The sequence below is a fragment of the Centroberyx affinis genome, unplaced genomic scaffold, assembly GCF_046629955.1.
Source record: "Centroberyx affinis isolate AG114_WGS23_722 - 3 ecotype Tasmania unplaced genomic scaffold, CSIRO-AGI_Caff_v1 ptg003154l_1, whole genome shotgun sequence".
NCBI classification, from domain to species: Eukaryota; Metazoa; Chordata; class Actinopteri; order Beryciformes; family Berycidae; genus Centroberyx; species Centroberyx affinis.
Window position 1 is genome coordinate 184,514 of NW_027281210.1, and position 144,179 is coordinate 328,692.

Consider the following 144,179-nt stretch of genomic DNA (forward strand, 5'->3'; position numbering starts at 1 on the left):
TCACCCTCCTCCTCCTTCTCACTCTCCTCCTCCCTCCTCTTCCTCCGCCGACCAGGGGACAACCCCTCTGCCTCTCCAAGAGGAGCAGCCCACCTTCGCATCTCCTCCGTCTCCTCAACATCCCCTTTCCCCCCTCCCACAGGAAGAGGAGGCGGTGGTTGAGGATAACGTCGTCCCCACGGCACCGTGCATGCCTGCAGATGACGACTTCACCATGGTTACCAAGGCGGAGATGCATGAGCCTCCTGCTGCAGACGTCCGGAGGCTGAGTCGGGCCAGCAAGAGCAGCAGCATCCGAGCTCGACCCGATGACCTGTCTGTGTAGCTAAAACATACACACAGACACATCCACACTCACACAAACACACACACATACACAGTATGTACATACACATAAGCCTACACATACATCTCATTTCTCTAACACATGAACAACCACACAAACCCACACACACATGCATGCACACATAAGCACACCCTCCAGCGCACCCTGATGCCTGCGGGTCATGTTGCAAGGTAGATGTGTAGCTGCCAAACATGTTGAGAAATAGAGGTTCTGCTGGAGTCGGCATACTGCTTATTTTAGTCTCAGAACTATGAAACAGAAGCAGGGAGCCATGGATAGAAAGAGTTTGGCCAGCAGGTTACACTAATGGCACCATGTTAATGTCCTATCTGCGTATATGTCCTCCCTGACATCACCAGGGTGAGCTTCCCAACTTTTGAAAGACCGTCTCATAGAGGCTTTGCAGTTATGTCAGAAATCTCCTAGCACCACATCTGGCGCCACTTTGGAGGACTCATTGGAGAATTGGCTGTGCAGAAATAATATTTAAACATATAACAACCTGGGTGGGTTTGGGTCCATTCAGTAACGTTATAAGTGAAACTTAACGTAGATTTTTTCCCTGTCTTGTCTTTAGCCCTAGCATCTTTAGTGCTAGCCTCTTTAGTCCTACCTCCTTTAGCTCTAGTCTCTACTTCAAAACACTACGAGTTGTTGCTTGAGAAGAGTCACCTGTTTTTTGGCTTTGTTAGCTAGCTACTTACCCAGCAAGCTATTTAGCAAAGCAGCTGTTACTATAACCACTACTAGCCATTAGCCATGCAGTGTTAGCTATTGTGCTATCAGATGTGTTAACAACAAGACAGTGCTAGCTGACCAGATACACCGGTTAACTAGCTAACGCGCAAACATTATCGAAAGACAAAATTGTTCAGATTAATCAGTGGTGAAGTTAGTTCAGAGAGAAAAACAATTTTACTGAAATTAACCATGTCTGGTTACGACGGCCAAGTTGTAAATTGTAAATTTTGAAATGTAATAAGCTGTTCTCAACCATTGTTACCCAAGAGCTGAGGACCTCCAACATGGCCGCCAGAGGGCGTGTTACGTTGCCTCGAAGCCCTCTATATGGAATTTTTACTTACTGAGCAATGGTCATAGAGCAGGATTATGGAGCTAACGTGGCTGCCACTGACAACTCTTATGGCCTTACTCTCTCTTTTTCTTTTCTCTGGGGAGTTTGGGCGGGGGGGGGGGGGGGGGGGGGGGTATATAGGGCCGTAGAACAAAAAACCTAACAGGGTATTATGCTCATGTTGGAGAGCACACGTGCACACACACACACACACACACACACACACACACACACACAGATACCATTAAGGAAAGGTTATGGTGATAATGATGATGATGATAATGATAACAATGAAAAGATATTGACTGACTAATACGTTTGGGAGCTTAGAGGCAGCAATGTTGTTCTGCATATTCTTTTATTTTTTCCCCTTCCTTTTCTGCCGGGAGACATCAGAGGAGAGGTTTGCACTTTTGTTTCTTTCTTTCTTTTCATTTTTCTTGTGATGATGGACTCTGAGCTGAATAGGTGGGTCTGCGTCTCCTCTCGTCAGAAGGACTGTCTGTCTGTTGAATCTGTCTGTCTTTGTGCGTTGCTCTCACCCAGCCTGCTATCTCAATGAAGAGAGGGATGCGCTGACACTAGAGTGGAGGTGAAAAGACAGAGGGGATGACAGTAGGAATCACCATAGGAAAGCAAATACAGCAGTCCCACCCTGAGACATAGTCTTTAGGCTTTACAGGCTGTGAGTGTGTGTGTGTGTGTGTGTGTGTGTGTATGTTTTAAGTACCTTAATCTTGTTTCAGTGTTCACAAAAAAACATCTCTGCAGTTACATCAGGGTAAATTATATATATAAATATGTAAATATATAACGAAAAATATTATTAATAGGCTACATAGGATATTATACAGAATCACCTACATTTAAACCCAGTTGTTACTTTCTGGCCAAGTTGCAACTCATCAGGATTTTCACAAAGAAAGCTGATCAAAACTGCCTTAGCTTATGCAAAAACCCTGATCTTAGATAGAGGTAAGACAAATAAAAAAGGATAGATATTAAACAAATTCTGTGATCATTGCGCTCTTTGAAGATATAGCAATTCTGTGCAACTTGGCCAGAGCGTAAAAATCAGTACACCCTTCTTTCTGATGCTTGTGTTTGCAGTGTGTTACAGAAGTGTCTTCTCTATCGTAAAGAAATTGATCAGATTTAAGACGTGAGTTCCCCTTAGCTGTTCTGGATAGGAGGGCACTCAGTTCATTTCCTAGACTAGTTATAGAATATAGCTTTTATCAGACTTAGATTATGGATAATAAGCAATATGATTTTAAAAGGCGATGACATTTCTCTGTTAGTTCCTAACAGACATTACATGTAGGAATGTTAGTCCCCCCCCACCCCCACCCCACCCCACCCCGTCCCACCCCGTTCATTTTATTTATTCCTGCCAAGAAAAAAAAACTAGACAAAAACAGAAAACGGCTCCTTTAAAGTTCAGTTGTATTCCTTTCTAACAACTCTAACAACCCAGTTTCATTTATCCAATCATATTCTTTTAATGTTCCATTTAACATTCAGGAAAAAAAGCAACACACCTTACCAGCAACAGAACAAAGGAGAGTGGTTTGTTACAAATTGCGTTTTGGGTATATCTTTGTGTTTCTCCCTGAGCAAAATAGTAGCTGAATATATTTTAGATACTTGAAAAGCAAAGAGTGCTGGATCATGTCACAGGTGATGTATTCAAGATAGATGTTTAAGTGTGTGGAAGGATAAATCAAATCCACCTCAAATATTTCACAAAAGTTTACACACTCTTCCAAATGTTTTAGTTTTTATTGCCTCAAAGCCTCAAATGCAAACTCATTAAATCAGACTTTTTCACTTTCATTTGGATAAGCAGCAAAATCAACGTAAAAAACGATACTGCTGCTTAGCTACTGCTAACTGTTAATTATGTTATCAAAGCACAAGGTGCATGCTGGTTACTATAACCAAATCAAAGTGGAAAAACTTTTCAATCAAAACTAGAAATATTTAAAGGGCTGTGTATACTTTTAATATCCACTCTGTTTGAAACCGTACTCAAGTCTAGTTTTGTCCAGGTCTGGTAAAATGTGTCACCATCAGGCACATGACCTGTGACATTGTCACGATGCACTCAGTGAAATCACCAGCCTACTCCCAAACCAACACTGTGATTGTGTTGCTAGTGTTTTTTATTGCAGCTGCCTGCCAAATCTCATGGTGCCTTGATTAATGTTTGACACTAAAATCAATTGACCACATGATAGATCACTCTGATATATGGATGATGTTTCACTCATCTACATTCATGGCAACTTGGAACTTGCTAATGACCTCAGAACTCCAAGTTCCCTAGCATTTAGGTAAAAAAGCATGATGTAAGCTATCAATGCTAGCTGATAGTTAGCGCAGAGGCTAACTAGCAGGACACAAGGCTAGGTTAGTGCTAGCTAACGCAGTGTCATAAAATTTTGTGAAATGAGCACAAACTCTGAAATGCAGTTTACGTGTTGTGATACAAATTATGTGAACATTACATTCCTCCACCACGAAAGGATAATGTGACAATAGGATGAATTGGACATGCTATTTTCTCCTGTTCGTCACGTGAAAAGGTTAGCAAATGTTAAGTTTAGCCAAGTAGGCTAAAACAACTTTGGTTAAGGTTAGGCAACTAAAACAACTTTGGTTAAGGTTAGGGTTAGATTTAGACAACAGAAATTTTGGTTACGGTTAGTGTAAGGTTTTGGTCATGGTTAAATAAAATATATTTTAACTAAAAATTAAAACTTCACTCACAGTAGAAAGCTTCTTGGCATGAGTTGGGAATTGAACTTGGGTCGCCAGAGTTGAAGGCAAATGTATCCGCCCATCCACCGCGTTATTTCAATGTCAGACTACTACCTCTTTCGAGTCGTGTCTCCTTCACGTAATCCTTTTGTGGTGGGAAAACGTATTTCTCTCACTTTTCATGCACAGAACACGTATTTGCATTTTAAGACATTGTGCTTATTTCACGTAATTTTGGGAGACTATGCTCTGTTAGCATAGAAAAGTTAGCCACTGCCACTGATATGCAATTTGTAGCTATCTATTGTGTGCCTCTGTGGTAATCTTTTCACATTACTACAATAGAGCTAAAAGCACTTTCTACATAGTGTTTTAAAATTGAGACCACTATGTATCTTGCTGCTGTGACGTCTCTGAACGTCAAGTCAGGGATACCAAAGCTTCAGAAATCCCAACTTTCAGTAGCCACTGAAGGGGTATTTTTCCATCAGAAAAGGGGTCAAAAACGTTGATTTCCAACTTGTCATGAATGCAACTACTCAGCCACTGGCGCTGCTATGTAGTCGACTTAGAACGTGACCTATGTGATTGGTGAGAAGCAAGGAGCAATAAAGGGCACTTCAGTTTTGGCACTTAAGATATATTTTACTTTGGTAGAACAAGTGTTCTAAAGGTAGGATCAACCAGAGACTGTACATTATGCTCTTGCTGTTCGCTGACTGTGTCAAATGTTTACATGCTTGCTCCGATCTAGCTTTGCTTTGTGTCTTGTTACACAGTACACAGGTGCCTAAAAAACATCTTCTGCACATATCATGATTACTGCAGTAATCAGCTGTAATTTGTATGATTTAACCTAAAGATCATTTTTTCCCAAGCAAAGCCTTCTATCTAGAGTTATGCCAGTGAAATCACCTAGGCCACAATGGAAGAATCTTTAGAAAACTATTAAAGCCTGGAAACAAGCACAATTCTACAGGGAACAAATGTGTTCCAAGTGAGTAACCGCAAGATTAGTTTTACAACTCTTTTATATATACGACTCTCCCAAAGAGAAGCTCACCAGAAAGGGCTAAACTAAAGACATTATGTTGAACTTTGTCTCTAAACGATTGTGACACAGGGCTCATTTGACTTTCTATTTCTAATGCTGAAAAGAAAAAAAGTGTTTCTCATAACCCTGTTGTTCTGGGCTGTTCTACACTCTTTAGTATGTAGATGAAGATTTGCACAGTTAGACAGTTAGACCACTGTTCTAAGAGGGTACTATAGGAAGCAAACAAAATAACAAGGGTGTCCCAAGAGGAGGGATATCCCCATATTTTTCCTTATATATTTATGGAAAAAAAGAGAATCCAAATAGACATTGAAAAAAAGTAATATATCGTGATTGTTTGTTGATTTTTCTGTCCTAAATACGGCTAGAGGGACTTTTGGCTACTTTTAAAGTATTAATCCACGGATGTGTCTTGCATTAAAAATCCCCCCCCCTAAGAAAACAGACATTGTGTATCAGACTGATGGGATCTTCACGGCGCTCCAAGAGGCAGGGAAAGAGATTCCCGCATGTTCAAAATGGAGCCCCACCCCTGCTATACCCCCCCACTGTAAAATTGACTGTCTGTGAAGAGAAGTGCCTTGCGTCTGGACCTTTTGTTGAGAACATGTTGATGTAAATGTTCATTTACCTCAGATGTTTACAAAACTGTTACTGAATAAACTTTTTGTACCATATCTGTGTGCTGTTGCTGTTTTTGCAGTTATGGACCCTATTTCTACAGGGTGTCTGAAAAGTGTGGAATCATAAGGAAAGCACCAACAAAACGAGCAACAAACTATTGTACAGTACACACACAAAGTTATCATAGACTAAATTCCAATGAAATTTAATTAACGGTATAAACTTCTCCAATCTCCAGCTGGTTTATCCTGCCATCCATACATTACATCTGTGCACACAGCAGCAGAGTGCAACATTAAGTATAGCTTAGTTACACAAGTCTTGGAAAATGACCTGGCTTCCTGAATCTTTTTTTCGGGTTGGGGATCGGTTTCGGATCGTTGTTTTATGTGTATGAAAATGGGTCGGGTGGGTTCGGATAGGCTATGTGTGTGTCAGATCAGGGGGTCATGGGTTGAAAAAAAACCTGACCCCACTAATATTTTCATATTATCAGATTCACAATGTCAAAATATTGTATTTTTAAGTCAGCAAAGTTGGCCCAGGGGTTAGAGAGATTGCCATGTAACCGGAGAGTCCCATCTTTGTTACCGCATAACCCTAAGTGTAGACCCCGCAGAAGCGTCTTTGAGTAAGACATTGACAATTCACTAGCTCCAGGAAGTTCAGAGCAGATACAGTATGAATATTTTACATGGGTGCTTTTGTTATTTGTCAAGCCTATCCATATAAATGCTGCTCTATGATCCTATCCTGTTCATGCCAAAGGCAGTGGTTCTCAACACTTCTGCGACAGTTAGGCAGTTAGGCACTAAAAAATGTTTGCATTCTTTAGTTTTAATTGCAATTTTAATGCAATTTTAATTTAATGACCTATATCTTATTGAATACATCATTAAGGATGTCAGGAACACTTTTGTCATAAAGTCAATTAAAGGTACACCATGTAGCATTTTAAACATCGATATATCATTGTGAAGTTAATTGTGGTACCTTGGTATAATTACCATAAACAAATGAGACCATGGTAAAGATGACTGGTAGCTTCTATCTCACACCAGTGGTATTGCTATTGCTAGTGTTTCTCAAAATGTCTTTGGTCAAACGTTTTCTTTCACTCCTTCCACCACCTGCCATTGCCAAAATCTCTGAAAGCTTTCGCTCATCTTTTGTTCTCTGGAAGAACAGCGTCCTCTGAACTGTTTTGTGCCATAAAGCAATCCAGCAGATTTCCCTCCAAATCTGACCCAGTGATTCACAATGTAAAATACAGTGTAGAGGCCGGTAGAGGCTGACAGTCTTCTCACTGGTGATCTTGTTTGTTTCCGGTAATTACACTAATATCTCAAAAAATATTGCTTTAATGATTTATTGATGTTAAAATGATACATGTAGTACCTTCAAACACATTTCTAAGTGATCTACTGATCTTGGTTCCGTTCATTCTTGGGTTCCTTTGACTTTATTAGGGTCACTCAGTAATACAAAACAGGAAAAATGCCCGCCAAGAGCCAAACGACCATAAAATTTGTCTTTGGCAGTTAAATCAAGTAAGGGTCACCTTCCACACTGGCCGATAACTTTTTGAAACAATAACATTTTAACACCTCGATTATATACAGCCTTTTGGTATTTGCCTGTTGTCTAACTTTGTCCATGCGGACCACTGTACACACCATGACCCAATCAAATCAAAGCAAAATAATGGCTCTGTATCAAAGAGGCTCCTGATTGGCTGCCTGTCACACAGCTCTACACAAAACGGTAGCATCTAAACTTCTGCAAACTTTGGCATATTGTGGACACTGTGCTATATAACTGCATGCTTAGTTAAAATCACTAAGGTGCTGGTTTGCTCTCTATGACACTCTCTTTCTTATTCACCAGCTCCTCTCTTTCTCTAGCCCTCTTTCTTCTATCATCTGTCTCTTTCTTGCATCTTCCCTCCCTTTCACTCTTGCTATGCGATCACAAGTATATTTATTGATATGATGTGATAGCTGGTGGGTCTATGTATGTGCATGGTAAGGGGTAAATTTCTGTCTACCGTGTACGTGTGTGTGGTGTGTGTGTGCGTGTGTGTGCTTCTATTTGCACATGCACGTGAGTTCCTGCGTGTCTGAGCGTCCTAAGGGCCTCGCCCATGAAGCTATGCTGAGGCCAGCACTTCCTTTATGCCTGCTGAAAGTCCCAGGGATTGAGGCTGAACAAAAAGCCTCTCCAGGGAGTGAAAAGGCCCTGTGTGCCCACTAATGCCCTCCCAGCCCCCTCGGACCCCTGCTGCACGGGTGTGTGTTCATATGTTCCGATATGAGCATGGACAGTTTGTAAAAATACTGTATACCGGCTGATACCAGTAAAGCACCCAAACACACATCTGACCTTTCAGAATTCTAGCAATGTGCAACCAAAAGCAGAAGAGCCTTTCCACTTCGTGTGATTTGAATAGTGCTATTAGAAGTAATACTAATAAACCTTACTTTAATGGACTTACATGCAAAAGTGAACCCAGGCATACATTTTTAAACAGTACAGCAATGCTGCAACAAAATTGTAAAACCTCTGTAAATACAGTGTTTTGTTTATAGGGGTGAACTTTGAATGAGGGTTCAGTCTGTTATAACTGACTGTATGCAGGAGTACTGTGACCAAGAGCAAGACCAGACCAAGACCAAGACCAAGACCAAGACCAAGACCAAGACCAAGACCCTACATGGTGAATTTGAGTCCAGCAATTGTCTCACTATCTCAATCACAGCTGTCACTCCTGTCTCTACTGTATATCATTCTATGAAGCAGAAATACCAGTGAAAAAGTGAAAAAAAGAAGACGTTTAGCCCAGTATTTGATTTACAGCACTATATGATTGGGTAATGTTTTAATTGAATTTTGCATCTTTAAAAATGTAGTTTACAGTAACAACAGTCTAATTCCCATCTTTATGTTCCACTATTTATGCCCATGAAATTCCTGATTTGGGATGGGAAGAGGAAGCACTCTGAAAATGAGATGACGCCCCCTACTGTTGTAAAGTGAGAATGCATGCTCATCTATTTGCAGTAATCTCACATTCAAAATAAAAACAAAATACCTCTCACTCCTCTGCCCCTTTCCTCCTCTTCCTCATCAACGCTTGTCTCCTATCAGAGAGCAACTTTGTAGGAAATTGTGGGAAGGGAGCGGAGGAGAAGAAAGAAGGAGAGGACAGGAAACTGGGATGGTTTCTCTGCTTCAGCATCATAGCTGACACACCAGTTTATCATGATCTCATGCTAACAGTTGTCCCATGATGCTTTTCAATCCAACAGATGAAATGTCTGCTAAAAGGAACTTTCTAGTCACTGTGTATTAAGACATTAGTTATCAACTTTTGAATAACTGCATCTTAAAAGTTCACCATTACCATCAAGGGTTGCTGTATATGTGTCTGCTATAATGAATGCATTGGTTGATAATGTGTGTGTGATTGTTTTAGTCTTTGGCTACTTTTAGGGTTAGTCTGAAGTGGGTGCGGTCATTTTGTTCAGGGCACCTATAACCTTTTACAGATTTTAACAGAACATATCGCTTTTTACAGCCAGGTTGTGTTGGGCTTTTATTTTGATAGTTATAACCGGAAATCCTAGTTATAGTAATTCTGCCTGTCTTGCGCACGCGTATTGCTGTGCCCCAGACAGCTAGCAGACGAAACAGCCAGGTTAGCTAACTGTTAGCTAGATAAGTCAGTATTTGTCGCAGAAAACACACGTTAAAATGTTTCGGAGAAAACTGACAGCTCTAGATTATCACAACCCCAATGGATTTGATTGCAAAGGTAAGAAAACCCTCGCCAGGGAGCTTTTGAATGAGGCAGAAGCAGCTAACGAGCCGGGCAACGTCATGCATGCGCGTATCCCAGATGCGTGCTGTCACTGTATAGAGACGACGTCACGCCAAACTCTACTAAAAATGTGTAGTTAAGTGTTGCCTTATTTACTGGCAAACGTCCATTCCTGTTAGGATATAAGTAAAAATCTTTTACAAACTATTATGAGCCAGTCTTTCATTCGGCATACATCCAATACCCCAAACACTTTGTATTTCAATAAAATTTCAGCTTTGATAATAAGTTTGCTGCCACAATTTTATTCCACCAAATTAACGTTATACTGTGGAGGGCGGTAGCGAGCAGTATGAAAACAAATTTCAAAGTTAATATTTTATTAAAAATAAGTGCTGTTTAGTATATTATATATATGCCGAATTTGCCTGAATACACTAATGACTCATGTAAAGTCTGAAGACATGTTCTATCAGGTGTATAAAGTTACATATAAACAATTAATCATTACACATCCAAATGTCTGAATGGCGTTTGTGATCTCTACATAGGAGACAACGGCACGTTTCGTTGCTAGCATACACGACGAATCACAGTTTACTTAGCTGCTTTCTTTTCCGGATCTATTCACTACTATTTACTATTTATTAGCTTGCCATTAGCAATACAGTAAATTAAGATGCTATCCCAGACGTAAATGTATCATTTCATCTAACTTAGCTAACGTTAGCAACCTGTGTAAGTGGTTTTAGCTAACGTTACGATAATGACTACAGCCTCTTAAATGGACACTTACGTTATTACATAGAATTATCTTAGTCCTACTAAAACCTACGAAGGAGGCACAGTATGCCTTGCCTATATAAATATATATAGTTATATATTTGTGCAGCTGTTTGAGTGACAAATGTGCCTGTTCCTACCTGCTAGTCAGCTTGCCTCTATCTTGTAACTTCAAGTCATTCTGTAGTTGTCTATCTACCAATCTATCATTCTACTGAAGAGGTGATGACATCTTTTTATCTGCCTTTCTGTCTATTGATCTACAAATGGTGTATGTATCTGGGTCTCCCGTCTGTTCAGATGAGACAGAGTTCAGGAACTGCATTGTGTGGCTGGAGGACCAGAAGATCCGACACTACAAGATAGAAGACAGAGGCAACCTCAGAAACATCCCAAGCTCAGACTGGCCTACAGCCTACCAGAAGGTGAGACCAGGCCAGTACACTTCTGCTATAGCCACCTGAGCTTACCAAACAATTGAAAACGGCCTATAGTACAGCCATTATGGTAGCCCTGTAATCAATGCAATCATTTTTCACACTCAACACACAGGCCTTCAGTGATCGTGCATGTGTATTTACGTTTTACATTGCAACGTCAACCACAAAAGAAAATCCAGCAAGTAGTCGTGTCCCGCCATGGCATTTTAAGAGTTGTTATGTGACGTTCATTTTATTCTGAAAGACTATGTGATTGCCTACAGGTATTTCCTTGTTACTGATGTCAGAGTTCAGAGTTTGAGAAATCAGGGTCCACCGCCAAACCCTTAGTTCCCCACATAGTAAAGAGAATTTTAATGTCATTGTCGTGGAAATGTCCGCGCTGTTTCCCCAAGTTGTATTTGAGCTTCCGGTTCCTGTGTGCAGTACCTCCAGGATGTGAACTGTCCATTCAGCGTTCAGGAGAGACAAGAGGCCATCGACTGGTTACTGGGACTGGCTGTGCGATACGAATACGGAGACAACGGTAAGAGGGGCGCTCATGTCTGTCTGTTGAGATGATTGCAGGGTTTATTTGGGCAAAGTATTGAAAAGGATAATTCCAGCCACAGTGGATGTTAAGCCCATTTTCCAGAGTGCCCTCTCTCCCTTTTAAGCTATTAAGGGACATTTCTCTTCCTGCACTCACCTCGCAACCCACAGTGATTTGTTCAAATGTAATAATGGTATGATTGTACAGTGCAGTGTTATCTTTCAAAGGGGATATTTTTAATAATTTGTCCCAACAACAAGACCTTCTGCCCTAATTTCTGTGTACCATTCCGTTTTATACTCCACTTTGACAGCATAGTTGTAATACTGAGGCTGACCTGTAGATGGAGACATTGTAAAAGGAATGAAGTTTCTTGGTGTTGCCAACTCACATTCTCCTTTTCACATTCAGCTTATTCAGCAAGTGTGTTTTCTTGTTCAGTGTTTTTCAGAGACGGGGTTGGGGGCTAAAAAAAAATGGCACCCAAAATTAGTCTGGAGAACCAAAGTTATGCCCTCTGATGTTTGAAATGACAAGTGATAAATAATGCCGACTGGATCAGGAGGCCAGAGATTAAAGTCCCGAGCTCTCACACACTACAAGATCATCTGTATGACGCCACAAACTTGCACTGACTTGTTCCCACCATGATGCCAAATCATGGCCATAATCAGCCTAAAAGTCACATAGTGTGTCCCCAGCCTTAATTACACGTTCTGTTAGAAGCCTCATGTATATGTTAATTTATTTTGACTGTGTTTTGTACGTTTCTCTTCAGTGGACAAGTATAAGAATTGTCAGCCGCTGTCTGCCTCCAACAACAGTGACAAACCAGCTGACCCTCTCATCAACCTCGACAGTAAGTAGTAATTCTACTCCTCTGTCCTTCTCCTTCCACCCTCTTTCTCCCCATCGTTGTTTTATCTGTCACTACCTCTGTCTGACTCTCTCATCTCATTGGTCAACATGGAGCTATGAGAACATAGACACCAAAATCATCCATGTGTCCTGGCCAGTACTATACTATCACTCAACATAGTGTATGCTAAAGTGTTAGCATCTTCTAAAGCTTCTCTGTATTTCTCTTTACTTTTTCAACTGAATCTCTTTGTTTCAAATATGAGCTCAGTGTGTGTGTGTATGTGTGTGTTTTCCAGGTAATTCACCAGATTTCAAGGCAGGAGTGATGGCTCTGTCCAACATCCTCAAGATACAACGACACGATGACTACCTAGTTATGCTCAAGGTGAGTGTGTGTTTGGTGTGTACCTGTCTGTGTGTGTGTGTGTGTGTGAATGTGCTGAGATAGGGCAGTGGTTCTCAACGTGGGGTTTGGGGACCACCAGGGGTCCTTGAGGGGATTCCAGGGGTCCCCAACAAATTGATAAATCAAGTGAACGCAATCATAGGATGTAGAAGAATGACTATTTTGATCATAGTTTCTCTGTTATCTCTCTACCTACAATATAGATAGTCATGGAATTCTGGACAAAATCATATCTAACAATAAAAATATTCTCAGATTTGGGTCCGAGAGACAAAATCTCATCAAATGGGGGTCGGTGGCCCTAATGTGGACTAAATTAGGGGTCCTTGATATGAAAAAGGTTGAGAATCACTGAGATAGGGGACTGAACATCAAGCTGAGCGTGTGTCTTATTTATTTTTTTACTGTCATTTTTTTCTGTTGATCCTTTGCTGATTAATTTCTATTTCCTTAAGCTGCTGTATTTTACTATTATGCCTATGTATTTTATGGCTCAGGCTTTTAATCCTTTATAAACTCTTATAGAAAAATGTTTTCCTATATTCGATCATTGTCATTTTCTCTGCACCTGCCAGGCCATTCGCATTCTGATCCAGGAGAGACTTTCTCCAGAGGCCATCGCTAAAGCCAGCCAGACTAAAGAGGTAAATTTTTTTTTTTTTTCACTTTAGTTTTTATTGAGTTCAACATTTATAAACATGTAAAACCAACAGTTAAACATACTAAAGAGGTAAATTGAACACACATTTTTATGAAGACTCAAATTGCAATGTTGTGTTTGGCAGCATTGTCAGAATATGAGGCTGTCTGCCGGTTCCCATGGCGACAGGTGGTGTTTACAGTGGCGTTCACACACATTTTGGCTGTACAACTGCTAGCACACTGGCAATTCAAAACATATCAAAGCCAACTTATGTTCTTCATCTGCTTCACCCAAGATGATAATGGTGTCTCAGTCATATATATATAGCTTCCTCTCTTCTTCTTCAGGGTCTTCCAGTAGCCTTGGACAAGCACATGTTAGGTTTCGACACTGGGGGTGAGTGCAGCTTTTTGATTATATAAATTTGAATGATTGTGATATAGAAACTACAGGATGGGCTTTAAAGAGGCAAGTTGAAGAACACACCCTAAAATGTTTCCTCTCTCTCTGTCCTCCTCCTCTTCCTCAGACGCGACTCTGAACGAAGCGGCCCAGATCTTGCGCCTGCTGCACATCGAGGAGCTGCGGGAGCTCCAGACCCGGATCAACGAGGCCATCGTCGCCGTGCAGGCCATCATCGCCGACCCCAAGACGGACCACAGGCTGGGCAAGGTCGGCAGATGAGAGCGGGAAAGCGAGAAGAGAGGAGACGGGACCGCGCCGCCCGGGGAGTTTTCGTTTTGATTTTGACGAGAAAAGCCGTTCTGTTTTTGGTTGGGACAGAAAAAGCGTCTTGTGTTTTTTTTTTTCCTTTGTTGCATGAGATCAGATTGTGTTTAAATTGGGGAATTTGTGACAAATCAGCGCAAACGCCACTGACCACACAGCCTAGTCATCAGATGATGTCATACAACAGAGTCAAATGTTTAACACAGCAGATACATAAGGAGTAATATAAGCATTGTCAAGTCATTTTGGCCAATTTGTCAGGTGCTGTCCTTTATATTTGTAAGGTTATCGCTTATTGTGTGTACTGCAATAAGCAACTCCAGACTGCTGCCATTATGTTTCCCTCAATAGAAACCACAGAGAAGCTTCTGTAGTTATTGAGCAATTTTTTTTTTTTTTAAGGTTGGACATTTGGAAGATGGAAACTGACTTCTATTTGTATCTTTTGATTTGAGAAGGAAGAAAACCTTTTTCATTTTTTGCAGACCGAGCGAGAGATCAGATGTGAGCGGTTTAAGCTGGAGCTTTATGGAGAAATACATGAACACAACTGAACACTAAGCACTCCTGTGCTTCTTGTGATGTTCGGATGTTTGCTTGGCTGCATTTACACAGGAAAGGGAAATCTGATCTTGAGCTCCTTGTCGCATATGATCTTCAAATGGCTTTTGATAAAGGATAGAAATAAAGGCTTGTACAGGAGACCCAAAGCGGTTGTTGGTTGGTTATTATAAATGCTAACATAACTGTTTCTTATGTGTTTTAAACATGTTTGAAGTTGTATTCTCAGAAATGTTGACTCTCACTTTTCTCCCTGCAGTTTTTCTGTATCCTACTTATCCAAGCCTCTATTGTATGAGACCCCTAGTGGACAAGTCTAACACAGCATCCCAAAGCTGTTCAAGCAAATTACAGGCAGCATGCCACAGTAATGACAAGGGACAGATGTCATCAGTGGGATTTGAACCTATGACTTTGTGAGTATCCAGGATGCACCTTTGCCCTACATGCACAAAATAAACACTACCATGTTAAAGGAAAAATCCACCCTCAGGTACTCTCACACTGTTATCATCAGTGTGTGATGTTCAATGCATTCCAGAAGTGTTGTGATGTACCTTTTTGTTGTATCCACTCAGCCTGCTTTGTCCACTACTACTTCAGTTTGTGATTTCCTACATTTCCCAGAATGCCTTTCGAAAAAGCCCCCAGAGAAGGGCTGTGAACTCCTTGCATTCAGTTGTGGGTTCATTCATGTCGGTAAAGAGAGCAATAGCAGTCCCCTTACTCAAAACACAACATGGCTGCATTGCATTCTGGTCTATTGAAGCTAGTGTTAGTTGAGAAATTGGTATCTTCACTGCTTCTACATTGGATTTTTATCTTTATGATTATTGAACATTGGTCCAAAATGGCGCATCTAGAAAGAAGCCTTTGCTCTCACCCAAATCTTACCATTGATGTTTTAGATCGCTGAAACATTTTCTGCTCTCAAACTCCATTGCAGCTGCTGGAAATATCTCATATTGATGTCTTGTTGTCTATGTTTGACCAGTTATCAATGGGAATAAGACAAATACACCACCAAACAACAATATGGACCCAGAAACCATCGCCATTAGCTGTTTCTGTCACAGAGTGATGGATTCTTTTCTTGGATTCTTCAGCTTTACCTTGGGATTCAAACCAAGGACCTTCTGAATCTTAACCAAGTGATTCAGCAGATTCCTATACAGTATCAGAATGAACGTCATTATTTAAGTACAATATGGCTGCATTTACAGCTGGAGCAAGGCACTACTGCTCCAGAAAATTCTGTTTAGCATCTTAAAGGAGCATCATGGTTTGAACCCGTACCAGAGACACATCAACACAAAGAACCTGTCAAGTCCTGAATCACATTTTATTGTTATAAATATCACATCTTATAAAAAGATACAAAAAGATTTTTAAAAAAGTAGTAGTAATAAAAAGTATTTGGCAAAAAGAATTTAATGTCATTTCATCACGTGTGAAACACAGATTAGTAGTGCAGAGAAATACGGCAGTACTGTCATGGCTGTGATGGGACCTCTTCATCTGGCACACAGGGCTGCATGGGGAACAGGTTACACCTAATCAGACTGCAGAAATCTGATTACAAAAACTGATGCTGTAATCTGACACAGGTACTGAACTTCATCTGTGGATTTTGTAAAAGTAAGAGAACACAACAGATTAGCAAGTATGTGTAATCCAACCAATTATGTTAATGATACATATTCAATCAGGGTAATCTAATCAGTATCATTTAGAAAGTAGCTTCCTCAGTGCTGATGGCACAGCTTGAAACTACCATCAGCCAAGTCCTGGTAGCCCTGGTCTATGGCTGGTAAATCTGTCGGTTCTATTGCTGCTCTTGGGCAGGTAGGTAGCTAACCTGTGTTCCATCAGTCGTTTACATCTAAAAAAAAAAAAAAAAAACGGCTAACTTATTAAATAGACTGGTGAAATACTGAATTGGATAGCCGCTGTGGCCGGTGGACCAATAAGATACTTGTTGCCCAGTTGCACATGGGGAATTTGGCTCGAACAGTTCAACGTTTTAAAGCTCTTCAGGTCATTGTTCTTTGGCTTTAAAGAACAGAAAAACTGAACTCGCATACAGTTTAAACGTATTAAAGCTGATTTCGTTTCATCGTTCTTTAGCTTTAATCGGTAGAAAAACAAAAAAAACAACTCACGTACAAAAATACAGTAGAAACAAAAACTAAAAATTGAGGTATAAAACAAATTTACAAAGCATGTATTTGGGGGTTATAGGTTTAAGGCGAGATAAGGGGGTGGGGGGTCGGGGGGGCTGGGTGGGTCTGAGCGTTTTGAGGGTTTGTAAATTTGCTCCGACGGTGGTTCCGGCAACGGGAAGCCATCTTGCTCCCTGAGTGTCCTTTCTTCTGAGGCGCACCCAAGGGAGGGCACTGGGTAGGGGGGTGGTTTTGCCCTCTTTTTCAGGAGCCGCCCCAAAACAATAGCACCAAAGGACCCTGCGGCTGCCCGTCCGTCGTTAGTGGCTCCCTGCAACACAACGCAAAACCAATCACGACCTTAGGATCCCATCTGAACAATTCGTGAACAGCCTCAAGATGTTGTCACTTGTATTTTCTTGCGTCTCCAATCTGAACGCGACCCGTTCAAAACCTTGGAGGAAAGGGATCTTGCTGAAAAAATGGGTTCTGAGAGATCTAACTGAGTGCAGACACATGCGGAAATTAGACGTTCAAAAGTTTGTTGTTTTCGAAATCAACTTTTAACGTCTGAGAAACAGAAAACTCGACCACAAGAAAGACCACATTTCAAAATAAGAGCGATACATGGACCAAACATTCACATTCCAACATACAGGCTTGTATATTAGAGCGTTATGGCCTTGTATATTATGATATGCATGTTTGGACCGTGTGTCAAGTCTTATTTAGAAATTTGATCTGTGCGTTGTAGAGGCACTTTGACATGGAGATTTCTCTTTCTGAGACGCACTGAAATGACAACAAAATTGTGAGCATCTGTAATCAACATGAATTAGTTTTGTCTATATTGAAGGTTGAAGGCCTCGTATCAGAACCCGTCTTCAATCAGCCGCTTGGTATGTGGTCAAGATTCCCTCCGAGGTTTTGAACGGGTCGCGTTCGGATTCAAGTAAATACGATGAATTGCGAGGACATCTTGAGGCCATTTAGTGAGGTTTACACAGAAACAGATGGATTTTTTTGTGTGTCTTTATGGTAAAAATCAAATCTCTATCTAAAGACATTTTGGCACACGCATATAATCTCCTCACGGCTGTCGAAATAAATAGGAAACAGTGGAAAGCTGTTTTTTGTTTTGTGGTGGAAATGAAGCAAGGTCTGATTTCCTTGGGTGACAGAATGAAAGGTTCCGCATAACGACAGAACAAACAGACCCTACATCCTGAACAAAGCCCTACACTTAACTTGTGGTGACTAAGAATTGTCATTGTAAAGTGTGTGTGAGTGTGTGTGTGAGCATCTCTTGGGCGATGACAGCTTTTAAGCCCTTTATAACCAGCATCCAAACCCTTAACAAGTGTGTTTTAGAGCTGTCATCATGGTCAGAATTACACCGCACATTGACATCTTTGAAGCAAGCGGGTGTTATTTAGTCTGAGGCTTTAAGAGAGCGTTGGAGAACACACAGACACCACATTTACAGCCACACACACCGGTCACACAGTTGTCACTTTGACGCATTGTGGGCGGTCAGAGCTGCCCACACACACACACACACACACACACACACACACACACACACACGAACATGCTGCGTTGCATGACTTCCAGACTCTCCAAACTCTTTCATCATGACGTTCGGAACAGATTTTACACTCAAATTCATTGCACTCTAGGTGTGTGTGTGTGTGTGTTTCTGTGTGTGAGTGTGTGTGTGTGTGTATTAGCTTCGACAATGACAGCTTCCAAGGTGCTAGTTTAGGGATTATCCTGTGTTTAGTGAGCTACTTTGTTCTTTTAAAGACATTTAAAACAAGGCTTTGGAAGGATTTAAGGCCATCTGCACAGGTATCAACACATCAAACATGACACACACACACACACACACAAAATACAGGTAGAGGGTCGTACACACCTGTGTAATCATTGTACTTTGGTCTCATGTACACACACACACACACACAGGTTACAAGTAGAGGGTCGTAGACAGCTGTGTAATCATTGTCCTTTCGTCTATCTTACAGGTGTAGACGAACACACACACACACACACACACACACACACACACACACACGCAGGGGTGTAGGTGTAGAGTAGAGGGTCTCGGCCAGCTGTGTGATGACTGTTCTTTAGATGCAAGGTGATGAAACACGGCTGGTCTTTCTCCAGACAACAAAGGCTGCATTTACACCGGCCCGAAAAATCTGGCTTCTCACGGCCAGAGAAACCACATGGGATCTGACTGCTCTATGTCATCCATGCAGGCCTATGATAAGTCCAATAACATGTTAATTAGGTTCTACTGTATTGGTAAACTCTACACTGTTGATATCCTAAGATGATTCATTTATGTCTTTTAGCCATTAGCCGTTTTGTCTAGTATTGACTTTTAAAAATCATCGTATTTTACTTAAAATAAGTGAAAAAATCTGCCAATGGGGTGAGATAATCTTACTTGTTTCCAGTGCAAGTCAACTTGTTTCAAGAATTTCCTTGAGTTAAGTGACATTTTAATACAAGAGATCTGCCTTATTTCCAAGATATTGTCACTTTGTTTCCAGGAAAATCTTCAAAACAGGTGAATTGCAAACAAGTGCATTGGAAACAAGTGAGATTATCTCACTGCATTGGCAGATTTTTTCACTTCACTAATATCAGGATGAAACTCGATTCAAGAAAAGCTGATTTGTATTGGAAACAAGTGAAATGACCTCACCCACTAGCAGATTTTTTCACTTATTTTAAGGAAAACCAGATTTTAAGGCTCAATACTAGACTAAATCATTTTTTTTAACATTGTTTTTTATTAGAAAAAAGTAAATAATTCATGTGACTTACATCATTATGAATCACCGTACAACAGGGTATACTGTGATCTAATATCAGAAAGATTCACTGGTGCTTAAGAAGAATTATTTCCACTGGGTGGGTAAAGTGAGTTTAGGTGGGTTTATGCTGCATTCATGTCATATGGGAGAAACCAAATGAGTGACGTGATGGTTAAAAGCAACGACTTGGAGGCGTTCAGGTGTTCAAAGTAATTTGAAGTTTTCTCTAGACTTTGCTTGCTCCTCATTAGCTTTTACACACAAAAAATAAGATTCAAACTGTTAATTTTGATTACAGATATTTCCTTGTTGGTGATGTCAGAATCAGGATCCCTTGCTGAACCCTGTCTTCCCAAGTCATATTTATGACTTTAAAGCTGATAGGAATAGTACTTTCTAGTCGGACACTTGTAATTCCAGTTTTTCCCATAGGACTTGAACGCAGCGTTACCCTCCACTACGTCCCTGTGTAGGGTTAACTATGTGTTTTCTGTCCCCGGTGTAAATGCAGCCTTGCAGGGCTAAGGTGACATCTGGTGGGAGTCGACTGATGTGATGACATCACTCCACACAAACCAATGAGCTCACTGCCTGCGACACCTTGAAGTCGGTGTGTGAGAGAGCGTGAGAGCGTGTGTGTGTGTGTGTGTGTGTAAGGATGACTTGAAAGAGAGGGCTTGGTTGCTATTACAGAGAGCCAAAATGACACGTACTTGTACTTGTATTCCACTGCTACATTTGTGTGTATGTATGTATGTGTGTCTTCCATTCTCATATTTAGACAATAAAAAGAGCGTTCCCGTCTGTTGCCGTGACAGCATCTCACCTGATAGACAGTGGGTGGTTGCTATGGCGATGCCGTACAGGTGAGAGCGCTGGTCGGGCAGGTATTCGTCGGTGAACTGGCTGCTGTCTTTGCTCACTGCGATCACCCCGTCCCTACAAGACGGAAGACGACAAGACGGATTGAGGAAGGACGGTCAAGACAGACATAGATAGAAAAGACATGCAAATAGACAGATAGGTAAACAAAGACGCGTACCTTCTCCAGTCGGTGTAGTAGAAGTGGTTCCTGTAGTAGACCATGCTGAACGGGTAGTTGAGGTTGGGGTGGATCACTCTTCGACCCGAACCGTCGGGGAATATACACTCTAAACGCTTTGTACCTGACACACAGAGAGAGAGAGAGGGACAGAAGTTGAGGATTATCATTTAGCATTATCATTTATCTTCAACCATGGGGTGACGGTAGCTTACAAATTAGTAGTAGTATTTACCTGCATCGGCCCAGCAGACTTGTCCGGAAGTAGAGTCGTACGTCAGGGCGTTGGGCAAACCGATCCCGTCAGACACCACCACCCTGCGGTTGTGGCCGTCCACTGAGGAACTCTCGATCTTGGGAGCCTCTCGGTTCCAGTCTGTCCAATAGAGAGTGCTGCAGAGAGAGAGAGAGACAGAGAGGGAGAGAGAAGGCATGAGGGAAAAGGAGGGAGAGATATTTTACTATGGCAACAGTATCAAGATGCCTTAAGTTGCAGCCAGTCCTGTAGTGATAAATAAAAAGGAAGGTGAACTATAACCTCTAGTTGGTGATCATCATAAGGCAAACAGCCACCAATAGAAACAATAATAAATTATATATAATTTCAGAAAAGTACTGATTTATACTTTTTCCCTCAGAAGACCCTATCTTCATATAACAGATCAAACCACTTAGAATGAATCACTCCACTCTGCAAATAAAAAGGTGGGTGCATCGAGTTTACATCCCTGGTTTCAGCTGCAATGTGGCAAAAACAACATGAAATACATAAAGAAGTTTGTAAATTACACGCCTATTTTAACAGCAGAGTATCTGACTCTCCTCCAAGACACAGCACTCACACTATTAGATTGTATGAATCAGCTGCAAAAACTCATAAAGTCAAGCTCCACTCGTAAACACGAGCCATAGATTGTTGCTATGTGAAATCTAAACATATACACACATAAAAGAAATTTCTTTTATGAAAACATAGCAGCTGTTGAAAGATTACATGGGCTCTAGATGTTCTTAAGAAATCGGTACATTAAAAGCGTGTGTCAAGAAGTAAATGGATGATATATGAATGTGTTCATTATTGGCAGTGTGCTGTGGTATTTTACTTTAGTGAGGTTTTGTATTTAATTCCTGAAAGACAGAAATGTGGCTTTGTATACGTTTGTTTGTTGAACATTCCAGTAAAACTTATTTTCCAACTCAAGTTCCCCCCCCCCCCCCCCCAAGAACCTCAGTGACTTGTTTTGGTGCTGAGCGCTGGGATCTGGCTAATATAAGGAGACAAGAGGAAAATCACACACACCCACACACACATACATAGATACATATACATACAAGAGCACTGATCTCGGAGGGGGAGGGGGGGGCGGCTGTCTGATGCTGATGAGGTCACGACCACCTGTCTCGTGCTGATGAGGTCACGGTCAGGTTACTCAGAGCAGCGTGTGACCTTTGACCTCCGCTCCCCCAGGTGTTCCCCCTCTCTCAGCATCACACAGTGTCTCACAGCCCAAATACCATCTCTAATATTGCAGGTATTGATATCAAATGTACTTTCTATGGATTGGAGCCTGAATCTGTCATCTGATAAGTTCATTAACATATTAAGAGCAAAACAAATTATTGGAAAAAAGACGTACTTATTTATGTTGAATGTAAAATTGATCCTTCCATTAATACTTTATTTTGATCTACACCTTCCACTCTAATTGATGTTCTCTGTTAGTTCGTTTTGATCGCTCTTTATTATTATTTGTGTATTTTGAAAAACGTAGACTTGAGGAATGACTACAAAAATAATGAAAAATACAAAATAATGTAAAATACATACTGCAACTGCAACTACTAAGATCTCAGTAGTTTTCAGTGACTTTATTGAGACATTAACTGGGTTTCTATCCTACTATTTTCATGATTGATGATTCAATTATGATGGATTGAATTAAACAAGTTGAGCTGAAACGGCAAATTTTGTTACAATTTTTGCTTCTCAGTATGTTTGTGTCATTTTTATGCTTACTTAGCGTAGAAAAGTTGTTTGTTGGTAAATAGCGACGGAAATGCATTTGTTGAATAAATAACAATGTAAGGCTGATGTTGGTTCATTGCTGTAAGTGTATTTCATTAAAATGTGCTCGGCAGGATGGAAACGTGGCTGTAGGCAGTGTGTGTGGGCTGCTTTTCATCTGTAGATGATGGCGTACATGTGGGCAGTCCACTGGGACCTACAGGTAATACACACCACATGAGCAATCAACTGTGTGTGTGTGTATGTGTGTATTAGATAATCAGTTTAGTGTGTGAGCAGATGTTCATGTGTGTGTGTTCAAGGGTACATATTTTTTTTATGTGTGTACGCACATATGTACCTTTCAATGTATCTGCGTTTCTGTGTGTGATTACTTTCTTGTGTGTGTGTGTAAGTGTGTGTGTGTGCATGTGTGTGTGTGCACGCGCCATGTCACAGAGCACACTCTTAATCATAAGTGTACCCATGTGAAGCAGTAATTACCTTTAGGACTTGGCTCTTTGTCAGAACACACACACACACACACACACACACACACACATGGCCTTCAGTCTGAAAACAAACTTTAAACTGTAAAACCAATAATGTGAAACACACATTTGGGGTTTCATAATTCTGGTTATTGTTGCTATGCTTAATCATTTGTATCAACCACATTAAGACACACACACACACACACACACACACACACAGCCGTTGATTGTGTGATTAGTTGTGACGATGAAAAGCAGATGTTATTCCTGGAGAGCTGACCACTTTGTGCTTTCAACACACGCCGACGTGTGTGTGTGTGTGTGTGTGTGTGTGTGTTTGTCCAGGTTTAATAGTGTCAGTAAATCGAGTGCAGTTTTCTTGGCACACTTCAGTGTAACACCCACAGCACTAAAGCACTAATAATCGGTTATATGACAGAGTTATCAAACAAGCATCATTAAAGGGACACTCCACCCTAAAAGCCAACTCCCATACATTTTCCCTACGACCACCTGTCTCATATTGATGAAGTCATGTTTAGGTCACTCTCTCCCAAATCCAGAAAGCAGACTCAACAAGGCTCCACTCTGCAATGGCTTTAAACCCATTAAAAAACACAATCTGCCCTGTTGACAGTGAATTAGACACAGGCCTTGTTGACTCATACTTTGTCTGAGGCTTTACGTCCAAATCAGTTTCATTTCATAGCTGTCCTAACGGGCTTACAAGAGAAAACGCGGCCCATCCTGACATCACCCTGGATATTCTGTCACGCCATCGACACAATCTGTATCTCCGGAGCAGCTCCAGAACATGTCACTCGATCGTTCGGAGGGTTTGGCTCTTCTTTGTTTCTAGCTTGGGGAGACTAAACTAATATTTTTATATCTCTATTTTATTTTTCTAGCCCAGTTGTTAGATATTCAGCCATTATTTGCACCCAGCCAATTCTTCAACGGGCCTCCAGACGCGTTTGCTGACAGATTTGCAACTAAGGTCCAAAAATCACATCCTTTTAACATTTGTCTTCTGTGGATAAATGAATAAGGGTTTTTTTTGAGATGATAACATTACACTGGAAAGAATGGGAAGAATTATACACTCAATCTGTTGTGTCTGAGTAAGCAAGTTAGCACGGTATCTGATTATATTCACAAATTAGCATTGAAAACATTTTCAAGGTACATTTTCTGAGTGTACCAGACAGGAAAAACAGACGGATGGAGAGATGGTTTTACCCGGTGGAGGAGACCACTATGATGGCGCGGGGGTTGACCAAGTCGGCGGTGAACAGCGTCCTCCTCCCGCTGCCGTCCAGGTTGGAGCGCTCGATCTTGTCCGGGGCCGAGTCGACCCAGAACATCAACCTGCGACTCACATCCACCGCCAAGCCCTCCGGACTGGTCAGATCTACACAGAGAGAGAGAGAGAGAGAGAGAGATCACTCAACACATATGGATGCAGAACAAGATTTAATAGAAATGAAGGGCTAGATAGTGTGTGTGTTACCTGTGTTAATGAGTATCTCAGGCTCGGCTCCAGGCTGCACTGAAGCTCTATTGATCGTCCTTCCAGACAAATCCGTCCAATAGACTTGGTTCTCTTTGCAGTCATAGGCCACACCAACGACTATGGATCCCTACACACACACACACACACATACACACAGGCATACACATATTTAAACATGTTAACACAGTTACAGCTAAGTCAGTCTACCACACACTGGTCTTTTTCCCATTATACTCGTTTGTAGAGCTAACAGTGTTCTAGCCTGGGAGGCATTGTCGAGTCTATAATCTCACAATCCACATTTGGGGTTGTTTTAGCCCTCAAATATGTCTATGCATAATCACTTCATTATGTGCAGGATGTCTGAAAAGTCTGGAACCATAGGGAAACCACCAAGAAAATGAGTATCAAAACTAAACTGCTTGTCAGAAGTGGGATTCAAGCCCTCACCTTCATTCAGAGACCAGAATGTGTGAAACAAGTTGGAAAATTCTGGTATTTCCCTTGATTTTTAAAATTCCCTGATATTCCCTCACTTCCCCAGAGATATGTATCAAATTTGAGAAGGGGTATTCTGTCTGGAATACATCAAAATTCCATGATATTCCATAAATTCCATGACCAGTGGGAACCTCATGCATGTATCAATCAATCAATTAATCAATCAATCCTACGTACATGTAGAGCCAGTAGTGTTTTGGACCGGTCCGGGTCTAGTTTGGTCCCGTTGAGAGGCAGGGCCCCGATTTTCTGCCCCTGAGCGTACAGCAGTGTGATGTCAGAGGGGGGAGGGGTCACATCCGGGCGGGGCAACGGGCGCACGGTGGGCGGGGCCACTGTGGCAATGCCTGAGACGGGATTGGATGGGAAAAAAGTTAACCTTGGAAAGTTTGCAAGGGGATGGAATTTGACACAGACAGACTGACAGACAGACAGACAGACAGACAGGCACTTACATGCAGGTTTGACTACATCATGTGATCGAGTGCCGGGAACCTCGCGCCCGTCCTGGTCCACACACCAACAATAACTGGTGTCCCCATAACACTGGACTGGACTGAGAGACGAAGAGACAGGGCAGAATAATAATTAATATCTGCAAGATTCAATTTGATTATTAGATTAGATGAACCCTGAATGATCCCTGTGGGTAAACTGGGTCATTGCAGTAGCACAGCAAAGAAAAGTAAGGTATAAATAAGAACAGAGCAAGTAGGGTGGTATTAACCCACCCTTAAGTAAAAATATATGAATTAAATAAATGTGAAAAATTCTTGAATTTACAGCCTATATCCAGGGTGTGAAAAATGACAGCAGCAGGACATAGTGATACTATGACTATGAATGACTATAAATGAAAATATAGAGATATATACAATGTATACCAAATGTGAAATTACAGCATAAATACAGGATGTACACACATGTTCAGATACACACAGGCCTTACAGACTGTATGTGCAGAACAGGTGTCTAATGCATTGTGAAAAACTATTCACCATATCCAACATATTTACAGCTATAGATAATATATGTACAAAATGTGCCGATTTGCATGTGCACATTAGTAGCTGTTTCCTTTCCAAATGCAGCAACCCAAAAATCCAACCAGTTCAATCAGTGTGTGTGTGTGTGTGTGTGTGTGTGTGTGTGTGTACCTGAAGTGTCCATCCGGCTCACACTGTGGCAGGTAGTGGTGTGGCTCTGGGCTTCCGTTATAGTGCTCCATCAAACTGGCCCTCCATCGCTCACACACACTCTCGGGCCGCTGGGTCGGAGCCACGGAGACTGAATGGGACGAGAATCAAACGCACCCAACGTTAAAATATTTACAGCTACATTCAATGATGTATGATCATAAAATGACAATACAGGATCTATTCTATCCTATCCTATCCTATTCTATCCTATCCTATCCTATCCTATTCTATTCTATGCTCTAGCTGGGTGAGTTTACATCAGAGTGATAGGAGGAGGACCTGAGTTATGGCCTGGGGAGGCCCTGTGTTTAAGACACACACACACACACACACACACACACACACACACACACACACACAAAAACACACACACACACACACACACACACACACACACACATCTTGCTTGTGTCAAAACTGTTTACCTTGTAAAATCCCTTTAATAACACACTTTATAGCAGAGCTTTAAAACTAAACCCGAAACCACTTTAGGCTTCCACTAATGTTTATGTTGGACTCTCTCTCTCTGTCTCTCTTTCTCCCTCTCTCTTTCTTGCTCTCCCTCCATCTGTCTCTTATTCTGTCTCTCTCACTGTCTAATTTCTTTGTCCCGTTACGTTCACTCTCCCCTCCTCTGATGAATCTGAACTTGACATTCAGATGGAGAGAGAGAGAGAGCGATTGGACGCTGTAGAGAGAAAAGGGGATTGAGAATATTTGAGAGGAGGGTGAGAAGAAAACACACTGGCCTATGGTGAGAGATGGAAGGTAAAGAGACAGAGAGAGAGAGACTGACTAAACAACTAGATTTATGTCTCATAAGTTTTTCCTCGGGGATATGTTGTAGCAGCAGGGGGTCGGCGTGCTTCAATCCGATCCCATGAATCACTTGGTTTAACTTATATTTACTCTGTAACCACAAGACTAATTGAATGCAGTGATTCATGGATCTCTGCCGCTCCTTTTCCTGAATTTGTCAGCATCTGGATCGTCCTCTGGATCAATGTTACCCTGGACCATTCCTGAGTAATGGCTGTGGCAGTGAGTTGCAGTACTTATGTGGGTGCATGTAAATACAGGCTGACGGCGACCAGCCCGCAAATTAGAGACTTTAATCTGAGTGTTTGATGCCTGTAGGATCTATCTGCCTGCTCAGTAGAAAGCCCTGCCAGTCCTGTGAATTGCTAAATCCAAACTGTCACACAGTTAGCGAGTGGATACAAGTGAAAACCCCCCCCAAAAAAACGCATCTGCTCAGTGGCCACCAATAAAAGACTGTGGCTGTACTGGGCAGCTTCCAGTGGTCAACAGTAGAAGACTGTGGTTAGACTGGGCAGCTCCCAGTGACCGACAGTAGGGGACTGTGGTTGAACTGGGCAGCTTCCAGGTGTGAATGTGTGTGATTGTATGAATGTGAAGCAGGGTGGTACTGGGGAAAAAAGCACGGTGCTCGGATAAATAAATGTTAAAAAAAAAGCTGAGAAAAGTTGCGTACGTGTGTCTGTGTTAGTATATAATGGCATAAGTGCATGTGTGCAAGCATGGGTGAGTATGCATACACATGTCATAACATACATATAAGTGTGTATATGTGTGCATGCTCTCATACATGTGTGTTTGTATCCGTCTGTGTGTAGCTACTGTAGGGCGGGAGTAACACAGTGTCGCCACTCAGCTGTTCGAGCCGCCCGTCTTGTTTTGGTTAGGTTGCCCGGCAACAGCTGGCATCCCGTCTCACCACCAAATCACCACTTCAGATGTTTGGGCGGTCGTAAATAGAATTTATAGCGAGAAACGAATTTATAGAATGACCTCTATGCGTAAGTTAGTGTGTGTTAGTGTGTGGGTGAGAGAAATAAAGAGAGGGGCAGATAGAGACAGACTGAGTCACGGAGAGGGAGAGAGAAATTTGTTTTTCAAGTTTCAAGTTTTCAAGTTGAAAACGTTAAATGCCACAAGGGCATTATTTGTGAAATTTTCAATCAATAAAATGACACACTATTCCACTGCCATGTCACAAATTATGTGTATATCAAATTATATGTTGTATAGGTATTACTAAACACCTAATTAAAGCTGACGTATGGATTGAATCAGTATTCATGAATATCTCTGCCAGACCATTTCTCAGTTGGTGCTATTTCAGTAATTCACCCTTTCTCAGTTTCTCTGCCAGGATCACATTCAAGATACCAAATACGGTATCACAGCAAATATGAACTTGTCTGCTCCTGTTTTATGTAAATCTCACCGGGTCTAGAGCATTTGTAATTTGGATGCTCACATCCAAGTCTGAATCTAACGTAGCCCAAGGAGTGCTAGGCAACAACAAACAAGACTCTCACCTGGTTTGTCACAGTCTTTGGATGGTGTACCAGGTGGTGTCCTGGTTCCTGCTCTCTCCTGCCCCCTACTGTCCACACACCAACAATGTCCAGTAGAGCCGTGACACTGAAAAACATGGTAACAACGATTGACTTGTGCATTTATTATTTAAATATGATATCTTTAATTCTTTTCAAGTTGCTCAAACTGACTTTAAATCATAGGCAAAACAATTTTCAGTTAATCAGTCACCAAATGCTAACCTGCAATGGTCTGTACTGTCCCTCTGCATCACATTGGGGTACAAAAGCTCCAACAATAGGATATCCCTCTGGACTGGTAGTCTTTACACTGTCTCTGTGGTGCTCACAGTGAGTCTTAGGACGCTCCGGTTCAACTGAGGAGGAAAGATCAACAAATATACAAGTGTTATTGGCAAATACTGTATATGTGAGTCATGATGTTTTCTCATAGACTGCAGTCTCTCTTTGCTCTCTTGCTGGTTAAAGGTTATCACGGCAATATATTTCGCAGACTAGTCTGTTGGACCTCAACCAGCCTGGTTTCAAGGTGGCCGACTACCAAGACTGCACTCCTTCCTGTCACTGACGGACTACATATTGATGGATGCCCTTTCTGGCCTCAGTCCTTATCCTCTCAGACCTGTCAAAAGCCTTCAAAAAGGTGAATCATCAGATGCTCCTTGCCACCCTTGCTGACCTGGGGATTGCTGGGATTGCAGTCTCATGGTTTGGTTCCTACCTGACTGGCTACTCTTATCAGGGATTGTGGAGAGGTGCTCTGTCTTTACCAGACACCCTTTCCACTGAGGTTCCCCATGGTTCAGTCCTGGGACCCCTGCTATTACCCTCTCTACACTGAATTTCTTGGCTGTGTCATCACACCCCACACCTTCCTGCCATTTCTATGTTGATGACATTCAACTCTACTTTTCTTTTCCGTCCTTTAACACACAAGTTGAGGTTCATATTCTAGCTGAAAGCTCCAGCTGGATGTCTGCTCATCACCTCAAACTCAATCTTGACAAAACTGAGGTGGTCTTCTTTTTTGTTAAATCCTGCCTTCCGCAAGACCTCTCCATCATCATTGATGGCACCATGGTGACTCCTGCTCAGACTGCCACTTTGGTACGATCCTAGATAACATCAAAGTCACAACCTGATCCTGTAGGTTTGCACTCGACAACATCTGTTGAATCAGATCCTTACACATTAGTGATTCTGCCCAGCTGCTCCTGACTGGGCTCCTGAAGTATTCTCTGCAGCCCCTACAACTCGTCCAATTGCTTTGTGTTCAACCTCCTGAGATTGTCCAATATCATACCTCTTCTTCACCCTTGCATCCTACTTCTTACTTAAGACGTTACAACCTGGAACATATATATGCCCATGGCAGGCTAGAGCATTAACAGTTTGGATGCCTGTATCCTAGGCTGAATCCATATCTGTGAAATTTAGCCTAAGGGGTGTTGAGCAGCAAGAAACAACAGTCACCTGGTTTGTCACAGTCTTTGGGAGGTGTACCAGGTGGTGTCCTGGTTCCTGTTCTCTCCTGCCCCCTACTGTCCACACACCAACAATGTCCAGTAGATCCGTGACACTGAAATACACAATAATAATCATAATCATAGTCATAACAAGATTGAATAAAGATACACATCTATCTCTCTATACAGCAAAACCAGAGTATTACCTGTTGAGGTGTGTACTGTCCAACTGCATCACACTGAGGTACAAACACTCCAGGTATAGGATAACCTTCAGGACTGGCAGTCTGTACACGGTCTCTGTGCTGCTCACAGTGAGTTTTAGGACGCTCTGGTTCAACTGAAGAGGAAAGATCAACAAATATACACAAGTTAATAAGGAATATACAAGTGTTACTGGCAAATATATGAGAGTCATTATGTTTTCTCATAGACTACAGTCTCCCTGTGCTGCTCACAAGCTATGCCGGTTAAGAATTTTGAGTCATCAACTCACTATCTTTCGCAGACTAGCCTGTTGGACCTCAACCAGTGTGGTTTCAAGGTGGCCGACTACAAAGACTGCACTCCTTCCGGTCACTGATGGGCTACATACTGATGGATGCCCTTTCTGTCCTCAGTCCTTATCCTCTCAGACCTGTCAAAAGCCTTCAAAAAGGTGAATCATCAGATGCTCCTTGCCACCCTTGCTGACCTGGGGATCGCTGGGATTGCAGTCGCATGGTTTGCCTCCTACCTGACTGGCTACTCTTATCAGGGACTGTGGAGAGGTGCTCTGTCTTTACCAGACACCCTTTCCACTGAGGTTCCCCATGGTTTAATACTGGGCCCCCTGCTATTACCTCTCTACACTGAATTTCTTGATTCTGTGATCACATCCCACAACCTTCCTGCCATTGCTATGTTGAGGACATTCAACTCTACTTTTCTTTTCCATCCTTTGACACACAGGTTGAGTTTCAAATCTCAACTTTCCTAGCTGACAACTCCAGCTGGACGTCTGCTCATCACCTCAAACTCAATCTTGACAAAACTGAGATGGTTTTCTTTCCTGGCAACTCCTGCCCTCTGCAAGACCTCTCAATCATCATTGACTGTACCATGGTGACTCCTGCACAGACTGTCATCTTGGTACAATCTTAGACAACCGTCTGGCATACATCACAGAGACAACCAGATCCTGCAGGTTTGCACACGACAACATCTGCCGTATCAGATCCTTCCACATCAGCGACTCTGCTCAGCTGCTCCTGGCTGGTCTCCTGAAGTATTCTCTGTAGGCCCTACCACTCACCCAATTACTTTGTGTTCAACCTCCCGAGACTCTCCACGTTACAACCGGGAGCATATATATGCCCATGGCAGTCTAGAGCACTAAGAGTTTGGTATCCTTTGCCTGTATCCTAGGCTAAATCAATATCTCTGAAATTTAGCCTAAGGGGTGTTGAGCAGCAAAGAAACAACAGTCACCTGGTTTGTCACAGTCTTTGGATGGTGTACCAGGTGGTGTCCTGGTTCCTGCTCTCTCCTGCCCCCTACTGTCCACACACCAACAATGTCCAGTAGAGCCGTGACACTGAAAAACATGGTAACAACGATTGACTTGTACATTTATTATTTAAATATGATATCTTTAATTCTTTTCAAGTTGCTCAAACTGACTTTAAATCATAGGTAAAATAATTTTCAGTTAATCAGTCACCAAATGCTAACCTGCAATGGTCTGTACTGTCCCTCTGCATCACACTGAGGTGTAAAGGCTCCAAGGATAGGATATCCCTCTGGACTGGTGGTCTGTACACTGTCTCTGTGGTGCTCACAGTGGGTCTTAGGACGTTCTGGTTCATCTGGGGAGGAAAGACCAACAAATATACAAGTTTTATAACAAATTATTTAGAGAATGTCATATCAGAGAATATCTTAGTGCTAGTCTTAGCATTGCAGGATATAAATATTGAATAAATCTACATGAGTTTTTACTAGATATACAACACTAACTAAAATGACTGACTATTAACAAATTTACATGTGGGATGCAAGTCATGAATAAATGTGGTTTATTATCCATAACTGCATTTCCGAATGCTTTTAGATTATTCCCTAATGCTGTTCAAGGTGGACTGGGCTTGGTCCTTGTCAGAAAAGATTACAGACCACCATGTACCTTAAAAAAGCACATTTTACAGGAAAGAAGAAAGGAATGCTTATTTTCTCAGTGACACCTGTGGTTTTTAAAAGGTTTCAAGGGCCCAAGGGTCATGAAACCCACTCAACCAATAAATGACCATGCCAACTTTTAGTTCATAATACCACAGCTGCAATTACGTTCTTTTCCGCAACAAAAATTTCCAGTCTCAGCTCCTCAACACAAATACACACACACACACACACACACACACACGCACACACACACACACACACACACACACACACATTGACATCACTTGTTTCTCTAAGCATTCCAAGGCTATGACCCTGTGGCCTAAATAGTACAACGCTTACAAGGTTAGACACACACACATAAACGTGCTGTCTGTTTGGCTTGTCACTGAGTTGAGGAATTGGAGAGTTCACAGGTCAAGGTTTAGCAAGAGAGCGATGACATAATACACCTGTTGATACTGTTACTGCAGATGAGAGGTCAGTTTTAAGCACTAATCTTGCTTCATGGAAAGATGAATAGAGTGAGAGTGAAATCTGTCTATCTACTCATCTATCTGTATGTTGTCTCTTTCTTACCTGGTTTGTCACAGTCTTTGGGAGGTGTGCCAGGTAGCGTCCTGGTTCCTGTTCTCTCCTGCCCCCTACTGTCCACACACCAACAATGTCCAGTAGACCCATGACACTAAAGAAAAGTAAATGTTAATAATCATTTTTGTACATTCAAACATTTTTAAGGCATTTCAAGTCATTCTACATGAGATGCAAAAACAATATCAATCAATCAATCAATCAATCAATCAGTCAGTCAGTCAGTCATCAACTGCTAACCTGCAGTGGTGTATACTGTCCCTCTGCATCACATTGAGGTACAAACACTCCAATGATAGGATATCCCTCTGGACTGGTAGTCTGTACACGGTCTCTGTGCTGCTCACAGTGGGTCTTAGGACGCTCTGGTTCATCTGGGGAGGAAAGATTAGAATTAATTTACATTATAAATCATTGACTAATAGGCAGTTAATACACAGGCCAAAACTAGGAGATAGCCCTTGTGTCAACACAAGCCAAAATTTCCCAGCATTCCAAGCAATCTCACCTGGTTTGTCGCAGTCTTTGGGTGGTGTACCAGGTGGCGTCCTGGTTCCTGTTCTCTCCTGCCCCCTGTTGTCCACACACCAACAATGGCCAGTGGAGCCATGACACTGCAAAAAATTTAATACATTTAAAAAAAATAAATAAATAATAATAATAATGAATACAGAAATTTCCGGGTTTCAAAGACACTTTAAACTATAAGTAGAAAAAAAGGTTTCACTTAAATAACAAATAACAAGTACTGACCTGTAATGGTCTGTACTGTCCATTTGCATCACATTGGGGTACAAAGGCTCCAATGATAGGATATCCCTCTGGACTGGTTGTCTGTATATTATCTCTGTGCTGCTCACAGTGGGTCTTAGGACTCTCTGGTTCATCTATAAAGGGAGAATAAGAAATAATGAATAAATATACAACAGTTATTAACAAATATGCAAGTGTTGAACTGTATACAAACAGTTGTTAATGCCGTCTATAGATTAGATTGTATGTTGTCTCTATGATGCTAATTCATAAGATTCTTAGGGGTTAGTTTGTAAGGACTAGAAGAAGTCCTAATCGAGCAAACAAGACCTCCCTGACAGCCAAGTCTAGCAAGTGAAATTAACATATACAGTATCTTCCAATCATATACTGTATATCACACAACCATATTCTGTTCAAAGAATATGGTTGTGAAACACTTAAAGACAATTTGTTTGTTAATTAATTAGATGAACAGGCGGGGGCCTTCAGAAGTCAAGCCTAATTTTTAGTTTTTCCTAAAAATGGTTACAATGATTACTCATTGTTGGTAATGACACAAACCAGAGTGGTGTCATCTGCAAATTTGAGCAGTTTTTAATAGACAAGTGGCTGGAGGTACAGCGAGTACACAGCGAGTGTACAGCGAGTAGAAGAGGGTTTATAGCACATATGTTCACAGAGAGGGAGGGTCACAACTCCATGAACTGCCTTTTATCAGTATGGAGGTCCAGGATCCACCAAAAGGTTGATGGGACAATGTAAAGTTGGAACATTTTGCCATGATGAAGTTCTAGCATTTGGCACTTGACCAGTTGTTTGTATTTGTGCAGTTCATTCCTAAGATTACAGCAGTTAAAGTGGTTGAAGACTGATTAGGAGTCGGCAAAGGAAATCCTTCTGACACCATATGTATACACACCATATTTACTGTATATAATCTCACACGTGGCATGCCTTTGCCAGCCTGCCTGACTTTTGCCTGCCTTGATTTCACTAACAGCTGTTTTTTGCTTGCATGCCTATAACTTGCCTGCCTAACTGTCTTGCATGTTCGCCTGTTTATTTCTTACCTGGTTTGTCACAGTCTTTGGGAGGTGTACCAGGTGCTGTCCTGGTTCCTGCTCTCTCCTGACCCCTACTGTCCACACACCAACAATGTCCAGCAGAGCCGTGACACTGGAATAAATAATAATAATATATTTAAATGTATAGTGCTCAGTGAATTTACTAAGTTACTTAGAATCATAGGTAATAAAAGCTAACCTGTAGTGGAGTGTACTGTCCCTCTGCATCACATTGGGGTACAAAGGCTCCAAGGATAGGATATCCCTCTGGACTGGTAGTCTGTACACGGTCTCTGTGGTGCTCACAGTGGGTCTTAGGACGTTCTGGTTCAACTGAGGAGGAAAGATTAACAAATATATAAACATTATAACAAATATATGATAATCTACTACTTAACCATTGATGGCTTTGGTGTGCCCATCCGCCTGGACCGTGACTTGGGGGTGATGGGTAAAACGCAGGGCGGGGGAGTTTGTCTCTACATCAACGAGGGGATTTCAACCACTGTACTCTGAAAAAGACCCTGCACAATTTCCATCAGTACGTCACCTGCCCCACGCGCCATAATAAAACCCTGGATTTATGTTATGGGTCCATTAAAGGCGCATAGAAATCCATAGCCAAGCCACCCATTGGGTCAGCTGATCACAACTCGGTGCTCCTTGTTCCAGTTTATAAAAACCGTTCTGAGAAGGGAGAAAACACAGACTAAGAAGGTTAAAGCTTGGACTGATGATTCCATCCAACGTCTGCAGGGGTGCTATGAGTGCACAGATTGGAAGGTATTTACCGACACTGCTGATATAGATTAACTCACTGATGTTATCAGTAGCTATGTCACCTTTTGTGAAGACATGGTAATTCCAGTGAAATCTGTTAAAGTGTATCCAAATAATAAGCCCTGGGTTACAAAGCCACTAAAGGTCCTCATGAATGAGAGAAACAAGGCATTTCACAAGGGAAATTTAGTTGAGAAGCACAGACTGCAGCGTGAAATCAAATGTGAAATAAGGAGGGCAAAACAAGACTATAAGAAAAAGCTAGAGAGAGACTTTAGTACAAATAATTTGGGGTCTGCTTGGGATGGAATGCACACAATCACTGGAGCTGAAGCAAAAAGCAATAGGAGGGTGGATATGGATGGGTCCAAATCTGATAAGCAGCTGGCACAGGAACTTAATGAATTCTATCTCAGGCTTGATGTTCTGGATTTTGCAAATGAAAATGAAGCTCTGAGGTTGGAAACTGCGGTGACTTGTCCCCCCCCCCCCCCCCCCCCCCTTTTTTTTTTTTTTTTTGATGAACAAAGTGTGATCAGGACCTTCCAGCGTAGCAAAGTCAAGAAAGGTCCAGGGCCAGATAGGATAGGTGGTCGTCTGCTCAAGTCATGTGCTAAGCAGCTAGGCCCTGTCTTCTGTAACATATTTCAAATGTCACTTAAACAACAGACAGTGCCTAAACTATGGAAGCAGGCCACAGTTGTTCCCATAGCAAAAGTCAAACACCCCAAAGTCCTTAATGATTTTAGGCCAGTTGCCCTTACGTCCCAAGTAATGAAATGCTTTGAGAAACTAGTGAAAGAGGAGTTGGTGTCAAAAACCCCAAATCTCCTGGACCCATTGCAGTTTGCTTACAGGGCCTATCGAGGGGTGGAAGACGCAACTGCCACACTACTAAATATGGTGTTCAAACATTTGGAGGGCTCTAAGACACATGCAAAACTGCTTTTTATTTATTTTTCATCTGCTTTTAATATGATCTAGCCCCATATTTTAGCTAATAAACTTATTGCAAAATTGAATCTAGATTTGAATATGATGGGATGGATTTTAGACTTTTTAACCCAGAGAACCCAGAGGGTAAAAGTCAATGGCTGCCTCTCTGAACTGCTGGTGTCCTCTACTGGATCTCCACAGGGGTGTGTCCTGTCGCCTCTGTTGTATATCTTGTACACAAATGACTGCTGTAGCCAGTATGAAAACAGACACGTTGTGAAGTTTGCTGGCGATTCTGTTATTGTCAGCTTACTGGAGGAGGAAGAGACAGGCCATGGTCCAGTTGTTGATGATTTTGTTGCTTGGTGTGATGCTGCCTTTTTACAGCTTAATGTAACCAAAACCAAGGAGATGTCCATTGATTTTAGACGAAAACCCCTGGCTCCTATACATACCACCATCAAGGGCCGGGTGGTGGAGAGTGTCGAGACATATAAGTATCTGGGAACTGTCATTGACAGCAAACTGTGCTTTGACACAAATACTGATGTCTTATGTGAGAAGGGTCAACAACGCTTGTTTGGTTGAGGAAACTGAGGTCTTTCAATGTTGACAAGACACTAATGACCATGTTTTACAAATCTTTTATTCAGTCAGTATTGTGTTTTTCTATGATTTGTTGGTTCGGAAATCTAAGTGTGAAAAGTAAAAACGCTCTTAGCCGGATTGTGAAGCACTGCAGCAAGGTTATAGGAGTCAGTCAGGCTGGTCTGCCCGAATTATTCAAGAGACAAGCCCTGCAGAAAGCCCATGCCATCCTTCTTGATGTTGACCACCCACTAGACTCAGAGTTCCAGACTCTCCCCTCAGGTACCTGTTTCAAGGTACCGAGGATTAAAACAAACAGACACAAACACTCATTTGTTCCAACAGCTATTAACTTGTTAAATAGATAGGCACTCGCACTTTGCTGTAGTAATGCTTTACTGTAATGCACTTTACTTACCCTAGACTACAACCCACTGTGGTGTGTGTTTGATTATGTCTTTTTTAACTTTTGTATTGTTCTTTGTGTTGTCTGTTGCTGTGATCCTTTTGGCCTGCGAAACAATTGCCCTCTGGGATCATAATAAACTTGAACTGAACTAATGCTTTTCATGTTAAGGCATGAAGAACTACCACAGATATTGAAAACATATTGTAGATGTTACCAACAAGTCATTACTGCTTTCTGATGCACTTTTCTGTCTCGCGGTCTCTCTTATAAACCTTTTAGAAACCAAAGATGCAGTCCAGGTCAAAGGCAACATTGTTTATGTTTATTCTCACCTGGTTTGTCACAGTCTACAGGTGGTGTACCAGGTGGTGTCCTGGTTCCTGCTCTCTCCTGCCCCCTACTGTCCACACACCAACAATGTCCAGTAGAGCCATGGCACTGCAATAGATGAATCAACATACATAGATACATAAATAAATAAATCAGTTAAGCAATTAGAAATTCATCAGTCAAGAATTCAGTTAACCACTCTATCAGACAGTCCCCACCTGTAGCGGTCTATACTGTCCCTCGGAGTCACATTGCGGTATGAAAGCCTGGGGCACAGCTCCACTCTGCAGACTGTCTCTATGCTGCTCACACTGGGTCTTTGGACGATCTGTCTCTCCTGAAGACAAAAAATGAACAAACATTTTATTTATATGGTAGCAAAACTACAAAAGTCCATGAAAATCCAAGAAAATTACAAAAGTCTTAGGAATATAAACAAAGGTCTGAGATTGTCTAGGATTTGACATTTTGAGATGGTGGGAGAAGTGAGAACGAGAAGCCTTTGGCAAACATGCCTCCATAAAACCCAGAAATACAAGATAACATGAGGTGATTGGTCATTGGTGATTGGTTAAGCTGTCTCAGGTTGTGTGTTTATCGGGTATTTTTCAACAACAAATATCATGGACACATTCCTTCCACTGACCTTCCTGTTGGGAGCAGTAGAAACCATCACCATAAAAACCGAGCTGGCACTGACACTGGAAGGATCCCAGCCCGTTGGTACATCTGGCGTGGATGTGGCATGGAGAGGAGTGGCATTCGTCCATGTCTAGGAAAACACACAGTGATAAATTCATTACGCAACTAGAAGTAGAAAATATGTAGAAACATACTGTATTTTCGAGCGGAAAGTTGGCAAGAAATATAAATATGACACTAAATATACAATGATATATTTATAGATAGGTTTATATATAATGATATACTAATATATCAGCATTTGGCTGTTGGCTAGAAATAATTCACTAGCATTTGGTTAGTGTTTAGTGGTAAATTATCAGTATTTGGCTCTTAGCTAGTAGTAATTTTCCAGTATTTGGCTAATTTCAAGGCCTTATATGAAGTATTACATTAGCTGTAAGGGAGAGAGGTAAGAAGGGTTTAAAGCAAGTTCATCTATAGTTCATACTGATGGGGTGAGAGCAGGACACATACACACACACAGAGGCAGGACCTCTCTCCTACACACATTCCGAAGCCACACACATTGTGTCACTGCCCCATCTGTCTCACAATTTCTCTCACTCCCTCTCCTCTCTTATCTCTCTCTCGCTCTCACATTAGTCCTCCCATTCCGCCTCTCCTTCTCACTCGCTCCCTCTCTTGTTCTCACATTTGTCATCCCCGGCCCATCCTCCCCTCTCGCTGCGTTTCCTACGTCTCGCAGCTGTGCCTTACCGCGGTGGAAGAAATGATCGGCCTGCCCTCGGACAAGCACATGGATCTCTTCCAAGGGGATTTGACTCATTTTGAAACCGTAAGCACTCTGCTCCAAAACACTGTTTATGTCATTAACAAGTACAATTGACTGGCAACCCATTAAACCCACAACACTCTGCTCCAAAACCGTTTTCACTGAATGAAAACAGGAGCCAGACATGGTTTCTGCCCTAGTGGAGCTTCATCATGTCTTGGAAGCACTCCCATATGGGCAGAAGTCTTGTTCTGTCACTCAATAAAAGGGGTTTTGGGGCTTAGTGTTGCAGAGTTCATGATGTTTCTTCAACAGCGTGCTACTCAACCAAGTGACATCTGACAACTTTTATTGTTTTAGTCTAGTCAATCCAGAATTGAGATTCCACTGACACAACCATCAAGTGTTTCCACAACAGCACCTATCCTAGGGTTTTCCATTTCATAAATTCATAATTCAATCTTACTTTTCACTGATTTGCTGCCACTATTATACGTACTGATCCTATTCAAATTCTCGGTCATTCTCTGTATATACATAAATATGGTCCTATGTATGCAGTGTTTTCAACAACCTATGCTTGGCATAATACAGTATTACCATGTCTATATACAGTTCATTTTAACCGTACGTTAAGACAGGAAATTTCTCCTTGCTTTACTCGCATGGGTTTGATCACTTGTCTTCAAAACCAGCTGCATAATAACATACAAGCAGGTTTGATGATACCACACATTGGATTTCTTGCTCAAGTGTAAATTATTCAGCTACATTTTCCTAACTTTTTCTCATGTTGTGTCTGAATGTAGAGCTACAATGACAGATTGTAAGCAATTTTGACTTGTTAACTTTTTTTTACTGGGAATGAATATAGCAACTAGGGTTAGATTGATATCAGGCTATTACCCATTTGTTGCTGATTTTATGGACACTGGTAGACAATATTTGACATAAGTAATGAGTTGCACCAGAACCTCAAACCCACAGTGTCATGTGTACACAGTCTTAGGGATCCCCTGCTACTCACCGACACAGGTGTGGCCGTCGTAGCCGAACTCGTAGCCACTCTGGCACTGGCATCGATGGCTGCCGGGCAGGTTGACGCACTGGGAGTGGGCACCGCATGAAGCCAGGCCCTCCGCACACTCATCTACGTCTACAGAGAGAGAGAGAGCGAGAGAGAGAGAGGGAGAGAGCGAGAGAGAGAGAGAGAGAGAGAGAGAGGGACAAGTGAAACAGTTTTTCTATAAACTCAAAAACCTGTAAACTAAGAATCCCTTGTCTAACAAGATGTAGCTCATTACACTCTGCATGTGCGTATGTGAGTGTAAGAGCTATAATTAAGGGTCATTACTGGCGCTCTAGTGTATGTACATTCACACAACAGCCTGTGACTAACTGTGTGTGCATCTCTGAGAGTGTGTGTGTGTGTGTGCCCGCACCTGGATGTTTGAGTGCATACTTAAATGTACTGCGCAATATGCAGGACACCAACACTGTGTTTGTTGTGACAATATGGACAAATTTGCAACATCCACACACACACACACACACACACACACACACACACACACATATACACACACACATTATGCGACCAGAGAGAGAGACTGAGGCCCAGTCATGGGAACCGAGGCTGAGCCTGGGGCTTCCCTACTGCTGTCAGCAGGAGAGAGAGACCTGATGCTGGGCTAATGACAGACCACGCACCACCTAAAACCCCTGGAAGTCCCTGTTAACTAGAGAATTAACCTGGAGAGGAGAGGAGAGGAGAGGAGAGGAGGAGAGGAGGAGAGTAGAGAAGAGAAGAGAAGAGAAGAGAAGAGAAGAGAAGAGAAGAGAAGAGAAGAGAAGAGAAGAGAAGAGAAGAGAAGAGCGGGAGATTAAAGGGCGGGAGAGAGGAGGGAATGGGAAAAGACAAGCGTAGAGAGATGAAAGGAGAAAACTGAAGGGATAATGGAGGGATGAGAAAAAGGCAGGATTGAGGGGAGGAGAGAAAATGGGGGGGGACAAAGGAAGGGGAAAGAAAAGAGGAGCTGGAGGAGAAGAGAAGAGAAGAGAAGAGAAGAGAAGAGAAGAGGGGGGAGAGGTGATTCCTTCCATCCAGCCTCTACTTGACCCCTCTACTCTAGATGGACAGATGCTGATGAAAGACAGACACGCTGCCTTGAACTGTCTTCAACTGTGTCTGCATTTGTGTGTGCGCGTGTGTGTGTGTGTGTGAGAGAGAGAGAGAGAGAGAGAGAGAGAGACCATTAGACTAAGTAGAGTGTGGGGGAGCATCGTAAAGCACTGTGCAATGTAAATACACTGTCACAATGCTGGATAAATTACCCAGAAAGACAGAGAGAGGGGGAGAGAGAGCGAGAAAGAAAGAAAGAAAGAAAGAAACAAAGAAAGAAATAAAGAAAATGATCGGTTTGCTTCTTTTTGCTTCTTTCTGTGTGTGTGTGTGTGTACATACATGTCCACATATAGTGCTTGCAGTGGTTTTAGACCACAAAGACAGACATAAACATGAATGCATGCAGACCCAGGAAGTTCTATATGCAGACATACAGATAATGAGCTAGCTTGAGATAGATAGATACCATAGCAGTTGCGTCCGTCTCCTCTGTACCCAGTGGCACATTGGCACTGGTAGGCCTGGCCCTCCAGTGGGATACACTGGGCCGTCGTGTCACAGTCATGGTTCCCAGCATAGCATGGGTTGACCAGCTCCGGTCCTGTCGGCTCAACTAGAGGCAGAAGAGAGAGAGAGAATCAGAGTTTAGAGGAATTTAGAGCTGTTGCTATAACACAATAGCGATTCAACCGATATCCAGTTCATGAAAGCTTTTCCATTTGCTGCTCTAAACAGCAACTGGCAGCTCTTTCCTGGGAAAAAATCCTCTGGTGCACAGGAAGTGATGCGTTTTATGTTTCCAGTTTGTTTGGATTAAACAGAAGAAGAAGAATTGTGTAGTTAGCATGAGCAGTGATAGTGTACAAAGTCCATTCAATCAGACTTTCGTTCACTTTCATTTACAGGCTTTTCCAAACACTTAACTGCTGTTATCAAAGCTAAAAGGGCTTCTACTCAGCATTAATTGAAGGGTGTGCACACTTACACAACCAAGGTGTTTTCATTTTCCATTTGTAAGACGTAAGACACACATTTGCACACATTTCACCAGGGGGGCCAGACGTCAAGGGGCAGGTAGAAGGGTTCAGTGTCTTGCTCAAGGACATTTCCACAGGGACGGAAACACTGGCTGCTACGGGAATCGAACCTGTGACCTCGCAGGTTACGGGAGGCCTCTCTTTTGCGGCGGACACTCCCAAAGCCAGAAAGCATACGTTGGATACAGTGGATGTACATTGCGTGTACATTTGATATACTCTAGGTACATTTTTAGCTCAGACATTTCCAGAAACCTTCATTTTGTCCTTTTGTTTTTAACTATAACTGCCTTTCAATGTGAGCAACTCGCACTGTGTCCCGTGTGCAGAGAATGGAACCGAGCCAGACCATAAAAATGGATTGTAATTTGTTAAAAAACACAGGATAAAACTCAACCGCTTTTTCTCAATTCCTGAAAAGCTGACTTTAGATTTCTGCAGGTCACTGAATAAATATGGAAATCATCTGACAAGACATATTCCCCAACTTACAGTGAATTACAGTGTGGCCTAACCAAATACACATGTAAAATCAGTCCAGACAAATTCCCAAAGGACGGCTTCCTCTCAGGAAGTGACTCCGTTCATGTTCTCAACACTCGACATATGGATGAGGTTAGACACACATACACCAGAGGGATAGAGGGAGAGAGACAGACGGGCCGAGGGATGAGTGAGCGGATGTGTGTTCAGGGTTTCCTCATATCGCCACATGGCTCAGACTCGCAGGACAATAAAAAAAAACAACCTCAGACTAATTTCGTAGAAACCAGAAAGAAAAACACCAGAGTAAAAAGCAAACCATGGGAGATCCTCACAAAAGAATGCAAACGACTCCAAATATGCCCGGAACAAAATGACGCACAGTGCTGCTCCACTTCAAAATGTTCACGACTTTTGGTTTTAATGTAGAGTCTACAAAATATGATAATTTGTGGACGCTTTTATACACCATGAGAACATACTGTACATCATTATGGGTGGCCACAGTGGGAATCGACTTCTTTAACACTGCATTTTGTTGGTTCTGTAGTTCAATGGGTTCACACTGAACTATAGAACCAACAGAATGCAGTGTTAAAGACGTCAGCTAGTATTGGTTTCAATGGAGTTTAGTCCCATGGGATAAATCCTATTCCAAAAAATGTCATTAGTAATACTTTCAATGGAGAACTTTGTTACATCATATGATAAATATTCCAAAAAGCTCATTAGCATGGGTTTCAATAGAGACTTTTTGTGTCCAATAGTCCAAGTAACATTCCAGTTTAATAAGTTTAATGTCTCTTGTGCTGTCTCAGAGAATTTCATTAGTACTGGTTTCAATGGAGAGTTTTAATGTCCCATGGTATAAGTGCTATACTGAAAAATGTCATTAGCATTAGCTTCAATGGAGAGTTTTAGTGTTCATTGGCCTAAATGCTATTCCAAAAAATGTCATTACTTAGAATTGGGTTGCTGCATGGTCTAAATAATATTCCAAAAATGTCATCAGTATGGGTTTCAATGGAGAGTTATAGTGTCCCATGGTTTAAGTGCTGTCTCAGAATTTCATTAGTAATAGTTTCAATGGAGAACTTTGTTGTTATATCATATAAATAATATTTAAAATATATGTTTATATTTGTTTCAATGGAAAATTTTGATTTTGCATGGTCTAAGTAATATTCCAAAAAGCTCATTAGTATGGGTTTCAATGGACAGTTTTTGTGTCCGATAGTCCAAATAGTATACCAAAAGCTCATTAGTATTGGTTTCAATGGAGAAGTTTAATGTCTTGTGTGGTCTACATGCTGTCTCAGAGAATTTCATTAGTACTGGTTTCAATGAAGAGTTTTAGTGTTCCATGGTCTAAATGCTGTTCTGGAAAATGTCATTAGTATTGGTTTCAATGGAGAGTTTTAGTGTCACATGGTGTAAATAACAATTAAAGAAAAAATGGACCCAGAAATGCAAGCTACATTGCCAATAGCTGTTTTCTTTAGCAGTATTAAAGTCTTTTAGGATGGATTTTTCCTTTACCATCAGGAACATCATGCGCTGTAAATAACAACAACACACACACACATACAAAAACTTAACCAAACACACAGACACAGACACACACATATTAGGCACAGCTTGCTTCCATATCCTGAGGCTGGAGACCAATTCTGGCTCATTATCAAAGAGAGGGGGAGAGAGAGAGAGAGAGCGAGAGAGAGAGAGAGAGAGAGAGAAAGAGACAGAGAGAGAGAGAGAGGGAGAGAGAGGGAAAGAGAGAGAGACTCTTCAAAGTCCTGAATGTGGCCGGGAAGGAGGGAAGATGAGAGGAAGGGATATAGGGATGGGAGAAAAGACTAACTGAGGGATAATTAGAGAGAGAAAGAGGGGGGGGAGGGGTGGAGAACACACACACTAATGCACACATGCACTACACACCATCAAAGCGATGACTGCAGTTTCCCACCTGTCGCTTTTAACTAAAGCCAGGCCGTATATATATGTAGCTAACATAAATATATATGTGATGTGTGTGCGTGTGTGTGTGTGTGTGTGTGTGTGTGTGAGTGTGTGTGTGTGTGTGTCCCACCCCTCCAGCACTTAAAATATCACAACGCTGCAGGTGTTCCTATGGGGGGATTTTGGTGTCAATAATCACAAATGTATGGAATAAAATATATAAAAATATAAATGAAAACGCTAAATAAATACTACAATCCACAAATATGTATTAAGACTTTTTCCATTTATACTTATTATACATTTATTGCATATGTTTGTGATTGTTGACACCAAAATCCCCCCATATATTTCTTTAAAAAATGTGTTGACATGTGACTGTAAAGCCTTACAGTCATATTTCTCAATAAATCATATATTTCTGATAACAAAAGTACATATTACCCCTCAAAATGTATGGAACATCTCAACATTTTGGGAAAAATTTGATTCACATTTTTGCATGTGGCCTAATTCTGAGAAAAATGAAAAATAATGTATAGGAAAATTTCATTCAAAGGAATATAAAGACTATTTATGTAGCTCACTGGAGGTGAAAGTGCTATTAATGTTATTTCTTTAGCAATGAAAGGCATTGAAAAAATGTATTGCTTCAGAACTGGCATTGTATTAGAAAGCAATGGAGCTGGAATTTGAATTAAAACCAATAAGGAAAGGGTTGCATTTTATAAGAAATTATAAGATTAAACTTTTATGATCCTGAAATAAATGAAAGAAAAGAGACAAACACACACACACACACACACACACACACACACACACACACACTTACACAATCCAGTACATAAATACTTTCTGTCTCTTATCTCTGTCTCTCTCTGGCACCTTTATCTCTATCTCTCTCTCTCTGCTGGTGTCTCTCGCCCTCTCTCTCTTTCTCTGTCAGTTCAGTATCTTCGATTCTTGAACAATGTCTCTCTCTCTCTCTCTCTGATTCTCATGACATCACTGGGCAGCTATTCTGCCCGGCAACCCCCCCGCTGGAAAATCTGTCATTGGCTGGGATATTATTTCCCAGAGAGCGTAAGACCCCTCCACACACACACACACACACACACACACACACACACCACTTAACCCATGTTTACAAAAGCCCTGGTCCCCAAAAGCTCTTCCAGCTGTGCTCTGGATGTATCAGTGTGTGTGTGTGTGTGTGCGTGCGTGTGTGTGTGTGTGTCCATGTGTCATCATAACCTTTTTAATCAACGTGTTGACGTTTAAATGACAGAAACTTGGTACAAATTCAAAAAACTGGGAAAATCCAGTTTCTCTCTCTCTCTCATAATCTGTCAGTACCAGTTTCTGCCATGCTTTCTCTCTCTCTCTCTCTCTCTCTCTCTCTCTCATTTACTCTCTCTCTTTCTCTCTATCTGGTTTTCATCATCAGATAGATTGGGTCAAGAAAGCAGTAGACTGGAGACCATTGTGTGTGTGTGTGTGTGTGTTGAGAGAGAAAGAACATGACATATATATGCATATTTCTATACACATTTCCATATTTGTATCGCCCTTCGTGTCACCCGGAGAAAAGAGGAGAGAAGATGATGCAAAAGAAGGAGAAAACAAAAAAAAAGAAACCATAAAAACATTGAAAGTCCATACATCTATCTATCATACACACACAAATCCCATCATACACCTTATTCAATTCTAGCCCATCACAACTGTGAACACTTGCATTACCAGTAACACACACTTGACTAACAGTTTGGCTTGAGGAACACACACTTGACGACCAAACCAAAACAAACATGGAGGTGGAGAGTTTTTTCTTCCCTTCTCTCATTCTCAGCTCTCAGATTTGATTGGTTGACCAGCTCGGACCACAGGAGGACTTTTCCAGATCCGACTCATAAATATCAACAATTTGTACGACCGAACCAAACTAGCACAGATTCGGTCCCATCTCAAAAGCTGTGACTACAATCAGCCTAATAGTCGTGCATTAGGAGGCAATTGCACTGATAAACCCGAGCGAAAGAGGTTTGCTGTTTTCTATACAGCAGAATCAGTGGTGACCGTGCAGCAGGCATGTTTGAAGCTGAGCTCGGTCCAACTCTGTTCCTGTGCATCGTGATTTGGCGGAGCTTTCTGTGGCAGCGCTGCAGCAATTACTATGTGGTCTGATTGCTAGCTAGAGCTCTGGAACAGAAAACCTCACGTTTTCAACGCCTCCGGTCTGCTCGCCGGCTTCAAGGTGTGGCAGTGACGCTCTGGAACAGGTTTAGACTCATATATCTCTTTGTCAACAGTGGCCTTTTATTGAAAATCATGATATTGGCCAACCAGTGTCACCGCCAATATGATGGAGTCCAAGTTGATATATCAGTCTAACCCTGATTATAATACAGCATGATCAGATTCCGCAATAGGTTGCAGGAATATATTTTTATTTAATATTATTTTATATCAGGTGGTTGAGAGAAATCATTCCAATGGGTTTTTCAAGGCCGATACTGATACAGATATCAGTATTGATATCATGTGTAAGTATAGTTTCCCCTAGAATTTTATTCTTGCCAGGGTGGAAAAGCTCTAAAGCAGCAAGAAGAAGAAACATTCATGGATACTTGTGTGGAATCTGATCAAAATGTTGCATTAGAATCAATTCAGATTAAGGACCTCCCATAGACAACAGGTGCAGTATTGCTCAGTAGCATAATAAATATATATTCAAACATCATATCTATCCAATCAGAGGTAGAACACACTGACTGGAACAGACCAGATTTTTGACAGAAGGCCAATGTCTGCACAGTGTAACTCACCTCCGACCGGGCCGATCTTGTTGGTGATGGCGTATCTCAGGATCCTCTCCTCCTTGACGTACATCACAAACACTCTCTCCATGGTGATCTGCAGCGTCTCTGGGCTGCTGCGGCTGTCGTGGCGACAGTCACGGTAGGTGATGTTCTGCTTGAGCTGGAAGGAGAAGGACTCCGAGCCTCGCTCGGCCGAAACCACCGAGAACTCTCGCACAGAGGTGGAGGTAGCAACTGTAGAGAGAGAGAGAGAGAATTTTTAGTGAACTTGCATGGACATGAATACAATTTCAACCTGGCTATCCCCATTTTAAGAGACAGAGAATTCTGAATGTTTTCTGGTTGCTGTGTCACCAGTTGTCTAGTTGCTACAGTATATCACCAGTTATCTGGTTGCTATGTCACCAGTTGTCTGGTTGCTATGTCACCAGTTGTCTGGTTGCTGTGTCACCAGTTGTCTGGTTGCTATGTCACCAGTTATCTGGTTGCTGTGTCACCAGATGTCTGGTTGCTGTGTCATGAGTTGTCTGGTTGCTGTGTCACCAGATGTCTGGTTGCTGTGTCACCAGTTATCTGGTTGCTATGTTACCAATTGTCTGGTTGCTATGTCACCAGTTATCTGGTTGCTATGTCACTATTAGCCAAGCTGTATGAGCTACATGAGGTGGAATTTGTTTCCTTACAGTTGCCTGATGGCTAGCAATATTGCACTGCTATTAGTTAGAAATTCAATTCCCGGTGTAGCTCAGTGGGGAGAGTGGGGTGGGGTTTGATTCCCACTGGGGCCACCCATATACTAAAACTGTATCCACTCATGGAGCTGTAAAAAGTTTAAGATAAAAGTCTCCACCAAATGGCGGACATTATGTTACAGGTCATCTTCTTCGGTTGTCATGGTTACCTGAGGGGTAGTACTGGTAGGTCTCCTTGAAGGGTTCCATGGTAACCGTGGCTCCGGGGGGCAGGAAGGGCACGTTGCCACTGACAACAGTATCCACGGTGAGGTGGTTGTGGTCGTCGAGGCCGCGGGCCGTCTGGATGATTGACAGACGCTGGTTGCCGGGGTAGAAGATCACCTCCGCATGACGAGTAAACTCTGCGCCTGTTAACACACCAGTCAGTCAATAAACAATGAATCCAATGCTCTGTCTATTTATGTATCTATATCATTTTTATTACACACATTTTTTCAGGACGGAGCCATAGTGCAGCAGTTGTATACCATAAAAAGCGGAATGTCTACAATGGTTACATCTGTATGGAACAGACACACACACACACACACACACACACACACACAGCTGCTTCCTATTAGAGAGGGGAGGTGAAAGCCTGATATCACATCACATCCCTGGAGACAATACAGCTGGCTGGGAGACTGAAAACACACACACACACACACACACACACACACACACACACACACACACACACAGATGTCCTCACTGTAGAGGATTTTCCTCATCTCTGTATAGATGTACTCAAGACTCAAGATGTTCAAGACGACATGCCCAACCAAACACTCATACAAACACACACACAAACACACACACACACACACACACACACACACACACACACACACACACACACACACACACACACACACAGCTCACCAGTGATTTTGAATCCCCCTTGGCTATTGGGTAGCTCCAGAGCAAACAACCATCCAAACAGCTCTCCTATTGGTGCAACCGGCATCAGAGCCCAACCCACTGGCTCAGGGACCTGACCAATCACAACAAAGGTTACAAAAACAGATTAGAGAAATTAGGAGTAATGAATGAGGAACTGACAGGCAAAGGCAGTATTATTATGACTTATTATATAATATATATATATATATATAAGATGGATGTGTTTTTGCAGTGTTGGTTCCCACCTCGCTGATGGCAGTGTAAGCTCTCCCATCTCCCACTACGATGTAGGCGTGGAGGTCGATGTTGTTCAGCGTCACCGGAGTGGAACCCACGGTCACCGTGCCGCTCACCTTACCACTCACACGCTGCGGAGCACCTGGGGGGGGGGGGGGGGGGGGGAGACATGTAAGTACTGTGTACGGTGTATCAATAATCAAAGATTTTATGCTTTTCCAATACTATAAATACATTTTAGAGTTCCCTAATGTGTGATTAAATGCATCGTGACAGTTTTCTTTTCTTTCTTTTCACCTGCATTAACGAGCATCCAGGGGAGACATATTTGGTCACATTAAAGACACAAAGAAACAGCATTTTGATGGTTTAACCCTAAGGATTTAGGCAGTGGTGGAAGAAGTACTATGATCCTTTACTTAAGTAAAAGTACCAATACAGCAATGTAAAAATACTCCATTACAAGTAAAAGTCCTGCATGAAAAACCCTACTTAAGTAAAAGTACATAAGTATTAGCAGCAAAATGTAGTTAAAGTATTAAAGTAAAAGTAGTGGTTTGGTCCCTCTGACTGATATTTTATTATATATGACATCATTAGATTATTAATACTGAAGCATCAGTGTGTAAGCAGCATGTTACTGTTGTAGCTGCTGGAGATGGACCTAGTTTGAACTACTTTATATACAGTTAGCTAGTTTAGTCCAGTGGTTCCCAACCTATGGATCGGGCCCCTCCAAAGGGTCACCAGATAAATCTGAGGGGTCATGAAATGATTAATGGGAGAGGAAAGAAGAAAAAACAAAGTTCCGATACACAAATCTGTTTTCAATTTTTGGACTTTTTCTCTAATCTTTGATTTTTGCCGAAATATTGGATCATTTGAACATTTATTGAAATGAAACCATGTGAGGTTTAGAGGGAAAAATCACTATTTGGTGGAGCTGTTAACTCATAGACATCTGAAATGTGACCCGACTACACACTGCTTTTTGTAAGACGTCAAAAGCCAAAAAGGTTGGAAACCACTGGTTTCATCTGTAACAATGTGTTGTATTTTAAAAGCTTGTTATATTATCCATTGTGTCAAATCTCCATCGTCACTAAAGCTGTCAAATAAATGTAGTGGAGTAGAAAGTACAATATTTCCCTCTGAAATGTAGTGGAGTGGAAGTATAAAGTAGCATCAAATGGAAATACTCAAGTAAAGTACAAGTATCTCAAAATTGTACTTAAGTACAGTACTTGAGTAAATGTACTTAGTTACTTTCCACCACTGGATTTAGGTTTAAAGTTAACATTAGAATTAGAATTAGGACTAGGTTTAGGTTAGGGTAAGAGTTAAGGTTAGTTTAGGATTACAGACTGATAGTCAATGGACGTTCCTCACAAGTATAGTAATATTACAAACTTGACTATCTCTGTGTGTTCATGTTCGTTCACTAACCCTCAGGTAGACAGTGGCGTCCGTTTCCATAGAAACCGGGCCGGCAGTGACAACAGAAGCCTGTGGCGTAGTCAGAGCACAATGCATTCTGGGAGCACTGCTGCTGGAACCTGGAGCAATGGCAGAGAGAAATGAAGAAATGAAGGAAAGGGATTGTGATAAGGAAGACAGAAACAGGATGGAAAAGAAACATTTATCTTGTAATCTTATCTTGATGTACATTCATATATATATATACATACCTGGCACATGTCTCCTTGTTCTCTGTACTGTACTGAATCACTGAGATAGAGAGATAGAGAGAGAGAGACAGAGAGAGAGAGAGAGAAGATAAGAAAAGGGGTTTATTATGCATTACATATACAATACAATGAAAACCTCAGTGAGTTGAAACAGAGATGACGCATGAGAGGTCGTTTCCATATAAGGACTGATGGACAGAAACAATAAGGTGGATGAGGGAGAGGGGATGAGAGGGGGGTAAACACACACACTCAAAGACACACACACACACACACACACACACACACACACACACATGTCAAGGCCCTTGGAGAGAAACCAGCTGTTGCTGTCCTGCCTCCCACACCCACCTTTCCACTCATCCACTGTAGTGGGTGTTACGTATTGATGGTGTCTGATATCAAACAATTTAGAAGTAGTTCAATAGAATTTAAAGAATGGGGCACCAGATAACAGACAAATCAATTAGTCTCATTTGAAGGAATGAATTCCGAGCTTGCTTGAATTTAAACCCAGACAATAAACACAAGAGAGAACTTTATGTGAAAGAATATGTTTATTTCTACTAAAGCACACTCAATAAACAGTGAAATCAGTAAAGGCATATGAGGTAGATACACGTGAAATGTGGTGAATGAGTAACATGAATAAATGCGTTTATAATAGTAATGAGGTAATCAACACACAATGGTATAAATTGGACGCTGGAGGATATGACCCAGCTAAGAAGTGGGACCAAGGCAATAATACCTGAACACTGAACAAGCTGAATAATCAATAACGGAGGTATATCTGATTATGCACAGACTTGCAGAGCGCTGAGTTACGAATCATAGGGAGACACTAAGTGGATGAAGTGGAGTGTCATGTAATGGAATAACTATGTGTAGTGCATGCGTGATGCCCAGCGGACAATGATCATACATACGCCACAACCGGGGACTGGAGGAGGAGGAGGCACGCAGAGTCTGGGAGGCTGTGAAGAATCTCAGCTCAACGGGCCTGGTAGGTGATGAAGATCCAACGAAGATTCTGAGTTGAACTCGGCAGGGTCACAGCGGGGCGGAGCAGGCTGCACACTCGGCGAGTTGGTGGCGTGTGGGTCTCTCAAGGCTGACCCACTCGAAGTTCTGGACGAATGACGCGCTGGTCTCTCAAGGCTCTCGCCGACCAGCGGATCCGATGATTGTCAGATTTGCGTTTTAGCTGAATAGCGATGTCTTAGCAGACGCAGGACACACACGCTTAATAGGCGTTTGTGTGTGTGTTTGTCAGGCAGATGCGGCAGACTCACTTCACCAGTTGGAGGGTGAGGCAGGTTCTTCTTCTTGGCTCGTGGAGCTGATGTTGAGTCGAGTCTCGGAGACAAAGTCTCAGAGACAAAGTTTAAGGCAAAGTTGTGTAGATTCACTGTAACGTGTTCATGACCACGTAGGCGTGAAATCCGCGTTGGGCTTGTGTGCATGTGGTTTTGTTGTGATGTGTGAGGGGGCGTGTGTGTGGGTTAGTGTGTGTAGTGTTACAGCGGGAAAAATCTCATTTCATATGCATAAAACTTAGGTTTTGTCTCCCAATTCTATGCAATATACTTTACCGTCATAACATTAACCTGATTGCATTCAGCACACATTACTGAGTATTTCAATATCAAACATGGCCATCTAAGTCCCATGTAAAGATGCACAACACGAATACCATGAATAACTATCCTATAAAACATCACAGTTACACACAAAATTACAGACATACATTAAAGTCCATCACAATGTGATATCCAAATTTTCATTAGTCTGTATCACAGATTTCTTCTTATTTTGGCAACATTCCAATGGGTGTCATTACAGACTCTCTGGAGCCTAGGGGCTTATCAGAGACAGGCTGTGTGTTGGTGTTTTATGGTTGTTTACTGAGTCTGTTTCTTGGTACCATCTTTGAAGAGTGAAAATGGAGTGATTTACCAAGAGGTCAGTGACCTCCTTTACGATCCAACCACTTTCCTGATCTGTTATCAGGGAAGAGATTCACACAGGATGCGAGGCCCTTCCAGATGTGTGATGATGATGATGATGATGAAGGTGCATCCACTACATATCCCCCACTTGTCCGGCAATGATGTATCACTGGAAGAAACTGGAACAGCATTGCAGGGCACAGACAAGCAGCATTGACATACAGCATGATCATCATCAGGCATGGGCAGTGAGGTGTGTCCATGTTCACAGTATACTTGACACAAATGAGTGTCGTGTGGTGGAGTGATGTGATGGACACATATACTAAATCTTACCACTATATTGTCTACTCGGCATGCACTAAGTGTATGCATGTACTAATAACTATTTCCAATGTCCTAACGCTACTGGCGATATCTAACTGAGCCTATATCATGGCTAAAAGGGAAGCATCAGTGAGGGCATGCTACCTGACTCATTGATGAGCAGCTGAGGGGCAGCGCCAGAGTGGGCGGCACGCAGGCTCGGGAGTTCTACAGGGTCAGTGTCTCGGCTATCAGAATTGTCAGTCTTGGGAACCTGTGTTGACTCTCTAAGGCTCATGGTGAGACCCTGCTTCTTACAGCAAGTCATGCAGCTCTGCAAGTGTGGCTTGCCACGGTACGCGATCATACCAATTAGAACATAGCCAAGAACTACTAATGCACACAGAAGGCTGTCTGCAGTCGACCAGGCATGGAGAAGGGACACATCGTTTGTTTGCACTGGGGTAACATGCAGAACAGAGTTCAGGACACTCAAATCAATAGCCTTGGTCCCCTTATAATCAATTTGGTCCTGCAGAATGGGGTCGATCTCGAGAGGGTGTTCGCCAAAGGCATCAGGAATTTCAATTTCGCTCTCATAGCTTTCCTTGGGCAACGGATAGAGGGCTAGGTCCGAAATATGGAGGATTGCCTCCGGTGGGACCTCAATCCACATAGTGTGATTAAGCAGAGTGATCTTGTTAGCAGTGTCATATCTTCCATACGTGAGGGTGGCAGAGGACGCAGGTGAATTCACTAGCCACCGTTTTCCAACTAGTTCTACCTGCGTGTCGGTGACATCAGAGCGGGGAGTAACCTGGGCTCTGCAACGTGAGGTGTCACTCAACGGTCGAATTCCACACAATCTGTCAGTGTCGTCCCTGACGAAAGGTTTGCTGGGACACAAATAATGGATGTCTTTAGTCAATGTGCACATCATGAGGTTAGGCACTAAATGCAAGCTTGGGTTGCTATCATGGTAAGCTACAACTGGAGGGGTGTTGATTTTTACATGAGTGTCACCCCGCCACATGCCAACATTCACCACATCTTTCAACCTGTAGATGTTCCTCTTGTCAATTATTGGGAGGCTAAGCAGAAAGGCCAGTTCTCGAGCCTCTGGATTCACATACAAGGGAAGAGCACTACCTAGGCTGTAGGCTAAGTGTACCTGCAAGGAATTAGGTTCATTAGCGGTAACTCTTGTGAGGATGTCCTGCACCAAGCTAAGGGGTACCAGATAGGAAGGTATGCGGCTCATGGCTAGATTGTCAATGGAGGAACTGATTTCTCTGAGCATGTCCATCATTAACATGCTAACAGTTTGCATGTGGGCAACGTCATAGTGCACTACCTCTAGTAAATGACTTACAGAGTGAAGGGTCTTATTGATAATAGTGCTGTGGGTGTTAAGGACAACCATGGTGTCTTGGAGGGTTCTACCAATCGTCTGGAGCTTTGAAGTCTGCTCCGTTATCTGTTGGCGAATCTCGGGCAGTTCTGCATGCAAATCGGTGATCTGTTGTTTAACAGTGGAAAGACGGACTGCGTTCACTGTGGATGTCCCGATGGAAAACAGGGAGCCAATGGCAGAGGCAGCTGTCAACAGTCCACCCAGAAAACGTTTAGATCGCGGCGAGCCATGCAATTCCGCTTGTGTAACCGTGAACTTCTCAAGCTGGTGCAACATGTGTGTGGTGTCAACTTCAGCATGGCTGAGTTGATCTCTGGCCCAATTCTGACTAGCCCAACTTGTGTCACGGCCAATGTTAATGTGTTTCTTGTACACTTCCTTTGGGTTTAATCGAACATAAACTCGCTGTATGTGTGTCTTGCATTCGGTGATCAAAAGCCCCTGTTGCTCACGCAGGACAATGCCTGAGGTGGGTCCCGGGGACACAACACCAGACTGCGGGGTCACCGACGCACAGCATAGGATCAGCATCAACCAGAAAATCTCCATCCTGAGGACAACAGAGAGGGGCATGCAAGCAGATGAAGCGCGGTGGTTAGACAGCACACCACACATGACTCTGGCTAGTGAGATTTGGTTAAGCAGATCAGCTGACGGCAGAGGTTAGTTAGTCACAGCACGGGTTATTTCACAGGCGCGAAGCTAGCCAAGCTGGAGGCTTCTCACACGTATCAGGACAGGTGTGCTCTAGCGCACCCTGAATTAACCCAATGGTCAGTTATGGTTGTTGGGAGTGTTCCTTACTGTCACTAAGATTAATTGCGGGCACCCTGGACAGTTACCAGGTGACTCAGCCACTAACGGTTACACTACTAATCACACAATGGCAGGGGTTGTTGAGGGGAGTGCACACAGCGGTGCAGTGAAAGAAATTCTATGGGTTGTTCTAATCTACAGCAGGCAATGCCCCTACGCGTCCCATGGGGTTTTTGTGCAGCTTGATTTGGTTTCTGTGAACCCATTTAAAGGTGGGGTCCTGTTGTCCCCTGCTGACCTTGATTCGGTAGGCCACTGGGGAGAGTTTCTCAGTGATCTCATAGGGGCCTGCCCAATGGGGCAGAAATTTCTTGGAGACCCCCACTGGGTGGCTGAAAATGTAATACCAGACCTTGTCCCCCACTTGGAGTTCATCGTGGGAAGCTTTGTGGTCATAGTAAGCCTTCCTGCCTTCGACACTTTGTTGCAAGTTCTTTTGTGCAAAGGCGAAGGTGGATTTCAGGTGCGCTTTCAAGTCTGAGACATATTGGTGGGTGGTGTATGCAGTAGTGACATTGGTGTCTCCTGGCTGATACAGCAGATGCAACGGGAGTGTCATCCGTCTTCCCGTCATCATTTCAAAGGGGGAGACCCCCGTCGCTGCATGGGGTGTGGCCCTGATGGCCATCAACACCAAAGGCAGCTTGACATCCCAGTCACGTTGGTTTGCCGACACATATTTCTTCAACATGCTGACAACTGTTCGATTGGCACGCTCCACCTGGCCTGAGGCTCGTGGGTGGTAAGCAATGTGAACCTGGGATTTTACACCCAGGATTTGCCAAAGTTCGGTCATGACTGCTGCGGTAAAGTGGCTTCCTCTGTCTGAGTCCACGCGAGTGGGCAACCCATACCTGGAGAACACGTGGTTCATCAGCAGTTGGGCAGTGGTGTGTGCCGTGTCGTTAGGGGCAGGAAGACATTCTACCCATTTGGTGAAGGCACACGTCACAGTGAGAAAGTACTTATTTTGTCTTGTCGAAGTGGGGACAGGGCCGACCCAGTCGATTTGCAGGTCAGACCAAGGAAAAGCGACACCTCTACGTTGTAAAGGGGCTCTGTGATTGGTGTTGGCAGGTTGGAACTGGCAACAAACCAGGCAGCCTTTGACGTAGTCAGCCACATCTTGCTGCATGTGTGGCCAGTAGGCTACTTGGCGCAATGAGTCGCAAGTTGCTTTGACGCCTCTGTGGCCGCCACAGGGCGTGTCATGCGCATGGACGAGCATCACCCCCCGATGGCTCCGAGGAACAACGAGCTGAGGCGAAGTTAGTTGCTCGGAGACATGTACGAGAAGACCTTTCTCAAGCCTCAAGTTGCGTTTTGCAGTATACAGGTGCTTGAGGTCAAGAACATCGCGCTTGTCTTCATCAGAGATGGGGTGGTCATCAGGGTAGGTCAGGTGTCGGATCATAGCATGGATGGCTGGGTCTCGAGCTTGCATGGAGACAAGATCCGAGTCAGTGAATGGTGGCGCGAGTGAAACTGCCACAAAGTCATTTTTGTAGGCGGTTGGATCGCTGTGGGCCTGGGCAGCGGTCTTGGCTGCCTGGCCACGAGTCACCGCAAGGATTATGGGAGGAGGCTCATTAGGAAGCCATTCCTCAGAGAATGTCCAGGAGGTGCCGGCGACGGCTCCCTCCTTGGCAAGGATGTCGGTGCGGTCGTTGAGCTCCTTGTCAAGACCGGGCAGACGTGAATGGCCTTTGACCTTCTTCCAGTAAACTTGCATGTCATGCATGTTCACGAGATGGTCGCATACCATCATGAGTTCCTTGTGTTTGACGGGCTTCTTGGCTGAGGTGACGAAGCCATTTCGCTTCCAGGTTGGCAGGTGGCACATGAAACTCAACCTAGCGTAGTTGGAGTCAGTACAAATGACCAACTGCTTGAGGCCGTGTTTCACAGCGGTTTGCAGAACAATGAGAATACCAGCAATTTCGGCATACTGTGAGGATTTTGGCCCAAGTTGAAAACACTGGGGTGTGCAGGGCTGATCCTCAATCCATACCACACCCACACCGGCCTGGAGTTCATGTTTGTGGTGGAAAGAACAGCCATCAACATAGGCTGTGATCATGTTTTGGCAGGCATTGTCGTCGTGGTAGTGGTGCCGAGAGGGTTCAAGTGGAGGGTCGAGCTGCGGAGGTGCTGGAGCAGCATCCCCCCGAATGCACTCGGTGCAGGCAGCCAGGCCTTGACCCAAGGCGGCTTTGTTGTTTTGAGCATATTTGACATGCACGTCATGACTTTGCAAAGCCAACAACCAATTTGCAATGCGATAGCTTGTTACATTGCTATGCTTAATTCTCTGGCTGTTGAGGAAAGTGATGGGTTGGTGGCAAGTCTCCATGACGACCTTTTGACCTCCGATGACACACGTGAAGTGTTTAACTGCCCAGACGGTCGCAAGGAGGGCTTTTTCACAGTCAGAATACTTACACTCGTTCAAGAGGAGCATTTTGCTAGCGTAGCCAATTACCCTTTTGTCGTCGTCATATTTTTGATAGAGACCAGCACTGAGGCAGTGCTCAGAGAATCCAACTTCGAGGTGGAACTCTTTATCTGCGTTCGGATAGACCAGACAAGGTGCAGAACAGAGTTTGTCTTTCAAGGTCTGGAAGGCATGGTCTTGTGCCTTGCCCCAGACAAAAGATGTGTCCTTGTGCAGGAGCAAGGTCAGTGGTCTGGCGATGTCAGCATAGTTCTCAATGAACTGCCTTGAATAGTTGACAATGCCAAGGAAGCTCCGAAGCTCAGTCAGCTTGGAGGGTGTCTTGAGATCGCGGACGCCTTGTATGCGACTGGCCTGTGGCTCAATGCCATCTGGACCGACAAGGACGCCCACATAGTCAACTTTCCGGCGGCACCATTGGCCCTTTTCCATGCTGACCTTAGCGCCGGCTGTGGTCAATTGGCCTAAGACGTGATCCAACTCAGCCAAGTGATCAAGAAAGGTGTGACTCCTCATCAAGATGTCATCGACGTAGATAATCGTGCCGCGGGCGGCAGCATCTGGACAAGCCTTATGCAAGAAGATGTTGAACTCAGCGGGTGCATTATTGTACCCAAAGGGACACCGAGTGAAGGTGTATTGTTTGTTTGCAAAAGTGAATGCCAGCTTGTGCTGGTCTTCCTCTTCAACGTGCAGGTTCCAGTAGCCGGACGTCAAGTCCAGCGTGCTGTGAAATTGTGCATCCCGGACTTTCGGGAGTTCTTGACCCAGTTGAGTCATGGGCCACCTGGACAAAGGAACCTGTTTGTTTAGTTCGCGATAGTCAATGGTAGGTCTCCACTTGCCGTTAGGTTTCAGCACCGGCCACAGGCATGCACTGTATGTGCTGTTGCATGGCCTGATGATACCTCGTTCCAGTAAGGTGTCGAGAATTTCCTGCACTGGCGCATAGGCGGCAAGCGGGATCTTATATTGCCGCACAAAGGCTGGACGGGAGCCTGGGCGTGTGGGAATTTTCACCGTGTGGACAGTGGCGAGGCCACAGTCAAAGGAGTCTTTGGCGAAAGAGTTCCCATATTTGTAGAAGAGTCTGCGTAGCTGTTCACGCTGTTCGTCGGTTTCGAGAGCATCAGCTTCAGCTAGCTTTTGCTGTACCTGTGCCTCAAAACCTGGGAAAGGTTCCACCATGCCATCCGGTGGCTTGGTGGAGATCAAGTGGACATTCTCGGTGTCCAAGGACTGGATTGTGGGACCAGAAGGTCCCTGGTCATCATCTGAGGGAGAACCTTCGATCATGGTGTGAACAATCATATGTTGGGTGTCAGTTAAGTCGACCCTACACACCAGATCTTGACTGACTGGAAGTTGAGTGACAAGAGCGATGGCTTTTGCTGGGCTTGTGAACACAACATTGCCATGTCGATGGTCAGGTTGCAGTTCGGCGGGGATGTCCCCAATCACAGGAACTGTTAACTCGAAGTCATAGAAGTCTGCACTTATGAAGTGGCCTAGAACTTCATTCCTGGGGATCACGACAGCCGTTGTGGTGAGGTTCTGCACCAACAGGTAGGTGGAGCGGGATTGGAGTTCAAGAAGTGGTGTACCTTCAAGAGACAGGCCCAAATCAAAGAATGTGGGTGAAGGTTGGAAGTATGCCAACGTGCCATTAAGTTTTTGGTCTTTCTGCATGTTTAGACGAATTGCGACTTCCGCGGTACGCGCTGGCACGGTGACGGCGTGCTCGGCGATGGCTTGACAAGCGTCAGGTATTGTCTGTCCTGAGCGCATGTGCTTTGGGTCAAAGGTGCAGGCATCTGGAGCCACACTGGCCAAAGACCATAGTGCGTTGTTGATGGTGTCGAGCTGAACGCCCAAACGGACCAACATGTCACAGCCGATGCACACAGAGGATGGCAGATCAGGCACTACCAGCACGTAGTGAACAAAGTGCTTCTTTCCCCAACGCACAGGAATGGCGGCAATGCCCTTGGCAGTAGCCGTTGTTTGGGGAACTGTACCCAAAGGAAATCTGACAGCTTTCTCCACTAATGGGAAGCAGGAGTGATCCTTTTCAAGTTGGGAGAAGAGTTCAAGGCTGATGGCAGATTTTTCTGCCCAGAGGGCCAATGTGACATCCTCAACATGAACACCTTGCACTTCAATGCCGTTTACCACAAGGGGGCGGTATCCTTCAGACTGTGACGGATCCAAAGAGCACAGAAATGTGTCTCGGTTGTGGATGAGCTCAGCAGGTGGCCATGGCTCTGGAGCCTGAGTGGTTCCGCCTGATGCTGATTCAAGAGTGGCGTTTTCAAGGGCGGCAGTCTGAGTTGGAAGGCTCATGCACAGAGAATTGCATTGGACTTCCCGTATCCGTTTATCGGAAATGGGCAATGGCTCTCTGACCTGAGCGTAGATTTTAAGGTTCTTGATGTCGATCAAGGCTTCGAACCGTTCTAAGAGGTCCAACCCCAGAAGCACTGGAAATGCGTCTATTCTTGACACATAGACTGGGTGGACAAGATGCAGTGGTCCGATTTTGAATTCAGCAAGTATCACCCGGTCAAGGGGAGTCTTGTTTTGGGTGAAGCCGCTCACACTAACTTCACACTGATTCAGTCTGAGATATCTGTTATTCAAGCGACAGGATTTCTGCAGTTGTTCGTACAAGGCACTAGACATGACTGTCAAGTCAGCTGCTGTGTCCACAAGAGCCTCACAGACTAAAGAGTTTTCAAGCATGGTTGTGAGGTACAACTTTCGTCCTGTCCCTTTCCTGGTGAGGTCACATAAGAACTGACGGAAGGGAGGGCTTCCATTCACCGTTAGGATCTCTGCATTGACAGGCGCCATGTCTGACTCTAGTTGAACCGTAAGAACTGTAGCGTCGGCTTCTGATTCGGCAGGCATGACCAGATCCCTGGTTACCATCTCAGCATGTGAATTGGGATCTGTGGATGGAGGTGTCAGAGATGTGACTCGTTCATCATCTATTCCCAAGTACAACTCATTGTCTGAATCTCCAGGATCTGGGCTGTCATTGTTGCCGATGCCAGGGGCCATTGTCTGAGTCACCAAAATGCTCTGGTTAGTTTCAGTTGTGATGGGCAAGCGGGTCTGGGATTGCTTGCGTGCACCCCTTGGTGGATCAGGCGCCTTTCTCTGCCCACAGCTGTCACTGATGTGGGGAGATGCGACGTCCTGATCCGCCGCCAGTCATGCTTGCTTGTTATCCTTTTCCTTGCGCTTTCGGAGCATTTCCTTCACTGTTTCACTCATGAACTCTTTACACAGGGTCTTCATGTCTTGAGATAACACGTTGGATGTCTTACCATGCTCCTGGTTTTCCTTATGTGGTTCACCGTCCTCTGGTGATCTATCACGGCGGTAACGGTATGACCGTTGGCGGCGCCTGTCGTCGTGGGACCCATCGCGACGATGATAATCGCTGGACCTCTGATGAGTCCTATCGTTGCCAAAGTTACGTGACCGCGGGCGGTCACGTGCAGGTTGGCGTTCATTTTGGTTAGCGGGGCGGTTTCCGACTCTATACTTACCAGACTGAGAGTCTTTCAGAGAATCAGTGTGCCTGGAGTGACACCTAGAGTTCTTACCGTGTGTTGGCCGCGATGCTTCCACGGTGGTGAGTGGCATGTGGGAGCTTGGGACGCCTTCAAATTGTAGTTCCCTCATACGTGACTCATCATCCATGCTCACAATCTGGGGTTCAGCAGATTTACTCTGTGAAGATTTCAGTTTGTTGAAGGCCCTTGTAGCAAGTTCACGCAATTGGAGGCTGTTCAATGTGCGTTCATCTGCAGCAACACCCAGATGAAGGCTTGTGGCTGGGTGTAAATTGCGGACAAAGAGCTGTTTGAATGACTTATCTTCCTCCATTCCTGGCTCATTCTTGTTGCCGAAATATGTCTTGCGTAAGCGGTGGTAGTAGCTATGGGGCGTCTCATATTTGGACTGTTTGATAGCCATGGCGGCTGCTAAATCAGGTTCGTTGTCGCTGATATTGGAAAATTCTCGCATCAGGGCTTGAGTCAATGCGTTGTAGTCAGCTTGGACTATGGGAGCTTGTCGTTCGATGAAGCTGTTCACCTCTCGACTGGAGGTGGCTTTCAAGAGGTACACCTTGTCATCCACTCGTGCTTCTGGATGTCTATGAAGGTGGTATTCCAACTGTCTAAGGTACATAGCAGTATCATTTGAGCCACCCAGGACCGGGTCGAACCTTGAGATGTTCCTAGCAATTTTGTCTAGGTCTCTGGTGTACATACCCTTTGGGACTGGAGGCTGATAAAGTCGATACGCCTCCTGAGGGTCTGCTCGGGGAATTTGAGGAGACGAAGAGGCTCCTCCCACAGCTGGGGTAGATGTGATTTCATCCACTGTGGTATAGAATGTGTTTGAGCCATAAGGAGGTGTTCTGTCCTCCTGGCCTGTGTTGGCCGACGTTGCAGCAGGGAGAACATGCTTCAAGATTTCCTGCTGTCTTCTTCTCTCGGCCCTGGTGTACTCATACTCTCTTTTGGTGGTGTCAAGCTCCGACTGTGTTGCCTCATGTTTCCTTAGGAGGTCTTCATACTTACATTTAGTTTCTCGAATGGCATCCTTCTGTTGCTGGAGTGCATCGATGTAACCATCGCATGATTCCTTCTCAACATTGTATTTGAATTTCACATCTCTGAGTTCCCTGTCGGTCTCCTGAGCTAGCAGTTGAGACTGATCAAGCTGTTGGGTGAGTTGCGTGACATGGCCTCTGAGCTTCACCATTTCAAGAGCATGGTGGGTGTCTGCCTCTGTTAGCAGAACATGTTCCCTATCCATACGCCTGCTTAGCTCTTCAATCTGCCTCTCCTTTTCTACGATCTGGGCTTTGAGATCAATCACCACCATGGTGGCTCCAGAGAGGGTTTCACCATCCTTCTCTGATTGTTCCGCCTCGAGGTCTTCTTGCAGCAACTCCTTCTCCTTGGTGAGTTGATCGACCTGGGCTTGCAACTCGTCATTTTCATTGATGAGCTGTCCGACTTGGGTTTGCATCTCCTGTGTTTCTTTAGTGAGCTGTTCAACCTTACCTGTACTCACTTTTACTTGGTCTCGCACCTCGTTTAGTCTACCTTCTGTTGCAAGCTTGTCACTTTGAAGCTTCGTGATGACATCTTGTTGTCTCACGGTCATGTTCTGTGATGCACCAAGCTCGGCTCGAAGGGTCTTGGTCAGTGCAAGCGCAGCGAGTGAGAGACTCGCAAGGAATTTTATCATCGCTGTTTTATCCCTTGCTTTGCTCAAGTCAACCGACTCGCGGAGATCTTCGATTGTATCGAGCAATTGATCTGTCGTGTGATCTTTAATCTTCTCGACATAATTTGGATTGATTGTGTCAGTTAAATTAATCACGAGCTGCTCTATAGTGGTAAGGCCCTGAGCCATTTTGATCTATGGATGGATAGGCACTTTAAGGCTAGGCTTCCTTCACTATTGCTACGTGTGTGCTCTGGCTGTATGCACTGGTTGATGAGGAGGTGTACACATGCAACACGTGTGAGCTACAATACTTTCAGAATGGTTATTGAACCCTAGTTAAGAAATAACTGTTAAAGTACAGTTCAGAAGGCATGCAACATGCACGCATTCAACAGGTGGTTAATGCAGACAGCTAATTACTGAAGTAGTATTCTGCCGGGTTAATCCAATGCATCAATTTAGTCAATGTAATTAGTGACAGGGGACATGCATTCAAGTTATCACTATCTGGGCTAATGGCTAATCAGGGTGTTAGCAAGCCTCTTCTCTCAAGCAACAATAGCTCCTGTAATGCTACTGCTAAAGTTAGCAGGCCTTGAGCAATGCTAATGAGTTGACAGTAAGCCAATTGATTCAAACATTCAACACACACAGCTAGTGTTAGGCTAAGGCAGTCGGCACAGCTATGCAAAGGGGCTGTTAGCGACACTAGTTCTGTGAATACAGCTAGTGGTACGAGCTAGTAGCTTAGCTGAGGTAAGCATGCATCAGGCGACAAAGGTGCTAGAAATCCCTATTTGTTAGGTGAGCACGGCCTGTGTTACGCTAAAGGCTATGAGCTTAGCTAAGGTAAGCAAAAGCTAGGCTAGTTTGAGCTAGGCTAGGAGGCTAGGCTAGGCTAGGCTAGGCTAGGCTAGGTCAAGCTAGGTCAGGCTAGGTTAGGCTAGGCTAGGCTAGGAGAGCATTAGCACACCTTGCTTATTGTGGGGAGGCTACAATAGTTAGCTTAGTAAGCTGGAGCAATGTTTGGGCGTTGCTGATGAGCCACTCCAACCAAACCACCACACAATAAATTGTCTGCCTAATTGTCTGATTAATTTATTCGGGTGAATGTACACTGCATTCACAATCTTGTGTCAAGCGTACAAGCAAGAAACACACAATTTCGCCACTCAGGTGGGCTTATAAGGTACACACCGACAGTTACACGTTCCTCCGCGGCTGGAGGTTGGCGCTGTAACGTGAGTGGTCTACTGCAACGTCACCACGGTGACCTGGATACACCGGAAGTGGAATACTCGCAGCTGTGGCTCGGCGGCCAGCAAGAGAAAAGCTACACACAATAAATTGACCTTATGGCACTACGGCTCACAATGGTGATTGTGCGGCACAATCGACCCGACGTTAGCTTCGTCTATTCAAGCGTTAATCAAGAGGGTCTTTACAGCTTACAGCACAGCTTGAGAAGTTAGTTCGGCTACGAGCGCGACTAACGGTTAGCTGGCAAGCTAAGGGTAAACAGTAGTTCTCCAGCTGAGTCTGCATGCAACAAGTTAACAAACTCGCTCAATTGCTCACTAAGAGCGGAGATTTACCCACACGTTCCGATCTGCGGCCCAGCAGAGACGATAAAAGGGGGCTAAACTTTTACCACCACGGAACTTTACACAATGCGATCGCTTGGCTAAATCTACAGGCACGTCCGTATAGATCAGCACTTCAAAACAACAGTCTAGACACAATGAGCCTGTAGTAACTTTCTGAGTACTACTCAAAAGCACTATTATCGGCTAAGGTGCGATACACGCACAATCAGGCGTAAATGCCTCAATCTACAGTACGAAGGCGGATGCCGCACAATACTGCAACATTAATATTAATGCACACAACAAGCCGCTATTTAACCAGGCAATAGCTACAGTTTCAAGCACTTCCTAAGCGTCTTCTGACGGCACAAACATCAACAATCAGTACTTCCAGTTCACAAGCACATGAGCCACATATACAGTATATCTCCTGCTATTGCACATGAACACTGAATATTGAGTTGATTGTATGGGCAATTCAAGCAAGTCCGCCTCACGCGGGCCGCACCAAGATGTAGTGGGTGTTACGTATTGATGGTGTCTGATATCAAACAATTTAGAAGTAGTTCAATAGAATTTAAAGAATGGGGCACCAGATAACAGACAAATCAATTAGTCTCATTTGAAGGAATGAATTCCGAGCTTGCTTGAATTTAAACCCAGACAATAAACACAAGAGAGAACTTTATGTGAAAGAATATGTTTATTTCTACTAAAGCACACTCAATAAACAGTGAAATCAGTAAAGGCATATGAGGTAGATACACGTGAAATGTGGTGAATGAGTAACATGAATAAATGCGTTTATAATAGTAATGAGGTAATCAACACACAATGGTATAAATTGGACGCTGGAGGATATGACCCAGCTAAGAAGTGGGACCAAGGCAATAATACCTGAACACTGAACAAGCTGAATAATCAATAACGGAGGTATATCTGATTATGCACAGACTTGCAGAGCGCTGAGTTACGAATCATAGGGAGACACTAAGTGGATGAAGTGGAGTGTCATGTAATGGAATAACTATGTGTAGTGCATGCGTGATGCCCAGCGGACAATGATCATACATACGCCACAACCGGGGACTGGAGGAGGAGGAGGCACGCAGAGTCTGGGAGGCTGTGAAGAATCTCAGCTCAACGGGCCTGGTAGGTGATGAAGATCCAACGAAGATTCTGAGTTGAACTCGGCAGGGTCACAGCGGGGCGGAGCAGGCTGCACACTCGGCGAGTTGGTGGCGTGTGGGTCTCTCAAGGCTGACCCACTCGAAGTTCTGGACGAATGACGCGCTGGTCTCTCAAGGCTCTCGCCGACCAGCGGATCCGATGATTGTCAGATTTGCGTTTTAGCTGAATAGCGATGTCTTAGCAGACGCAGGACACACACGCTTAATAGGCGTTTGTGTGTGTGTTTGTCAGGCAGATGCGGCAGACTCACTTCACCAGTTGGAGGGTGAGGCAGGTTCTTCTTCTTGGCTCGTGGAGCTGATGTTGAGTCGAGTCTCGGAGACAAAGTCTCAGAGACAAAGTTTAAGGCAAAGTTGTGTAGATTCACTGTAACGTGTTCATGACCACGTAGGCGTGAAATCCGCGTTGGGCTTGTGTGCATGTGGTTTTGTTGTGATGTGTGAGGGGGCGTGTGTGTGGGTTAGTGTGTGTAGTGTTACAGCGGGAAAAATCTCATTTCATATGCATAAAACTTAGGTTTTGTCTCCCAATTCTATGCAATATACTTTACCGTCATAACATTAACCTGATTGCATTCAGCACACATTACTGAGTATTTCAATATCAAACATGGCCATCTAAGTCCCATGTAAAGATGCACAACACGAATACCATGAATAACTATCCTATAAAACATCACAGTTACACACAAAATTACAGACATACATTAAAGTCCATCACAATGTGATATCCAAATTTTCATTAGTCTGTATCACAGATTTCTTCTTATTTTGGCAACATTCCAATGGGTGTCATTACAGACTCTCTGGAGCCTAGGGGCTTATCAGAGACAGGCTGTGTGTTGGTGTTTTATGGTTGTTTACTGAGTCTGTTTCTTGGTACCATCTTTGAAGAGTGAAAATGGAGTGATTTACCAAGAGGTCAGTGACCTCCTTTACGATCCAACCACTTTCCTGATCTGTTATCAGGGAAGAGATTCACACAGGATGCGAGGCCCTTCCAGATGTGTGATGATGATGATGATGATGAAGGTGCATCCACTACACCACCCAGTCATACACACACACACACACCACACACACACACACACACACACTAATTCACCATTGACCGCTCATGAACTCCTACAGAGGTATGTGCACTAAAAACTGAAAATGCTCCACAATGTGAAATATTTCTCAAAGCTAAACACTGAATTTGAGTCTAAACGATCACACTACAGAAAGAGAATTCAGGACTAAATGAATCAATTTTCATATAAATAAATGTCCAGTTTTGCTACTATCTATCTCTGATTGCTATAACACAGTAGTGATTCAATCTATATCCAGTGAAATCTATATCCATGAAAGCTTTTCCATTGTCTGTTCTAAACCGCCGGTGTCTGGTAGCTCTTTCCTGGGAAAAATCCTCTGGCGCACAGGAAGTGATGCGTTTTACGTTTCCGGTTTGTTTGGAATAAACAGAAGAAGAAGAACTGGGTGGTTAGCATGAGCAGTGATAGCCACCATGGCTGAACAGACAAAGAAAAGAGAAACTCAAACTGCATCAACAGAAAATCCAAGCTCCACCCACACTGTTTGATTGACAGGTGATCTCTTCAAGTGTCAAAAGCAATATCTAACTGCATTGAAGTCTTTTATGGGCCTTGAACTGAGACAATTCAAGGGAAGTATAATGCAAAAACAGCACAAACCACTTAGTACCAATAATAACTACAGTAAATGTCACTGAATCCTGATTTCATTAACTTTTACCAGTCTAAACTGGAAATACCACATGGAACTTACATAACTAACAATTGAGTTTCACTCTCTCTCTTTTTCTCCTTTCTCTGTCTCTGCTTGTTTGTCCCACTCTCTTTCTCTATCTCTTCCTTCCCTCCTTCTTTCTCTTTTGTACATCTCTCTCTCTCTCTGGCAAATGGCTGTTTTGGGATCAGAATGCAGCATTCTCTCGTTCTACAGGGGAATCACACACACACACACACACACACACACACACACACACACACACACACACACACAAATATATAGTTGAACACAGGATGTGAGGATATTTGCTCAACCACTGCACACAGGAGACATGTCAGCCTGCTTTTACACACACACACACACACACACACACACACACACACACACACACACACACACACACACACACGCCACTGCTGTGGTGTGAAGACCATACACCTCCACTTTTGTCCTTTGTCATGTTTTTTATTACATTTAACACACACAACAAGGCTTTTTTGTGCTGACTAACCACTTCCATGACCACTAAACCCACAGGAGTATTTGAAAAATGTAGGGGTGTGTATTGGAAAATATGACTGCTTTTTGTCCCTTTCTGAAATGTTGATGTTTTAGACACACACACACATCCATCCATACACACACATACTTAGTCCCTGCAAAAAATATCCATCTCAACAAGTCATTTAATCTAGTATTGAGTCTTAAAAATTGTATTTTCCTCAAAACAAGTGAGATAATTTCCCTTGTTACCCGTTTCAAGAGCTACAACGACTTGTTCAGATACATTTTTTGCAGCAGACACACAGACACTATTTGACCCTTATATAACCAGGCAAGCTGACTAAGAACACATTTGTATTTACAGCAAAAATCCTGTGGGAGTAGTTGCAGGGGAAGGAGTGTTGGACACACACACACACACACACACACACATATACACACACACACCTGGGAGCTGCCCAGTACAACGGCGGTATTGTGCTGCTGCCTGCTGAGCGGCTCCGCTGGTTTGGTGCCTTGCTCTAGGTCCTGTTACCCTTTCACTTCCCCCCCACACCAGCTTCTCCCAGCGGGTCCGGGGGATTCGAACCGGTGACCGTCATTTCACAAGCTTCAAAGTAACACACACACACACACACACACACTGGTTCCTCTCTTACCTCCCGTGTCAAAGTCAACATCGTCTTCCTCCACGCTGACCACGTGACCTCCAGGGGAAATGGGTGGTTCATTTCTCTGAGGGGGGTACACATCCACCACCTCCAATGGAGCCTATTGATGGGGATCACAGAGGAATACCTTTCACTTTAAGACTCCCAGTGTGTTATTCTTACAGCCGAGGACGGCCTGGTCGGTATTTGTGAACAACTCTCTCCCGAAGCTATAGCATATGGGTGTAAGTAGAGTAGAGGTATGGGTATTTGTACACATACCAGTTTAGATTTTGGTTGGTGGTAATTTACCATTATTTGCCTGGTGGCTGGTGGTAATTCATTGGTATGTAGCATGTAATTGTTCCCCATGATGAAATCTCGGATCACTATGGATCGTTCTCCTTATCTACATGTGAAAACCTATGTGAATTCAAAGCACGTGCTTTTTCGACACCAACAGTTTTATACGTGAACATGCAAAATTTCACTTACATTTTCACCTGTGAATTGTCTCTTTGCTTGTGAAATTAAGTTTAAAACAAATATCGACACATGGAATGGCAGGTGAAAATGTGAAAACAAAAGTTTGCATGGCAAAAATCACTTAGAAATTGATTTTTTTTTACATTTAACGATATCATGATGTCAGAATACAACATGAGAAAAACTGTTCACATGTGAAAACCAACATGTGTCCAGAAAACACATGTGCTTTGAATTCACATGTGGGTTTTGTATAGAGCTGCAACGATTAATCGATTAATCGATTAGTTGTCAACTACTAAATTAATCGCCAACTATTTTGATAATTGATTAATCGGTTTGAGTAATTTTCAAGAAAAATGAGTCAAAATTCTCTGATTCCAGCTTCTTAAATGTGAATATTTTCTGATTTCTTTACTCCTCTATGACAGTAAACTGAATATCTTTGGGTTGTGGACAAAACAAGACATTTGAGGACGTCATCTTGGGCTTTGGGAAACACTGATCCACATTTTTCACCATTTTCTGACATTTTATAGACCAAACAACTAATCGATTAATCGAGAAAATAATCCACAGATTAATCTACAATGAAAATAATCATTAGTTGCAGCCCTAGTTTTTTTAAGAGGCAGCTAAGCATATGTAGCTAGCTGTGCTTTATGGGAATCATAAGCATTGTTGGAATATGTCATTGACCAATAGGATTGCTTGCCTAAAACTACTTGTTGTATAATAGAGTTTAATTTGCAACCTGTGGTTGCTGGTCCTGGTGCTGCTTAGTGCCTCCCTCTGGTAAGATGGCTGTCTCTGGAGGATTAGGGGGGGCGTACTGCCTCCCCTCCGGCTCCACACCATATCTGGGTTCAGAGGTCAACGGTACATCGTCGGCGCCATATGTCGCCGCATCAGAATCCACCGAATGAGAGGAGGGAGGGTCGCGACTTCTCGGCTCAAGGGATTCTGTGATCTCATCACCGGCGGGGGCTGGCTGGAATTCAGGGTCCCCGCCTGTCAGAGGGTAATCGTCTTCTTCCTCTTGGGTCTCGGGGTCGAAGGTATTGTCGGGATACTCCTCGAACTCGGCGTACTCTGGGGTGGTGGTGTCCTAGGAGGAGGAAACAAGGATGGGTCAGATGACTAGGAGCAGAACACAAGGAGGGCTCAGAAGTCATTACCAGCCCTATTCACATGATACACAGCTGCATATTGACCTCTTTATCACATAAACAACTCTTGCCTTTAATTAAAGGTTGAACTGAATAGAAGTCGAATAGAAAAAAAGAATTACCAGGGAAAAGTGACGCGCTCTAGGGGGAGGAGTGGCGAGGAGGCCACCAACGGACGCAGGAACGATGTTGTCGAAAGAGTAACGGTTCCCAATGTGGAAGAGCCAAACACCAGGAACTCCTGTATTACCAACCCTGGAGAGAGAAATCAGTCTTTAATAATCAAATCAGTGCATCTATTAATCAAATTAAATACATTGGTACAATGGAATGTGAGTGTATGTGTGTGAGAGATGTCCTTTTGTCCTTATTTTTTGCTACTACCGCTATTACTATTACTACTAATATTACTATTACCACTACTATAACTAGTGCCACTGCTACTAGTAGCTACTACTTCTGGTAGCACTACTTTCTAACCATACAACTTGGTTAATTTCTGTGCTGTTGTTGACTGGGAACATTTAGTAACTGGTCTGACTGATATTGTGTTTAGATAATGTCAGCTCGTTAGCTAGCAAATCATAGTAACTGGTTATCAGTGTACTGTTGAAAACATTTGATTTGCACACTAGCTAATGTATTGAGAAGAATATAGTGGCTGAAAGTTGCATGTTAGCATCACTTGCTTTGCTAAATTAGCCTGCGAGCTGGTTAGCTAGCTAAAAACACAAGAGTTCAGGTTAACTGAGCTGACTGTAGCTTGACAACAAACCATTGTTTTTTAGCTAGCTAACTAGCTTGCAGGCTAGTGTGGGAGTGTTTTGGAGAGAGACTAGGGATGGGTCATGATTTTCTAATTTTCGAATAGTCATTAAATTATAATAAATCAAATAGTTTATGCGACTACTGTCTTGTCTCTCGTTTTATCATTAAAATGAGAGAAGGACCGGTTCGGGCTAATCAAGCCATAGCTATTTAGCCAGACTAGGTAGCTGGCTTAGCTAGCTAGCTGGGGGGGGGGGGTCTTCGAAGAATGGTTGAATAGTTCCCAGTGGATATCGAATAGTGTTTTTTCTTGAAATGCCCATCCCTAGTAGAGGCTAGGGCTAAAGACAAGACAGTTTACTGTATCACAGTAATTTACATTTAGAAAATCTACCTCATCAGAATACTTACTTCTAATGTTACTGAATGGATCTACAGCCACAAGCCTTTTCTTTTCCTAGCCAGCTGCTATGTATTTAGACATTTGTACACAGCTAATTGGACCTTCATGATGACACTTAGCTGTGGTTGTTAAGAGATTTGTGACCCAACTGTAAAGCCTCTGTACCTTACTGGTAAAGGTTTTTAACACTCTGTTGGTTGCTGGTCACGCTGTAGTGCGGCCCTTCAGTTCGGGAAAAGATCAGGTATGTGATTTCTCCTCTGCTGAAACCCACTCTAGCAGGCAGCTCTATCTCGACATTATAAGACTCCTAGAAGAAAAGACAGCACAGAATGAAGTCAAGTAGAATCTGCCTCAAACTGAGCTAAAGCCGATAAACTGGACAGTCTATAGCCCTTGACGAAGTCTTGTATCGAACCAGGTTTACCTTGGGTCGCGTCCCAAAGAAGTTCAGACCATCTTCAGGGTAGAGGTAGAGAGCGTACGAGTCGGTCTCATCATAGGCGATCACTGCCTGGAAGGTGTTGACCTAGAGAGACGAAAGAGTCGTTCTGAATCAGAATAAAAACTGGGACAAAAAGCCAAACTGAAGTTAACGTCTTACAACACTGCTACAAGGCATATTACAGGCCAAGAACATGTAGGCCCATTTCTAGAAGGTTCAGTTCACATATATAGGAAAAGACAGAGGAGGAGAAAGGAGAAGAAATAATGAGAAGGAGAGAAAGAGTTTCACCAGTCAATTTAATTATGTAGCTGACTGTAGTTTTTAAAGCAGACTGAGGAAACACAGGCTGGCTCCATGGCAGTGGGCAGTAGAATGGACAGACTTGCCAGCTGCAACCATCATTTACCGAATGGGTTTGTCGCTAGCAAGGGTGGAAATAATGAATTACAATTAAGTCTCTTTTGGTGTAGTGCTTGTAATTTTACTTTTACTTAAGTATATTTTGACTGAAGTTGGTACATTTTAGTGATGAGTAAGAGAACCAGGGAAGGGAAAGTCAGCGAATGGAATCAGATCCAAACCCTGGACTTGACCGGTTTAGATTTATAGTACTGAAAACAATGTTGGTGAAAGACGACTGAAACATGCCTAATTCATGCTTTACTTTGTTTATGAACTTAATATTGTTCATTTTTTGTCCAACATTGTATGGCAAAGGTCCTCTGTGATCCATTCTAGTTTTTTAAGTTAAGTTCAGTAATTTTGGACCTATATAGAATCATTTGTCTCCAAGTCCAAGCACAGGTATGTAAGAGACATATTATATATAGGTCCAAAATCACAGAACTTATCCTTTAAGTGGATCTTACAGCAGTAATTTTAGGTCTACTCGCATAAAAGTTCAGCAAAGTAAGAGTACTTCTATTTATTTTGGTATGTTTTCCACACCTGGTGGCTAGTAGCAATTTAGCAGGACTTGGATACAGTCTAATAATAATCTTCAGCTCTGCTAGAGTGTCAGTTTAGGTCCCAGAGGGATGAGGTCACCTCAGCCAGCCTCCAAAACATTTTAACACTCAGTCCTCATATTTAAACTTCACACCTCTCCTCACGCCTCCTTTCTCCCCACCCTCCTCCTCCTCCTCCTCCTCCTCCTCCTCTTTCATCTCTCTCTCTGCTGGGCTTCATGTTTAGACTTCGCACCCTTCCTCCTCCTCCTCCTTTCCCTCGCTCACACTTCTCCCTTCTCCCCTTCATTACACATCCGCCAATCACTGACACACTGACCTGGATAGTTGGGTTTCTAACTATTTTCATGCAGATTAATAATGTCAAATCAAATCAAATTAGCAAAGCTGAATGGAAATAGCAAATAAAAAAAGATTTAAAAAAAAAAAAGATTAAATATAAAATAAATAAAATTCAATAATTTTTTTTTGCCAATTTTGCAACAAAAAAAAATAAATTTTAACGCTCGAATAAATTATTCGGTAAATAGTGTATGGAAACACATTTGTCAAATAAAGGACTTTTGTAAAGTGTTTTGTAATTGCATTACATAATGGTATTGTATTGTTTTTCATACCAATAAAATATACCATGTAAATATAGCATACCAATAATTAACTGAACTGATTCATACACAATTAGAACATATTATAATACATTTTAGTTGTGTTATTGTATATTATAAGCCTATTATCAGAGCTTTTTTGATGGTTCATATACTTAAAACATAAAACATAAAACATTATAATCCAACTGTTAAAAATCAAATCAAAGTGTATCTACTCACAACTCACTCCACACAAGAGAAGTAAGAAAGAAGAGTGTGTGTGTGTGTGTGTGTGTGCGTGTGTGTGTGTACATCACTCTTTGATGTGGAAAAAGAGACCTATTTTGTCACTCAGCGTTAACAGGGACACTTCACTGTGTGTGTTACAATTGCAAACACCACAGAGGAACAACAAATGTCTCTCACTCACTCTCTCTCTCTCCCACACACACAGACATTCCCAGAGTCCTTAATCATTTGCTCACACACATCTCACACACTCTTGCCCCCCAGCCAGCGACGCCAAACCCACAACCGTCCCCACATCCAACACACTGGTTTTAACTGTCAACAAGATAGAAGACAAATGAAGTAATACCCCATAATGATTATGAAGTCCAGAACTATTTTTTCCTCACAGGACCCTGAACTGAACATCTGCACATTTTTGCTGAATTACAGATGACGACTAGGGGAACTTTTTTATCTGGATGGACCATTGTGACTACAGGAATTTTCATTTTCTTGTGTGGATGTCTTTGACAAGGGGGAACTACTTTTCTGAATCTACAATTATGAACCGAATAACTGATTTTCTGAGTCAACAATTGTGACTAGAGCAGTGGTTCTCAACGTGGAGTCCGGGGACCACCAGGGGTCCTTGAGGGGGTTCCAGGGGGTCCCCAGCAAATTGATATTGTTGTTATTGTTAAACTGTTAAACAATAACGATTATGTTAAATTTCACCAATTGTTAAACTTCACCATTCACCACCTTATTATCAGATAAAAATAACAATACAACACAAAACAAACATAACTACATGGCAACTGTCGAACAAAATATAGTAAGTAGACAGAATAGAAATCACAGCCCAATTATGAACAAAAAAAAAAAACTTCAACTTCTTAAACATCACCATTATTTTATTTACAAGAAGTTAACACAACTAGAGAATGTAGAAGAATGTAAAACACTGTTTTGATCATAGTTTCACTGTTATCTCTCTTCCTACAATACAGATAGTCATGGAATTCTGGACAAAATCATATCTAACAATAAAAATATTCTCAGATTTGGGTCCGAGAGACAAAATCTCATCAAATGGGGGTCCGTGGCCCTAATGTGGACTAAATCAGGGGTCCTTGATATGAAAAAGGTTGAGAATCACTGGACTAGCTATTTTTCTGAAACAACAATTATGACTAAACTGATGAAATAATAATTGTGGGTCTACTGTTAGCCCCTTCACACATGCGGCCTGTTCTGTAATTTAATGCCACTTTCTTTCTCCCTCTCTCCTCTACTCTTCCTTTCTATCCCTCCTTTCCAAATTGAAAATGTGTCGAAATGCCGGGCACATCAGTTCCCGGCAATTTCCCCCGCTCAAGACGTCGTAACGGTACCGGTAAAGTTCCGTATCGAGCGTACGTGTGAACGATGCCGTAACATTAACGGCACGAGCGCGCACGACGACTGCGTGAGACGGTCACAAAGTTCTCGAGGAGGTGACGGGTTTATGACGAGGAGGGAAATACAAACCGCTAGACAACCGGCTGGAGCGTTTTTTGACGAAGGATTGGCAAAAATGTTGAATTGGACAGACGTGGAAATAAGAGAAGCTCCTGAAGAGAGTAGTCTAGCATCTTTACATCTTTGCGTCTTTAGTGTTTTCAAACTGCAGTGACTCCGGTGGTTAAACGTTATTTCCGGGAAACAACAGTGGAATTTAACGGTATTGCCAGTATTGTGTGAATGGTAGGATTACGTTAAAAAAGAGGAAAGGCGTGTTTTTTGGGGGGGTTTTTTTGTCTTCATTTTGATGCTCTGTGTTTTGTGTTGGTTGTCTGGCTAGATTTGAATGTTATTGCTGGGCTGCAGACTTTTTTCTTTTAGTTGTTAAAAAAAAAAAAAGACTGGACAGACCCTGAAAGAAGACATATTATATGTCATTCACGTAATTGTAATAATGTAACTGTTATCTCAATGTAAATGTCTGACCAAAAAAAAACCCCAAAAAAACAGGAAGGCGTGTCTTGTGTGAACAACACAAACTGCCACCTTTACCGGAAAATGAAAGCCTGGGCTGTGTGAAAATTTTACGGTAATTTTACGTGTATTTTTGAGTTTTTTTTATCTGAACAGAAGATTGCAAAGAGAAAAACTTGTTTAAATCAAAGATTACGACTGGAGATGCTTTTGGTAAACGGTAAACGGACAGTTGTGACTTTAGAAGAAGAAATTTTTTTTCCAAATAGATTGTGACTTGAAGTATTTTCTATATGTAAGAGCAGAACAAGAGGAACTTTTGAAGTTCTTCTAAGATTGTCAGAAACTATTTACCTGAGTGGACGATTAAGACAAGGGAAACTTTTTCTGCAAGTAGTGGAAGATTATGACTAGAAGTAGGGCTGTGCGATATGGTTGAAATCAATATCATGATAATCACAAGGATTTTTCTCAATATCAATATATATCATAATATGGTTCATGTATGCAAAATCACATTAAATTATCAAATTAATGTTCATCTCATTGAACCGAATAGTAATGTTAGGTGTGATGTCAAACAAAACAGAAATATTCAAATAATATTCCTACCATATACCTCATTTTATGAGTTTTTAAGTAAAATTTGCTTGTCATCATCAATTTAGACAGCAGAAATGTGTGTCACGATATCAAAATATCTTCATATCATCACAATATGATTCCACTAAAAGACGATAAACGATAATATTGAATTATCGCCCAGCCCTAACTAGAAGATTGTTTTTTTAAATGGTAGTTTATGCCTACAGCAACCTTTTGCTAAATAGAAAAGCGATCTACCATTGATAAACATTAAACATGGAGGACAGAGAATGAATTAAAACACAATAAGGTAAAGATAGACATATTTTGTACGCACACAATTTGGATAGGTAAGGAATTCCACTCTGCCTATAGAGGAACTTTTTTCCTCTATAGGCAGCCTCTATTTTCTTTTTTTTTTCTAAATGGGACATTGCAAAGGTTTTACAGGAAGTTTGTTTCTGAATGGACTGGGTTTTTTTTCCTATACTCAAACAATACTGTTGTTATGTGGGGGTGCTCAGCCCACGCTGCCTCCCAAACCACAGAAGAAGAAACACTGATGTAGTGAATGAAGGGAAGAGTGTGGGTGATCCCATGGTGTTTTCCTTTGGGACAGAATTAGCTTATCTCTCCCCCCACACACACACACACACACACGCACAGAAACACACACGCAGACCAAGACATATACATACAGACACACACACCATGGGCTCTCCACCCCCAGCCCAGATGTTCATCTCCACATCTGTCTTCCTCTGTGTGTGTGTGTGTGTGTGTGTGTGTGTGTGTACATCTTTTATGATGACGTTACAAACCGAGACATCATTACAGGATGAGACATAGACACACACACACACACACACATAGACAGATGTCCCTCCCCCTCCTGTACTCATCTCAACCACACTGTGTGGGGGTATGTCTGTGTCTATGTCTGTGTGTGTGTGTGTGTGTGTGTGGGTGTGTGTGTGTGTGGCTAATTGTTTACACCAACATCTTTAAGCCATCTTGTTGTTTGTGGGCGTGGAGCGCTCTGTAGCTTCCAGGCACTTTGTAATTAGTGAGGAGGGGGTCTCTCTCTCTCTTTCTTTCTTTCTTTCTTTCTTTCTTTCTATAAGGAAGGGAAGAGGCGAGAGCTCGGAGCGGGAATCTGCTTTTTCTTTGCCTCCTCATCTCCTTTCTCAATTTCTCTCTCTTCTCTTCGTCCTCCCGCTCTCTCCTCCACTCCTCCTTTCTATCTCTCCTTCTTCCCAAGAGGTGGAGAGGAGGAGGGGGGGATGGAGGGAGAGATAGATAGACAGATAGGTAGGGAGATGAAAGGATGTGGGGGTGGGGGGTGAAAGAGGCCATAGCTCTGGTTTACAATGGGGGAAAGAGAGAGAGAGAGGGAGAGAGAGAGAGAGAGGGAAAGACAGACTTAGATAGAGGGATGTTTCCACCTCTCCATCCCTCCTCCTCTATCTGTGTGGTCATTCTCTCTCATTGCTGTGTGTGTGTGTGTGTGTGTGTGTGTTAATGAAGTAGTCCTGGTGTGCTTTACAGACCCACAGCTGGAAGACAACAAATTGCAGCCAACATACATCAAAGGCCTTCAGTCGGTGTGTGTGTGTGTGTGTGTGTGTGTGTCTGGTCAGTCTTTAAGGAGTGTCAGGATGCTCTTTAAAAAAAAAAGGTGTGACAAAATGCCTGCGGGGGGTTGGGGAGGTCAGACTACACACACACACACACACACACACACACACACACACATAGGGCAGCGCTATCCCCTCTGTTATTGGTCTCAAGGACCAACAAATGGTTTTTGTCAGGGTTGTGCTGACTTTTAGAGGGTTAGGTGGTAACATCATCAGTCTGCTGGGTTTTGTCTGTGGAATGGGGGGGGGGGGGGGACTCTGACAGCACACGACTTTGAGGTTCATTTAGAAAGCCAAGGGGCAAGGAAACCCACCACTGGAACTCATTTACTTGCTTTGAAAGGTTTCAAAACATAAAATTCATTTCATATTTACCTTTAGGTCAGAAGAATACGCTTGAAAGGCTGAAGGATTGACACCAGAATCATCTCTGTGTCTCCAGTAAATAGCTCTGTCCGGTGCGCATGCTAACGCTTTAGCATACAGCATGCTAGGTAATCATAAGCAAAGAATACTAGCAAAGAATGACGTTAAACTTTTTAGTAATCCAAAGTCGGTATTGTTTTTTGTTCTATGGCCTGTAGATTCAGAACTTCTGAAAACAAAATCTCAATCTTTATCATTAGTCCATTACGAATCAACAGCACAAAAACTTATAGCTGTCTGGCTAACTTCACTCACCTCCTGTGCAAACAAAACAAGCTACGCTAAAGTCTCCCAGGAAGAAAGATCTTCTGCCATTGAAAGTGAATTCTTTTTGTTGAATTTTATGTCTGTTTTACCAATCCTCTAAACAAGCCTGGCAGTTTTGGACGGCTGATATTAAAATGAACTAACCATCCAGCCTTAGAGCTGCTACAAGTTCTCATTTTCTCTTTTAGGCTAATGCTAGTCGCCTACGATTCCTATTTAACATAATGTATGCTAAAGCGTTAGCATGTACATGATGATATTTGTACCAATAATCCTCTCGTCAAAGATTGTTTTCCCCTCTTTTTACTAACTCCTCACACTGAGTACATTTCACCAGTGAATCATAATAAATGTCTATGTATCTTTGAGCTGTAGGGTCCTTGAATAGAGCTCATAGTTTGTAGCAACATAATTGGATTACTAAGAACATAGTTGACAGCAACATAACTGTATTACTATGCACATAGCAACATAACTACATTACTAAGCACATGGTTGACAGCAACATGAATGCAACGACTTCAGCTACTATGTTGCAATGTACCTCTTATGCATATTCACTATCAGCTTGTTGCTCCAAAAATTTAAATATATTACTCATGTTACTAATTTCAAAAGTAATACCATTTTTGAACAACTTATTACTCCCTGGCTGCTTTGATACACTACTTGATATATAACTTTCCCATTAAAGTAATAATCTGCAGTGCTACTAGCTGCTAGCTGGTACTACCCAGTTCTTCTTCTATTTATTACAAACACAGCATAAAACGCATAACTTCCTGTGTGCCAGAGGATTTTTCCCAGGAAAGAGCTGCCAGACGGGTGTTTAGAACAGCAAAGGGAAAAGTTTCATGAACTGAATATAGGTTGAATCACTATTGTGTTATAGCAATAGAGAGAAATGCAAATATATGATAATGTCGCTGATTATTACTTTAAGTTCACTGTTTCATCTAGTTCAGCATATTTGAGCTTATTCTGGTGTGGTTTAGTATTTATATACTTTAGCTTAGTTTAGTCTAGTTTCATCTAGTTTAGTCTATCATACATTGCTTAAGCTGAGGATAGTTTGGTTGACTTCTCATCTTGACAAGAGTTTCAAATAAATGACTCAACATACTGTATTATGTAACGAATGTTCTGAATCATGTTGTAATTATCTGGACTCCACTCTGGGAAGCCTTGACCGTCCCGCGGAAGAGATAGAGACACAGATGGGGGGGGGAGTGTTACAGAGAGAGGGCAGGAGGAATGGGGAAAATGTGCTGTACTACACTTGTTTGTTTGTTGCCAGGTTTTCAGCTTGTCGGCCACAGCTGCAAACAGGCAGAGAGAGGGAAAAAGAGACAGACGTGGAGAGAGAGAGAGAGAGAGAGAGAGAGAGAGAGAGCAGCTGCAGACCAGTTGCCAGCTTCACTAGAGTGCTACAAACGGAACTGCCTACAGCGTGGGAACTGGCACACACACACACACACACACACACACACACACAGCCCAGGCTTGTACCCTGGGACAGCCCCAGTCAGTAATTCGCTGTTGTCATATGAAAACCTCATAACCCCAATTCTGGTGACTTTCATGTTTTAACTTCATTTCTATAGTCCCTAGGCTTATGAGACCCTTTCAAACACCATTGGATAAATTCAAAAATACATGGTGGTCAAGCTGAAAACAAGGTTGTTTTTGTTAGTTCCTGAAAAGTCTATCAGCATAAATAACTGTCCCAAAGCTACAAACCAGAGTATTGGGACTGTAATATTGAATAGCCATTCCATCAAGAGCCCCAGCCTTGCCTCTGTATCCAAATTAACTTCATAGTAAAACACTGTTATATAGTCTGAACCAGGAAAAGGTGATTCTCAGAAAATCATCCTGGTACCATCACAGCTACATTTACCATCTCGTCTTAGTTCATTATCTATGGAGCTGTACATCCATCTGACATCACAGATGTCACAGGGTAAACCCTGTTGTTTCTGGCTCTAGGAGGCAGTAAATGAATGATCGCTGATGTACAACATCTGTCCTATGGCACAAGGATTAGGTATCTTGAAAGTTGAAATTTAGTAAGATTCCTCTTTGAACCGGGACGAACATATTTCCAGGGACGTCCCCCCGTCTCACTGCAAGGGGTGTCCATAGAAACAACAAATACTACGAATAGAAACAATAGTTCCTATTGTGTTACCAGAAGAGAAGAGAAGAGAAGAGAAGAGAAGAGAAGAGAAGAGAAGAGAAGAGAAGAGAAGAGAAGAAGGGAGGAGAGGCCAGAAGAAGAGAGTCAAGGAGAGCAGAGATGAAAGGCGAAGTCCAACTCCAACAGAGTGGTCCATTCATTCATTCATTCAGCCTCATTTGACCCTGCCTAGTAAACCGCAGTGGATATGTAATATGCTGTTTAGCCTTCAACACTTTCCTATCCCCACTGATAGCTTTGAAGAGAACTCTAGTGGAAAACCAATTTCCCAAAACAGGCAGATTTTGACTTTGATTCAATGTAAAATCATGTTCTAAGGCTAAAACTACTACTCAAAACTGTCTATTTACTGATCTGTCTCTCTCAGGAGGAAAAGACAGATGTATGAAGACAGATGGTTCGATTCCGATGCTAAAAATGGATGCACTCAGTACTAGAAAGCACTTTAGGCAATAATGTCATCATGTGAAGAAGGATCCCCAACATGGTGCTGCTCATAGTGAAACCTTGCCAAACCCTACACACTTCTTAAGTTCTCCAAACTCTCTCTATCAATGGCTCTGGTCATGACCAAAGTGAGCTACATGGCGGTAGGTACAACCACAGAACTTGAATGGATAGAACGGTCATTCCCATTCAAATCAACGTTCCTGGATGGTCGGAGCGGCGGCCATTTGTACCGGTGGGCTAGCTGTGACTTATGCCGCTTTTCCACCGCATGGTACCGGCTCAACTCGCCTCGACTCGACTCTACTCGCTTTTGGTAGTACCACTTGGTTTTCCACTGCAGATAGTACCTAAGTAAGTAAATGGTTTTTTTTGGTGCTATCAAAAAAAGTACCAGGTACCAGGTAATATGGTACCTGGTACCTGGTACTTGCCCAATGGAAAACCAAAAAAGGCGAGTAGAGTCTAGTTGAGTCGAGTTGAGCCGGTACCATGCGGTGGAAAAGCAGCATTAGCTTCTGTATAAACCGACTTACGGTAAGTGGCTGAGGCGAGAGGTTTTGAAGCAAAGACCAAAGGAACTTCTCCGTTGCCTTGCTGGTTAGCTAATATGCTAATGTTGACTAGAAGAGGTAGAGAGAGAAGTGCAGTCTTTGATAATGCTATGTTAAACTTGTTGCTAACATCAGCTTTCAATTGAGTTTTGACAGTTTGCTAACAGACTCATCTGCACAGTTCTCAAGCAAGTGTGACAGACTTTACAGCCTTAATGCCCAGACTTGTGTTGTCACCATAGCAATTAACCCTTAAAATTCTGCCAATTTATGGTGTACCAGCCAAATTACCACGACAAACAGTGGAAGGACCGTTCTATCCAGTTCTGTGGGTACAACAGAGTGCGTGTTGTAGGTTTAAATGGAAGCCATTACTTTCCCATTATGGTAATAGCTACTATAAGAGTAGCCTCATAGAAAGCACTACACAGTCCCGCTCATTCACAACATTAAGGCTTGCCCTTCTCTCTCTCTAATTCTTACTCTTTCTATCTTTAACCATTTCTCGGCCCTCCACCTCTCTCTCTTTTTCCATCTCAGTCCCCTATAACTTGTGGCACTCACACATAACACAGTCAACCCCTTCCTGCCCAAACACTACCCCACCCCCCGTCCCTAATACACCCCCCGACAAACACACACCTCAAGTTAATCAGTTCACACACATCACCCTGCCCCCACACACCCCGCCCGGCACCTCTGGCTAATCAGTTCAAAGGGAGATGCTATCAGGCTGGAGAGAGACCCACTAAAGCAAAGTCCCAGCCAAGACACAAACTGGTCCAATCTGACTCCCCAACCTATAGATTAAAGGGAAGATTCAGGATTTTTTGGAGCCGATCCCTTTAAATCACAAAGCACATGTAAAAGCTTTTCACACTTTCAGAGAAATGGGTACCAGCTTCTTATCTACATTTGTAAGCAGTGCTTGTGCAAGTCAATGGGAAATTCAATTGCGAGTTCTTTCAAAGCACTTTTCTTACTCGTTCTTAGAGACTGGTGACATGTTTATTGGTAGCCTATTATTAATAATTTTCCAGGCAATGGGTAGTGGAATTAATTGCTTTTTACAAGACTTAGGAATTATATTACAGTCACCAACTGAGTGGCAACAGTGTGGCTTATGAAAAGTTTAGAAGACTGGTTTCATTCTCCATTGACTTGACCTGACTAGTAACAAAAGAAAAAGTAATGTAAAACTATGTGTATGTTTCTGATGTTTAGCTTCTGGTCAGTTAGAGAGGCTTCTTGAAAATCTTGAACCTCTCCTTTAAGAAACACTCACACACACACACACACACACACACACACACAACCAACTCCTTGACATAACTTAATGAAACAAGCAAACACAAGCTCTTTACAGACAGAGAGCGATTGCGGAAGGAAGGTTGGAAGAAAGGAAGCAAGAAAGCAAGCAACAAATAAAGAAAAAAAAGTAAGAACAAGAACAGGAAAAACACAGATGAGAGAGAGAGATCCCCATGGGTATTTACTTAACACTACCGCCCCCTCCATCCCTCCATCCCTCCATCTCTCCATCCCTTCATCCCACACGCTGGCTACAAACTAGGAACAACAAAGCGCTGCTTGATCGATAAGTTCAGAGTAGGCCGGGCTTTCCTTGGAGCCTTTCCCAAAATGTCCCAAACTTCAACTTCAGCACTGGCTCTAATGCTATGTTCACACTGTGGTGATACACAGTGGACAGCAAACCGGATGTTCATTGTTTTCAATGGGAGAGAACAAACTTTGGCAATACCACCTGTATTGCCAGAGTTTGTTTTAGTGGCGCCTACTGTGCTTCCAGACAAAACTGTTGCTCCTGTTCTTATTGTCTCCTTTGCCAATGAAGATTGAGCAAGACCGAAAATTTTGAAGTCCAGAAAAAGAAACACTGCACTATTCCAATTCCCTGCTTGGCGTCCTGTTCATTTACAGTGGGAATCATATTTTATAATTTCTGCAAAATATAACCCATTAGATACTTTTAGACGCTTTTGAAATGAAATCAAATGTTGAAAATGAACAGTTATGTATCAGTGCATACAGAACAGGTTGAACCTCTTATTTATCATATTGGCATTGAGAGGATGCTTTGCCTTTTTATAGGCCACAATGTGAATGCAGCATTAGCCAGTGCTTTTTCACTAAGGCTCTGCTTTGAATGAAAGCACATTTCCTCAGGCTCACTTAACATATTATTTCCTGTGCAACATTTGTACACTCCCTCTGCTTTTAACGCAGAATCAGACTATGCTAAATTAATTTCCACAGTCATAAAATGTCCATAAACTAAAACCTGAAGTATACAACTGAATGGGTAATACAAACAAAGTGCTGTAGCAGAGGAAGCAATGTCTAACAGAGCGTGAGAGAAATGGTCATGGTGTGTGTGTGGTTGTGTGTGCGTGGGTATGTGTGTGTGTGTGTGTGTGTGAGCAGGAGGAGGGGATAACGAGTTGGGAGGGGGGGACACTTTGATGACCCCTGAAGATGACCTCTGACCCCTTGAAAAGGTTAAGAGGCAGATTAGGAGGGGAAGGGGGATTACAAATAGACCCCCCCCCCCTCCTCTAGGCAGATTACGATTGATGAAGAGCCTCTAGGAATTTGGGATTTTGCAATCACAACATGTTTTGTGAAGTCAACACATATTGATGAACATGCGGGTTGCTTATGTGGGATGACACTAAAAGCAAAACTCAGTCATTCGTCCATAGATTGATACCCAGAATCACACAGACAGACCATTTCTCTATCCTTCAATGCACATTTTTGCATCCATTTCTCCCTGTCTCATTCATTTCTACCACTTTAAAGAAATACACCAAGTTTTTGAGAGATTGTCCCATTGGTCAACTTTACCTGTTAAGAGCTGAGAACATAGACACCAAAATCATTAATGTGTCCACGGCAGATCGTTGGCTCCAATGGGACAATCTACCAAAAACTTGGTATATTCCTTTAAGTTACTCAGAGGCACATTAAATCGTGAGAAAAACAGGAGACAATAAGAAAAAGCACATCAGCTTTCCTGTCATCCTTTGTTCTTTCCATCCTCCCTTACCTTGTTTGTAGGTCCAGCGGTTCGAGTTGGTTCTTCATACGCTCCAACGTTCTCCCATGTTGCCACCACAGCATGGGTGGGTGTGAACCTCGCATCCGGGAACCCTCGATGTACTTCCTAGGTGAGCAGATGAATGAATGAATGAATGAATGAATGAACGAAGGAATGAAGGAGGGTGCAATGGATTGAATTGATGGATGAAGAACTGAAAAAAAAAATGAAAAATCCAAATATCCAGTGAACTACGGTGCAAAAAATATCCATCTTTACAAGTCATCATATAGTATCAAGTCTTAAAACCTTATTTTTCGTAAAAATCAAATGAAAATGTATCAATGGATGAGAGGTAAATCCACGTTTCCAATGCAAATCAGCTTGTGTCAAGAACTTTTTTGAATCAGCTGTCGATTTCTTGATATTAGGGCAGTAGTCAGACTTGTTCTGCCTTTTTCAAGATATCGACAATGTTTGATCTAGATATCTTTTGTTCTAATAAATAGACAGACCTGGGCCACTCTGTTGAGGACGCTGGGTGTTTCCGTCAGCCGGTAGTAAATCTGTCCTCGCCCTCCGCTGGTGTCGATGTCGGCCAGGAACGGAGCCACCACGGGGAAATCTGTCGGGAAACCGTCGTCAACGTACTGCTTCTCCATCGGCAGGTCCTGGGCTGATATGATACCATTGGTGGCCACCTAGAGAGAGAGAGAGAGAGAGAGAGAGATTTGGGTTGATTTTGAGTTGATGCAACCAGTGGCTTGTGGAAGAGTGAGGTAGGTAGGGCTTGGTGTCTTGCTCAAGGACTCTTTGACTGTAGCTTTTGATGGACATAACATTGGTTGTTGCAGGGACTGAACCAGGGACATGCCAGGTTCGGTACAGTCTCTAAAGGCCCCAGTGACACAGCACCTCCGTCCAGGATCGGCTGAACAAAGAGGAACTGAAACTATTGGCCAATTATGGTTGGGTTATTTTTTCTTGTTGGGTGATGCGTCAATCTCTACTTCAAGTATGAAACAGCTAAGCCAGCCCACAGACTTTTTATGGGTTATGGCGATGGCCTGCTGAACACGAATCGCCTGCCAACCAATTCCGGCGTCATTCATTTTCTATGGGATGCAAATAATTCGCTGGACGCGGACCAAGCTCGTTGCGCGGTGAAAAGGGCGGGACAACAGTTGAGCTCAAGTTAACTTCATGCAAATGAGAGCAGTGTTCGTGTCTCAAGAGCCAATCACTTTCGAGGCTGCAAAGTGACACTTGTGAAGAGCGCGAAACTTGTATCATAGTTGATAATGTATGTATGTACAAACGAATCTCTTAGTTACACTAACATCACTTGTGAAGTCTACAGTAAACCACGGATGTAGACCTAAAATACAATGCAATACAGTCTCTTTGCCCGTTAGAGAATGCTCTAAACCCTCGACTGCAAGCGTCCCATTGGAGAGATAGTGAGTTCTGAGGCTGTCTGTGACTATAATGGCTGTAGGCTTTACCAAAGTGCTCTTAAGCTTTGAAGAGCTCACTCAAGCCTGGACTTCTGGGGTTTTTTGAAGGACTCTAGTCCCTCTCTACTTACTGGACTGTTTCCTATTAACTCTTTTCTACTCTTTTCCAGCTAAATGGGGTTTGTTGCTGATTTAGTATTGAATAGTAGTAGTTCTGCGTTAAAACATTCAAAACACATAATGCTGTCTGTGGCTTCTTTGACACCTTCTAATAATATCATAGAGAGTGATATCTGGTGATTGTGTGTAGGTGAGTGTGTATGTAAATGAAGGGCTGCACTAGAGGCTCAAAGCTCTAGCCACTGGAAAGCCTTTAACACACAAAAGCCTTACAATCAACAAGTGGCGAATGGCTTTTACCAGCAACCGGACATCAGGATTGCTCAGTAAGCCAGATAACGCTCAAAATGATCCAGAAAGTTTTAGGAGAGATCATGGGTTGGTATGGCTGCAAGGCATCCAAAAGAACACATATCTGAATTTAATGTTGCATATTATTCCAATTCTTTTATAAACTGACGTGGCTAAGTCCTGCATACTGAAATAGCCAGTCAGATTTAATGTGAATTTGCCTTAGTCAGAGGAAGATCAAATCTGGACTACATAGAGTTATGGTGTAACCTCTGCCACAGAGCCCTCATTGATTGTATGTAATCTGATTTAAAGGAATAGATCTGTATCACAGGGTGAATTAATCAATTAAGAGTAATATCCATCAATGATAAAAAAATGACTGAACATTTACAGATAAAGGAGGAGGAGAATTTAGAGGAGAATTAATAGATTAGTAGTAAGAACTAACTTGACGAAAAATCCCTATAGTATTCCTATAATAATCCTATAAGGACTTAAAGTGTGTTTGTGGTACTCAATAGTGAGTTTACAGTGACTTTATTGTAGTTTATGGTATTTTGTTTATCTCATATGGTATCACTATCATATCCCTACAATAATCCTATATGGACTTATAGCTTTGATGTGATATTTGCACAGTATAGGCCTACTATCCATCTAAATGTTATTATAGGATTATTGCAGCCTCTTATTTTGCGCCTTTGCCAACTATTGACGTGTATTTGCATTGACCACACATTATTCCTGTTATAGGCTATATGACTACATTAGATAGGCCTATATACAGTCTCTACACATATTCCAAGTAGACTACATGCGATACGATACGATATGACACGGTATATAGAACTTTATTGTCAGATTTCTCTGAAATTCGTTACTATGCATTATAGCAGCATACATGATTTATTTTTATTTTTTTCAGAATGGACACAGAAATCGGCAAAATGAACAGAACAACTACAGCTTATGCTGAACCAAATAAGATGCCAACACTCTGGTCAAATTCCTGAACTCTGATTTGATTTTCTCCATTCAAACATGTAATAAAACTGTCCATTTGCCTCTATGGAAAGAAGCAAGAAATCGGCCTACTGCGGACTTTTAATTCAGTTTCACGTTTCAAACAAGCCTGTAAAAAAGCCAGGATCATGTTTTGCGTTTGCTAAATAAAGTATATTTCTCTGCCTCTGACAGCAGTTGCAAGCCTATGAATCATGCATATGAACATTTATGAGGTTTTACTCACACACAGCTGTGGGTTGAATTGGGAATAGCAGCAGCACAGTCCATATCTCCTACCTTTGACATCAATTATACGCATGCTCATGAATGATGCATATGATAATTGATGCGGTTTTTACTCACATATAGCTGGGTGAAGTGGGAGTCGTAGAAGTAGAAGGGCTTGGGCAGGGACAGCACCCTGGAGGTTTCATCGTCGCCTCTGCCAAAGTGAAATCTCCATTAAAGTCCCATAAGGAAATATATCAGCTCTCTGGATGGCTGTAACCACACACACACTGCAGCACCAGCCGAGCAAACACACAGTCAATAGTTCCCCTCTCTCCATGATAGAGCCGGGTTGTATCAGCAGCTCTGCACTATGAGAGGGAGATCTGAAAGAGAGAGCTACAGCTGGAAAGAGAGAGAGAGAGAGAGGGGGAAAGAGAGAGAGAGGGAGAGAGAGAGAGAGAGAGAAATCCCCAAGAAATCACTCCACCTCTCCTCCGAATCCTCAAGATACTCCGGAGGGAGGGAGGGCGGGGTTTGAGGGAGTTCAAGGCCCGCGCTGATTGGTCGGAGGGGGTTTGAGTGGCAGCCGGCCGGACTCGGAGCTAAAACATCTGGCTCGCATTAAAGGGAAGACAAATAGAGCATTTTAATCCGGATGTAACTCTATCTGTTTCACAACAATGAAAAAGACACATTGCGTAATTTTTTTTTTTCCACACACACGCACACACACACACACACACACACACACACACACATGTAAATCTGAGGAAACCATTTCTCTTAAATTGTTAGAATTTCTCTGTGACACTCTGTGTCTTATGGACTGTACTATAAAATGACTATAGTTATTCTACAATAACTTTAACAAGGCTGCTATACAAATATCATAGCGAAACTATAAGCACCTAAAGGGTTATTATAGTAATACATAGGAGCTATAAAATACCATAAAATACAACAAAGTCAATATAAACTCACAACTGAGTTCCACAGACACACTGCAAGTCCCTATATGAATATTATAGGAATATAATAATGATACCATATGAGATACCAATACCATAAAGTGTGAGTAGTCCCTATAGAAATATTATAGGGATATTATAGTGATACTGTGGGAGAAAATAACGCAATAGGCCACTACAAACTCACTATTGAATACTACAGAAGTCCCTATAGGAAAATTGTAGGAATATTATAGTGATTTTTGAAATACACACTTTTCGAATATAAGTGTTTTTCTGATCACGTTTGTAATATATAGTTTGTATCATTTTCCTGCATATGAATTGTTGAATGAGCTCCAGTTTTCTGAAGTTCCAAGTGAGGTTTAGGCAGCCTGACCATTCATTCATTCATTGAAGGATTTGAATGAAACCTTGCAATACTAAACCTTATGCGCCACCTCGTGTCTAGAGGAGCATATTGCATGCCCATTCATTCAATCGTTCGTTTTTCTGTTTTACCTGTTTTCTCGTTTTGTGTTACTTATTTTCATTGGTTCCATTTTGTTTTGTTTTATCTTACATTATGCAAAGCACTCACTTAATAATCCTATAATTAATTTTATTTCTGTTATATTATTCAGTATGACTATTATAGTGATACCATAGAAAAAAAATACCATGAAGTATGATAAGGTTACTATATACTCTCACTGTTGAGTGATGCAGACACACTATAAGGGTAAAAACAGTTTTGACTTTTTTTCTTCTTTTTTTTTCTTTATTCACTTTTGACTGACTTTTGGGGCGATTGTTGTCATTTTTTAATCCAACTGAACCTGACAGTTGCAAAGGTTTTTAATCCATCCATCCAATTTAATATCCATTCCAATGTCTGACCAGCGGCCACAGTTGATATTTGTAATTACCATGATAAACCTCTAGATGGCGGCAAAGGCAAGGCTGAGATAATAAACCACATGGCGCATCATCACAAAATCAACATCCATTCTTATTGTACTGCATCTACTGATCTACTACACTGACATTTCAGTCTCTCCTCACTGAATGCGTACCTTTCCCTATATCCCTCTCATTCCTTATAGTGTTACATATAGAGCTATTTATATTAGTTATGTAGGCTACAGTATTATTGATTATTTTTGTATTCGTTTATGTTAAATTATGTCTTTTTGATTCTTAATTTCCTATTTTGTTTTGTGTGCGTAGGTTATGTATAGTGTGTGTGTGTGTGTGTGTGTGTGTGTTTGCGCAAGTGTATATGTGGCTGTGTTTGTACATGTATGGCATATGTATGTGAATTTATATAAAGTGTATGTCCGGTGGTTTTACTACAAGCCCTATACATTGTATACTAATGTATATATTTGTTCTTATTTTCTCTTTTCCAAATTGCACAAATAAACATTACAACAAGGGAGTGATATGCATATTCTACTGTCTATATGTAGAGTGATATATGACTATTGACTGCATTATACTCATAATCAGTAGTTCAAAATCATTAATGGAATCTGATCATTTGCTGACTTTGGGGTTATTTTGCTATCAAAAATCAATGGAATATGCATTTAAACCAACAATTTATGGCACTTTACAGACTGTAATTTGTACTCTCCAATAATTATCTGTTCCTATCATTAATGTTTTTCAGTAATCTGACTGGCTTTATTATGGCTGCAGTAATGACAAAGATAAATACAAATATTCCTCCAAATCAATGAACTCATCAATGATTCAAACAAGGGCCATTAGCCGGCTTGAACACACACACACACACACACACACACACACACACACACACACAGATTGTATTTTGTTGACATAGAGGACTGATGTCAGAAGTAAAGCCTCGCAATGGGACTCTGTGCGTGTGTGTGTGTGTGTGTGTGTGTGTGAGAGAGAGAGAGAGGGAGAGAGAGAGAGAGAGCCTAACAATGCATACAGCCCTTGTCAGCACTGTAACTCACGCCTAGCCCCCGAACAAAGGTTGTTTACCAGCAGAGCAGAGCAGGATTTGTGGATTAAACCTTTAAACGCTAATTAGATTGCTTGTGAATAAAGAGCAGAGGGGCATGGTAATCTCCTTTGGTCCACTGGAGATGGATATTATAGTATGGTACCAATCATCTGTATCAATATTGACTCAAGTGTATCAGTATGAAATGCTTCAAAATGCTGGATTCCTATGGGGACTTTTAGATTATGGATGTTTTATTAAGGAAATCAACTGAACACAGCCTGATTAAAGTAATTATCTGTCACATCAATTAGATCAATTAAAAGTCTGGGTTCATGGCTCCAATCCTGAGGTACTAGTCATAACTGAGACATGGTTAAGAAAGTCCATTTCCTACTCTGAAGTACACCTGCCAGGTTACAATCTGTTTAGGCAAGATAGGTCTTCTAAGGGTGGGGGGGTGGCAATTTCTACCAAAGAACACCTTCAGTGCTCTATTGCCCTAGCTAAATCTATCCTAAAACAGTCTGACTTACTAGTTCTGAACATCAAGCTATCAAATAGCTACTCACTGTCAGTGGCTGGTTGTTATTGCCCTCCATCAGCACCAGCTTGTACCCTAGCAGCCTTAAGCAGCGCCCTGGCCCCCTTTACCAGATCAGAGCTCGTCCTATTAGGTGACCTCAACTGGGACATGCTCAAACCACCTGACAAAGTACTTCAGCAATTTGACTCCCTAAATCTCCATGAAATCATATCCCTTCCTACTAGGTATGACCCCAAAAACCCTGAAAAGGCCACGTTGATTGATGTTATCTTCACAAACTCCCCCCATATGTACCAGTGTGTTTTGCAGTGATATTAGTGACCACTGTTTTATTGCCTGTGTTCGATCAAACTGCTCTGCCAAACAGCCTGTCCGGATCAGTCGTAAACGAATCCTAAAAAACTTTAACACTCAAGCCTTTTTACATGACCTGGCCAATGTGGAATGGTTTAGAGTCAGCCTGATCCCCTCTGTAAACGATGCATGGAATTTGTTTTGTGACCTGTTTAGTGCCATTGTTAACAAGCATGCCCCTGTCAAAAAAATAAGAATAAAAAATCGACACAGTCCCTGGTTTGACCGTGAGCTTGTAGTACTCCTTCAACAAAAAAATGTTGCCTGGCGCTATCTAGATCCCCTGCAGACTGCCTGGTGTTAGCAAATTAGAAATAAGGCCACGCAAGCTGTTCGAAAGGCCAAAGCTGGCTATTTCAATGAACAATTCTCCCTCTGTGGCTCTGACCCGAAAAGATTCTGGAAAACGGTGAGAGACCTTGAAAATAAACCTTCTACTCAGCTCCCTTTATCACTAAACATGGATGACATTATAGTCTCTGATAAGGTGCGTATGGCCGATATTTTTAATCAGCATTTCATAAAGTCTGGTTTTATTTACGAGTCTGCTAAACCCCCCTGCCTGGCCAATAGGCTTTCCCCCTTAAGCCCACACCCCAATTCACCTGAAACTTCTCACCCTATATCCCCCCCCAGGCCCCCTGCCCGCTTACATAGCCTCACTCTACAGGCCGTCTCGGAAGGTGAGGTCTTGGATGAGCTGCTTAGGCTGGACCCCAAAAAACCAGCTGGGTTTGATGAGCTGGACCCTTTCTTCTTTAAGATTGCGGCCCCCATCATAGCAGCTCCCATTGCAGATCTATTTAACCTATCCCTCCACACAGCGGAAATCCCACGCGCTTGGAAAGCAGCTGTTGTGCGTCCCCTTTTCAAGGGAGGAGACCAGGCTGATCCTAATTGTTATAGGCCCATCTCTATACTGCCCTGTGTATCAAAAGTGTTGGAAAAACTTGTAAATAAGCAACTTACTAACTACCTGGATGTTTGTAACATTTTGTCTGGTGTTCAATCTGGTTTCTGATCTGGTTATAGCTGTGTCACTGCAACTCTCAAAGTCCTTAATGACATTACTTCTGCTTTAGATTCTAAACAACATTGTGCAGCAATCTTTATTGATTTAGCTAAGGCCTTTGACACTGTCGATCACTCTATCCTTGCTGGCAGGCTGGGCAGTATTGGGGTCTCTGGTCACTCACTGGCGTGGTTCTCAAACTACCTCACTGATAGGGTGCAACGTGTTTAATCAGAACAACTCCTCTCTCAGCCCCTCCCTGTCACTAAGGGTGTGCCCCAGGGTTCAATCCTAGGCCCCCAATTATTTTCTATATATATAAATTACATTGCTTGTTCGGTTGGAGACTCATCTATTCACCTTTATGCTGACGATACAGTTCTTTATGCCGCTGGTCCCTCCCTAGACGCAGTACTTATATCACTTCAGGATAGCTTCCTTAGGGTCCAACAGGGTCTTCTCCACCCTAAACCTCTTGTTAAACACTACCAAGACCAAGGTCATGTGGTTCGGTAGGAAGGGTTCTGTGCCCCTTCCAGCCCGAGATATCACTACCCTCGACGGGACTATCCTAGAGCAGGTCACTAATATAAATACTTGGGTATCTGGCTAGACAGCACTCTGTCTTTCTCACACCATATCAGCAGGCTACAGTCTAAGATCAAATCTAAAATTGGCTTCTTGTACAGAATGCGCTCCTCCTTCACTCTCTCTGCTAAATTAACTCTTGTTAAAATGACCATTCTTCCCATGTTAGACTATGGTGACGTTATATATAGGTCGGCATGCAAGGGCGCACTCCAGAAGCTTGATGTTCTCTATCACTCTGCTATCTGGTTTGCTACAAATGCCCCTTTCAAAACACACCACTGCACTCTATATTCCTCTGTCAACTGGCCATCCTTACACACCCGTCGTAATATTCACTGGTTCATGCTTATCTACAAAACCCTCCTTGGTCTACCCCCCCCCCCCCCCCCCCCCCCCACCTGTGTCACTTGTTGCAATATACATCTGCTGCCTACAACACCCGCTCTGCTCACCTTATTCTGTTCCCAAAACAAATACCGTATTCGGTCTGTCGTCATTCCAGTCTGCCGCAGCCAAAGACTGGAACAATCTGCAAAAAACACTAAAACTGGACAATTTTATCCCCAAGTCAGTTTTCAAGGACTCTATTATGGACATTCTCACTGATACATGCAGCTGTTTCCCGACCCACTAATATCCCCTAACCCTTGCTTGTCGACTGCTTACTGTTTGTCCCATGAATATTCTTGCCTCTCTTGCTGCGGCTGTGTTGCTTTGCCTGCTTGTCTTACTGCTTGTGTATGCTACTCCTGTTCTGCTGCTGAATTGCCTGATGCTCTTGTCTGCTAGCTACTTGCCCGTTGCTTGTGTGCTAGACCGTATGTCATTTATGTAATGCTTGTTGTCACATGTATTGCTTGTTGTGATTGTATGTAAGTAGTGGTGTGTTGGAAATGTTTGGATGTGTGCTGCTGTCTTTTTAATTTTTGACATTTCTTTTTAGCCCCTACCCCCCTCCCTCAAGAGGCTTTGCCTTTTGCCAGGTCGCCATTGTAAATAAGAATTTGTTCTTAATGACTTGCCTGGTTAAATAAAGGTTAAATAAAGAAAAATAAAAAAATAAAAAACATTTTCATATCAATACATAGGTCTTCATCCAAGGCGTCAAAACAGCATAGATTTCAGAACCATTATTGAATTTCAGCTGGCATTGAAATTCAAACACACACCATGTTAACCTACGTTTTATCATGTTAGATATCTGTATTTAAATTCAACATAGAAACAAGTCAGTAAGGGATAAAATGTGATTTAGAGGATGAAAATTAATTATGATGTGGCTGAACATGTGATAACAATATTTATTTCTTGACATTGATGTGCGTGTATTCTTTTAAGATGACTGTTATGCAATGCAATTGTTGCAGCCCATTGTGAATACGTGCTTATGTGTGTTTTAATGTGCTGTCTAAGGCAGTGTGCAATGGAATGGAATGACAGCAACTTTTTTATGATCCAAGACAAATTTCTCTTCAGAGACCAATAAATCTAAATCTATCTCACATACACACACACACACACACACACACACACACAGGAAAGGAAAGGAAAGGAAAGGAAAGGAAAGGAAAGGAAAGGAAAGGAAAGGAAAGCAAAGCAAAGGAAAGAAAAAGGAAAAGGAAAAGGATGAGAGGAGTGCAAAGTAGAGAAAATTAAATGAAAGGAAAGGAAAGGAAAGGAGAAGAGGTATTTTTGTCTATAGGGGGTGAGGACAAGGTGAAAGAGGCCGGGGATGGGTGGAGAGACTAATATAGACCAAAGGCAAAGAGAGAGAGAGTGAGGAAGGGCGAGAGAAGGACAAGGAGAGAGTGACAGAGAGTGACGGTAGGCGAAAGAGAGGGGGAAAGACAAACAAAAAAAGAAGTAGAGAGGCAGGAAAGAGGAACGCTGGCACTTCCTGTGTCAGTTGGGGCGTCGTTGAAACTAAAAATAAACTTCAGAACTAGACAAGTCAGGTCATAAAATGTGTCCTATATACATTGCTCTGTGTGTGTGTGTGTGTATGTGTGTGTGTGTGTATACTGTATATATAAGAGAGAGAGAGACAGAGAGAGAGGAGCCATTACTGCTATTACTAATAGTAAGAATGATGCATAATCAGAAAAACTCTTTCATTAATTTTCTCTCCCCGTGTTTCAGGGTCACACAGGGCTGGAGCGTATCCCAGCATGCACTGGGTGAGACGGCAGGAATATAATGATTTGCAAGCCAGGAGTTCAGCATGTGAATGACATATTGTCCAACACACAACCCCATACACACAGAGTTTCAGTTATTTAAATGTATATTGTAGGCATCATGTGATTGGTACACACAATCATTAGCTAATATTAATCTTTTTATAAAAACAAACCTCCTGAATCATCTGCCCTGCACCGATTACATCAGAGAGGCCTTGGCTTTCCAGTGGTTTTAGAACAATAAATGCTGCATTCAAGTCATATGGGAATAACAATCGGTTCAAAGTGATAGTTCACCAATAGTCCATAGTCCACCACCAAACCCGAGCTCCAGAGTCATATTTAGTAGTGGAAAGCTGGGGTGAACGGTATTTTCCATAAGTATTTTTCAGTTGAACAGTAAAACGAACAGTATTTTCTACTATTTACCAGCTGAAAGCTGAGGTGAACAGTGTTTTCAAATAGGAAGCTTGTATCGACCGTCTTTCTCATATGACATGAATGCAGCATAAATGCCAATCTGCCAGGGGTGGGCCTGTCCCTGTCATGTGACGTCAGCGCATCAGTCCTTGTGCTCTCGAGCCCATTCATGCCTGCCTCAGTCAGCGCCGCGCGCTTCACCCTCTCCACACCTCACCCTTAACCTGAAGCAGCTTTTTAACTGAATAAAACGATAAGCTCCGATAAACTACTGGACTTTGTAACTAAACCTGCACTGGAAATCACGGAAATACTCATCTACACTACGGGGAACAAGTTAGAAAATAGGTGAGAACTGAACTATTTGGAAACCGATGCGTTTCTGCCGTTGTAGCCTTGGCACGCGCCTTTCTCTTGTACGGAGAGACCTTAACGCCAAACTGTATTTAAAATACCTGGCGGTGTGATGTTTCCTTGTTTATCGACAAACGGACATACCTGGTAGTACCTGTTTGAAATCGTTAGGAGCCACTCTTCATTTCGGCATAGATCCAGTACACCAGGCAACACTTACTGCAGTAAAATCTCAACTTTTACAAGTGGTTCGCCTGTTGTTCCCACCACCTTCTTCCATCAAAATGCAGCGCGGAGGGCGGTAGGGAGAAGTGTCAACCAATTCTAAAAGTTTAAATTTTATTGAAATGAAGTGCTGCATAGTCGACCACTTGTATGCCGACTTTACCAGAAGACGCTAACGATGTCTTAAATTAGTTAAATCATGTTCGACCACATATATTCTTTTGCCAATAAGCAAGGAAACATTAAAGTGTCCAATTTTTGAATGGACGTTTGTATTAATTCTCTCCATACAAGAGAGAACGGCATGTATCGGGGCTACGACAGCTACTACTTTTCATTCATCCTGAATTTCCTATAAAAGTTATATCTCTTTTTACAGGAACATCCTGCGTTCTGGGAACAAAACCAACAAGACAATCTCTCTTTTTTTGGCGTTTTGGATTGAAACTAACCACAAGCTCCAACGAACGCAACCAGTCGCACATAGACCTGGACTTGGACACATCTTTGGGAACTCCGTGTTGTATTTTGGGGCACAAATTCACAGTTAGTGTCTTTTTTTGATCGATTTGGAGCCCAAAACCTCCACAAGACATCAGCGAAACATTGGAGAATATGAGTAAAAGTCCAGTGGACACGTTGTGTATTGGACAGAAAGTTGACTGTCACTGTAGGTGAGTCAGTAAGGTGATCATTACGCACCCTGTTAAAGCAGACACACACACACACACACACACACACACACACACACACACACACACACACACACACACACACACACACACACACACACACACACACACACAGTCATACACGTGGAACAGATGTGTAATGTTATAGGCTAATAGTTATTTTTCATAATTTGCATTCAATTGTATTTAGATGCTTTGCCAATATTGTTCATCTGCCATTCAAGCAGATTGAATTGAACTGGGAGAGAGGGACACACACACACATACACACATACGGGGATTCCACGTTTTTATGACTAGGCAACGGCTGCTTTTCCTCAGAAGACAGAGCAAAAAGGAGAAAGAGAAAAGCAGATAGATGCATAGATCGAGTGAAACATGAGAATCCACATGTAGACAAGCCACATTTCTGTGACTCATCACCACAGCTGGTAAATGTGAACAGAAAATTCAGTGTGAACAGTTGCTTACGTTTTTTTTTTTGTAAATTGAGCCTCTCAGCTGATATTTACACAGAAAGAGGAACAACTTTGAGTTTCAAAACTCATAGTGGAGCAGAGTTCAAACCTTGCTTTTTTATGCTGATAAATTCAAATTGTTCCTGTTTATGAAAATGACATTTTCAGCATTTTTCAGGGTATCTGAAGGTCCATAAAAAGTTTGAAAAAGTCTGACATAGTCTGACAAGCCAGGGTTTGTACAATATGCCAGATATCTTAGTTTTTACTGCATCTGCTTACATAAACATCACACCATCATGTCCCTAAACTGTTCATTTCGTAGTATCTTTTTTTCTTATCCTGCACATTTAAAGTCAGAACTTTCATTGGCTATATTCAGTCAGAAATAGACTAGCTTTTTTCTTTATTTTTTTATTTAAATTGATTATTAATTTGAGTTCCAGGGGCCATTAAAAAGGTCTTAAAATGTTTTACTTAGTTTTTCTGAAACCTTTTTTTGTCAGAGTTATGTTTTCAGTAAACTTGGTTTTAGATGACACAGACAACATCCACGCCACCATAGATGTGACAGTCAAATCAGATTAAAGGGGAATGCCGCTCATTCTCAATACTGAGAGTGTCATTTCTCTACCCTTCAGGCAGTGCTGTGATCATAGGCAAAACGTTTGAATCCGTTCCAGTGATGGAGTTGCCAGGCCCAGCTGGGTCAGGTCACAGCTTACGTACCTTGGATGCTAATTTGGTACGCCCCCTTTTCAGTAATGTAAAGGAACGTAAGCTGCTCTTGTTGCCTGACCCAGCTGTTCCTGGCCTTTTTTTTTTTTAGAGAAAGCCATATTGTACTATTAAAAATGGGCAGCATTCCCCTTTAAGCTGTTGATTTGAACTTTTTTCTCATCTTCTTCTTTCTTATTTCACAGTTGTTCTGTACTCTCTTTTCTTTTCTTTCATTGTTTAACCAGGATGGATGCAGACAGCGGCTCAAGGACATTCATTTAAGCTACATCGTTGAATTATCGGTTTTTTTTGGGAAGCAGAGGGACACAATTTCTACTTAAATCCTCTTTTTTTTGGAACCGCGATGGACCCTGATGACGACCCGTGCCACCACAAGCTCCACATCGACTCCCGGAAGAGCCCGGTGATCAGCGCCGTCATGTTCGCGGCGGGCGTCTTCGGCAACGTCGCCGCCCTGCTGGTCCTGGAAATCCGCCGGCGCAGAGAGACGAGCCGCGGCAGCCAGCGGCGGTGCACGCTCTTCCACCTCCTCATCACGTCGCTGGTGGTCACGGACCTGGCCGGGACGTGCCTGATCAGCCCGCTGGTCCAGGTGTCCTATTCGCTCAACACGACCCTGGTGGGGATGTCGGACACCCGTGTGGTGTGCCAGTACTTCGGCGTCAGCATGACCTTCTTCAGCCTGGCCACCATGTCGCTCCTCTTCACCATGGCGTTGGAGAGGTGCCTCGCCATCGGGCACCCCTACCTGTACAGCCGCCACGTCACCAAAAAATGTGGCTACGTCGCCATCCCCTTCGTGTTTTCGCTCTGCACGCTGTTCTGCCTCCTCCCGTTCGCGGGCTTCGGCGACTATGTGCAGTACTGCCCCGGGACGTGGTGCTTCATCGACATGAACCCCGAGAGCAAGATGGACCGGGTGTACGCCAACCTGTACGCCACCGTCATGCTGGTGCTGGTGCTGGCTATCGTGGCGTGCAACGGCTTCGTGGTGTACCACCTGGTCAGGATGTACCAGCGGCGGAGGAGGAACGGCGGCTCGGTGACGCTGTCCACGAGGTCCAAGAAGGACCGCCGGGCCATGTCCATGGCCAAGGAGGTGGAGCATCTCATCCTGCTGGTCTTCATGACCGTCATCTTCATCATCTGCACGCTGCCGCTAGTGGTAAGATAGTAGTGGAACCAAAACATGTAGACCAGGGTTTGGGTCAATTCATGAATGAACTCATCAATTCCAATTCAACTGAGGAGTTGGACTAGCCTGATATTCAGACTGAATGGCCATTTCGTTTCCACACATTGCTTCCATGTTAGTCATTTTCTGTGCGGGGGGTGTTGATTTTCCCCGAACCAATCACTAGTGACTTGATGTATCTGAACCAATCACTAGTGACTTGACGTATCTGAACCAATCACTAGGGACTGACGTATCCGGCCGCTCTGACGTTATTTTCAGTTACACTGATGCTGGGTGTATTTACTAACTTTACCAAGAATGTCGGTCGTTTTTGACAAAAATATTGTGTTTGCAAAGACAATATGTTGGTTAAGGAATGATTTCAACAAATATTATTCTGCCGAAACGCCAATGAAAAACCGTTACACGAACGTTTCAAACTTTAGTCCCGCTCACAAAGGCGCTGATTGGCCCGATCGTTTTTCCGATCGAGAAATCGCCGTTGAATAGAGCGACACCAGACCCTGAATCGAGTGGGCGGGTCGCGATTCAGGAGTCTGGAACCAGGCTAGAGTTGGACTGGAAATTTGAAAAAACCTAGAGGAAACAGAATTGGAATTCTTACCACATATCTGAGATTACACATAGTGTTATATGAACCTTTCAGGTGGTATTTGATGCAGAACATGTAATCGCAATACAGACATTATGATTGAAAGTGTTTGATTTGATTCATAATGTTTGATAATGTTTAGCGAGTCAAGTCAATCTCTCTAAGAAGTTGAATTCAATCCACTATCCAATTCTGTTTCCTTAGATCTGGGTGCAATTCCAACTCCAGGAACTGAATTGGAATTTACCATGCATTCTCAGTTCAATTCATGAATTGCTCCAACCCTGGTGTAAACACACACACACTCACTTCTCACTGCTGTCATTGACTCTCTTTCAAGCAAACGCACACGGACACACAGTCATTATGCAAGTACGGGTGACATCCAGATAACCATTGACTGTCAGCAGCGGCTGACCTTGCTGAATCACTTTTGCCAGGACTAATTTACTTCCATAGGGCTAATTGAGTACAGTAGCAGTTAATTGGATTAGTTAGGGTTAATTAGCCCAATTGATCACTGGGTCAATAGAGTCACAGCTCAGATTGATTCCCAGGTGGCAGGGTGCCGTCACTGCCGTGAGTGATGTGGTGCTGTGGGACTGGAGTTTGACGTAACAGTGATGCACTGGTTCACTAGGTTTCCTCCATCCTCTGTATATGAGCAGCCAGTTGCTCAGGGAGCCTGCCAAGTTGGGTTCCACCGATATGAGTTTTTGAAGATTGTTTTGGAGTGGAGCTGTCGGTAGCAGATATTTTGCGCAGATATTTCGTATTTCATCATTTTCATGCCATAAAAAAATCCCCAAATCACAAGTATTCAGTGTGTTCCCCTGGAGATGTTATTCTTGTCAGGGTGGAAAAGACAGAAACAGCATTTAGACCATGGGACATTAAACCTAACAATAAAGCATATTCGTACATGCGTGGAATTCGATCAAAATGTTGCATTACAATCAATTCAAGCTTCATATAGACAACCAGTATAGTATTGATCAATTGTACAATAAATTTGTAATCATTCAAACTGCATCATATCCATTATACTGGAAGTTGATGACATTGACTGGCCCAATTTTTAGTAAGAGGCCAATATCACCTAACTCCCCATTTGTATTTGCTACAACACTATTCTGATACAACACTATTCCCTTTTCAGAACATCTATTTTTAAGTTCCCCTACATTGAAAGGAAGTTGATAACAATATGATTGACAGTAATACTGAACGTACTTCATTCGGGCCTGGAAACAAATGCCAGCCAGCCATACAAATTAAGCTGATAAATCTTATCAAAAATACACCAAAATGTCAGTTGGAGCGTATACAATAAAGGTTATTCAAGCTGGTGTGTATCTGTAGAACTGTGCATGTGCACACTTGTGGCATTTTGGGGAAATGTAACTATTCATGAATAATACAATAGACTGTGGGTTGTTCCATTGCCAAGTTGTAGACAGGAAATATCGGCACCATTCACCGCAGGTCTGAGTGGACTGGTCATGTTTTATACCACAGGTAAATATAGATGTGACAGGGCCAGACTGTAACTGAACAATGGTCCCAGCATAGTAGTGAAGTGAGAACGTCATTTATTTTTCTTGTTTTTCTTTTTATATTGTATATTAAAAAGAGAAAGAAAAAAGGGACAGGCTAAAAGAGGTAAAATCCAAAACAAAGGAACAGACAGGAAAGATAGATGGCTGGAAAAATGTCTCAAATGTCTTAAAAAGTCTCATTTTAAAACATAAAAAACAGTTGAAGTTGAATGGAAGGATGGAGGAAAGGACAGAAGGAAGTGTGGAGACTAAAGGAACTGACTGATAAAGGGAGACTAGTTGAAAAGAGGAGGGAAAGATGGGAAGAAGAGCTTGATTTTAAAACAGCCGAAACATTAAAATTTGAGGGAGGGAGGGAAGAAGAACATGGATGAGGATATGGATGGTTTGATAATGACTGGAAAAAAGAATGATCCCTCTTTTAAACAGAAAAGGAGAAATTAGTAAACTTGAGAGAAGGATGGACGAAGAAAAGGAAGTTGACAATTTTTGTCATTTGCACACAGCCTGAGACAAGGTTTTATTTTGTTGTCACTAAAATATTTTCGCAAAAATTACAGGCATATAGTACTAATATTATGTAGAAAAGCAGTGATTGGCAACCCAGTTCAGTTGAGATGTCTGAACATCAATAGTTTGATCTTAAAACTTGCAACGAGAGGGCCAAGATTTGATCTGTAATGTTAATGTTGGCAACTTGGGCTCGAATTTTCCCGAAGTTAGACTTAGGAATGAAAAAAACAGCTTTGACTGAGCAGTAATAGTGATTCTGGGAAGTGGATCTGAGAGTGATTTACCACACATGTGAAGCCTGTTACACTGCTCTACACAAAGTGGTAACATCTAAACCTCTGTAAATTTTGACATATTTCAATGAAAAATTACCTCTTTCTATGAAAAATATGTGTTAATTATTTTGGCCGGTGAAAATTGTAATTGGCAGGTAATTGTTTTTTTAGTTTACCAGCCCTTGGCGGTGAGCCAAAAAGTTGATTTGACAATGGCGACAGCTTTGCTCAATTTCTTTTCACAAGTTTATAGTCCTTTTTAGATAAAGTTAATGTTGGTCTAGATTAAATTGAGCATAGATGGATGGATGCATGGATATATATGGAGTCATTTTGAAGCACAAATTCAACCACAAATGACTCATCATCTATTTAGTTAGTTATTATACTGTTGAGAATCCTGGTTGTCCAAGTAAGCACTTTTGCTCTGAAGTTTTATCCTGGAAATCATATGGGAAATCAATACATTTCCTGTCAGAATAAGATGTTGTGGACTCAGTGGACTGCAGTGATGGGCCAAAGTTCCCATCTTGGACACTGTGTTTGAGCAACAGCCAGAAAACACAGCCACAGCCTTCAGCTGTGCAGCAATTGCCAAATTCTGCACCATATTTGATTTAATAGCAATGCACTACATCAGTTACAAAGTGCCCTTGCCATCACAGCGGAAATGAGCGCCATGTCGTCATAACGTTAAAACACAGCCTCTCAACCTCTGTCTGGTCAATGCAGCCAGTCCTGTCAACCAAGATAGACGAGATGGTATTTTTGAGATTTAAAACATTTAAGTCTTATTCTTACTAATAAAGGTAGGGTTACTTTTGCATTACTTATAGAATTTTGAACTCTTCCATCTGAACATCTTTATATACCCAGATCTGCATCATAGATTTCTGTATGTGATCATCTGGTTTTTCAAAGCCTGGGTGGGAATGCAGCGGTGGGTCACGGGAAGATTGAAGATTACGATAAAGCTTGCTGTGGTGTGTTGCCAAAGCCTTTCCAAGTTCCTGGAATGTAAAAGGCTGAATAAGATACTGCTTGTTAGTATGCCAGGGTCAGTTTTACTTGATTAACTGGCCACAAATCCAATTTTGGGTTAATCAGTTTAGATTTTAGTTTAGTTCAGTTTAGTGTGCTTTAGCTTTCAGTTTTTGGGATAAAACAGAAGTCAAGTGATTTAAAAAAAAAAGTGATAAAACAATCACAATATCATCAATTGAATTTAGAAAACTTTTGTCTCCGCTACATATTATTGTGGGGAGGAAACTTCAGTTTGCTTGGCCAGGGCCTAAAACCTAGTGCTCGCCAAACACATCAGTGGACAACATCCAACACTTCCACAGGGTATTGACCAAGCAGACATCGGTACTGAGCAGTGTAATGTCCTCCACTGTGTACGGGTTATGCTCTACTGTAGGCAGGTGTGTAGTCAATATAAAGTACGCTGGCATCAACTTTCTACATTGGCTTTCTTCACTGCCTCATCAGGAGGGTGAATGATGACTAGGTAGATCACTGGATGACTCAGGTACGGCAGGGTTAGACAAGGACAGAGAGAGAGAGAGAGAGGAGGAGGAGGAGATTGAGAGAGAAAGCAAGGGAAATGGAGAGAGAAAGGCAAATAGAGGTAGAGTTAGAGAGAGATTAAAATGGTCCTCAATCTAGGTAAGCATAGATCGTCTCTCCACAGGCCCTTAAAAGTCTGAAAATGTCTTCAACTATTTAAATTTAGGGTAAAATGTCTTAACTACAGTTATTAGCGGTCTGTTTTTTTCACCATGTAATGACAGGCTTTCAGTTTCATTTTGATGCAACTAGAAAATAAGATACAGATTATTTGTCATTCACATAAAGCAGAAATGTTGATTTTATTTAGTTGTAGTACATGAATTGTTTATCCAGTTGGCCACATTGGCCACACACGTTTGTATGTTCATGCCAAGATTAATACAGGTGGAACATCATGTCCCTAAACAATTAATTTCCTGTTGCCCCTGTTCTTATATTGCTCAGTTATAGTTTCATAATGTTATTGGCTATGTTCAGTGGGAAATAGGCTGGTTTTGCCAGATTTTTTTTCGTAGCATTAAAAAGGTCGTAAAAAGTATTACATTCGGCAGTTACCCTTTTTCCATTCCTCTTTTCTCTTACCAATTGATTACATGTCAACAGACAGGTAGTTTCATTCATTTGGCTGGGCTTGTGTCTCTCTATGTCTGTCTGTCGCTCAGTCAAGTCAGTCAGTCTTACTCTCTGTCAGACTTCCAGTAATAATCACTACACATTTCACCCTGCAGACAGAAGTCATTGTGATGACAGTAATTTCAGCCTTCCATGATAAATGCTTCTTTTAATGGGAATAATGTGCTATCCTTACAATTCTATCTTTTTTTACCTGAGGTTGTCATATTCCTCTCATTTCCTCATGTTTCCACAGAATGGCCACATTAACCTACTGGCAGCCATTTCCATTTGTAGCCCTCCAGAGATGTGTAGAAACCTTTTACTATATATCATTGTAATCACACATTTAGTGATTATGCAGAGAGAGATTTGCTCCCATTTCAAGTGCAAATACACCCTAAGGTAGAATTTGCACATTTTATTCCTTTCTTGATGATAGAAAAATGCTCAATCTGCTCCACTGACAGTGACCATTTTACATTTTGCATGTTAGCTGATGCTCTTATCCAGAATGACTTCTAGTGCCTGAGCAGGCAGGGCTCCAGTGTCCTGTCCAATGACACTTTTATCAATGGAGACATTGGCTGTGGCGGGGATAAAACCATTGGCCTTTTGGCTGCAGGATGGTGTCTCTAAACACTTGGCCGTCTCAGAATAAGTAGTCTGAAAAGTTATACTTCCAAACTTGCAAACTACTGCAGTGCAGAGTTGAATGCTGGTGGCAGAAAACTGGTGCAGCTAATACTAGTTATTGACCCCTAAAAATTCCATTTACCGATCTTGTAACGGTCAAATCCGATTACCGATTGAAATTATGCTTTTTACCCAGACTTTCTACTAACAATGGCACATCATGTGAAAGTGTACAGCAAGCATAAACACACACATTTCAATCAGGCACCGTGTTTAACAAATTGTTCTTATGTCTGCCTGACATTGCTAGACTAACCATGAGGAAATAAATTATAGTTTTTATCCAAACAGAGTTATTACATCTTAATTTGTACTTGATGAAAAAGGTTTTCCTTGAGGCAGCATTAGGCTATTCTGTAACGTCTGCCCATTACAGAAGACTGTTTCTTATTATAGGCTATAAAATTCAAAACGCAATGTCAGACATGAATATATGCAAAACGTCAAATTAATGTACATCCAATGGCTTTCATGATCAGGCAGTTGAAACGTTGCTCGGCTGATAACTGATGACCTATTAAAAGTCTATCAGCCGATTCTGATTGGTGGCTAATTGATCGTGCATTTCCTATGTGGAAAACACTGTCTTTTCACTTGCAATTAAAGGGAAAAGTCAGTTACTCTTGTCATCTTGGTCAGTCTAGATGTTTGCTTTGTGGCAGTGAGCCTCTCCAGGCTACATATTCAAACATACACACTACTACTACATAATTCATACAGAGCTTTATATAAATACCAGTGGGCATCCGACTTGCAATGTGATACCACAGTCTAAGGTCAGGATATCACACACACACAGACACACACACGCCATGATCATATTACATTATTCTGCAGATATGAAGCTGTCTGTGGCCTGATTGTGTGTGTGTGTGTGTGTGTGTGTGTCCTAACTGTGCCCCCAGTCATCTATGATAGCATTCAAAATTAAAAGGACAGAGTGCAGCCTTTTGACACAGAGAGAAAGAGACATAGATGGAGAGATAGAGCCAGAAAGAAAGAAAGAAATTAAGCAAAACAAAGATTAAGAATATTGAGATTAAAAAGGGATGGAATTTGTACAATGGGCATTTTTGCCCAAGACGTTTTGATGGATTTCCCAGGAACGTACATAAATGCCAACCATAAAAACTTTCAATTCAAACAGAAAAACACAGAATGGCAGATAAAAGGATCATTGCTTCTGACTTCTACGACAAGCTCGAAGTCCTCTCATCTAAGACTCTAACTCCTGTCATCCTAAACGTATATTCACATTTTATTACTGAAGATAAAGCTCAAACTGAAACTCCGGCAGACTGCGGAGCATCGACTCCCTGCGGCCGCGTCGCATCAACACTTACACATGTTTCCTGTTGGGGCTGTGAGAAGAAAAGGGGGCGCGTAGTGAGAGTCGGATTTCACGGCTCGACCTTGCAAAACAGAAAAATCTGTCTTCTCACACAAACACGCACACCCACTCACACACAGCAGGGCCCATCGCTACTTACATTAATGATCTCATGTGGTTGCGTTTAGAAATAAATCATGATTAGCGTAGAGCTGTTCTGGTTTGGACTGATTGTACTAAAACAAATACACACACTGCACCTCATAGATCTTTCATTCCAAAGTTATTGAATGTCATAAGAGAGTTTACGTCGTTTGTAGTCTGTGATTGAGTTGTTACAGTGATATAACTTTTCCTGAATCACTTTGAGTTGCGTAACAAATGACCATTTCCCTTGGAGTAAAATCCCCCCACTGGTAGGAAACATCTGTAAAAGTGAATGCTACTGGTAATTTGCCCTTGAGCAAGGCTTAACTGCCATTTGCTGCAGTGGAGCTCCTCAGTAGAAGGCTGGTTGTACTGGGCAGCTCCCAGTGTGAATGTGTTTACGCAAAAGTCAAACTCTGACTGGAACTGACTGGTCTAGCTGTTTGTGTCTGCTGAACTCTCAAATCGCAAACCATCAGCACCACTCTGAATTCAGTCATAACAGTTGCTCGAAAAAAGAGTCAATTAGTCACCATGGCAGCGATTCAGTCACTGGATGTTTTTTCCATCAAGCAAAGGAAATGGGGATAACGAGTTCGGTGCAATGATATTGGTGTAACCACTGTTGTCTCAGGAAATTTGGCCTCAATTAGCTCTGAGCACTTACGGGAGTCAAAGCCGCATCATTTTAGGAGGAAAAAACAACCAAAGCTCTAATGGGAGAGAAAGATAAAGAGGCAGAGAGGGAGATGGAGAGAATGAGAAATTCACAGAGAAAGGTGGGTGGAAGGCAGAGATGGCGAGAGAAGCTGATAGGGAACGGAAAATTCAGAGAAGGCAAGAGAAAGGGCAAGAATAAGGGAAAGGGAGATGTGTGAAATATTGTATTGGTGAGTAGTTTTATTGTAGAAGGTCACTTTTTCCTTCATTTCAACTGGACATTGTTCCTCCCAGACCCCAGAGAGAGCAGTAGCAGCGATTTCTAAACCTGTGAAATAGTCATAGCTTCCATGGATTGTATTAAAGCCGCGGCTCTCAACCGTGAGCCGTCGAGGCCAGAGAGTCTGCAGGAGGAACTAATCAGTGAAATATCTAAGTATTTGGCTGGAATGAAACCCTGCAGTCTCTTGGCGGCGATGGCACATGGTAAAAACGCTGAATTAAAGGGTTGCTTCAGTCAAAATGCTTGAATACTTTGGAATGGAGTGGTTCCCAACCTTATCGGCCTGCGACCCCCAAGAACTAAGTCATGCCTATGTCATGATTCTCTGTTACAGGTGTAGATATACAGTATGGAGAACCCAGGTTGAGCACCACTAGTGTAATGTACATCCTGTGACATCTAATGAGAGCTTCATTTTATGATTTCTGCCTAAAAGTACATCAAGTGTGAGTTTTCTTCGGGAATGCAGGGCTTGTCTCTCTCTCTTGTTAAGTCAGAAAAACACCAGTAAAATCTAACTTCTGTACAAAGTGAACAGAAAATTCTGGGTAAAAATCATTTTTATTGCAAAAGAACGTGTTAATGGTTTTAGAATACTCTCTTGATCCCAGAGGGGGAAATGTTTTGGCGAGCCTCCTCCACTGAGAGGTCAAAGGTCAGTGTCAGGTCAGATGACAGTCTCTCTAATCAGTAAGACACCCAACTGCAAATTACCAGACACCCAAACCAGGAAGCGGTTCAAATTCATGTCAAAGGAAAAAATATTCCTCTCTGCATCATTTTGATATATTCCAGATCATGGAAAGGCTTTTTCACAATATATTAATGTTATTAGTGTATTAATATACTATGAAGACAGTGATAACCTCCATTTCTCTACATACAAGATAACCCTTGTTACAAGATTCTTTCACTGGTATAGATATCCTTGTATTTTTTTAGTGTGTCTCTGTGTGTGTGTGTGTGTGTGTGTGTGTGTGTGTGTGTAACCTAACTCAGTTGGATGTTGGCCTGGGAACCTCGGTTTGGATCTGTATCAACATTCAACATCTCCCTCGTGCTGCCTCATAAAACCACAACACACACACATAAACAGATGCACGCGCGTGCGCGCACACACACACACACACATACACTGATTTATGAAATGTTCTGCTGTCTGTCTTTGTCTCAACCATCTGTCTGAGAAGCAAACAAATTGATGCGGAGTGCAAATCAAACATCCTCTTTAAATTATATGCTTACTCTTCTCCGCAAACATCCTGTTTGTGAAAGTGTGTGTGTGCAGGGAACCTTTCAGACCGTACACACACCCGCAGTAATAGGTTTAGTGTGCGATTAACTACCAGGATGTTAGCCAGGATATCAGTCTGCCTATCTTTTCTGTGATGGGTGGTGTTAGCAGTGGGATTATACCAGTTGCTTGGTTGCTAATCTAACACACTCTCTCTTTCCCATGCTCCCTCCCTTCATTCCTCTCTATCACTCTTGCCCTCCGCTCTCCTGTCTGTCTATCTATCAGATCCGTGTGTACATCAACTCTATAGAGAAACGCAAGGAGTCTCACCGCCTGGACCTGATCGCCCTGCGCTTCATCTCCGTCAACTCTATCATCGACCCCTGGGTCTTCATCTTCCTGTCCCCCAGCGTGCTGCGCTTCTTCTGGGCCTCGGTGTGCCGAGCGCCCCTGGGAAGCTCCAGGGTTTCTGTGATTAAATCATCGCTGGCCAAAGAGCCTTGCCCCGGCCAAATAGAGCTGTGCCAACCAACGTTGGAGTACAGCGTGCCTTTATCGTCCCAGCCAAACCTAGTAACATAACATTATTTTATCGTTAAATGATATTGATATTTATTATCCTATGTAACATGGTTGACGCTGCATGACAGCCCCTTGGTGTAAACGCACTGAGAAGCACCGCTGCTCCGCCACTCCAGATGGATGATGAATTGATGGATTTCTTTTAAGATAAAGAACTGGATAAGACAGTGTGTTCAATTTAGCTGGTGAGCAGAGCGTTTGTGGTTCAAGTTAGGCCAAAGGACAATGCTGAATGCCAAGTGCCTGACACTGTCCAGAACCTGTCTCCCATGTGGAGGGCGTTTCCACTTCCATCTGGTGGGTGTTTCCCTCACTTGGTGGGCGTTTGCATTAGACAGTGGCCATTTCTATCTATTTGATGAGCACTGTCAGACAATTAGTGGGTGCTTTTAGCCACTTGATGAGTGTTTCCAGCCGATCAGTGGGTGCTTGCAGCCATTTGTATGCATTTTCATCATTTGGTGGCCATTTCCAGCACTTGGTGGGTGTTTCCACACCTCTTTGGTAGTTGTTTCTACCAAATTGATGAGTGTTTCCATCATTTGGTGCGTGATTCCATCCACCATAGCATCACAGCCAAGTTTATGCATATTAAATGCATACTGAGATTGTCATTATATTTGTAAAAGCTCAACATTTTGCTCCAGTTGCCACTTTTATTTTGTGTCAATCGGTGAAAAGAAAATGGCCTGCTGTGACACACAGTGAAAGGAGAGAGACTATATTCAGGTTCTGTTGATCTGGAGACCAATCGCTTGTGTTTCTGTCAGGCTATATTATAAGAAGACATAATATATACTGTTTGGTGGATGTTTTTTCAACCAGTTGGTGAAGGCTTTTATCCAAAGCGCCTTAATACACTATTAGTACCTATTGCTAGCTTGTGTGCACAGTGATATGAGCGCTACGCTGTACACATTGAGAAAAGACACATGTTCACTAGAGCCTCATGTTTCTTTGGAAGAAACTCTCTGAATGTCTACAAATGTATTTTGCCATGCTTGACTACATACAAACATATTTAAAAGTGAGCTTGAGTACACAGTGATGGTTTTGAACAGACTGGACTGTAGAGCTGGACATTAATAGCCAAACTTGACTGAATCTGGATGGAACAAACGGTTGTGCTTTTAGAGCCTGGACAGGAAAACCTCTTTCTAGGTGATGGGGATGCAGTGCAACTTGCTCAAGACATTGATCTCTCAACCTGGGTGGATTACAGCTCGTAGATTGAAGAATGGAAGAGTGACCTCCAGTCCAGCCCCCCAGCGACCTCAGACAAACAAATCAAAACAAGCCTTGCAGGCAAATCATTGCTTAAGTACCACATGATTCCTGCCAATTCTGCTGCTGCTCCACAAACACTTAAACTGGGCCTCGGACTGGTGGACAGAGTGAGATCACCTCTAGACATGGACTGTTTTCAGTTCAGAGATGCTTAGACCACCTTTACACCTGGCATTAACATGTGTCAAATTGTACTTATATAGAGCAAAAACACATAAAATTCGACCATATTAATGTTAAAGTGTGAGTGAAATGTCTCCAATCTACTTAAAGTAACTATAGAAACGTAAATAAACTAGTGTTCAGACCCAACAATGTAGCGCATACAAACCAAACTGGCATCATGCGGTTCAGATAGTAACATACTTGTCAAAAATGGATTGTCAGGATTCTGGTGGATGGGGAACAAGCGAGATGAGGCGTTTACTGTCAGTTTTAAAAGACAGAAATATTACCAGCTAAATCACATCTAGATATTTGGACACAAGACGCATGTTAATGCCAGAGGAGAGGAGGCCTTAGATACAGTATCAGAATGGGGTGTGACTCTCTCCTGTGAACACTTAGGTGATCATGGATCTTCATCATCAATCTCTGTCACACTCTCCCAACCTATCCTTCCAAGTGCTGAGGTGGAGGATTTTAAATAACAGTTATCCATCACCTCTGGGCTTCTTAACCCTTGACCTCAGCCTCTGGGCTGTTTTGGTGACCTTTCCTATCTCACCCTTACCACGTCCCCACTGGAAAGGTCAAAGGTCAAAGGGCAAGAAGTCTGGAGAGAGAAAACAATTCTGTAAAGTTCTGGAGATGATCAGCACTTTAGTCAGGGTGAGTGGGAGACAGAGACAGAATGAGATGGGCAAAGACAGAAAACAGTTCTCTATGGATGGTAATCACATTATTTTATTTATACATATGTATGATATTATGTAATAATGTTATTTTTTAAAAGATCTTGATGTGAGACTGCAGTTAACTCATACTTCAAAACTTGAAAACTTGTGCCTCTTATTTTATTGACACATAATGCAAAGTGTATGTTCTAGCATAATTTGGGTATAAGTGTAATGTTTTTGTTGTTTTCTCACTGTGCTTTCAGTTAAAAGGGAGAGTTATATGTTAAAGGCACTGATAGACAGCTTTTTAATTTAACAGGTATGGGTTGGGGCAAAGTTGACAAATCAACATAGGGAACAAAGTATCATGAACACTTAACAATAGCTCATCTACATTTGTCTTAAAATGAATGAAGTTTCATTCCAAAATGTCATTTCCAACATTTGAAAAAAGTGACGCCCTCTCGAACTAAATGAGTGATGACACAAAATGAGAGCAAATGATGGTATTTTTTTTAAAAAGTGATAGGTCAAGACAAAATAATAGGTTTTACAGACTGGATCCTCTATATGTTAGATTGAATGATCTTGAGAAAACAATTTCTTTCCAAAATGGATATGCTGTATAGTATTTTGGAAATGAATTCCTCAAATATAGCCAATATATTGACCATTAGTCGATATATCGTTATATATTGGCCAATTAGACTAATTAGACTATAGTTTTTGGACTATGTTGTAAAAAAAACTTTCAAAAAGATTGCTGGAAAAAAAAAAAAAGTCCAATCCCTTACGGGTGATACTGAAGTTCTCAGCTATCTGTTGCTAATTACAGAAAAGAAACATTGTAAAGGATGTAATCATCTGCATATTGGAAATATTATGCAGTGAACATCTGGGCAAGTTTTTGGACTGTAAGCCTCTGTTTAATCGAAAGTGTCTGGGTATTTTGTGTGTGTGTGTGTGTGTGTGTGTGTGTGTGTGTGTGTGTGAGAAAGCACTGGATGTATTGTATGGGTATTGTTGTCTGAGAACAAAGTTTATTGCCTTGGTCTGTTGTTGGTTGTGCGCTCAACACAACAATGTCCTCATCAATGTTTATGACAATGTGTTACTGCTTCCTGTGGATGTTAAGTGTGGTATTTGTGTGTGTGTGTGCATACGTGTGCAGGTGTGTGAATATATTTTTCTCACACATACAAGTTCCCACATACATGCTTGTATGTATGTGTGTTCATGTGCCTGCAGCACATATGAGTGTGCCTGTATGTGCATGCTTATGTGTCTGTCTGTGTGTGTGTGTGTGTGTCTCACAGACAGCACTGAAATGTAATGATGTCAAACCAGAATGCTACCTACCTGTCAATGTAACCTGGATGTGATGTACCCTGTAATTATAAAAAGTACTGTAGATGGAACTGAATGCACTGACTTTACAAGTGTGTGTGTGTGTGCACGCGCACGAGTGTGTGTGATTTATGGCTTGTGTAAATAAACATCTCATCCGCCAACTATTCTGTCAGACCTGCTTTGTAACCCTATTCCCCTAATACACACACACACACTATGGATTGGTTCCAGATGTGTATAATACAGTTGAAACTTTAACCTTCCAATTGAAGACAAGTATGTGTGTGTGTCTCTACATGTGTGGGCCTGTGCTTTGTTGAATAATTTACTCTCATCACTTTGGTATAAAGCATTTTACTGATGTCACCTTACAGGATTTCTGGGTGGTGAAGTCCTAAAATTTTACCTTTCACTGCCATTTGGGGCCGCCAACGCGCAAAATTGCCAAGTACAGCATTAAAATCCCGCTCTAAGTTCTGCAGTTTGGCGCCACCTGTGGCCACAAGTGGTAACTGTTAAGTGTCTTTTTTATTGCCTCCAATTTCCATGAATCCTTCCCCGTCGCTTTCGTGATGTCGATCTACTGAAACAGTTGGCGGAACTGTTGAGAAAATGCAAAAAAAACAACATTGTTTTAGTCTTCTTGTTTTTTTATTATCCACTATGTAACATTTTCATGAAAAAATCTAAGTAAAACGTAGCTAAAAAAGAGAAAATCCACCCATCAGCAATGCATGAGACTTCCTGGTTATGAGCCCATGTGGTCGGGAACGACTTCATGGCGGGAAATCTATTGATGTGTTTTACATATTCGGAAAACAAGGAAAATTATGCCGCAATCTCAGTAAGATAGCTATTTTGACATTTTGTCCGTGGCCACAGTATCATTACATGACAATAAATGTGTACTATGTGAGTGAAAAAACATAGTTCCAAGTTGTGGTTTTTGCCGTTTTCTTTCGTTTCTCCTACTGTTTTTGTAGATAGTCGACATCACTAACGCAATACCATTTGTGGCCACAGGCGCCGCCAAACTGCAAAATTTAGAGTGGGATTTAAAAGCTGCACAATTTTCACTCTTAAGTTTTGACTCATCACTTCATGTGGGTGGAGAAGTGTACATATTGACGCCAGAATTTCATTTGGGCAAATAGGGAGAATCTACAGCATCTTAATTAGCGGGGATGGCACACTCTCCTCTATTGCAGCCACACTGTGTGATTTAGGCTGATATGATGGATGCAGAAGTGTCCTCTCTCTATTTCCTCCTCCTCTTCTTCCATCCTTCCCTCCTCTCCTCTCCTCTCCTCTCCTCATAACATTAGCCAGTGAATGTGAGATAATCTAATTTGTTAAGAGTTATCGTTCATGATTGGAGACATTAAATGCCAACACCCGTCTAGATGCCCATCTCTCATCTCGCTCTCTCTCTCTCACTCTGCTCGGCAAATTAATTCTCTCCTTTCCTCTCCCCCGCTCTCTCTCTCAACATACATACATTAATCTCTCTCTCCGTCCCTCTTTCTCTCCATCCTTCCCTCCAACAATAATAAGCTAAGAGCCTCTGGCATCGTGCCCTGTGCCAACAGTCTATCAATGTGTGTGAATGTACGAACGGCTGCTATGTCTAGGTGTGTGTGTGTGTGTGTGTGTGTGTGAGCACCTGGTGAATAAAATAATACAATTGAATATGTTTAATATACACAAGTCATATAGCATCAAACACACACACTGAGTTTTAATGTCAAAGGAAATAGCAGGAAACAATAATAGAGGAGAAGGACAACACATACACACAAATGACTTTGGGAAGTAACCCCCCCACCCCCACCCCCCACACACACACACAGATTGCATTTGTCATAATGGATAATCATGAATGTAGATGATGATAGTAAGGCTATTTCAATTAAAAAGATTTGATAGGCAGAGCAATCCAAGAGGACATTGGAGAGTAATTGGATTACATTTAAGAGTTTCAATAATGCATCACATTATTACATTACATGTTGCACGCACACTCACTGTAGACACAGTGGTCTGGTTTTTCTTTTTATAATTCTATTATAGGATCTTTTCATCATAATCATAACACACAAAGTTACATTTGAGGCAAAACATATTTAAGTATTCCTCCCAAAGTTTTGCTGTGTATCTCTGGACTTGGAACTGAAAGTTAGCACATTACACACTTAAATTTAAATATTCCAGCAAGCTACTGTTTACAGTTTAATCACCAACAGTTTATCAGTATTCTATTTTGGATTTTTTTTCTTTTTAATGGGGTTAGATTAAATAAAACTTTAATGATTCCCATGGGGAAATTGGGCTGATGGAGCAGCACATTAAAGGATACCGCAAAGTAAAATAGAATAGAAATAAGAATAGAGCGCCATACATTCAGACAGGACGAAAGGCAAAACTTTGCATCGCTTTACTCACATGAGTAACTTGACATGAAAAATAAGCTGCAATACTGGCATGATGAAAGTGGGTTTGATGACATCACTTGACAAAACAGAAAGCAGCAGGCGGCAGCAGCATCTTTCTATAGTTCAGTCATTATGATCAGAGGTTTTGGTTGACATCTTTCTATAGTCCAGTCCTTATGATTAAAGGTTTTGGTTGACATCTTCCTATAGTCCAGTCCTTATGATTAAAGGTTTTGGTTGACATCTTCCTATAGTCCAGTCCTTATGATTAAAGGTTTTGGTTGACATCTTTCTATAGTCCAGTCATAGTCCAGTCCTATAGTCCCATTATGATTAGTATTTTTTTTTGACATCTTCATTGAGTTCTTACTGCTTCAGCACTATATTGTTTATTCTATCACGCTGCATTTGATTCCCTTTGCTCCAGGCTCAGCAGCAGCACCACCAATGTCTTCTTTGGGAATCTAATAACATTTCTAAACTTTTTGGTCCGATGTCATTGGTCAGTGTTACTGGTCACAAATACCCAGTGGACATTTTTTCCCACTGTAAATACTAGGTGGGGGTAGAAATGTACAGTCCTAGCTTAAGATTATTGACTTTTGCTTTAGGGCATCAGGCACAATTTCACCACAAGCAAACAAAAAATTTCCTCCATCTCACTCTCGCTTCCATTGACCCACCTAAATATTTTTCTTCTGTTGGAACATTGGGTTATGAAGATTATTTTTAGGGCGTTTCTGCCTCATTAGATAGCACATAACGTCCCACAGTGGAGTGAGACAGGATAAATTGGACATGAGTCGACACAAGCCAACAGGACGTTCCATCGGGTTACATATAACAGCACCAATCCCAACTTGCTAATACATTTTTCTCATTCATTTTTCCTCCCCGTAATAACCCATAATCCACTGTATTTCCTGTTTGCTGGCTCTCATTATGAAACAATTAATGTCCGACCGACCAACCACATCAGGAACAGATCTGCCGTAACCGAGTTTGTTCCACTTATGCAATTGATCAGTTGATGAACTAAGCCTGTCCGTCTGATTGGGTAATATCTTGTTTTTCTTGCGTTCTGATTGGCTCAGAGGAAGGAAGGCGGTGACGTGTGTGTGTGGGTTGATGAAGGGTGTGTGTGTGTGTGTGTGTTTCTGTGTTATGGTAGCGGAGTTGCGAAGGGCTGAAGTGTTCCTGACATCTTTAGTCTCTCTATCCTGGGTCTAAAGGTGTGTGTGTGTGTGTTTACCTGAAATCCCTATGGCATCAGAAAAAGCCTCCATTCCTGTCAACACATTGATATTGTTCTCATTCTTTCTTTCTTTTCTTTCTCTTTTATCGGAGAAACTCATCCTGTTTGATGTATTTCACAGCTGAATCCCCTCTGCTCTTTGCTTTTACTAAGGTACATTTTATGAGTTTTTCTGCTTTTATCTAAGAAAACTGATACTGGATGATGCATTTTGGGGTCGGCTTCCTCATAAACGTCAACTCAGCAGGCATTACTAAGTTTGGTGTTGCAGAGAAAGAGACTTTTATTACATAAAGAATCACATAAGAACAGTACGGCACTTGAAAGGAAGGAATTTTATCTTGAATCTTGTTAGTTCAGGCCAGTAATTGCTTTTAATTCACTTGTTCCTTGGTAATGTAGCTTGTTTCAAGACATTTACTTAAACTGAGTGACGTTTTCTTCAGTCCAGTTTCAGTTCATTTCTCGCACCAATGCAATCTGATTTTTATCTCTATCCGCAGCCCTGCTTAAACTACTGAAATTACTACTGATGTTTTCATTAATGACTACCTCAATAATGTAATCCACTGGATCATTCTAACTAATTTCATCTCCTTACTTTAAGATACTTTTCAATTAAATGCCTTACAAAAATAGAATCCACATTGTCTACAAATATAAATATCATTTTTATAATCAGATTATTTTAATCTTATTGTAATCATAAATTTACAAGCAAACGATACATATTGGTTTCAAAGAGAAATATACAAAAAAATGTTAGGATAAGGATAAATGTAAAATTTGAATTTACTTACTTTAAAATGTGACTGTTTCACTTTTAAAGAATAGAAACTGAATGTGTCTTTCTCTACTAAACATAAGCAAGTTTGGACTAAATTTAAGTTTGGATGGTTTAAGTTTGGATTTAAAAATAATTGGTATTAATCAGGTACATAGTTCAGGAGTTTCAGAGATCTGCTGTTGTGACCGTTTCAACACTTGTTTTTTTTTTGTTTGTTCATAACAAGAAACATTGTTCATCACCTCGAACTTAAGCGACAAACTGATCTGATTTCCAGATAACAGAATGGCAGGAGGTTAACCACTCGTGGTACTGTGACGACATAAAAGCCTCACACACACACACACACACACACACACACACACACACACACACACACACACAGTCTGTTGATGCATAACATTTTCCATCTGCCCATAAACTTGATTTCTATCTTTTCACCTATCAACTGATACTTGTGGCTTGTGACTTTGAATATATTCCTTTCTATAACATTCTTTATTTCATCAGCAGGTTGAACTGATGCATTTTCCGCCCTCTTTCACTGATAAACCTTTTCCGTCTTCCTACAACCGACTTATCACAAAGGTGCGTTTAAGAAATTCTTTTAAAGTCTGGAGAAGAGGTTAGCTAAATAAAGCTGCTGACCAAAAAACACAGAGCAAACGCATGACTTATCTCAAACATATGCTGAAAATATTATTTTCTGCCAAAGATTGAGCTGCTAAAGGAAAAGATGAAAGAAGCACAGCATTCATTCTCAATGACAGTTCTCACTGTCCTCATGTGAAAAAATGAAACTTTGTAAAGTAAAAGGTATGAGTAAATATTTTTTTTAAAGTAGTCAAGTGAAAGAGCCTTCTTTGATGGAACTCAAAAAATAGTCTTGCAATAAAAAACCCTATTCAAATATAGAAACATTAATTAATCCATTAATTAATCCATACATTTTTAAGATTTTTTGTAGTTCTGCTAAAGACTGGGCTGCTAGCTACATGAATAAAACTTCACACTCTTTTCATTACAGTATTAAATCAACTCCATTACTCCCCAACCCAGACACAATAATGAAAAGTGTTAGATGTACTGTTTTAAATCAGTGTAGGTTTCAGTGCATGGAGCAATTATCTGGAGGTGACGGTAGGCCAAAGGTTAGAGAAGCTACTAGTGAGCAGGTCACCGGTTCACTTCTCTGGACTGAGAATGTATAGCTGGAGGGCAGTGAACAAGTAAGAACAAGAGGCAGAGCTGCGCACTGGACGATGATGCAAGACTGATTTGACTGGGAAGCTCCCAGATTTGACTTCTCATGGACTTCTACTCAGTTCCAGACGCCATAGAAAACAACTGGAGACTTCTAATTTGGTCGGTAAAGGTAATCCATCGCTGTGAATGAGAGGCTGCCAGTTGCATTTTGCAAAGTTGCATCAGAACGCTAATATCAGGCTATAAACTGCTACATTTTGAAAGAAGTTCCAGTCATCGTTTTATATTAATATGCGCATTCAGGAACGCTGTGAGAGCAGAGCTGAGACAGCAGGGGGCGTCTTACTTCTGCTTTCTGCTTGTAAACAAGAAGAGGCAAGATACTCGGAGCCATTTCCGTCATTTGATTTTTCCTCTCCAAAGTAAATCTTTCAACCGATAGCTAACGTTCTCTGCGGTTATGTTAGGATTCACCTTCTGTCAGTCACAGCTACGTCAAGCCAACGTGCAAAACAAAGCAAGACACTTCCGCTAACTATAGTCCGCAAAATAAAATAGAAATTAAAGCTAGATTTTATACAATTGCAGCTTTAATTTGCTGGGATCTTCTTTACTGGGATTTATTCTTATTCAACTTGTACGCAATTCTTGGTCAATTAGTGTCTACAACAGCCTGGCTAAATAAGGGTTATGTAAACTTTTAGTTTCAATCATCCAAAGCATCACCGGATAACATGCAGTATTAATTTTCATCAGTGTATTCTCCTTCATGAATGTCCTTCTTTCTCTGATCTACTGTTTCAATTATTATTTAATTGCTTTATCTAAAATTTGTTCAAGATGTTTTGCATAGTTCCATCATAAACTGTCCAAGATGGCATTTACACTGGAACTAATATTGAACCCCTTGTGGCAAAGAAAGATCTTATAATGATAATATAACAACAAAAGTTTTCTATACAGCTATGAGAAGGTCAGGTCTGTACCTAAAAGGGTTAAAATTCTAATCTTTTGTGGCTCTGCTGTTCCAACCCCTGACCTTTTATCTTCATCTTCCTCTTCCTCACTTGAATGAGGGAACATTCCTCTGGTAATTGTTTTCTAAACCACTTCATTTGGAAAGTCCATTCAGGCACATCGTAAAGACATGTGAAACCACAAACTAGAAGACTGAGTCAAAGTTATTTGTAATTGTGAAACATATTGGTCCTTATTCCTCAGATTCATCAGAAGATTAATCTGTCTGCTCGGAAACGTGTATGCTCATTTCGCAGAACTAGGCTATATATCTCTGTTGTGCATGGAAAACTATTGGAATTACAGTACAGATTAGTCTTGAACACGCATCGGCTCTTTATGGAGGCATGGAGACACCAAACACGCATCATTTTGGGTGCGTCATATAGAAATAGTCAGTTGTTTGCACACAGTGGTCAATCAACGGCTGCGTCTGATTTATCAATCTACGATGTAATCTGCAGTCATTTTGGTGGGGCGAGAAACTTTCATGAATCACATGTGGTGAGTGTCTTAGGATCATATCCATGGTAGATTCTGCACTCTTTTCCACGATAGCTTGATGAATGAGGTCCTCTGTCTTAAAGAGATTGTGACAATTCGAATTTTAGCCTTTTATTTTTCTATACCTATATAAACTGTGGGGGGAAGTTCTATCGGCTTCATTCAACTGAAAAAGGGCATTTTCGCATTGTTTGTTCAGGGGTTCATTAGAGGAGCTGGAGGACAAATGAAGCAACTTTCCTCTCACATTGCGATGAGAGACTGGAGAAGAAAAATAACCACGGGAGGGAAGAGCACCAATGTCCTACTCTCTAGAAGTGGACTACTGATACTTTGCTGAAACTTTACTTGAGTAGAAGGGAAATGAATGGTATAAAAATCTACTGAAGTGAAAAGTTACTCAGTTTTCAAATGTACAACTGAGTTACTTTGAAAATAACAGACATTAGCTCTAGAGTTCAATATGTGATATTGCACGTTATTACAGACTATACTGAGCTTTCTAAAACTAAGATAATGAAATTCATGTTAACACAATTGAATTGTGTTACAAATGAAAAAGCGCATCCCATTATTTATTATTAAGTAACTAATTAATTATTCAACAGCTGTGTTTCTTTTCTAATTAGCTATCCAACTAGCTAGCAAGGCAACGAAGCAACTAATCAACAACAAGGCTAACACAAAGCAATACTGTAGCTGGATGGAAGGCTTTTTGGCTAGTGCTAACTAAGCTACTATAATGGATACATTTCAGCATTTCATGTTAGTTAACGCAGTGTTTCCAAAAAGTACTCAAAAAACATTTAGGTTACTCAATTACAGTAATGTAACATACTTCCACCCTTGAATATAACAGACTAGAATACAAAATGCCACTAAAAGGCCATGATACTGAGGGAATTTTGTACTCCCTAACCCTGAGAGCTAAGCTTCTACACTGCTGTGGGAGGTTTCATTGAACCTGGTAGTACCACAATTAAAAGATATAGAGCATTCACTCAAATTGGGGAAACCTGATATGTTTCTTTTTTTTATTACCTCCATTTCTCTAGGGAGGGGTTTTTACTGAGCACACAGGCTGGAGTAACAGTGAAAAGAACATGTAAGGAATAGAGAAAGAAATGTCAACATCTGACATGGAGTGAAATCAGTCCTCAAATATGGTTCAAGGTTGTGCTGAAACCTCACTGGACTACAGGGAATGGAGAGGTGATATACGAGACTTTAGTGATCCAGATGGGGATTCAGTGACTTGTTCAAGGACATTTCAGCAGGTTGGATGTTTGCCGACATGGGTCTTGAACCCGGGTCCTTCAGTCTATAACATTGAGCCACCCTGATTTCTGGGTATGACTTTGGAGGAGAATGGATAGGTCATGAGATTGAAACATGAGACTTTCATCATGAGCTTCAACACAAGCTCCACTGGAGTGACTGGGGATTAGGATCAGCTCAGTGGGATTTGGCCCGCTCTGAAAAAGTGAAATGGAGATGATGTTGATCAAATTTTTCAATCAAAAACTCCGTGATTATGATGCATCTGAGTGTCTGTACATACTATACATACGCCCATGTGTCCACATTGACACATACACACACATGCATTCATACATATGCGTATCATGCATCCACATACACACATGTAAATATAGTATGCATATAGTTACGCCTGCGCGAGGATATTTGTTTGCTTGTGCTGATGTGAGTACTGTGGTATTTCCTGTTAAATACACACACAGGCATACAAACACACACACACACATATTAATGTTTCCAATTAGAATTTCATGGCTATGACAACATCCCACAATATACAGTGTTGCAGCAGGCAGAGGGAACCTTGGGATGAAATTATTATCAGATGGGGCAGACAGGTTATGGTACTATGATTTCATCTGGTTCATGCTCTGGCCCTCACTCCACCTGTGTGTCTGAGGGAGAGAGAGAGAGAGAGAGAGAGAGAGAGAGAGAGAGAGAGAGAGAGAGAGAGAGAGAGAGAGAGAGAGAGAGAGAGAGAGAGAGAGAGAGATGAATTTATATCATGACTAAGATACTAATGTCTGCCAGAAACACTGATTAAACTCTGTTCTGCAAATCAAAAGGAGGGTGAACTGAGTTTAACTGGGTTTCTCCTCTATTACATCCCTGTTTAACACTTAGGCTCCAGGACACTATACTAGTGCACATATAACCCATCCAAAGCCCACTGAAAGCCTGTTTTGCTTAATTGCTCCACCCTAAAACCGACTGTTGGGAAAATCCAACATGTTCACCAGACAGCAGATCACAGAGAGAGTGCCAAGTGGAGACAGACATCTCTCTTCTTCTCCTCTTCGTTCTCCTCTGCCCCCCTCTTTCGTCGCAGAGCCACTTCCTCTCCAAACCGCAACACTTCTCCTCCTCCTTCTGTTTTCCTCCGCCACACCAACGGCAATCTCGTGCCTCATTTACGAAGACCGGGAGAGCGAGCGAGAAATGGAGAGCGGGAGAGAGATACTGTAAATGACCCGGAGGGAGGCAAGAGGCGGGGAGAGAGAGAGTCAGTGAGAAAGAAAGAGGGAGAGCAGCGGAGGTATTTCCCCTTTGGGCATGCAGAGAAAACAGAGAGAGGATTGCTTAAGTCTTAAATGTCCCATATTACACACACACAGTGACCAAACAGCCACTAATATAGCAACAAGCAGGCTTTCCCCAACTCATTCAGGAGTAAGAACATTGTGATGTCATCCTTTTAGTATGTATTTAAACATTGTTAGTACTGTACACTGCACTAGACGACTAGAAAAAACAGCAGTCATCATGATCATAATTGAAAAATTAATCGACGATAATCAAAAAGTTCAGGATTACAGAACAAGGGAAACTACAGATAACCATGTGAATTGTTGTTTTCATGTTTCACCCAGAGCTGAAGGCATGTGGGCAGAAAGACAAGGTAATTCCACTTGTTTCCTTGATGCAGCTTCACCTGTTTTTTAGGAAAACAAGTTGAATGTCTTGATAAAAGGGGTTGTACCTACCAGCAGAACTTTGTGTGCGGGAATCTTCGTTCGTTTTCTATGGGTGATCTGATGGGGATCTGGATCTCACCCAGCACCATTTGGAGGAGTGCCTGTGGTGAGCACGCTCCAAATGATGCAGGAGAAGAAATTAATTTAATAGACCTCCAAAAACCAAGGGGAAAAACCCAAACAATTTCCAGAAAGTGAAGACGACCATGGCTAGCCTCGATCAGTCCAAGGTCGGTTCAGACCGGTTAAAGTTGTCAGTCAATCAATAAATCAATCAATCAATATCTGGTGAGTCATTTTAACTAGGTATAGATTTCCAAAAATAGCCTAAGGCTTGCTATCCAAGTGAGAGTCGACAAGAACTCTGTCCATTTGTGTCGGAAGGGTCAGATCAGATAAGCAGCCATTCACTTCAATGCAGCTGCTGCACTGACCGCACACCATGACAGATCTGCAGACGGAGCCGTCTGTGGCATATTTGAACCATATAAATGTATATAAATCCCAAGATTTTGCTTACTGTAGTCGCCATGTCAGTTAGCCAAATAACCAGATACATGAACCAATGTCACATAAATAAATGTTGGAGATGAGGTTATCTATGGAGCCGCTGAGAAGCTTCTATTTGGCAACAGTACGCCTACACTCCTCATAAAAGTACTCCTATACAGTAATGTTCCTCACTGTACAACTTGACTTGTTTATGGAACAATAAGCATAACTAGGTAATTTTGTTCACTTACCCATAGGTAAATGTAGATAGGCGCAACACAACATGTGGAACAAGAACAGACTTGGTGTAGCAGCTTCACATGCCGTGCTGCAACTGGGCCGCTACAAGTTGGGATACCCAAACCATACGCATGCTGTTCAGGCATTACTCAACTTCAGTGAAAGAAATTTCTGAATGATTGCTAGCAAACACAACACCATCTACTGCTTTTGTTGATTAGCAACACAAACCGTCACATTTGTTTACACAGCTGTTGATTTATCTAGCAAGCTAGCAAGATTGGTAACTAAGGCCACGTTCGGAATGGGATACTACCAACCTAAACTACATGTGCCATAGAGTTACATGTTGCATGTAGTGTGTGCAGTGTTTTAACACTTAAAGAGTGTGAAAGGCAAACTGAAATGGGTGTCAAATAATCTCTTATAACCATGCTTGTAAAGTTTTGTGAAAGGGACAATTTAATGATACTGAATATCAGCACTCAGCAGCTTCAATCCAATAGTATCCAATAACAGTATCAGTAGTGGAACCCTACTCTGGTTATGGGGAAACAGCACCAGAAACAGACCAACCACTCTTTAGGCAATGCTGCTCTATATCATGTGTTTACCTCCATGTTACTATAACACTGATTAGGCTGACAGCTTCCTGGCAGGTATTTGTGTGTAATGCTAGAAATATGAAACCACAGATATGAAATATTATGAAAATGACTAATGCTGGCCTCATACTCAGTCATGACAGGGTGAGAGACTGTGGTTTGGAGCAGTAGTCCTCTCTTGACTCGTCATCGCAGTGTTTCTATCTGTTTATCTGTTGTTGAGTTTTATCTGCAGAGATGGGTCTGTGTCCTGGAGGGAGGGAAGAAGTAAAAAAAAATATGAAAATGAACAGTGCGGAAATGTGACGTTCTGTTCTGAACTGAGTGAAGAGAGACTTTCTGTTAGAAAGTTGACTAGGGAAAAAGTGTGTGTGTGTGTGTGTGTGTGTTAGAAAGTTGACAGGGTGAGAAGTCAGTGGTCTAGACAAGTCTCGTCTAGGGGAAAAGTTCTGTGTGTGTGTGTGTGTGCATTTCGGTGAATTAGACATGAAACATAATACTTAACATAAATTCTACCTTTCTCTTTCACTGCAGCTCAAACAACAATAAAGCTGTCACCATTAATAAACAACTTGTATTACGTATTATACTATTTTAACAGCAGATGTGGTGTAGAGAAATAACTGACCCAAACTGTTGGATGACAATTCAATATAGGAAATACTCCTTTTCTTAAAGTAATAATCTACGACATTTCCATATAAATAAATGTTTCTTTTGCTACTCAATTGACACAGTAGTGCTTCAATCTATATCTAGCTCATGAACGCTTTTCCATTTCACAGTACTGGACACACTGTTTGATTGACAGGTGATCTGTGGGAAGAGCACACCACCAATGAGCGTTGAGCACCAAAGACAGAGACTAAAGAAAAATGAGGAACACGAGGATTACCGCTTTCGTTCCTGGAAAGCTGACTTTTTGGATGCAGTTTTTCACGTAACAGTTATATGAAGTACTTTCTTTTGTGGGCGAATCAGCTGGAAAGAACACTGGAAAATAATACACACTGATTTTCTATATATTTATCAGTGTGTTTAGTGGTTTGGTGAAGACATCTCCCTTCCCTCTCGTCTCTGAGAGGCAGGTCTGAGCACATTAAGTTTCACTCTAAACGTCATTCTAATTGTTATCAACTCCCCCGCTCTCCTGCTGTGTGCCGCCCTTATGAAGCTCTCCGCAGGCTCATCTAAGAGTTTTTTCCCGACCTCCTAAAATGTCAAACGCGCTATATATTTACACATATACATACATCTTTGTTTTCCCCGCAGATCTCGGCCCTTATTAAACACCGACGGCTCATCTAAGGGTTTTTTCTGATCACCTTAAAACGCCATGAAGCATATTCTGACCTTTACTGAGTATTCACTGTGTCTTCTGAATGACTTCCTATGGTTCCTGTGTGTCTATATGTGTGATATTTTATTGCAGAGTGAAAACAATCCACCCTAATACAATTTCACATTGTTAAAAAAAACAGCTGTCGGTTATGTATCTTCCATTTCTGCATCCATTTTGTTGTTTGGTGCTATAATTTTTTTATTCCTGTGCATAACCGGCCAAACATAAATGTTGCAATGATCTAAAACATCAACAGCAAACCTCAGGTTTTGGTTTCAGTTCATCAGAAACATAGAGCTTCTTTCTAGACTCACCATATTGCATCAATGTTCAGCAATCACACAGGGAGAAATCCATTGTAGAAGAGGAAGAGGAAGACCAACAGAAGCCTCAATAGACCAGAATGCAATGCCATCAGAGTAAGAGGTGTACTTTTTCATTTGAGCACATGACATATGGGTCAGATCTTGTGAAAAATGATACACAGTTTTCTAAGGTCAGGTCATGTTTAACAGAGAAAATGAAAGGTGCTAGTGAAGATAATCCTGAGTCATTGCTTACTTAAGAAATCTGGGAGAGAGAGACTGAACTCATGCCAAGCTTGTTCTCTCTATCCGTCCTTTTAGAGAAAGGACAAAAAGAATATTACTGAGAACAAAACCTGGAGCCAGACCCACCTCTCTCTATTTAAAAGCATGCGATTATCAATCTTTGCCAAACTTGGGACTTTGACAATATCTTCCTTTCTCTTTCTCCTTCCATCCATCCATTAACTATCGTTATCATTAATTATCTTTGTCGAAACTGAAAGTCTTCCCAACCGCTCCCTCTCTCTATCTATCTATTTTTCTCTCTTTTCCTCTGAAGAAATAGATGAGCTATGCCAATCTTGGTGCCAAACTGAAAACCTGGCACTTTCCCTCTGTGTGCACATTCTTGTTCATCATGCGGGTGTTTGTGGAGGTATGTGTGTGTCTATGTGCGTGTGTGTGTGTGTGTGTGTGTGTGTGTGTGTGTGTGTGTGAGCCATGTCAGGACTTGTCAAGAGAAACTGGTGTCTGAATACCCCAGCAAACAGGCAGTGCCCACAGTCAGCGAAGAGGACACACACACACACACACACACACACACATTACAGCCGGAACATGTGTGGCTGCCATGCGTTCAGACTGTGTACACTCACCAAGAAAGCATGCTGAGATGTTGAGTGTACACAATGTGGTTTCATGGTTTTGAAAGAACCACAGACAGCAGAGATTTCTCACAAAACATCTCTGATATAAGAACATATGATGATTCCCACGCTCTGGTCCTCCTGCCAGGAAGCAAGACCACATCACTGGCCTGTGCTGTTAACCCGTAACGGTTGGTGGAGCCACTTTTCAAGGTAGCAGTGCTTTGCTACCACACTCCAAGATGTATTTTGACTGCATGAAACCATAGAGGAACCTTAGTGTAACCATTCCTATTTGTGACACTGCAATTTCCAAATGGTTTATGGCCAGTTGTTCATAGCTAAGTATCATAGCTAAGAGAATAAACTATGACCTCCAATTGGTCATCATCATAATTAAGGCAAACAACCACCAATATAAACAGAAGTAATTTATATTTTCAGAAAAGTATCAATTTGATACACCAATACATCATTGTCAAATTCATTGTGATTCCTTATTGGTATAATTACTGTAAACCAGTGGTTCTCAACGTGGGGTCCGGGGACCACCAGGGGTCCCTGAGGGGGAACCAAGGGGTCTTGATGAATTGTTAAACTTCAGCATTATTTAATTTACAAGAAGTTAACACAATTAGAGAATGTAGAAGAATGACTATTTTGATCATAGTTTCTCTGTTATCTCTCTACCTACAATACAGATAGTCATGGAATTCTGGATCAAAATCATATATAACAAAAAATATTCTCAGATTTACGTCCGAGAGACAAAATGTCATCAAATGGGGGTCTGTGGCTCTAATATGTGCTAAATTAGGGTCCTTGATATGAAAAAGGTTGAGAATCACTGCTGTAAACAAATGAGACCATGATGGAGATGATTGGTCGCCTCTACCTCACACCAGTTGTATCGTTAGTGCTGGTGTTTCTCAAAATTAAGACTACATTTCCCATAAACCCCGTTGCTTCCAGATGCAAAGACGATCTCTGCGTCTCCGGTCAGAGGTTTTCTCATTGTCTTCACTGAAGAGGATCAACGTGTTGCAAGTGATTTTTCCATCTCTTCCTTCTTTCACTCCTTCCACCATCTGCCGTTTCCAGAAACTCCAGTTTTGTGTTTTAAAGCAATCCAGCAGATTTCCCGACAAATCCAACCTGGTGACACACAATGTAAAAAACAGCGTACAGGCTGACAGGATTCCCCGCAGTGATCCCATTTGTTTCCAGTAATTATACTAATGTCTCAAAATGAATGTGGTAATGATAGCACCTTGACCTTGTGTTTATATAACATCAGTTACTAGTTACTAATGATGTGTGCTATTAATGTTAATGGAGCTTTGTTACAATGCGGTGTGTGTGTGTGTGTGTGTGTGTGTGTGTGTGTGTGTGTGTGTCTATTTCCTGGCAGTGTATTCCAGAAAGTGATGGGGTAACAAGTGTCTGGTTTAATTATCATCTCACACACACACACACACACACACACACACACACACACAGTGCTCTCTGTGTTGTGAATAGGGTAAGCTGTATCTAAGTGTATCTGTGTGTGTGTATGACAGTGTGTTTGTGTGTGTGTGTGTGTATCTGTGTGTGTGTGTGTGTGTGTGTGTGTGCCAGGGCATAAAAATGTCAATTTTTATATCTATATCTGTTATTGCAGTGGTGTAAAACTCTGAGACTTCATTCCTGGCTTTGTTTATGTTTTGATTCATTGGATTTTTCACTATATAACTGTTTCAGAAAAAAAGAGAAAAATTGTTTCCTGATTTCTTTTAAATTGGTTTGTCAACAAACCTCTTTATTGATTCTGCAGTGGGCGTGACCTTGCTGTCGGTCGTATACTGAAGCAGATTTGTCATATTACTGCTGTAGAGCCAGAGAACAGAAAGCATTCTAGCGGTGGCTTCCTGAGGATCAATAAAGTGAAGGTTAGTGAGCGTTACGAGGCTCCAGTCTAGAGGGAGAATCCACCATAAAACAAAACCCACATATATATTCTCATGACCTCGGACAGCTCAATCGGTATTTGTGAACATCAACAACTCTCTCCCAAAAGCAGAAGCCGATGCAGGTTACATGTTGAGAAGATTACGTTCCTCCACCATGAATCACGTCCCATATCATGTAAAGCAGGATTCCCCTTGCCTCTGTGATGATAAAGGAGTTGGATGGTCTATCTAAACATGGTGAAAGTAACAAAACACACGGTCGCCAACTAAATCCACACAATCCATATTAGAACAGTGAGCCTCTAAACGAGCCGTTTGGACTTCTGTAACTTTGTGGCGTCACAAAGGTTCACTTATTATCATTTTTGTAAGAAATAATAGACTAACAAAGTGTTTTTTTCAAAGCGGTTGAGCGGTTGTCATTGATTATTAACGGAGAGCTTTCCCTACCTGTAGCCGCCGGGCCGTGGTGTCTCACGTTTCACTCTTGAAACGGTTAGCCAATCGGAACAGAGGGATCGTTAATATTAATGAGCTTTAAAGACACAGCGACAGAAACAGCCTGTTCTTGGTAAGGCTCAGAGAGATGCTGGAAAATGAACGTGTAAAAATGGATTGAGAGTGTTTTTGGTACATGACACCACACACACAACTTTGAATGGACCTCAAGACATAAAATAAAACACTGGAAAGTGAAGAATAAGGTTAAGGTTAGGCAACTAAAACAATTTGGTTAAGGTTGGGGAAAAGGTTTTTGTCATTGTACAATAAGAAAAACCTCTTGGCATGAGTTGGGACCTGAACCTGGGTCACCAGTGTTTAAGGAAAATGTATCCATAACCCGCCCCCAACCTCCACACCCTAGTTCAGTAGTTCTCAACGTGGGGTCCGGGGACCACCAGGGGTCCTTGAGGGGGTTCCAGGGGGTCCCCAGGAAATTGATAAATTGTTAAACTTCACCATTATTTAATTTATAAGAATTTAACACAATTAGAGAATGTAGAAGAATGTTTGGATCATAGTTTCTCTGTTATCTCTCTGCCTACAATACAGATAGTCATGGGATTCTGGAGAAAATCATGTCTAACAATAAAAATATTATCAGATGTGGGTCAGAGAGACAAAATCTCATCAAATGGGGGTCTGTGGCTCTAAAGTGGACTAAATTAGGGGTTCTTGATATGAAAAAGGTTGAGAATCAGTGCCCTAGTTCAATATCAGACTACTATGCATTTCTACTCGTGTCTCCTCCACCTAATCCTTTCCTTGTCTCCTCCACCTAATCCTTTCCTGATCTCACTTTCCATGCACATGTTATTTGCATTTTAAGACACTGAGCTCACTTCATGAAATTTCATGAGACCAGGCTGTGTTGGCACATTTTCTATAGATCATTAACATTAGCATGCAAATGAAGTAAAACTTGTGTGGATGTGAACGACCACACACAAAGACTCCATGAAATCCTGTTGTGAGTCAAATCTGCAGATTGTTTTTCCAGTAAGGCCATGCTGGTGATGAATAAAGTGAATTGTCCAAAATCTGCTGGTCAGGATTGGAAACATTTCACCAGTAATATAATGGATCATAGTGCTTCAGTCATAAGAAAACATCAGTAACTTTTTTCATCTTAAGTTCAGTTCCCTCACCATACAGCATTATAATATATGTACGTATATGTTGGGATTGGTACATATATTAGCAAAATATATTAATTAATTGACAAAACATATATGTAAATATATGTCATGAATATATTTACATACATTTAGTTAAGGTCTATTTACATATAAGTGTAACATTTATGTATGAAAAAGATTGAGAACATGTTGCTGGTACATCATATATGTAAATGTGTATCTGCAATATTATAGGCTGTACACTATGTTGCATGGCTACAAAGAATAATATAAACCTCTTTTCTGATTTATAGCCTCAATGTCACATTTGCCTTACTATATAGGAAATGGAATTAATTACTAAAAATGAGTCATTGATTATCAGCACATTATTCAATTCATGGGCTGAAAATGGCCCAAGTTTGGCTAAATTTGATACAGCATTTACATTCTGGGCCAGATTGTGATGTGTAATATATGACCCAGACATTCCTTGAAAAGTGTGTGTCATGTGTAAGCCATGCTATTATTGCCACCTCACCATCTCACCCAATGCAAAAAAAAAATAATGTTTTTGTCATGGTTCTGGTTCTAAACCTGCTTCACGGGTTTCAGACAAGGTAAAAGACGTTGGGGCAAGCAGTCTATGTTGAAGGAAGAAAACGGTTATTTTTATATAAAGTGAATATGTAAAGAGAAGCCTTCGCATATTATGCAACACCTATTCTGTCACCGCACTCAGCACCCAACGTTCCACCACTGAGAACATCCTCAGACTCTCAGAATCCATCATACACAGTGTCAACAAAAAGGAAATAACCCTGGCAAGATTCTTGGATGTGGAGAAAGCTTTTGACAAAATGTGGCACAACGGACTCATTTCCAGACTTCAAAACCCAGACATAAAACACCCACATGCACTATTCACATAGTGAAATAACATGAATGTTTACACAACCACCCAAGCACACACATATACATACACACAAGAAATGCCTGTGCGTGCCAAAGTTGTATTAACTTTAAATATCATTTAAATAACAATGTAAATTCATAATTCAAGTTTTAAGAATGGGCACAGCTGTCATGTTATCAAAATACTTGTCAAAAAACATGTCAAAACATCTAAAACCAGCCAATACACACATATGTGTTAAAGGTCAGTCTGTTAAAAAGATGAACTTTAGTATCGCTAGAGACTATGAAGCTAAAAATAAACAGAGGCAGATTTGCAGAGGGAGTAGGAGAGAGAGATTGAGGATATGAAGGAGTTTGTTGTTATTTTAACCCTCATTCAACCAGGCTGGTTAATTAAGAACAAACTGTTATCCCCTCCAACTATTATAATGCAAAGTATGCTGTATTTAATTAGACATTCTGAATGCAAAGAGCCAAATTTGACTGAATTTCTTCAACATCGGACAATGCTCATTTGAAGCGAAAAAGTGTTTTGTCGATAAATTATGAAAGAAGAAACACATTTGTCAAGTGGGATAAATAATGGTGTTGGCTTGGCATGACTTGTTCAGTTTCAACGGCTCCTAAAAATAATGAATGCAAAAAGGAAAGGGCTCAAACTAAGGTTGCATGTACGCCGGAGTAAAAATATTATTTTTAACCCTCTTAACTCTTCATAAATATTGACATATCCCCATTTATCTCTGTTTTTCCACTCCTTCTGCTCCAATCCTGTCTACTCTGTTCCTCTGCTCTCCCCCTCATACATAAACATTATCATATCTACCTTTACCTCTTCCTCTCCCGCTGACCCCTCGTCATCCATAAATATTGACCCGTCTCTCCTTATCTCTCGTGTTCCGCTCCGCCTCTCCTCCCTCGTTACCCTTTGTGCTTCCTAGAGAAATATGCTGTAAATCAGCATGTCCAGAAACTTGCTTTGGAGCCCACAAGCAACAATACAATAACCTTTATGCAAAGGCTGTGAAACCTCATGCTGTAAAACTTTATCTTTGAAAGCAAAACAACGCAACCAAATTAGTGTTAAGGATTCTTTTTCCAAAATAGATGGTGGAAAACATACATACACAGAACAAAAATACCTATTACTTGCACATATCACACAGGGTGAAAGTGGAAAGTGTGCGTTTTAGTTGCTTTTTGGGTTTGACTAAATTTTCATTAGCCCGTTTGGATTGCAGCGCTCCCTGCAAGCTGACAGGTGTGTAGCTCTACAGTTAAGTAACTGACAAAATTTGGATCTGAATCAACTGACATGATTGCAAAAACGAGCAAAATAAGGACCAGGCTGAAAATAACTGGAATTTAGGGCTGCGACTAACGATTATTTTAATTGTCGATTAATCTGTCGATTATTTTCTCGATTAATCGATTAGTTGTTTGGTCTATAAAATGTCCGAAAATGGTGAAAAATGTGGATCAGTGTTTCCCAAAGCCCAAGATGACGTCCTCAAATGTCTTGTTTTGTCCACAACCCAAAGATATTCAGTTTACTGTCATAGAGGAGGAAAGAAACCAGAAAATATTCACATTTAAGAAGCTGGAATCAGAGAATTTTGACTTATTTTTCTTAAAAAATTACTCAAACCGATAAATCGATTATCAAAATAGTTGCCGATTAACTTAATAGTTGACAACTAATCGATTAATCAATTAATTGTTGCAGCTCTACTGGAATTATCCTTTAATATAAACTTTTAAATATAAACTTAATAGTAGTAGTAGCAGTAGTAGTCTAGCAGTAGTAGTAGTATTATCCAATCCAATCCAATCCAAATGTATTTATAAAGCACATTTAAAAACAACAATTGACCAAAGTGCTGTACAATCAAAATAGCAAAACCATAAAACAACACAATGAAAACAAAGACCAGTTTAAAAGACAAAAGGACAATAAAATAATAACACCAGTAAGACCATAAGAAAAAGAAAGGCAACTCTCATACTGAGTTAAAAGCCAAGGAATAAAAATGTGTTTTGAGACGGGATTTAAAAACAGGCAGTATGGGAGCCAGCCTAACATGCAGAGGAAACTCGATCCACAGTTTGGGGGCTACAGCTGCAAAGGTGCGATCTCCCCTGTGCTTCAACCTATTAGTAGTAGATCTCTGTGTTTAATTAAGTAATTTCCTGCTGTGAATGTACATGTCCATGTGTTTCCCATACACACACACACACACACACAGAGACACGCAGTCGTGGTGTGAGTGGCCACTTTTGCCCTAGTCGTGCCCTTCAGACTTCTGCTGTACTGTGAATTTTCGCCCAGTCAACTTTAATAACAAAACACAGAGACTTTATTTGCTGTGTTGTGACTGGTTTCCTCCCCAAAGACTCTCCAACCAGTCAACTTTATATAGACAGAGTGAGAGAGACAGGAAGAGAACGGCAGACGGAGACGGACAGAGGGACAGTGTTATGTAAAAGTCCCAACCAGCAGAAAACAGAGATCACACTTGACCCACTCATACAGCTCATTGGATTTAGTTGTTTCTCAACCAAACAGTACCTGGCATTTTCCTTCAAGGCGAATGTGAAAATAGGAATTCTGGTACTGTAGTTTCATAAAATCATACAATTCTCAAAAACAACTGTAAATAATTAGTTTACATATTTTTATACCCGCTGTGAGTAAAAAAGTAGGAGAGACTTGCCCACTACTGGCTTTCTTTACATAGTGATTTGCTGGATTGAAGATTTATATGTGTGTGTTTGGATGGATGTTTCATATGGGCTTTATATGAAGCATCCATACATCAAAGATGGACAACCAGATTAAAAAAGAACAACGCTTTCAGCAAGCTGCCAGTGTGTGTGTGTGTGTGTGTGTGTGTGTGTGTGTGTGTGTGTGTGTGATCAGCATGCTACTACCACATTCGAGTGATTTATCTGCTCCAGTTTACTAGGATCACTTTGTCAACTCTGCTCTCTCTCTCTCTCTCTCTCTCTCTCTCTCTGTGTGTGTGTGTGTGTGTGTGTGTGTGTGTGTATGTGCACACCCTTGCTCAAGGACACAGTAAAGCAGAAACCCAAGTGGGATTGGACTTCTGCTCACAGACATCAGTTACCCCGGTCTTTGATCAATAACATACACACACACACACACACACACACACACACACACACACACAGATGCATCTATACACACGTACATGTATTTGCACACGCAAAATGAAACAGGCAAACACGCATATGCATGCAGACTCTCTCTTCTTCTTGAACATACACACAGTAATAAGTTGCACCCATACACACACACACACACACACACACACACACACACACACACACACACACCACTTCTCCAGCTTACAGATCCATGCAAATGCTATTTCCCAAGTCATACTTGCATTATCTCACACTGACAAGAATAGTGAAATCAGCTGGATCTCTGCTCTGTTCCCCATACAGTTCATAAACCATTTCACATTAAATCACATGTATAATGCATGCTGGTGACCTGCGCTTCAATCCACTCAACAGAAGGGTATGGAGAAAAAAAATACTTTCAATGGCATAATTTACTATGTCGAGGGCATGGGATGGTATTGCATGCACATGAAAGAGAGTTTTTAGTCCATTCATGTTCTCACTTTCATTGGTTCATGTGCACAATTTCATAATTCATGCCAAGAAATTAACATATGCCCACAATTTTATGAAATGAATATATGTGTTTAAAGTGAATACTCAATTTAGCTCTGTCATCAAGTTTCATAATAAGATATATTCCCCTAACTGCACTGATTTATTTAGTTTAAAGTTGCATTAGGAACATTTTGTTTTATCTAGTTTTATTTTAGGTAAAAAACTCATTTGTAAGATGCAACTGATAGGGCTACTGAGAGCTAATGGGTTATACTGGCGTCAATATGCAGAGTTGAGGGATGTTATAGACTTTATAAAGGGTTTGTATTGATCTCGTCCATTTTGGCGCTAGTGGTTCAGATACATGACAGAAATAACCTAATTTGTGCTTTCTGCATTCAGCCCACAGATTCATCTGTAACCCAAACTAATGACTCTTATATTCCGGTGGCACCATCCATACGCCAATAGGACCTCAGCTCAATAAAATGACAGTCACGGTCAATGTAACACATGGGCTCAAGACAAGAGGTCAGTACTCAGGTCAGTAAACTGTAAGGACACAGCCGCTATTAGAGGAATTCCAATTTTTCTCTATGTACATGTACAAAAATTTTAACAGTTTTTCTCGATCGCTTATACACTATAACTGGGTCTATTACATTTTTTTTTACAATTGGTTACAAGCATGTCTCAATGCTAGACTCACTTTTTCAAAACTCTTGACACTGTTAGCACAACAGAAGTCTATGCGGACCAAACTGTGACTGACTCTTGCCTTGCTTTAACACAAAATGCATTGGTTTAACACAAAAGACATTCAATGACCACAGCTTTCAAAATTCTTGAATTCTTTTCTCACTCAAAGTCAACCAGCAGCAGAACCATGTGTCTCTACAGCCCATTCTGCACATGCTCACATACTCTTTTCAAAACTGAAATTTAAAACCTAACATACATTCAAGTGGACAGCGATTTGCCTTCCCATTCCATTGAAATACATTCAAAATCCTAAAAAAAAGATGGTTATAGAGACAAATAGTGCAAAACTATTGATTGAAATTATGTAAATGAGACCAACCACAGGTCCCATCTCATTACCACCTGTACAGCAGGTGTGATGTGAACGAAACATGTGGCCAAACACAGGAGACTGGCTGGACTACTGGAACATGATTTGTATGTTTTTTTGTTTTTTTTGAGCAAACTATTACAGTATTGACTTTTGTTTTCCTTACAGCAATTTTCATTTACTCTAGTTTATCTTTGAATTACTTTATGGCAAAAAAAAAAAAGCACATTGAAGCTTTTCCTGTTTTCCTGTTGCATTCCTATGACTTCCTGTAGTAGTACAATCTATAAAGAGGTACCATTCTTACTGTATTTTGTAATGGGAACTTTGTTTACTGTAAACTAAGACAATGTACACATTTCTTATACAATTACTGTAACAATAACAACAAAAAATATATACACACAACAAAAAACTAGAGACCACAAAATTATTTACTACATCAAAGATTGCCATAAAATGACGCATCTACTGTAATGCTACCTGTTGTAAGTGTTTTTTAGGTAATTGTGTTATGAGTGACAAAGTGTTGCTGTGTGTTTTGGTAGAATTATTTGATTTTGACACAAATATGCAGTGTTTTGGTAGTTTAGTACCAAAAGACAGACCCATTTCCCAAACTATAAACACTATTCCCCTGTTTCCACACATGATTCAGATTTGTTGAACTTTTTGTGGAAAAACTCATCAAAAAGTCATCACAGCTTGAACCCAATTAACACACAATTACCCAGGTGCAAACACTAAGAGTCAAAATTGTTCACACACCAATCAGAAGCTCAGGATAGATAGATAAAGGGCCATGGGTCAGTTCACTTGTTTTGGAGGAAAAGGACACAGGAGAGGAGGTGGAAAAGGGTTTATATTGGTAAATACTTGGAAATTGTTTTATTGTATTCTACGTTCTTTATGTATCAGTTGCATATTTTTACAGTACATTTACTTTTTCACTCAATTTCAGTTTATTTTACTACAGTACATTGAGGAATAAATTTTTTTGAAAATGTATACATGCGTTGTGTCTTTATAGAGGTTGTTCTGGGGAAAACCATAAGTGCCATTATTCATTGCAGTAACAGGTTTTTACAGTAGTGTTTTGAATTGATCTCACCAGTGTGTAATGGCTACTTTGTAGTGTGTGTGTATTTGATGGCTTTTGTGTGATGTCTGAAGGCAAAGTGTGGTTTAGATGTAAGATCACATGGTTTTGAGTGGAGAGTTTGTTTTTGACATGGAAGTTTGTGAAGATGAGTGTGCAGTTATGCATTTGTGTTTAGAGTTTTGGGAGATGGAGCATAATTTCAAGAAATGTGTCTTGGCAATCAAAAAAACTGTAATAAAGACTTTTCTAAAATTGAATATCAGTTTGGTGCGTTTTCAAAAGTCCATTCTTTAGCTTCGATGCAGTAGTATATTCAGTCAGTTTAAATAATTAAATTGAACTTTTAACATTTATTGGGGAAACATCATGAAGAACATTATTCTTAGTATAGAACAAACTCATGAAAAATCAATAATATGGGACCTTTAAATCCAAATTACTCCTTCACTCTCCCTTGTTTTCAGTTAAATTTATTAGGATGCCCATGAGTCTTGTGTGTGTGTGTGTGTGTGTGTGTGTGTGTGTGTGTGTCACATTGACTTGCTTAATGTGTCAAGTCTGTTCTGTGCAATATATTGAGTCTTATTAATTCTTCAATACATAGATGGAGGACAATCAATATCCAACTCTTAATACCAGGGATAAAGGATTCCATTTCCCATTCAATAAGTACATCACACACACGCACACACGCATGCATGTTCACACTTGTTACCATGGCTGCGCGTGCATACAGTGTGTGTGTGTGTGTACCAGTGCCCACACATGACAAGCTGGAACATGTTGCTACAGTATCAACAGACCGTGTGTGTGTGTGTGTGTGGTGGAGAATGTGGTGGAGAATGCAGACACAAAAGCAAGATGAGATCTCACTGACGTCATTGAACACACACACACACACACACATTTTTTTGACAAGAGAGAGCTGTCCAGGCTTAACATGGGTGGCATGTACACACACGCATGCACGCACACACACACACACACACACACACACACACACACACACACACACACACACACACACACACACACATCATCCCCAAGAACATAAACAGTGCAGGACATTCCAGAGACACCGAGAGAGGAGGATGTTTACCATGCTCTACATCTGGAGACAGACAGAGAGAAACAAAGAGAGAGAGAAACTCAAAGAGAGTGAAGGGAAGGATGTTTTCTCTACTTGTAGTTTCTCTTGTAGGGAATAGGAGTTGTATTGTGTAAGCCCAAGACACACACACACACACACACACACACTCCTTAATGGCCATATTTTATAAGATAACAATGTGGAAACGCTGCAGAATTTGAATAACTTTTCTTTATATTGATCTTGCAAAAAAGCCTTAATGACAGCAAATGTTACCGAATGCTGACAGATGCTGACTATCAATGCAACTTCTATGGATGTGTGTGTGTGTGTGTGTGCTGTCCTGCACTTTAAGGACAGCAAAACAGAGTAAACGAGTTTGGTACATTACTGTAATGCACTGTATTGCAATCATAGAAGATGATATTTGCAAAGTAGCCCTCATAAATAAATCAGTTTTGCCCACTCACAATATTCCCTTGATGGGTTTCACGTTGCTGTTTTTGTTTGTTTCAGAATCCTCTGGTGAGAGGAGAGGAAAGGTAATGCTCACATCATGCCACACTGAAACCACCACCCCCGAGATCCACCACAGACGTCAGCCTGTACAGTCAGTGCTCTGCAGGACAGAAAGCAGGAACAGCAGCAGCAGAGGTGCAGCCATACAAAAGGTCTAGTTTCAGCCCAGAGGACCTTCTTCTCTTGAGTTGGAGTTGTGTTAGTGTTGCTGTTATGTTGGCATTGGCGTTGCATTGGTGTTAGCTTTTCGTTGGCATTGCGTTGGTATTTATACGATACGAATGGAATTTGTCTTACTCACTTAAAAAAACACATAATACATTCAAAAAAAGAAAGTATAAAACCGAAACATCCAAGCCATAAAATAATCATAAAAGCATAAAACAAATGGGTAGAATAAAATAAACTCCAACACATAAGAACACCATGGGTAAAACACTAGCACCTGTAGTGGAATTAACAGCAACATCAAACGACCCTCTAGATAAAGTGCTTCAAGTGCATAAGTAAGTGCATAATACAAAAGTACAAAAATACAATAAACTTTATTGTCAGATTTCTCTGAATAAAACATATAATCATACCACATTCAATTACACATAAACATCCGAATAGCACATAAATAGCAAATAAATAGCACAGGGACCCTCAGTTACCCCCATATTGCGCTAAGCTGCTGTATTGCGCTCTCCACCCAAAATCCTAATTTTACACATCACCATTATAATTACTGCACAGGGATCCCTGCACTTCCCTGACTGGCCTGCTGTTAACCGACTGGGGAATAAAAAAGACTTCCTCAGTCTATTGTGTTTGAACTGCGGAACTCTGAACCGCCTGTTAGAGGACAGAAGCTGGGACTCTCCATAAAGCACATGTGACGGGTCAGAGGAGATACTATCAGCTAGCCTTAACATGTTCTTGAGGTACGCTGCCTGAAAAGGTTCCTCTAGTGCAGTGATTCTCAACCTTTTTCATATCGAGGACCCCTAATTTAGTCCACATTAGAGCCACAGACCCCCATTTGATGACATTGTGTCTCTCTGACCCAAATCTGAGAATACTTTTCTTGTCAGATAAGATTTTGTCCAGAATTCCATGACTATCTGTATTGTAGGTACAGAGATTACAGAGAAACTATGACCAAAATAATCATTCTTCTACATTTTCTAATTGTATTAACTTCTTGTAAATGAAATAATGCTTAGAAGTTTAATAAGTGTAACGATACATCAATTTGCTGGGGACCCCCTGGAACCCCCGGAAGGACCCCAGGTGGTCCCCGGACCCCACGTTGAGAACCACTGCTCTAGTGGCTGGTCAACAATCTTGGAGCAAATTCTCAATTGTCTGGATAGTCTGGCAACCAATGGAAGTGTCCGAGCTAAACAATAAACAAGGTTCAATTCTCAGTGGCTGGTGTGAGCATTCATCCTCATATGGTATGTTGAAATGAAGAAAAATAAAGAAAAATAAAGGAGTTTTCTGGTGTATTAACTAAAATCACAATATGAATGGCAATCCACATTCGCTGTGATATTCCATAAAAACAGCCAATACATTTTTCAAAGTGGCAAACATGCTCAAAATGCACATAGCAAAAAACACTCTTTCAAAATAAAACGAAACAAGAAGCACTTCCACTAAAACATTTACGATAATATCACTTTCTGTTTGGGTGCACCGTTTCCACATTCCTCAACATTGCACTTATTATTTATCGGGTCCTATCATGAGGAAATTAATCTTTTGCATCCCATGAGATCCTCCCCTCTTCCTTTTATAGGAAACATAAAACATGTTGGGAGAGCTACATCCAATCTTGATTTGATTCTTGGAAAACCGATATGTGACTCTGTGACACGTCAGCACCGGGCCGACCCGGGACCGACTGAGTCATCTCTTTAGGAAATATAATATCTTTTATTCCCAGGACACCGCCACCGCCATCCCACCCCCAACAAACTTCCTTTAAAACAAACTCTGTGTTGAAAGCTGCAGTTTATCAGATTCTTTTTATGCCCTGACTTCCTTGTCCAATAAAATGCTGACCCACTCCCTGAAAAGCATAAAAATGATGTTCTGATTTTGTTCTAAATCAAATCCATCTGATACAGCTCAGCAGCTCATATCTGTGTTTTTTTTTTTTTTTGACCTCTGACCTCTGGCAGAGCCGACCGGTTCCGAGGCACCCGGCGCTTTCTACTGTTTCACGAGGCCTCTGCTCCGGTCTCCGCCGGTTCAGAGTCTCTGGAGGACGGCGGGGGGGGGGGGGGGGGAATGTTGACCTCTGCTTTTCCTCTCTCTGGGTCTCTCTCTCTCCCTCTCTCTCTCTCTCTCCGATCGGCCTCCAATAAAAACACACCTCATTTAATCCGTTCTGAAGTCGGAAAGCATGGGCATTGCCTAATCCATCATTTGTATACTGTTATTATAGGAGCAAAAAGAAAAAAGCTTAAAAACCCAAATTAAAGCTGAACTATAGGCAAGAAATAACTTTTGCATATCACATTTATAATTCTAAGTATGTATAAACGTAACATTATAAAAATATCGACATGTACATAAGATGAAATAGTGGAACCATTATGAAAAGTGTCATATAACAGAACAGAATATAAAAACTCTCATCAGTAATATTATAAAATATATCATCATTTATAAAAAATATCAATTTAGTATAAAAATATATATATGTATATCAATAGTGGAGACATGGTTAAAGGAAAATAGAAATAGCCTTTATGTATGGAGGCCAAAGGCACAAGAGAAAGGAATGCTGACTAATAAAGAGAGCCATCATCCCACGCATGTACCCCTTCCCACACACACACACACACACACACACTCACACACACACACACACACACACACACACACACACACACACTCCCTGCTGATTCAGTGAACTTTTACTCCCTCCCTTAATAGCCTGTGTTGACCCTAGAATGAGTCCTGACGGGACGTTTCAAACAGGCCACGCCCACAAAGTGCGGCACAACTGACACGCCCCGCTCTATGTCTATGGGCAAAAAAAAAAAAATCAACATTTTCTATGGTTGCTTTTTCTGTGTTTTGATAATTTATGCGAAATGTAACGTAAATGTGAAAATGTCGATTCACTCTTCTGCCGCTCATAGAAGCTTTTTCGCCCTTTTTTGCCGTGTCATCGCCATTCTTATCTATGACACACGCACACAGACGCTCGGCGGTTGTCACGGCAACGCGACGACAACTTCCTGCCGCTCTTTGTCTCGTCTCTGCGTCTCATTCTCTCAAACGTCTGCGGTGAAGGGGAAGTACAGCGACCCCGAAAAAAAAAAAAGATTTTTTCCCAAAGACGGGCTGTCCCAGGTGAGATGGAGTAGGCTGACGCACACGCGCGCACACACACACACACACACACACACACACACACACACACACACAGAGCCTTTGTTAGCCATTCCAATAGGTGTTAAAAGGATTGTGGATTAGCAGCCAATAACTATTATTAACCCAAAATGACTGTGGGAAAGAATGAATCAGCTCAACACACTGAGGAGAATGAAACTCACAAAGCCTTATTTTATATCCAGAGTCTTTTCAGGTGCTTCGGTCTCAAGTGACACAGGTAGAGTGAGTGGGAGCAAACACACAAACAGGAACTTAAAACGCATCACTTTCCCAGGAAAGAGCTACCAGACCGAGTAATAATAATAATAACTTTATTTAGGCCTATATAGCACTTTAAAAACAGAGTTTACAAAGCAGAATACTCAAAATATGAATTTAAAAAGCAATGAAACAATAATAAACAGGGATTAAATTCATAGGACAGAGGTGGAAAAGAGCAACATCAAGTGAATAGTGGTATAATCGTAAGATGAAGTCATCTGCACCACATATTATCAGAATCAGAATCAGAAATACTTTATTGATCCCTGAGGGGAAATTGGTTTACGTTGCAGTTGCTCACATTCTAGAAGAGAAATATATATAAACATAGAGAAATTATAAGAAAAATAGAAATAGAAAATAAGAAATATGTAAAATATGTGCATTATACTACAATATATAACAATAATAATATAGAAATAAGAGAAATAAGAATTATGTACAAATATGTGCATCATACTACAATATATACAACAGTGTAAATAATGAAATAATGAAATAATTATTGCACAGTTGAATTATTGCACAAAATTGAACTGATATTTTTATTATTATTTAATTTACTGATATTATTTAAGTACTCGTGCATAAACTTTAGACATGAATTTTAACTTCCTCATAAAAAATCCTCATATGGACATATCTGGTTGAGCATAATGAGAAAAGCATATAGGGATGTAATATACATAATTCTACTGGTCTTATATGGCAGATGACTGAATTATAGAGATTATGAAGAATACTGTCGATACAGAAATGCCACACAGCAAATATTGAGTGTAACCGCTTGATAGGGATCTAAATTACTAACATTCATAAATTATGCATAATTCTTACATTTAAACATACAGTAC

The 144,179-nt window shown here is 41.7% G+C and overlaps 4 protein-coding genes across 5 annotated transcripts in view; 3 read left to right on the forward strand and 1 right to left on the reverse strand.

Moving 5' to 3' along the window:
* The window catches only part of LOC139659914 (gap junction alpha-3 protein-like), a 2,895-nt gene extending 2,570 nt beyond the window's left edge, over positions 1 to 325 (forward strand). For both annotated transcript variants that reach the window (XM_071537938.1, XM_071537939.1), the window contains one exon: positions 1 to 325. This exon is cut by the window's left edge. In XM_071537938.1, coding sequence (XP_071394039.1) covers positions 1 to 325 — 325 coding nt within the window.
* Positions 326 to 9,541: 9,216 nt separating this feature from the next.
* rtraf (RNA transcription, translation and transport factor) lies at positions 9,542 to 14,992 on the forward strand. The gene is made up of 8 exons (XM_071537947.1): positions 9,542 to 9,679; positions 10,769 to 10,893; positions 11,335 to 11,434; positions 12,219 to 12,299; positions 12,598 to 12,686; positions 13,283 to 13,351; positions 13,698 to 13,746; positions 13,880 to 14,992. Exons 1-8 carry the CDS (start codon positions 9,619 to 9,621, stop codon positions 14,032 to 14,034), a joined length of 729 nt encoding a protein of 242 aa, XP_071394048.1. The 5' UTR covers positions 9,542 to 9,618; the 3' UTR covers positions 14,035 to 14,992.
* A 988-nt stretch (positions 14,993 to 15,980) lies between these two features.
* On the reverse strand, positions 15,981 to 88,783 carry nid2a (nidogen 2a (osteonidogen)). Its single transcript, XM_071537945.1, is given in 39 exon segments — positions 15,981 to 17,133; positions 20,460 to 20,572; positions 20,676 to 20,799; positions 20,911 to 21,068; positions 24,414 to 24,585; positions 24,685 to 24,814; positions 25,366 to 25,535; positions 25,644 to 25,744; positions 26,346 to 26,475; positions 28,733 to 28,838; positions 28,976 to 29,109; positions 31,690 to 31,795; positions 31,933 to 32,066; positions 32,959 to 33,064; positions 33,211 to 33,344; positions 33,479 to 33,584; positions 33,724 to 33,848; positions 34,797 to 34,902; positions 34,990 to 35,123; positions 37,836 to 37,941; positions 38,052 to 38,170; positions 38,480 to 38,605; positions 40,278 to 40,406; positions 41,842 to 41,988; positions 47,683 to 47,910; positions 48,578 to 48,778; positions 49,293 to 49,404; positions 49,559 to 49,692; positions 50,997 to 51,106; positions 51,239 to 51,278; positions 69,132 to 69,243; positions 70,363 to 70,716; positions 70,900 to 71,032; positions 72,119 to 72,258; positions 72,376 to 72,477; positions 85,349 to 85,465; positions 85,855 to 86,040; positions 88,579 to 88,675; positions 88,677 to 88,783. Coding segments are annotated over 39 exon segments (5,100 nt in total). The 3' UTR covers positions 15,981 to 17,122.
* A 7,907-nt stretch (positions 88,784 to 96,690) lies between these two features.
* Positions 96,691 to 113,822, forward strand: ptger2a (prostaglandin E receptor 2a (subtype EP2)). The gene is made up of 4 exons (XM_071537946.1): positions 96,691 to 96,826; positions 97,437 to 97,731; positions 99,173 to 100,113; positions 109,908 to 113,822. Exons 3-4 carry the CDS (start codon positions 99,292 to 99,294, stop codon positions 110,202 to 110,204), a joined length of 1,119 nt encoding a protein of 372 aa, XP_071394047.1. The 5' UTR covers positions 96,691 to 96,826; positions 97,437 to 97,731; positions 99,173 to 99,291; the 3' UTR covers positions 110,205 to 113,822.
* The last annotated feature ends 30,357 nt before the right edge of the window (positions 113,823 to 144,179 follow it).

Excerpts from the sequence above, each read along its gene's own strand:
- ptger2a (XM_071537946.1), top strand. The coding sequence starts at position 99,292 with ATGGACCCTGATGACGACCCGTGCCACCACAAGCTCCACATCGACTCC. Across the intron at positions 100,114-109,907 it reads TCTGCACGCTGCCGCTAGTG|ATCCGTGTGTACATCAACTC; the intron begins GTAAGATAGTAG and ends TCTATCTATCAG.
- rtraf (XM_071537947.1), top strand. The coding sequence starts at position 9,619 with ATGTTTCGGAGAAAACTGACAGCTCTAGATTATCACAACCCCAATGGA. Across the intron at positions 9,680-10,768 it reads CAATGGATTTGATTGCAAAG|ATGAGACAGAGTTCAGGAAC; the intron begins GTAAGAAAACCC and ends CCGTCTGTTCAG. Across the intron at positions 10,894-11,334 it reads GGCCTACAGCCTACCAGAAG|TACCTCCAGGATGTGAACTG; the intron begins GTGAGACCAGGC and ends TCCTGTGTGCAG.